The sequence below is a fragment of the Chiloscyllium punctatum genome, chromosome 42 (assembly GCF_047496795.1).
Source record: "Chiloscyllium punctatum isolate Juve2018m chromosome 42, sChiPun1.3, whole genome shotgun sequence".
In the NCBI taxonomy this organism is placed as follows: Eukaryota; Metazoa; Chordata; class Chondrichthyes; order Orectolobiformes; family Hemiscylliidae; genus Chiloscyllium; species Chiloscyllium punctatum.
This window is the reverse complement of record NC_092780.1, coordinates 18749907-18888640: the sequence shown is the minus strand read 5'-3', so window position 1 is coordinate 18888640 and position 138734 is coordinate 18749907. Positions and strand designations below refer to the sequence as shown.

The window sequence follows — 138734 nt, the reverse complement described above, 5'->3', positions numbered from 1 at the left end:
GTTGCCAGGGTTGGAAGGTTTGAGCTGTAGGGAGAGGCTGAACAGGCTGGGGCTGTTTTCCCTGGAGCATCAGAGGCTGAGGGGTGACCTGATAGAGGTTGATAAAATCATGGGGGGCATGGATAAAAAAGGTCTTTTCCTTGGGTTGGGGGAGTCCAGAACTAGAGGGCATATGTTTAAGCGAAGAGGGGCAAGATTTAAAAGGGACCTAAGGGGCAACCTTTTCACACAGTGTATGGAATGAGCTGCCAGAGGAAGTGGTGGAGGCTAGTACAATTGCAACATTTAAAAGGCATCTGGATGGGTATATGAATAGGAAGGGTTTAGAGGGATATGGGCAAAGTGCTGGCAAATGGAACTGGATTGATTTAGGATATCTGGTCAGCATGGACACGTTGGACCTGTCACTTTGTATGTTTCTATGTTTTGATTGTTCCACCACTGGCAGTCATATTGTTGGCTGCTTATATTCTAAAATCTGAAACTATCTTCTCTAAACACCTCAACTCTCTCTCACTCTTATCCTTTATCATGTAAATCTGTGTCAAATTCCGCGTAATACTATTTCTGTGAAGGGCCTTGAGATAATGGTATATCGAAGACACTCCATAAATGTCTCTAATCCTCACTCTACAAACAAAAGTGCAAAGACTGCAGCAGCGCAATGATTCATAGAAAGGACTATAACTTTGTTTTCACTTTTCCCTTCCCATGAAGATGGGCTTGTCTTAGAGCCCTGCATAGCCTTAGATGAAATCAGTTAGTTCAGCAGAATCCAGGGATCAATCCTTCTCTAAGTGGTATATGCGCACACCAGCCATCATATTTACATGAAGACGCTGGAGTTAATGTAAATTATTGTCTGACAACACTTCCACTCTGAAAAGGGTTTTTGCATAAGCTTATCTCTTCAAATACATTAGAAGCAATTCCATGGTCCTAGTGACGTCAGGCAGTCCATGACCTTAATTTCCCACATTGCAAACATTGTGAGAGTGGAGGTATGAAATCAGAAATGATAATAGGAAAAAGAAGCAGTTAACACATCAGATATGTGGCCTTATGAGAAAAATTAGAAACATAAGAGGTTTCAGTGTGAAAGGGTAGAGACTAAATGGCAAAATCTTTTGTGGTTCAAAGCCAAAGGGAGTGAAAGATGTGTCTGTAGGTGATGTGAATGGCAGAGTAACAGCAATCCAGTGATAACAGAATCATAGAATCCAAATCCATAGAAACATAGAAAATAATAGAAGAAGGCCATTCGGTCCTTCAAGACTGCTTCAACTGTTAATATGATCATGTCTGATCATTCAACTCAGTTGTCTGTTCCTATTTTCTCCCCTTGATCTTTGATTCTTTTAGCCCTAAGAACTATATCTGACTCCTCCTTGAATATATTCAATGTTTTGGCCTGAACTACTTTCTGTGGTAGTGAATCAAAGGTACTCACCACTCTCTGGGTGACAAAATTTCTCCTCTTCTCATTTATAAATGACCGACCTCATACCCTTAAACTATGACCTCTGGTTCTGGAGTCTCTAGCCATCGGGAGGATTCTTCTTATGTTTCCCCTGCCTAGTCCTGTTGGAATTTTATAGCTTTCTATGAGATCCCCCTCTGTTCTTCTAAACTCTAGTCAAAAAGTGTGGCGTGGGAAAAGCGCAGGAGGTCAGGCAGCATCTGAGGAGCAGGAGAATTGACATTTCGGCCATAAGCCCTTCATCAGGAATGTGATGAACCAATCCAATCTCTCATTGTACACAGAGTCCCTACACCGTGGAAGCAGACTATTTGGCTCATCGCGTCCACCCATCCGCCAAAGAGCATCCCCCTCAGATCCACCCCCCCCACCCTATTCCTGTAATCCTGCATTTCCCACAGCTAATCCACTTAGCCTGTACATCCCTGGCTACTATGTGCAACTTTAGAGTGGCCAATCTATATAACATGCACACCTTTGGACTATGGAAGGAAACTCACACAGACACGGGGAGAATGTACAAACTCCACACAGGAAGTCGCCCAAGGCTGGAATCAAACCCAGGTCCCTGGCAGGTGTGAGGCAACAGTGCTAACCATTGAGCCACCATACCAACCTGATATCAGTCTTTCTATCCCAGGAATCAGTCTGGTAAATCTTTGTTACATTCCCTCGACAGCCAGAATATCCTTCCTCAGAAAGATACCAAAAGTGCATATAAAACTCCAGATGTGATCTCACAAAGGCCCTGTATAACTGCAGAATAGCATCACTGCTCCTGTACCTGGATCCTCTTGCGGTAAAAGCCGAATTCCATTTGCCTACCTTACCTCCTGCTTACCTTCAGGGCCTGGTGTTCAAGGAAGCCCAGGTCTCGATGCATTGGCCTCCTTTTCTAATCTATTACCATTCAGATAATAATCTGCCTTCCTGTTTAATCAAAATTCCTGGAATGGGTATCAAAATAATGAAGCAAAACAAAACAAGCCAAAAACCAACAATAAACAGCGTTGAAGTTATGATTTAAAATTATTGAACTTTTCATTGACCCCAAAGACATAAGTGTTCGATTGAAAGATGAAGATCTTTTCTTTGGGCTAATGTTGATCTTGAAACATTGCAATAGGACCCGATCACAGAGTTCAGTGCAAGACTTATCGGAAGGATGTTGTGAAACTTGAAAGGGTTCAGAAAAGATTTACAAGGATGCTGCCAGGATTGGAAGATTTGAGCTACAGGGAGAGGTTGAATAGGCTGGACTGCTTTTCCTGGAGCGTCGGAGGCTGGGGGGGTGACCTTATAGAGGTTTAAAAAAATCATGAGGGGCATGGATAGGATAAATAGACAAAGTCTTTTCCTTGGTGTGGAGGAGTCCAGAACTAGAGGGCATAGGTTTAGGGTGAGAGGGGAAAGATATAAAAGAGTCCTAAGGGGAACCTTTTTCACGCAGAGGGTGATACATGTATGGAATTAGCTGCCAAAGGAAGTGGTGGAAGCTAGTACAATTGCAACATTTAAAAGGCATCTAGATGAGTATATGAATAGGAAGTGTTTGGAGGGATATGAGCCAGGTGCTGGCAGGTGGGACTAGTCTGGGCTGGGATATCTGGTCGGCATGGACGAGCTGGACCGAAGGGTCTGTTTCCATGCTGTACATCTCTATGACTCTATTTAAAATGAAATCAGTCCTGTTAATATGAAGTCTTAAATTATCAAAGGAGAACTAAGCATGTTTAAGTAAAGAAATAGTTAACACACCATGTAAAATAATAAACTGACAATTAAGTGAAAATATCTTCATTTTCCTAAAGAGTAATTGTCAATTTAATTTATAACAAAATATGTGGGCACAATTAAATCCCATATTCTAACACTTTGATGAATTAGCCAGTCTCTGCTCTCTACTCTCTTTCGAAATGATAAGATCATTAAAAAAATGAGTAAACCAATCAACCTATCAACCCTGCTCTCATTCAATAAGATCATGAATGATCTAATTGCGCCCTGAGTGCTACTTACTACTTGCCTGCCTCCAACCTCCTCTGCCACACCCTCTCCCCCATTACCACTGCAACTCTTGACTCAGATATAGATCAATAATCTGTCGAACTCAGCCTTGAATATATCATGAGGCAGCCTCTACTGCGTTTCTGTGGAAAAAGAGTAACTGCCTGAATCCATATCCTCGTAATCATAGTTTCTCAGTCAATTTTCAGCAATTTGTTGCAGATTATATTACTGTTTCGCGTGAGATGGAAAGAGTTCAGATTCCAATTTTAAAGGAGTAGTGTTCGTGTCTGTGGTGCTTGACGTGTCTAACTTGGCCTGAGCAACTCCAGAACATACTTTTTTTATGGAGCAAATCAAATGAGTTTTAGTGCAGTCCACATGGCTGGTTTTCAGGATAATGTTAAGTAAATTGATTTCTCTTTGTAGACTGGAAGAAGCTCATAGATTTTGCGTGGCAACAGCATTAACAGTCTTTCCACTCCAATCTTTATGGTCATGACTTTTAAACATTGAGTTTTTTAAGTTTCATGACAATTTAACATCCAATTAGATTACATCTTAGAAAATACCATCATGCAGACCAGAAACTTCATCAAGGCTTTTCTTTTAACACACCCCAGTGTTCCAGCTGTTATTTGATGTTTGACATTTTATATACGGAGGTGCTGGTGTTGGATTGGCGTTTACAAAGTTAGAAATCGCACAACACCAGGTTATAGTCCAACAGGTTTATTTGGAAGCATTAGCTTTTGGAGCACTGTTCCTTCAGCTGATAACCACCTGATGAAGGAGCAGCGCTCCGAAAGCTAATGCTTCCAAATAAACCTGTTGGACTATAACCTGGTGTGTGATTTGACATTTTAGAGTTATCTTGAGGATACAACATAGATTACCTTCTCTTTTACCTTCTCTTCCTCTAAGGAAAGTCTGACTCATACAGAGTTTCAATGGTCATTTGGAACCTCGACTTAATTGTTTTTCCTAAACGGATGAAGCCAGCTGGAATGCCAAATGCTTGGAATAAAAAAGATTAAAGGAAATTTTGAGAGGGATGCACAAGACCACGGCAGGTGAACATGGTGTAATCCTTCATGCGAGAAAATGGCACAAGATTAAGGCAATGCAGATGTAAGGTTTGGGGCAAGAGATACTGCGGTGTCATAAGAAAGTTTTTACACAGCAAGTGCTAATGAACTGAAATTCGCTGCCCATGCTGAATGATCAATGATTTCAAAAGAAAATTGGATGGAAACTTGGATGCACGGATGAAGCAGAGAACAGACTGACTGGATTACTCTACAGAACACCAGCAGAGGTCTAATGAACTGAATGACTGCTTCCTGTGCTGCAAATGACTCTATGACTTATTGATGCACCACTCAAAAAGTTAGCCGAAATTGGCTCTCGTAGATATGTCCCTTTCCAAGCCTCAGAACTGTCAATTTGATTGGTAGTAACACCTCAACTACTGCATATGGTAAGGCTCACTGAGCACAGTTTTAGGCATTGAATCTGGGATTTTGAATGTGAATTATATTTACTTTCGAAAATTATGGAGTAGCTTGTCTGGCCCAATTACCTTGAGACTTTTCTAAGAGATCCTGGCCTCTCACGTTCTATCAATGTAAGGCATTCAAAACTCTGTTGCCTGAGTTTCAACATGCAATGAATTCCTTTCATGATTTGCCCCTCTGCCTCCTGACTTATACTGACTTATACTGGCTGCTTATACTGACTTATGATTTGGAGATGCCGGTGTTGGACTGGGGTGTACAAAGTTAAAAATCACACAACACCAGGTTATAGTCCAACAGATTTAATTGGAAGTACACTAGCTTTCGGAGTGACATCAGGACTATCACCTGATGAAGGAGCGTTGCTCCGAAAGCTAGTGTGCTTCCAATTAAATCTGTTGGACTATAACCTGGTGTTGTGTGATTTTTAACTTTATACTGAGTTATATTGGCTGCCACCTGAGCAATGCTTCAGTTTTTAAAATTTCCATCTTCATCATAGGCATAGATTGAAGATAAGGGGCAGAATGTTTAGAGGGGGTGTTTCTTTGACAAGTCTGAACAGCAGTGTCTCAGAAGGCTCCGTTTATCACTTCAGATGGCAGAAGACAATGAGAAAGAGATCTCTGCTCTGCTGAGCTTGGTGGCTACACGTTAAAGTCACAATCACCCTCAACAGGTTTATTGCCACATCCTGCCAGGACTCTGCTGGAAACACAGCAAGGGTGTCCCAGTCGAAGGCCTATAATACCCAGGAAGGCAATGAGTGGCTCATCAGGCCCAGCAATGGTACAAACTTTGTCTGCTGGAGCTCAGGATTGTGTCTCTGTCTGGCTTCTGTAAGGCATCATGCTGTGGAATCTCCCTAGTTCCAAGATAATATCAATGGAGTCATCATTGAAATCCTGATCCAGCAGTACAAAGAACAAAGAACAATACAGCACAGGAACAGGCCCTCCAGCCCTCCAAATCTACACGGAAACATTTTGCCCCTCCAAACTAAAACTGTCTTTACTTACAGGATCTGTATCCCTCTATCCCCTTCCTATTCAGGTATTTGTTCACGTGCTTCTAGAATGCTGCTATTGTGTCTGTTCCCACCATCTCCCCTGGCAATGCATTCCAGGCCCTCACCACCCTTTGTGCCTCACACATCTCTTTTAAACTCTACCCATCCCCCTAGCACCTTGAACATGTGCCCCATAGTAATTGACCCCTCCACCCTGGGAAGAAGCCTCATACTTTCCACACTATCCAACACTATATACATTTTCTAATTAACCTTATTATTCACCTCTAGAACAGGTGGGAGTTGAACACAAGTGTCCTGCTCCAGAGGTAGGGACACTGCCACTGCAGCACAGTGTCCCTATCCCAGCATATACCATTGGATCCATCATTTAACCAGGTCCAGCCTTGGAGCCTTGGCTGGTTCTTTAAATACCAAGGCTGAGATGGGATCTTGTGAATCCTTACCATTGTCACTGCTGCACATTCAACAGCAAACCCCAATGAGAAACCATTTTCTGCGGGCTGCTTTAAAATGCCCCTGACAGAAGCATTGAAATTACCTCTGGGTTTCCCTGTTACACCAGATCAGTAATCCCTCTCCCAGTGCACCACTGAGTTATTCTTGAACTGAAGAGTCAGTCTCGGAGCATTTGCTAAACACCTAAGAGGTTTGTCTCCCACACGGTATCCTATAAGTATCCCAGCAGGAGTTAATGAATCCGAGTTCAGCACGGGAGATGGTAATGAGTGTCATGCACTCTGATCTCTTGTTTTACCAGATCAGTAATATAATCTGCACCACAATACCATTCTTAACCAATTGGTCACAAGAGTAATGATCACCAGGACACTTATTTTCTAGTTTTCTCTACAGGATTACAATTACTTGAGCCCCAGATGCACGATTTTCTGCTCGTGATTATTTCTTGCATTTCACCCACAGCTGCTGGTCATCAAACAGCACTAAAAAGGAGGTCCTTCAGCCCATCAGGTCTGTGCCAGACATCAAGAACCTATCTATTCTAGTCCCATTTTCCAGTTCTTTGGTCCAGAGCCTTGTATGCTATGGTTCTTCAAGTGTTCATCTAAATATTTCTTCAATGTTGTAAGAATTCTGTGCCTCTGCCATCTTTCTGGCAGAGAACTCCAGATCCCCACCATCCTCTGGGTGAAAAGTTTTATTGCCTTAAATCCCTTCAAATCTCCTGCCCTTTAATTTGTACACAAACAAACGTAAGATCATGCAAACATACAAACAAGGAACAAGAGTAGGCTATCTGGCCCTTCCAGCCTGTTCTGCCATTCAATAAGATCACAGCTGGTCTGACTTTAACCTCAACACTACATTCCTGCAGATCCTCAAATACCCTTTCATCCCCTTGGAAACCAATGACTTACCTTGCCCTGCCTTAAAAATGTTTAAAAATTCTGCATTTCCTGCCTTTTGAGGAAGGGATTTCAAAAGTCTCACAATCCTCTGAGAGAAAAAACATTTCCTCATCACTGCTTTCCTGCTTCTTGAACCCTCTACTGTTCACCTCATCTTCAGCTGGGATGCTTTGAGGAGAACAAGCTCTCTAGTATCTCTTCATTGGTGAAACTTTCTGGTCAAAGTCATAAACATAGGGATATACAGCATGGAAACAGACCCATGGGTCCAACTAGTCCATGTCAACCAAGTTTCCCAAACTAATCTAGTCCCATTGCCTGCATTTGGCCAATCTCCATCTAAACCTTTCCTATTCATGTACTTATCTAAATTTTCTAGAAGTATAATAAATTACTCTGACTGGATCAAAATATAAATTTTGGCACAGTGGCTCAGTGGTTAGCAGTGCTGCCTCACAGCGCCAGGGAGATGGGTTCGATTCCAGCATTGGATGACTGTCTATGTGGAGTTTGTATATTCTCCCTGAGTCTGCGTGGGTTTCCTCTGAACGCTCCAGTTTCCTCCCATGGTCCAAAAACATGCAGGTTAGATGAATTGGCCATGCTAAATTGTCCACTGTGTCCAGGGATGTATAGGTTAGATGCATTAGTCAAGGGAAATGTAGGGTAATGGGCCTGGATGGGATACTCTTCAGAGGGGCAGTGTGTACTTGTTGGGCTGAAGGGCCTGTCTTCATACTGTAGAATTCTAAAAAAAAAGAAATATATTTACAGATTTTAAGAAGTATATATATTTTTGAACTTTTTTCATCATAATGCCAGAGGAGGTGTTATATACAGGTACAGCTACATCATTTAAAACACATTGTGAATCTTCTCCACACCCTCGCTGAAGCAATCACGTCCTTCCTGTCGTGTGCTAACCAGAACAGGACCTAGTACTCTAGCTGTGGCCTAACTAATATCTTACACAACTCCACTGTTACCTTCCTGGTCTTGTATTCAAGAAAGGCAAGTATTTCATGTGCCTCCTTAGCCATCTTTTCCACCTTCATTTTACTATTAAATTTTGTGTTTTATCACAATCTGCTCTAGTGCCTTTTTAAATAATACTTCAAAATTTACCGTTCCAATTTTATCCCAAGGCTGCTTTCCTTTTCCAGTGATGCGCATAATAGTCTTCTTGTTCAAGGGCCACCTTTAATCCTAGCCCAAGTAACCCCGTTTGCTCAGATGTACACACTCCTAAAGAAGTCACTGGATTATAAAGAGGCACTCAAACCCTGACTACTTTATCCCTTCCTTCGGATGTCATTATTGAGGCCATTTGCACCAATTCCAACAGTTGCTTCTGCTGACATCCACTAATTCAGCATCAAACGATGACGATAACCGAGGATCTTCTGATCTGTTGGGGTCAGTACTGGGTGAACATGGCCTTTGTCTGCTTTTACAATTTGGCTGCTTTTCTATGCCACAGCGAGCAAAATCAGATCTATTCGGAAGAACGCCAAAACTCAGATTCATGACACATTTTATACTGCACAATTTGGGTCTTGCTGAGAAAAAGAGACACACTGTCAAAGTGTTTTTACCATGGTACCATTAGCTCAGGGTACAAGAATATCACATTTCAAAGGCAGCAACAATTTATACTGTATTAGAAACAGGATACTGATGCACTGCATAACTCACCAAGGTTACTTTGAAAGAAACTCACTCTTCCACAGCCTCTGCAGGAAGAACAAGACCAGGAAAAGCATGGGGACATCAGTACCTCCAGGCCACAACACATCCTGACTTGGATATATATCAGGTAGCAGAAAGTGAGGACTTCAGATGCTGGAGATCAGAGTGTGATACTGGAAAAGCACAGCAGGTCAGGCAGCATCCGAGGAGCAGGAGAATCGACATTCTGGGCATAAGCCCTTCAGTTTCTTAATCATAATACTTCAGGGCTGGTCACATCAAAGCCCTATACAATGAAAACCATAGGCCTTAAGAAATAGGAACAGAAATAGGTTAATTAGCCCCTCAAATCTGCTTTGCCATTCAATTGGATCCTGGTTGATCCAATACTCCTCACATTCACTTTCCAGCCCTTTCCCCATTGTCCTTGATTCCCTGACTGATCAAGAATCTCTCTATGTCAGCCTTAAATATGTGCCTTAAATATCTGCCCCCCCACAACTCCCTGTAGCAAAAAGTTTCAAAGACTCACACTGTCTGAGAGAAGGAATTCCTCCTGATCTCAATTTTGAATTGGCGCCCCTTAATTCAGAGACTATGTCCTCTAATCCTAGACTCTGCCATGAGGGGGAACATCCACTCAGCATTTACCCTTTCAAGCCTCTTAAAAATCCAAGATGATCCAATGAGATCACTTCCCATTCTCCAAAATTCCAGTGAGTAGAGTCCCAGCCGATTTAGTCGTTGATCATTAGATAATCCCTCCACCCCAGGGATCATCCTAATCAACCTCCTCCGAACTGCTTCCAATGAAATGACAAACTTCCTTAAATAAGGGGGCCAGAACTGCTCAGAGTACTCCAGACGTGGTCTCACCATCACCTTGTGCAGTTGCAATAAGATTTCCTTCCTCTTGTACTCCTTGGAATAAGGGCCAACAGTCCATTAGTCTTCCTGGTTACCCATTGCACCTGTGTACTAGTTTCCTGTGTTTCATGTACAAGTACCCCCAAATCCATTTGGGTTACAGGTTTTTTCCATTTAAATAATATTAAGTTCTTTTGGTCTTTCTTCCAAAATGAACAACTTCACGTTTTCCCACATTGTACTCCATTTGACAACCTTTTGCCCACTTACTTAACCTTTCAATATATCTTTGTAAACTGTTTTCTCCCTCTCATAACCCGACTTTCCACTTATTTTTGGGTCATCTGCAAACCTGGCTACAGTACATTCACTTCCTTCCTCCAAGTCATTAATATATTTGTAAACAGCTGTAGTCCCGGCAACAACCCCTGTGGAAGCCACAGGTCACCAACATGAAAAAGCACACTTTAGCCACACTCATTGTTTCCTGCCCATTGGCCAATGCTCTATCCATGACAATATACCACCTCAATAATCATGAGCTCTTATCCTATAACTTAACCTTTTGTGAGGTATGTTTTTGAACACTTTCTGAAAGTCCAAATGCAACACGCCTAGTGAAAGTTCCCCTCTAACCACTCTGATTGAGACTTCGTCAAAAAAAACTGTAGTAAATTAGTCAGACATGATTTCCCTTCCATGAATTGTGTCAAAATTTCTCTGTTCTTGTACTCCAGCCTCCTTAAATTAAGGTGAACATGCCATTTGCCTTGCCAATTGGTTGGGAGAAAGTGAGGACTGCAGATGTTAAAGAGTCAGAGTCAAAGAATGTGGCAGTGGAAAAGCACAGCTGGTCAGGCAGCATCCGAGGAGCAGGAGAGTCGACATTTCAGGCATGAGCCCTTCATCAGTTTCCAATTGGTTACTATACCTGGTGCTAACTTTTTTTGTTCCTTGTATGACTGCTCCTGAGTCTCTGTGGACAACAACATTTAAGAAGTTTCCTACCTTTCGAAAAATATTCTTCTTTTCTATTCTGATCACTGCAGTGACTCATCTCACACCTCTCCACATTGTATTTCACCTGTTCTGTCTCTTACATGTAGCCTCTTTATATCCTCCTCACAACCTATATTCCCAACTAGTTATGTGTTGATAAAATAATTTAGCTACATTACTCTTGGTCTCTTCAACTGAACAATGAAGATAAATTGTAAATATCTGAGGGCCTAAGGTGATCCTTTTGACAGTCTGCCAGTTACAGCCTACTGACTTGAAAATGCCAAGTTTATTTCTACTCTCTGTTTCTTCAGTGGAAAATTCCTCTGTCCATGCTAACATATCACACCCAACTCGATAAGTCATTATTTTATCCACCTTTTCGATGAACCCTAGCAAATATCTATTTGGAAATCCATAGCACAATGCCTACTGCTGGGCTTCTCTTTCTATCACAGTATTTTGGATGGTTAAGGAAAATACTCTAAGTTACAGCTGACATGACAGCTTTGATTATGTCTATAATGAATACAAAATGAAGAGATAAATCCAAACTGACTTCTAAAATTACTGCCTGTTTCAGCTTACCTACACTTCCTAAAACTAGGTTGTACCCTAACTATCTCAAGCTCCTAATTTTACCCCAAGTCCTCATTGTTCCTCGGTCTCTATCTCCTTCACAATTTGTCAGGCATTATATTTGCCAAGTGAAAAAGAAGAAGGATATTAAAAAGCAGCAACTGTGGGAAACAACAGGGACACAATATTATACAGAGGGACCGAGAACAAACAAATCTAGTGCAAGACTTAAGAAAGTCAGGGCAGAAAGTGATTGAACAAAAATAAGGGTGAAAAGGGTTAGTGTGTTATAAATTAAATAAATATCAGAAAAGAAAATGGCTGAGAGAAAAAGGGAGGGTTCCTGGGCCTGGTTTGACTCTCAAATGGGCGGCACAATGGTTTGTACTGCTGCCTCACAGCGCCAGAGACCCGGGTTCAATTCCCGCCTCAGGCGACTGACTGTGTGGAGTTTGCACATTCTCCCCGTGTCTGTGTGGGTTTCCTCCGGGTGCTCCGGTTTCCTCCCACAGTGCAGGTTAGGTGAATTGGCCACGCTAAATTGCCCGTAGTGTTAGGTGCAGGGGTAAATATAGGGGAATGGGTCTGGGTGGGTGCGCTTTGGCAGGTCGGTGTGGACTTGTTGGGCCGAAGGGCCTGTTTCCACACTGTAAGTAATCTAATCTAACCTAAATGCACAGGAGCAACAGCATTTACGGCCTTCAAAAAAGAAGTCAAGATTTCGCCTGACTTAAAAAATATCCAAAGACAGCAAACAAAATCAAAGGATTTTAATCAGTAATGAAAAAATGCTGTTGGAATTTTAAAGAATCATCCAGCATAGTTTAAGTAGGACTGTCTAATCCTCTGGGTTTCCATTTGTCATTTGGTCCTCCTCCAAATCTGCATATTTGGAAACTTTTGGAGTTCAAAAACTCCAAGTTCTCTGAGTGGAGTGTCACTTTGAAGAAACGACCGATCCAAGGCCTTTATGTGATTTTTCTTTTCATGGATGTTACTCCCCCAACTTCCAAAAGACCCATTGACACCACCAGACCAGAGGGCTTATATTTCTCACCCAAAGCTCCTCCATGGTTTTCGTCAGAGTTTTGTTTTGACAAAGCGTTGTCAGTTCTGACTCAAAACCAAGTGACTGTAAACCATTGCATTAAACTGGGATTTTGATTTCTCCACGTGAACATAAGATGGCAGCGAACATGAGACTGAGTAAAGAAATAATTTCTAAATGAGATAATTTGACTTCCAATGCTGAAAATGGAGATTTGGACATTTTGCATTTCACGAGGCAAGAAAATATTGGAGAATTTAACATTTTTAAAATCATTCGGTTTAATAAGCCAAGTTTGGGCAACATAACCTCACAAGACTTTAAAATGTCAAAGATCCCATTTGAAGCTTCACAAATTGCCACTACTTTAGAGTCAGCAGTAGTTTGCTTCTGCTGTTATCACACTAGTTATTAGAGGAAAAAGCAATGTTGACATCAAGCAACAATATCAGAAACTGACTATTGCATACCCAGGGGGTTAAATGGAAACAGCTTCCTTTTGTAGCTGGCTTTTAATTTGGGAATGAAAAGCATCAACAAGTTTAACTTTTGTACAAAGAATATCACACAATGTTAATCAAACAAAACTGAAGTTCTTGTCAAAGGAGCAAACATGTGGACTTCTGAAATATTCACTCGTGCCTGCAACCAACCACTACCCTGAGTTGATCAGCTGAACACTTGTAAGTAGAGACAGGAGAGATAAAAATGAGAGAAAGACTTCTTGGGAGGACATGTTTGCTGTCCAGCTACAGCTTATGCATTGATCAGGACGTTCTGAATGAGGAGGTGGAGAAACTTGGTTGAAAATGAAACAGTTTTCTCTGATGGGATTGTCTTACTCTAAAAACCGAATGTGCAAAGTGTCAATGAGATATATTTTTAATCTTTCATTCTCAAAATAAATCTCACAATGAGATTTACCTGTGGCATTACCTATTGCTGTGTACTTCCCAATAAAGCATGGGATAAAATCAGGAGTTCAGTGCTGTCCTAGAGGAGTGATCATTTAGTGGAGGAGCATCCACTAAATAGACAGGACAGTTCAGGAGAAATTCCATGCTGTTCGAGGATGGTAAACTCTCCTGGTGATTTCCAATTGCTCAGATTAGATTAGATTCCCTACAGTGTGGAAACAGGCCCTTCAGCCCAATTAGTCCACACCGACCCTCTGAAGAATAACCCATCCAGACCCATTCCCCCTAACTAATGCACCTAACTCCATGGGCAATTTAGCATGGCCAATTCACCTAACTGCACATCTTTGGACTATGGGAGATGGGAGGAAACCGGAGCAAACCCACACAGACACGGGGAGAATGTGCCAACTCCACACAGACAGTCGCCCAAAGTTGGAATCGAACCCGGGTCTCTGGCACTGTGAGGCAGCAGTGCTAACCACTGAGCCGCCGTGCTACCCCAAAGGGCTTCTCCTTTTACAGAAAACAATGGCAGTTACAAATCGGATATTCTATGTTAATGAGATCAATCCGTAAAGGTCTTCAATTGTTGTATGCGTTTTTGTGTGGATGTGTACATGCTATGAAGTATACATCCACATATCGAATAACATGCCGATCTAGCAATGCAATACTAGATAGTTGGACATTTCTTCGGGTGCTAAAATGATTAAGTTCAACAATTTATTACATAATAATTAATTCTTTGCTATAATATCATTATCATAACCTGCAGGAGTCCATTTACACCAGGCAGCAGCATTTATAAATGAAAGGGTGCCCGGAAGTGTCTGCCAGATATAAATCATACATATGGCAGACTTATGGTGTGCTAGCTGCTGTGGTCAGACATTTCCTCATAAATCAGTTCGGAGAATTTCAAGTAAAGCACAGGTCTTTGTCTGAAGGGACTCACTGAATAAATAAGCTGTCTGTCATCAGTTCATTATTCTCTTGGCAAATGGCATTTCCTCTGTTCAGCTTTCCAAGCAAAGTATTTGCTATGTTTTAAAGATGCATCGCCCTACAAATTAATAACAAGTCCATCAAAAAATAAAAGAAAGTCCAGAAATATGATCCATTGACAGTTTGACTTTTTGGAGTGCAAGCCTAGATTCTGAATAGTACAATTTACAAAAGTCGCATCGAGGTCAGCTCCAAGCCACCAGATCAAGATTCTGGAACAGGCCGACATATTTTGAGCATAATGCAGGTCAGTGTCCTTTTGTCGAGGGAAGATAAGATACAGGGTCTCAATCGCTATGATGTAAATTCATCATTCTCTGAAATGGATTAGGATTTGAATGCAAACCGCTGGCAATTTGCAAAAACCTAGAAAACCAGGGTCATTAATTTTTAGAATTGCCACTTGAAATGACAAAATTATAGTCAATACTTCGAATAAAACCTTATAGGAATCTGAATGATGTGGACTAAGGCAAGAAATAAGCAGAATTGCACAATAAGTGCAGCAACACCGATCTCGATGTTGGGAGAAACTCGCTACATCTTTTAATTAGGTATCAGACATTGAGGAAAGATTCTCACTAGGTAGTGGTGAGCTGCCTATTAAGGGGGATTAGTACTTGTCAACGACCTTATGAACTGCACATTTTCCCTTGTTATTTTGCAGCTTCCCAACACACCAGCTACTGCCAGGAAACTAGACCCATAGAATCATAGACATGTGCAACATGGAAACAGACCCTTCAGTCCAACTCGTACATGCTGACCAGATATCCTAAACTAATCGAGTCCCATTTGCCAGCACTTGGCCCATATCCCTCTAAACCTTTCATATTCATATACCCATCCAGATGCCTTTTAAATATTGTAATTGTACCAGCCTCCACCACTGCCTCTGGCAGCTCATTCCATACATGTACCACTGTCTGCGTGAAAAGGTTGCCCCTTTGGTCCCTTTTAGATCTTTCCCCTCTCACCCTAAACCTATGCCTCTAGTTATGGACTCCCGCACCCCAGGAAAAAAGACTTTATCTATGTACTTTATCAGTGCCGCTCATGATTTTATAAACCTCTATAAGGTCACTCCTCAGCCTATGACGCTCCAGGGAAAACAGCCCCAGCCTATTTAGCTTCTCCCTATAGCTCAAACCCTCCATCCCTAGCTACATCCTTGTAAATCTTTTCTAAACCCTTTCAAGTTTCACAACATCCTTCCTATAGGAGGGAGGCCAGAATTGTGCACAATATTCCAAAAATGGCCTGGCCATTCATCCATTGCCATAGCCTCTGCTCAGTCTCACCAATGTACCATGCCTCAGGGCATCCTTGCCTGTGGCGTATAAGATAAAAAACGTTGGCCGAGTCACATGAGTACCTGCTGTGTACATGGTTGGTGGCGTCCCCACATGTAATGGTGGTATCCGTGTCGACACACTGACATGTATTGCAGCGTCTACCATGTCAAGGTTGTATGGTGCTGACCTGAAAGTCGGGCAGTTTGTCACGAACAATGATCTGTTTGAGGTTTAGTGGATGTTTACAGGCGAGAAGTGAAAGTGTAGGGAAGGTCATGGCGAGATGCTCATTCTCATTGATAATGCATTGCAGGCTGTAAAGAACATGGCGTAGTCTTTCGGCTCCTGGGAGGTACTGGTCAACGAAGGGTGTCACGCGTGTCTGTCTCCTGAGGAGGTCATTACGGTTTCTCGGTGTCGCAAGTTCCAGGAAGAAGTTCTGATCTTCTCTCTGATAAGATTTCTGTTTTAATCTTTTGACTTATTCACTTTTGCTGCTTTCTATTTCCCTTCTAATGTTTGATAAGAAGATTCAAAATGTTAACTCTGTTTTTCTCTCCATAGGTGCTGCCAGATCTCCCAAACTTCACCAGTACTTTCTGTTTTTATTAGAGTTTTATAACTGCAGTGCGTTACATTTGAGAATCTATATCCACCTTAAACTTGATCAGCTCAATGGAACAATTTTTTTTGCCATAATTCTGAATGTGGAGGATCATATTCACTAATATAAAATGTGGTACTGCTCTCCTGAAGGAAGCCAGGCTGTTGTAAATTTTGATAGACTGTGTAGCGAGTCACAATGTAAATCTCATTTGCTTTTCTGTTCAATTTGGGAACCATGAATTGAAACAATAATCAATTGTTTGATATACATTCTTTGTAAATACCCTAACTGTTTCAAACCCACAGCTTTCTGGAATCCACTTTCATGATGATTACTGTCATTGTTTTGACTGTGCTTTTTCAAATGTTTGATCAATGTCAAGTCATCACCAGGGAAGCAAAATATATTCCCCCAGTACACTGCTGAATTTTGCAGATCACAGCAGTAACAGAAGGTTTTCGACAAGGACATCAGTTCCAACAATCTTGTTCTATTGTCAAGGAACAAGCCTAATTGTAAAATCTAACAGATGATCTGTAACAGTCAGATTAAGTTCCATTGAAGAAAGCAAGACTTGGATTTATGCTACACTCCAGCGATGTCTCAAAAACATGTACAGTCAATTTGAGATGCAGGACTTTTATTATGCAGCAAATGTAGTGGCATTTCATATATACCAAAGCCCCACAAATCGAAACAGTCAAGTTAATTCAAAGGCATTGTTTTGAAGAAGGAATGTTACGCAGTTCACCAGGAGGTTCCTCAGCTCTAATTTACAGAGTACCGTGGGATTGTTAACATCATCTGAAGCACCGGAACACAAAGATGAAGCCTCAGTTTAATGCCTCACTCCATCAGCACTATACAGCATAGATTATGAATGCAAGCTCCAATGGGGAGATCAAACCCTCTGACTCAGAGACAGGAGAGTGTCATCAACTAAACTGAGCCAGGAGAAACTGGATTTAGCCTGGAGGAAAGCATTTTGGAAAATATCAGTGTGAAATAGCCCGCCTGTAACACCTAATGATATTTGTTGCGACCAGGTGTGGAGGGATAATTCGACCTCCCCCCTCCTCAACTTCCCCAGCTGGCTGCAGCAAGAATTCTTGTGGGCGGCACGGTGGCACAGTGGTTAGCACTGCTGCCTCACAGCGCCAGAGACCTGGGTTCAATTCCTGCCTCAGGCGACTGTCTGTGTGGAGTTTGCATGTTCTCGCCGTGTCTGCGTGGGTTTCCTCCGGGTGCTCCGGTTTCCTCCCACAGTCCAAAGATGTGCAGGTTAGGTAAATTGGCTGTGCTAAATTGCCTGTAATGTTAGGTAAGGGGTAAATGTAGGGGTATGGGTGGGTTGCGCTTCGGTGGGGCGGTGTGGACTTGTTGGGCTGAAGGGCCTGTTTCCACACTGTAAGTAATCTAATCGTGTTCTTTATAGCTTAAGGCTGTACCTCTGTCCATGTAAAATGCCATCACTTAGCTCACCAGAAGTAATATGGAGCCATTGCAAGGTTTTCTTCTGCTGCTAGGCCATATGGCGGAGGTGCAGAGGTAGGCCATTCAGCCCTTTGAGTCCTGCTCTGCCATTCGATGAGATCGGTGCTGATCTGATAATCCTCAACTCCCCCTTCCTGCCTTTTCCCTACCACCCCGGAATCTCTTACTGATTAAAAATCTGTCTGTCTCAGCCTTTAATGAGAGAAAGTGAGGACTGCAGAGGCTGGAGAGTCAGAGTTGAAAAGTGTGGTGCTGGAAAAAGCACAGCAGGTCAGGCAGCATCCAAGGAGCAGGAGAGTCGATGATTTGAGCAATGATGAAGGGCTTATGCCTGAAACATCGATTTTTCTGCTCCTCGGATGCTGCCTGACCTGCTGTGCTTTTCCAGTGCCATACTTTTTTGACTCAGCCTGTAATGACCCAACCTCAACTGCCCACTGCTGCAGAGAATTCCACAGACTCACTACCTTCTGAGAAAATAAATTCCTTCTCACTTCTGCCTGACATTTTGGCCCCTTTCCTGAGATTGTACCCTTTAGTCTTAGACTCCCCCTCTAGGGGAACCTACCATTCCCCAGTTTCCTTGTCAAGTCTCCTCAGAATCTTGTATGTTTCAATCTGCTAACCCCATGAAAAATAATAAAGAATATGTCAAACATACATGCACGCAGCTACAGCGCTGAAAAGGGTTAGTATCCAGTTCAAAAGGAGGGTGTCCTTAGAGTGTCCTTGAGGCTTAAATACATTTTAACTTGAGACTTTGCTTGTTAAATTAATGTCTTGTATCTTCAGCACTAGCAAACATCTCAGTTGTCCTTTGAGTTTTCGCTGGTCTCATGTTTCTTTTTAATCAGTTCTGTTCCTTTCCCTTTTTGAGAGTCTGAGAGAAACAGAATTTTTTACCAGTTGGTTCCAATCACAATTCATCAGCTGAGTCCTGCCAAAAGCAGTCCCCTGAAATACAAGTTGGTTTGTACATTCCACTATCTGAGTTCCGTTTTTTCATGCTTGACAATTATAGGTGATGTCTTTCATCTCCAATGTGCAAAACATACCACACAGGTTTAAATCAAAATAAGATTTGAGGGTTTCCTCACACCTAGTCTGACTAGTTTCAGCATCTTTTGACAAGAATGCAAATACCATGTTCAGAGTATTTAGATTATTCCTCACTGGTTTCACAAAGCTTGGGTAACCTGTGTCATCACCCCACCTCCATCCACCTATTGCACTCTCAGCTACTTTCTCCCCAACCCCACACCCCCTCCCATTTATCTCTCCACCCCCGAGGGTCCCAGCCTCATTTTGCCCAATTTTCCTGCTCCTCGGATGCTGCCTGACCTGCTGTGCTTTTCCAGCAGCACTCTAATCTTGAACCTGTGTTATCAGTTGCTTCCTCTGGCCATTTTAAGTCAGTGTTTATTTTTCAGTTTTAAAACCCTATTATTCCATGATGGTCCCAACTATTAAAATCAGACAATGGAATTTAAAAATCAATGATCTATATCTTACCATGGTGACATAGTGTCAAAACATATCTAAGCACACTATCCTAATGTGTAGTTGCTTATGCAGTAAGTACTCCAGAGAATCTGTCCTCAACAATAACAGAGATTAAACTGACTGATTAAGGTGTTCATTCAATCCAATGATACAGTACATTTAGAACTGCATCAAATCAAGAGAAGGCCATGACACCATTTGTGCCTGACTTCTCAATCAAAAAAAAATGTTGCTGTGTTGGAGTTCTTCTGCTCTTTCCCCCAGCACTTTTTCAATGAGTTCTTATTTTAATGTATTAATTCACTGGGTCGGCATTTAGGGTAAGGCCAGTAGTCATTGCTAATCCCTAGATTCCCTTAAGAATGTTGTGGTAAGCCACATTAATGATTGTGGGTGAAGATTCTCCATCTATGTTGTTAGACAAAGAGTTCCAGGGTTTTAACCCTGTCATGCTGAGGAACAGTAATCCAGCAGAATAGTATGCGACTTGGACAGAGACTTACAATGGTAGTGTTCTGATGTGCCTGTTATCATGGTTCTTCTAGGTAGAGATTGGAGGTTTCTAAGACTGTTGAAGAAGCCTCGAGAGTTCCTAAGTGCATTTGTAGATGGTACACTCTACTGCCACTGTATGTGTATAGTGGAGACAGACTGCTTTGATATGGTGAGCTTCTTGAATATTTAGTGCAACTGCACTCATCCAGGCAAACGACCTTCATGCCATCACTATGTCTCAGTAAAACATTTCAAATTATAGTCTAAAACATCCCCAACTGGACTGTAGCACTGTTAGAGAAGAATGTACTCTGATAACACCATCCTTTGTCATCATTGTTAGTTTTGTTTGCTGAGCTTGGAGCACAGAGAGATGTATGAACCATTTCACACTCGTTTCAATCTGAATAAACAAAGTAAGGATAAAGAAATGTATCCACTGAATAATAATCAGCAAATTGTTACACATTACGCATTTTAAAACAGCAAAGCTGAGGACAAGATTTGATAAAGGCCTTAGTACTATGAAGAGGTTCAAAGCTGATGTGAAGAAATTGTTTCCACTTACTGGTGAGCTCAGAGCAAAGAGACAAATAAATATGTTAGCCACCAATAAGTCATGCAAATAATTTAGGAATTACTTTACACAAAGTGGGGTATATTTGCTGCCACCAAAAAGTATTGACTTCAAGCAATAATGCAAGCCTTGAAGTCAATGTGAGTTGGAATGAATACAGAAATGTGGAGGTATGTTGGGAATGGGCTCCTTTAAGTCAGTGAGATAGGCATTGGGTCAAATACGAGCTGAAAATGTGTTGCTGGAAAAGTGCAGCAGGTCAGGCAGCATCCAAGGAACAGGAGAATCGGCGTTTCGGGCATAAGCCCTTCTTCAGGAATTCCTGAAGAAGGGCTTATGCCCGAAACGTCGATTCTCCTGTTCCTTGGATGCTGCCTGACCTGCTGCACTTTTCCAGCAACACATTTTCAGCTCTGATCTCCAGCATCTGCAGTCCTCACTTTCTCCATTGGGTCAAATAGCCTGTTTCTGTGCTGTAGATTCCACACAAACGTCTCGAAAAGCAGTGTCCATCAAGTTGATTATAGTGCTGTATTTTCGCTATTTTCACACTCCTCTCCCAAAGACTCTTGTTGGCTGGTGATCAGGAGGAGGATTGTTGGCTAATTATAATGATAACATGTGTCCACTTTGGCTGCAGATCAGATATACCCACACAGACTGAAGATCCAAACTGGCGCCTTCCTCTTCACAATATACCATGTGGTGTAATTGCCCATTGAATTATCAGAGCACCAGAGGAAAATGGCTTTGGACACACCCAGAGTGAATTCTTCCGAAGGAAACATTGCAAAATCACAAAGGGAGGGAATGGTTTCCAAACAGAGGAAGATACAAAGTGGGTCTATTTCTTAATCCCTTCAAAGGATGAAAAAAAAAGACCGGCAGAGAAAAAAATAGATAACTGCCCAAAATATGCACTTACAGTTCTGAAAGATAAACATTGTACAAAGAAAAGGTGGTCCGTGCAAGATGTAGGAAGAGTGGTAAATTGCAAGATTACTTGACTTTTCGCAATTTGAGGTGACTTTATTTATTTGGCTCACATATGGCCTCTATTGGTGAGAATTGAATGATACATTGATTTAAAGTGTAAGTACAAATATCTAAGTGCATATGATTCCTAATCAATATGTGTATTTTGGCCAGGGCATAAGCAATTTTACTCCAGCAGAGCTTGGAACAGTCCACTAACCAATGTTTTCCAAATCCTGTAAAGTTTTGTGACCATATGTGTTGACTACAGTAAGTCATTGTTAAACATTCTCCTCAAGGAGTCAACCTCTGACCCCATTCAGATGGACAGAGCTGTCATTGTTTATTAACAGCACGGGAAAAATATATTAACAGGCACTGTACAGAGGAGCACTTGAAGCAACACATCAGCTACAGTTTTCTAAAAATAAAGCTTTGCTGCTTTAATCTATAACACACACCTTAGTCCCCAGCCATTTCTGTGAAAAATAATATTTTGCCTCTGTCATTAGCATTCATTCCTATCATTGCAGTTAATTCAGGCTTTGCATTATCGGTGATCTTACATCTCTGAAGTGACAAGCGACATGGCTAGACATTTATCCAGGTAAGCTGATTCATTACTTACATCTTGCCATTACAGCACATATGTTCCATGAAATACCATTTTTATTATGATTTGGCTCGAAAATTTTGTTTACATTCTCCATATTTGGGAAATTAACAAATTTTAAAAGGATTATTATAACTGACCGATCATCACATGGCCCACTGTAAACTTGTATAAGATAATTATTCAAAAAGGTAACTTGACCTAATCGCATAAAGGGTTAACTCCTGAAAAAAATATATATAGGAATCTATGTCATTTATGATGTCATGACCACATGATGATAGACATGATGAATAGAAGATTTAGACCGTGTGCAGAGTGCAATGTACATAGTTAGCTTTGTGTAAACAAATTTATACTTTCATAAAGATTCATATTGCTGTATATTCTCACTTTACAGTAAGACCCCATAAACATCACCTAGAACTCAACCCAACCACAACAGTAACTGGTCCTTCATACAGTAATAGTAACTTGTGTCTAAACTACCCTCAAGCTTCTTTCCAATCAATTTCATTTAACCCTATCAGCAAACCTTCAAATCCTTTCTCCATCATGCACATATCTCGCTTATATAGTATAAGGTAATGGTTCTGACAGAGTTAATGCCATCTTAGTATTACCTCCACCTAATCTTATGATGTCACACTGTGTTTGTGTAGAGAAATGTTTGATTGTGCACAAGGTTGCGATGGAGATAGATATGATATACCTGACTGTTAACTGTTGAAATCATGTCTAACTATTGATTGCTAATTGTACCAATTGTCATGCCTTGTTATCTGAGACAGGTACTTCTTCTTAACAGATTCTCTTCAGTGCGGAAACATGCCCTTCGGCCCAACAAGTCCACACCGACCCTCTGAAGAGTAACCCACCCAGACCCACTTCCCTCTGATTAATGCACCTAACACTATGGGCAATTTAGCATTACCAATTCACCTGGCCTGCACATCTTTGGAATGTGGGAGGAAACTGGAGCACCCGGAGGAAACCCACACAGACACGGGGAGAATGTGCAAACTCCACACAGACAGTCACCCCAGGCTGGAATCAAACCTGGGACCCTGGTGCTTTGAGGCAGCAGTGCTAACTACTGAGCCACCGTGCCACCCATGTTAAGACTCCTTTCTGTTCTATCCTCTACCACTGAATATTAGACTAACATAGATGTGAGATTGGTGACAATGAACTACACCAACCACAAGACGCCAATGATTGGTAAATACTTAAATCCATCAGTGCTATTTGCCTCAAGTCTTCCACAGCAAAAAGAAAGTTCTGCATTCTACCAACTCTCTGGATAAAGAGGTTTCCCCTGAATTTCTTATTGAAGTTGTCACTGTTTGAGGAAGAGGGGTTAAAGGGTATATGAGGGAAATCTCCTTACCCTAATGAAAATAACATATGCAAACAAGGAATATGCTTACATCTGAACCATACATGCCCCTGACCCGAAGCCACAAGGAAAATGTCAATTGAATCACAACTTAGTAATAAATCATCTGATAAGCCATCAAAATGACTTTGTGTAGTAATCTTGGTAATGTTCTGTTGAAAGTTGCAATCTCCAGGAGTATTTAACTATTTGTGCACTATGGGGAAAGCAGTGCATTTCATCCTAGTCTGCAAAATGAGACATTTTAATCAAAGTTGCCTTTTATCTTTCGTTCCTTTCAATAAACTCATCTAACTCTTTCTGTGAAAAAGCTGGATGAGATGAAATAATAATCCTTAAATATCATGTAGTTTCTTGCTGAGAGATATTGTTCAGAGCAGAGGGACAGGATGGTTTTGTTCAGTACAGCAATACTGGGTTCAAACTTGTGCACCTGGAGATTCCTTAAACCTGAATCACAGCATCAACTACCCACGTAATGTTTAATTTTGCTGTGATTTTATCAGTTTGCACGATCTTTCGCACTGAAATTGTAGTTGTATGCATTTCTATTCACCATCTCAATAAGAGCCAGTGAGAAATATTGTTAGAATCTTCTGCTTTCGGCTTGACACTGGCATTTCTGTTTTTTTTGAGTCATGCTGCAGCTTGCCTGAGGTAAACAATTAACTCCGTCATTACCGTGGGCAGCAAGGTGGCTCAGTGGTTAGTACTGCTGCCTCACAGCGACAGGGACCTGAGTTTGATTGCCCCCTCAGGCGACTGTCTGTGTGGAGTTTGCACATTCTCCCCGTGTCTGTGTGGGTTTCCTCCGGGTGCTCTGGCTCCTTCCCACAATCCAAAGATGTTCAGGTTAGGTGAATTGGCCATGCTAGATTGCCCATAGTGTTCAGGGATGTGTAGGTTTAGCACATTAGTCAGGAGTAAATGGAGAGTAATAGGGTAAGGGGATGGGTCTGAGTGGGTTACTCTTCGGAGGGTCGGTGTGGACTTGTTGGACCGAATGGCTTGTTGCCACACTGTAGGGATTCTATGATTCTCAGGCCAACAGAACCAATCTCAATCAAATCATTTGAGGAGGACATAGAGATGTACAGGATGGAAACAGACCTTCGGTCCAACTTGTCCATGCCGCCAGATATCCCAAACTAATTTAGTCCCATTAGCAGTTGGCCCATATCCCTCTAAATCCTTCCTATTCATATACCCATCCAGATGCCTTTTAAATGTTGCAATTGTACCAGCCTCCACCACATCCTCTGGCAGCTCATGTCAACACCCTCTGTGAGAAAAAAGTTGCCCCTTAGGTCCCTTTTATATTTTCCCCTCTCACCTAAACTTACACCCTCTAGTTCTAGACTCCCCCACCCCAGGGAAAAGACTTTGTCTATCTATCCTATCCATGCCCCTCATGATTTTATAAACCTCTATTAAGTCACCCCTCAGCCTTCGACGCTCCAGGGAAAACAGCCCCAGCCTATTCAGCATCTACAAGGAAGAACTCATGAAAAATTGCTCAATGTAAGTGTGGGCTTTTAGAAGAATAAGAAAGTTGTGTCGAATAGCACTGTGTTACATGAATAAGCTTCTGTCAGCATTTGATGTGATGTGGCAGCACTGGGAATGGGACCTCTAGGCCTTGCAATATTTTGAAGACAGTTTCCAGGATCTATAAGTACTAGAAGAGATGGTTTAGGAGCATCAGGGCAAACTTTGGATAAAACATTTAAAAAAAAAACTATTTTGTGTGAACAATTCTTGTTATAACCATCAACAAAGAGAACCAGGTAAAGACCATGTGCTATTGTCACAGGTAAACATGTCTTTGGAACTCCCTTCCTCAAAAAATATTAGAAGCAGAGTCATGCAGCACGGAAATAGATCTTTCGGTCCAATCAGTTCATGCCGAGCATAAACCTAAACTAAACTAGGCCCACTCTCTGAATATTTTTAAGGCAGAGGTACCTAGATTCTTGATAAGGTGAAAGGTTATCAAGGCTATGTGTGATTCTGGGCTAATCTAATCAGTCATGATCTTATTGAATGGCAGAGCAGGCTCAAGAGACAGAGTCGCTTACTAATTTGTATGTTCATAAATTAGCTTGGAAATGTGTGTTGTCAAAATAGTCATAACTTTAACATGTAAGTAAACCTTTGAAAATTGAATTTCCAGTTTCTGCCTATTTTCTAATGGATAAAATAAAAACTTCCCAATCCTCAGTAAGACCTCAATATTTGTGGATGCACAGACTGCATCTTGGAAAATCCTCCAATCTACAAAAGTTCAGAGTGCATCTCAAAGAATTTCGCCACCTGGAATTGAAATTCCTCTCTCAAATTCTGGGAGGCAAAATATTACCAGTCAAACTGTGGGCTCTCAGGAAATGTATAAGATCTAACACAAAAGAAAAATCCCTATTAGCAACATCAATGTCTTACTGAGTAGAGTCAACGTCAGATAACAGGAGGCTGTACAAATACACAAAATCAGAAGTAGCTGCTAAGTTAGTTAATCTCCATGTGAATGTGGTTCTACAAGCAGTCTCATCATTGAGAGGGGAGAGAATGTGTTTGTGCTTCGATTTCCATAACTCCTTCAGGAAAAAAATATTTATAAACAAGAGCTCATCGGTGACTTCACAGACATGAAATGGGCTGCCATCATGCATGGGCTAAAAAGACCACTTGTTCAACAGGCTGGAAGGGTGCTTGAGCTAAGAAACCACATCATCAATGCCACATGGAGAAGTGTGAAAAATAAAAATAAATAATAAGTTTGCTTCCAATGATTTGGCAATGACAGTGCCACAAACACATTTTTAATACCTCGCTGTAAAAGATACCCATTTGGTATCAGCTAGAGTATTGCATCCAGTTCTGGACCCACAGTTTAAGAAGGATGTGAAGACGTTGGAGAGAGTGCAGAAGAGATGTACAAAATTCCAAGATTAGGGAACTTCAGTTGTGGAGTTAAATTGTAGACTGTTTTCTTTGGGAAAGAGAATGCTGAGAAGGGATCTGATCAAAGTATTCAAAATCATGTGAGAGTTGGACAGAGTAAGAGAACATGTTCCCACACAATAGCTCAAGGGTGATAGGGGAGAGATTTAAAGTAATTAATAGAGACGTATAAGTGTTACAAGTGTTACTTCATGAGTGTTTGGGGTCTGGAATACACTGATAGAGGAAGGTTCTGTCATAGCATTCAAATAACTATTAGATCGGGATTTGTAAAGACACAATATGCAAAGTTATGGGGAGAAGGCAGGAGATTGCACAAGGTGAACTGCTTATTCCCATCTCTGGTGCAGACACAGTGGGCCAAATGGCCTCCTTCTGCACAGTCACAATACTGTGAAGTGCATATTTTCAGTGATCAATTAAGCTTTAAAATCAGAATGGAGAAAAATCACCTTCTCGTTAATGTTCAATTCAATTGTGTAAATTGTCCAATACAATAACTATTGTGTAATTTCATGACAGCACCTAAATTATGTGATTGAATTATTTTATGATTTTATCTGAACTCTACAAGAGATTATACGTTAATTTCAATTAATATATGTATACAATTTGAGTTAAAACCAGTTTAAAACACAGCTTATATGTCAGAAGGCAACTAAAATGTCGACTTAGAAATGATTTAAGTCATTCATATCTGGACCTCTTTGTACTCAACAAACTTTTTTTTTCAAACCAAGAAGTTTAGATTTCTAAATAATTGTATTAAACACCAAAGTATATTTTTGATTAAAATTTCAATTACTGTAACTCAATTTGAAAAGTAAAACTTTAGGAATGGATAAGGTCTCCATCTTCAGTAGTAAAGAGTTAAAGATGTGTAACCAAATTAATTTGGGTGGAGTGTCCAAAACAAGGCTAAATAAAGAGAAAATCCTATATTTAGCGACCAAAGTGTGTACACATTGGGTAAACAGCTACAATGGCCAAAAGCTAACCACCCACAAGCTCATGATCTGCCAAATATTATGATTTCAGAAAATGTGGTAAAGGAACTGTGCTGGAAAGCCATCTTATTCAATTAATTTTATAGTTTGGATTAATTATAAGTAAACTTGGCTTGACTTTGCCAACAATGGTACATATTCAAACAATTAGCCCTTAAATGAGTTAGGGAAAATGTAGGAAATCAAGCACTTTCCTACATATTCATAGTTTTGGTGCCTTTCATTAAATATTTACTTGTAGATAATGTTTTCTTTTAACATCAGGAATGTGTCACAGGGTGCTCCATTTGTTTTGGTCATAACATAGCTGTTATTATAAGGAAGTGAGCGCGAAGCTTTTCTGCCTAACACAGCAAAATGAGACAGAGTCTCAACTTTCTCTGTTAATCGTAACACGTTAAGGCAGGAAAACCCAATTAAATGGTGGCACCCAGGGACAAGCTCCTGACATTGAAGCAGAAATTATTTTTACAAGGTACAAGGTTTTATTAAAGGCATTAAGGCGACCATAATGGGCCTTTATGAGAGGAATCCTACATTTCTACTCTACGTCCTTCGACAATCCAAGTACGATCACAGGTTTTGGATCTTATGAAACATTTTAGCTCATAAACTTCATAATTTCTCAAATAAATATATGGTGTGATGCAGACGAACCAATCAGTATCAAAGAACCCAAGCGTTCTTTAAACCATTACTTCATATCCTGAAGTAAAAGCTTACTATTGCAGTTTATAATATTCATTTGATGGCGATGGATCTAAGCCAAATTACTTCATCATTACAGGACAACAAAATGTTGATGGAGTGACTGTGCTTTAGCCTGTCTAAGGTAGTGCTCTTGTGTTTTCTGAAATCAAGTTTGGACTTGTAGTTCTTTTCTCTTTTAAGAAATTTCATCAGGATCAATCATTTCATTAAAAATTGCTTTCCAGACTCCCGTGATATTTAGAAATTACTTTCAGGTGATAATAGGAAGAAGAACATGAATGGTCTGTTAGAAAAATAGACTTGCATTTGCATAGTGCCTTTCAAGACTTCAGGACAGTGGAAAGTACATTAGGACCAATGAAATAGCTATTCACGGGTAGTCAATGTTGCAATGTAGAAACATAGCAGCCAATCTGTGGAGATTAAACTCCCACAAGAGGCACCATGACAATGATCAGAAAATTAGTCCCTTGTATTCTTCAAATTTGTGCAATGTAATCCTTTACTTCCATTCTATGCTGTAAGTGGCCTCCTTTTAACATTTTATTCAAAGGTTGTCAATCCTGTCAGTGCTGTATCCCCAACATATTACATTACGGCGTCATCTCAATTTTGCGTACATGTCTTCGAATGGAACCTGAACCCAAAGCCAAGTGTGCTACCAACAGAGAACATGTTGGCAGACATATAATTGTCGTTGTAATTTATAAAAGGACCTGATAAAGTTGAAGAAAGGAAGTTGTTCCCACTCCAGTTTTCACCAGAACAAGGGGTTATAAATATCAGAGTCACTAGTTTTTTCAATAAAGTATTCAAGAGAAAAGTCTTTACCCAGAGAATGGTTAAAACATGAAATTCAGCACCATATGGAACTGTTAATAAGACTAGCATTGATGCAGTTAGGGGAAGCTTAAGGAGTCTGGGACACAGAGGCAAGACCTAACTGTCAGAGTTAGACCTTTCAAGAGTCAGACCAGGAAAATCTTCTGCACACAATGGGTGCTAGAAATTTGGTGCTAGAAAATGGCAATTAATGCAGATCAATTGTTAATTTTAAAATCTGCAATTGATTTTTGTTAACTGAACATAATAAGGGATTATGGGACAAAGGCAGATAAACGGAGTTTGGATTGCAAATCAATCACAATCTCATTGAATGGTAGTACAGGTTTAATGGACTAAATTATCTACACCTATGTTGCTAGAAAAACACATAAGGCAGAAAGGAATACAAGGACATGTTGATTGGCTTAAAAGAGGGAAGGTGAGATGAGGCCCTTGTGAAGCATAAATACTACCATTAATTGATTAGGCTGAATAATCTGCTTCTGTGCTGAAAGTGCCTTGCTATATTGCCTTAATTATCCTAAATCAAATAACTGAAGATCAAATGGTAGTGGCCTGGATAGCTGATCCAGTTCCCTATTCTTGAAAGTCCCCCATTTTAAAATTCACATCCTCCCACTTAATTCTTTTCAGGGCCTCACTGCAAAATTTTTCAAGCCTAATCTATCTCCTGCCAAAAGTTTATTTCTGTACTTTTCCATTATTCTTCACTGTTGTCAGTGTTTTCTGCCATCTAAAATTTCCTCCCCCAAAATCCTCCTCCGATCCATTTTTTAAGAGCTTTCCTAAAACACCCTCTTGTGATAAAATTTTTGTTCCACCACCTAACTCCCAGTGTTCCAGAAGCCCTTAATAGCATGAATTTGAACAGCCAAATGTCTATTTCTTGTTCAAGATTTTATATCTTACTCTCCAATTAGTGACTATAGCTATTTAGTGACTACATGTTTTTAGAACCCTTGCTGATTTTCTATTACTTTTATTTTATGATTAATTTTTGGTTTGAAGCTGCGAACTTTGAATTGTGAGCAAAAGAGGGCTTTTGGACTTTCTGCAACAGCTTGTGGTGAAAGGGAAACAGACCAAACAAGCTCTTGTTCATTCATGAGGCCAGGCTTGGAAGTTAATTGCAGATTGGTACTTGATGAGAACACTCTGCAGACACTTCATCACTGGGGGAAAAGCATTATGTTTGAACAGATAGCAGACATTAGTTTTAATGTCAGTATCTCAGAATCAGCTCCAACAATTCTGGAAAAAATTGTGTGCTCAAGCAGATGTTGAACTGTAACTTGGGCCCTGTGGAGGAGACAGTCTCTGTGGGAATGGTCAGAGCTTGAACCAGGTTTTGGCCAGCATTTTCTAGGGAAAAATAACCTATGAAGATTTGAAAGTTCCCTGCCTAACCTCCCATGGGCAGCTCTTACACGTTTAGAGAATAGAAGACTAAGTTAGAAGCATTACTGCCTTTATCTGAGAAACCTGTAAATGTGACCTTGATCGACATCTTCAGAAAATCAACCAAGAAATCATGCTGCTACTGTACAAAATTCTGCTGTGGCCTGACTTTGGACTATTGCGTACAGTTCTGGTCACCGCATTATAGGAAGGATGTGGACACTTTGGAAAAGGTTCAGAGGAGATTTACCAGGATTTTGCCTGGTGTGAAGGGAAGGTCTTATGAGGAAAGGCTGAGGGAGTTGGGGCTGTTTTCATTAGAGAGAAACACGTTGAGAGGTGACTGAATTGAAACATAGAAGATAATCAGAGGGTTAGATAGGGTGGATAGTGAGAGCCTTTTTCCTCAGATGGTGATGGCTAGCACAAGGGGACAGAGCTTTAAATTGAGGGGTGATAGATATAGAACAGATGTCAGAGGTAATTTCTTTACTCATGGACATGGAATGCACTCCCTGCAACACTAGTAGACTCGCCGACTTTAAGGGCACTTAATTGGTCATTGGATAAACATATGGATGAAAATGGAATAGTGTAGGATAGGCTTAAGATTGGTTCCACAGGTCAGTGCAACATTAAGGGCTGGATTGTGCTGTTATGTTCTATGTTATTCAGCAGTCTGGTCAGGAATCATTGGGGTCAATTTTGAGGGTCTTTGAAGGTCTTAATTTTACTGTGTTGTGAATACAGAAGTAGAAAGGCTGTCTCCACATCGTAACAAGATGCCCAACAACTATAGAATCAAGATGAGATTCCAGAACGGATTGGAATTCAAGATACTCCTATCTTGGTGGCTAATTTAGGTCATGGATCAGGAACCTATGTCACCTTTGAAAGAGAGATTGCAACGTATAGACAAATAGACCATCAGAGCAAGATCACCTCATAACTTAAGGTCAACTCCTGGAAAATAAAATGATTTTCCTCAACAAGAATTATTTCCCCAAAAAGCAATTATCTGAAGTTGGAGCTTTGTAAAAAGTCCCAAAAATCCTGGATGAGAATGGTGAAGTTGTCCTTATTTAAAAGAACAGTTTAGATCTCGGAATAGTCATGAAGCATATGGAAAAGGTCACACATTCCACTCGGAATTCCTAACTACACCACTTGAGGCCATACATTTTGGAATCAGGAAATTGGGAAAATGAAGAGTAAAACAAAATTAAAACATTTATTCAGTGACTCTTTCCACTGACTCCCTTTCTTGAAGTGTTGATGCGTAGGAGCATTTCCTGGCGGTAATCATATATTGGCACAGACACCAATAACAAACTAGCTGTGTGGCTCCTGGCAACTTGTGAACCCATGGAGGAAATTATTACATCGTAAATTGTTCATGAAAGGAATTGCTGGGTTGTGCTAAAGGAGAGGAATAAAAACATAGGTGCACGTTACATACAAAATATACAGCCCAGATTTATTTAGATCCTTGAGAGGCTACATATTTAAACAAAAACTTTTTTTTTTTACAGTATGTACATTAAATCCTAATATAAATATATTTCAATCACAGATGAAACTGTTTAAAGTCTTCCAATTGAGAAAATTCCCTCGGTTGCTCATTCCCAGCTGCTGTAACACCTGCCTTTGAAACCACCAGTTAGAACTAAATACAGAAAAATTGATAGCTTTTTAAAGAACAGCATCTGCCAATTCCTTTGAAATTAACCATAAAAAAATCTGCATTAGCAGTGTTACTGTTCATATCTTATAATGTACTGGAAGAATTATTAAACTCGTATAAAAGGTAATGGCCAAGAGGCATGTTTTACACTTCAATGTTTAATCCATTTTCCAACAATAATTACACCTCTCAACAGTCATTAAAAAACTGATGTATTAAAAAGATGTTCAAATGTTCTGAGTCAAATGTATCTAGAAGGTAAAGGGATTGAAGAAGATTACTTCGAACAAATCTTTCAGCATGTCGAGGGAAGGATAGAAATATCCCACTACAAAATGAATCTGGTTTCGCCCATTGAAATGCAGGTTTCCAGATTTATGTTGCTGTTGTGCATTTCTTGACTCCAGAGGTTTCGATTGCTTAATATTTCAGAATGTTCAAACACATTCTCAATTACACTTTGTGCCTATTTCAAAGCATTAGTTGTGGTTCAGAAAGAAAATTTAAAAAAGAATGCAGCCTTTTTAAAGTAAGGACTTTCCGCCACATTCTATCTGATGCAATAGAAAAGTTTTTTTTTGGATTCAACTGCAATTGCATGTTAGCATGTACTACAGAGACAGATAAAACAGCAGCTCCTAACCAGGTTTGTACACAATAGATTTGTGCAACGACGTTATGGAAGAATACACAAAGTATTTCCTTGCATAGGAAACTTTTAAATGCTAAGAATATATCATACAGAGCAACACAAAAAATAAGTCATCTTAAATACTGGAGGTGTTTTGAATGTACAGCTCTGCTTTTCAGTCTTTAATCCCTTTAGAATTTTGTCTTGCTTCCAATCCCACTTTCTTCACCAAATAATTCTGACAGTCAGCAATTTAACGTCGTCTGAACGCGCGCGAGATTCTCCAGGCGTTGGGCTCTTCATAGCGGTTATACAGGGGCTCCAGCCTCTGCTGTTTCTTTTGCTTGCTGAGTTTAGTTGGGTCGGACACTTTGAAGAAGGCGGGTGCAAACTCTACTAGCCAGCGTGGGTCAATGGTGGTCACTTCTCGCATGTATTCCTTAGTAGTCAAGACAAGTTCATGATATACAACCCTGAAAGAAATATACAAATATTTTAAACGCCTGTCAAGCAAATTTGTTTCGTGAATTATAATTCAAAAGACTGCAGATGCTGGAAATCTGAAACCAACACAGAATGCTGGAGAAACTCAGCAAGTCCGGCAGCATCTGAGTAGACAGAAACAGAGTACATGATTCAAATCTGGTATGACTTGTTCAGAACTGTGAACTGTAGTTTCTCATTTGAGTTTTATCACACGTGCTTCAAAATAACAAATATAAATATAGCCTTACAGATGATCCCCATTAAAACAAATTGTTTTAACAAAAACCTGGCTGGTTATTAAAAATGCATATAGCAGTGAATTGAGGGGATAAAAAAAAACTGTGAAGAAATATCAACATTATCCTTTTATCTTCAGAACATTAGTTTGAATTAACATGTACTGATGGGCTGAATGCTTCTTCTGTGTTGGCTGCAAGTCATCTATATGAAAAGAGTCTTAAAAAAACCTTATAACAATTCAAAAAAATCTACATTTATATACAGCTTTTCATGACCACTGGATATCTCAAATACTTTACAAACAACACATTCCTTTTGAAGCATTATCACCGTTTTAATGTAGAAAACATAGTAACCAATTTGCACACAGCAAGGTCCCACAAATAGTAATAACCAGATTGGTTTTTGTTTTCTAATGTTGATCGAGGAATAAATATCAGCCTAAGCTGAGGAAATTTGGCATGACGGTGAATACTCTTGCCAATTTTTATAGGTGCACCATCGAAAGCATTGTGTCTGGATGTATCACTACCTAGTATGGCAACTATACCATTCAAGATCGGAGACGGTTACAGAGAGTGGTGAACTCGTCCTGGACAATCACAAAGGCCAATCTCTCATGTACAGAATCAAACTACCAGGCCCTCTGTCAAGGAAAGACCACCAGCATTCTTAAAGATCCATCCCACCCTGGCAATGTTTTTCTACACCTCTACCATCGGGGAGAACATGGAACTTAAAACAGTACAGCACAGAATAGGCCCTTCAGCCACGATGTTGTGCCGACCATTGATCCTCATGTGAGGTAAACCTAATGTACAAACTCTCAAATCTCTGTGACCATATGCATGTCCAGCAGTCTCTTAAATATCCCCAATGACCCCGCTTCCACAACTGCTGCTGGCAACACAGTCCATGCTCTCTCAACTCTCTGCGTAAAGAACCCACCTCTGACATCCCCTCTATACTTTCCACCAAACAGCTTAAAACTATGACCCCTCGTGTTAACAATTTCTGCCCTGGGAAAAAGTTTCTGGCTATCAACTTGATCTATGCCTCTCATTATCTTGTACACCTCAATTAGGTCCCCTCTCTTGCTTTTTCCCAATGAAAAAAGTCCGAGCTCAGTCAACCTCTCTTCGTAAGATAAGCCCTCCATTCCAGGCAGCATCCTGGTAAACCTCCTCTGAACCCTCTCCAAAGCATCCACATCTTTCCTATAATAGGGCGACCAGAACTGGATGCAGTATTCCAAGTGCGGTCTAACCAAAGTTCTTAAACTCAATCCCCCTGTTAATGAAAGCCCAAACACCATATGCTTTTTTAACAACCCAGTCCACTTGGGTGGCCATTTTAAGGAATCTATGCACCTGCACACCAAGATCCCACTGCTCCTCCACACTGCCAAGAATCCTGTCTTTAATCCTGTACTCAACTTTCAAGTTTAACCTTCCAAAATGCATCACTTCGCATTTATCCAGGTTGAACTCCATCTGCCACCTCTCAGCCCATCTCTGCATACTGTCAATGTCCCGGTGCAGCCTACAACAGCCCTCTATACTGTCAACGATACCTCCAACCTTTGTGTCATCTGCAAACTTGCTAACCCACCCTTCAATCTCCTCATCCAAGTCATTAATAAAAATTACAAAGAGTAGAGGTCCAAGAACAGAGCCCTGTGGAACACCATTCACCGCTGACTTCCAGCCAGAATATTTTCCTTCCACTACCACTCGCTGTTTTCTGTCGACCAGCCAATTCTGTATCCAGACAGCTAAATTCCCCTGTATCCCATTCCCCCTGACCTTCTGAACGAGCCTCCATGGGGAACCTGATCAAATGCCTTACCTGAAGTCCATATACACAACATCCACCGCTCGATCCTCATCAACTTGTCTAGTAACATCCTCAAAGAACTCAAGATTTGTGAGGCATGACCTGCCCCTCACAAAGTGTTCTGACTGCCTTTAATCAAGCCATGCTCTTCCAGATGGTCATAAATCCTATCCTTTCTAAAACCTTGCAGACGACAGACGTGAGATTGACTGGGCTGTAATTGCCGGGGATTTCCCTATTTTCTTTCTTGAAGAGAGGAATTACATTTGCCTCCCTCCAGTCCTCAGGTACAGAAGCCTAAACACACGCACCAGCCGGGTTCGAAACAGTTTCTATCCTACTGTTGTTAGAATACTGAATGGACTCACAAACTCTTAGCATTCGCCTGTACCTGTGTTTTTGTTTTTGCTGCTGATTACTTATTATTTACTATCTTTGCTACTTAACTCTGTGATCTGCCTGTTTGGCTCGCAAGACAAAGCTTTTCACTGTGCCTCGATACACGTGACAATAAATTCAATTCAATTTAATTCAAGCTCTTTCTCGAAGCAACACCAACTAGGAAAGGGCTTCCATTTAACAGCTCATCCAGAGGTTGGCACTCCCAACAGTGGAGTCCTCTCTCTATACTCCAAAGGAATACAAGCTTTTGGTTTTTGGTGCTCAAATTTGACATGGGGCTTGAACCACAACTTTCTGACTCAAGAGACAAGAGTGGTACCAATTCAGCCAAAGGTGGCACCTAACACAACACAAAATGTGAATGGAATGAATATTGAAGGCGATGGACAGGGTGCCAAGTGGGCTGCTTTGACCTGAATGGCTTATGAGCAGACTATTTCATCACAGGGTCTTTCTCAGAGCCGTATATCTCTATGACTTTAACTGAACATCGTTAATGGGGTGAGGATGTGATATGAATCACTCCCTGCATAACACACTCCTTGAAATGGTTTGCCAGTGCACTGAGGTCTATTATCGGACAATGCCTGATCCAGGACACTGCTGAAACTAATGTTATGAAGGTGTAGATATACTGTACATTTAAGAGAGAGAGGAAGCTAGCAAGGACTGACTGAAAGCACCGTGTCTTCAACAAGGTTAAAATGCAACATTTGACTGTGAAACCAATAGTGAGGCTGAGTTGCCATGGTACACAACAAATTCAAATTTGGCCAAACAGTTTACATTACATACCAAGATACCAAAATCCAATTGAATTTGAATTTAGTATCTTGATGATATCAAACCAAAAATGATCTGATGTTTTGCAGAATAAAACCAGACATTTTCAACAGTTAGGGGAGAACTGCCAAATCACCAACAGACTGCTAGCAGAACAGCTCTCTGAAAGATACCTGTCTATAAGAAATTTGTGCAGCAGAATACCAAAGTCAATCTAGGGGAAAACTACAGAGAAAGCTCAACATCCGAAGACTATACCTGGGTTTGAAATTGATTTTGCTATAAATTTAAAAGGGAATTTATCAGACCAGTATTGTAGAGTGGAAGGTAAAAGATAGGTTTGAGAGAAAGGAGTTGTAAATAGTTATTGGCTTTTTTTAGTATTCTCTGTTGGACTTAAAAAATAGAATTTTTAATTTTTATTTAAATAGTGACCTCTGGGATAGTTCTTTGCCTCTCAAAATGTAACAGATTACGGTGCGAGGTGAGCCTCTCTGTGTCTTGGGTCTACCCCATGTCGTAACACTAAAGAGAGAACTCATCTTGTCAACAGCTGTCACACTCAGCTTTTTGCCATGGTAGGGGAGTATAAAACTAGAGGGAATAGGCTTAAGGCAAGAGGGAAGAGACACAGAAAGGTCCAGAGGGGCAACTTTTTCACACAGAGGGCATTGGGTGTCTGGAACAGGCTGCCAGAGATAATGGTGGAGGCAAGCACAAATTTGTCATTAAAAAAACATTCGGACAGGTACAGAGTACTGTACAGCAAAGGATTCAGCTATGATAACACCATTGAATATAAATGGGAGATGACTAAACTCTCTCATTTTCAAGTTTGTCATGGGCATAGCAAAAGCGCTATTTCATTTGCCATTTATCAGCCAGAAACTGGATTTTGTTGTGCATGAACATGGATTGCTTCAGTAGCTGACAAATCCTGAAACTTTGTACAGTGAACGTCTCATCTCATGATGGATGCAAGGTCATTGATGAAACAGCTGAAAACGATGGAGTCTCAGACCCTACCCAAAAGAAATCCTGAAGAAATGTCCTGCAACTGAGAAGAATGACCTCCAACAACCACAATCATCCTCCTTTCCATGAGCTTTGAAATCGAACAATTGAGACTCATACTCCCTCCCCCCTGCCACTCCCTCCATTCTCACTGACTCCAGTTTTGCTTGGGCTCCTTGATTGTACTTGATGGAGTGTGCAGCCTTGGTATCAATAATATGGGGGGAAAGAAATCTTTCATTTCACAGATTCTTTACTAACCAATATTTAGAATGGGGTGCCTGGGAATCAAGCGGTAGGTTGGGCCCTGTTATGACCATGTACTGGAGATTAAGACAGGCTCATTCACCCAAGATGGCGACTACCCACATCCAAATGGTGATTCACTATTATACAGATTATAAATGCTGCTCCCCAATTTTTGAAGAGATTTTTCAAGACTTAAAAGGGTGACTTACATGCTGACAACAACTCTATTTCATTTACCACACATTTTTAAAAAAATTACAAGCAATATAATTTGAAGATTTGGCCAAATAGGAAAACTGCGAGCGGTGTGTTATATTAGTTTGAATGCAGCTCTGCAGGAGGAAACACCAGAAAAAAATCCACCTCAACAGATTAAATGATCGCTGTCGTTTCCCAACTCCAGTCCAGGCACCAGAATACGCCCAGCAGCAGTGAGCCTGACAAGAACAAACTAGTGTAAAGTCTGGAGCCGCCCACTTGAAACAAAGCCCGGAATTAGCGAGGCATAACCCCAAAGGAGAGAAACAAGATAAAAAGTATGAAATTCCCAAAGAAGCTTTGTGATGCTCAAATAAAACACGGGAAGAGGGAGCAAAAAAAACTTTTAGAAAATGAGTAACTAAGTAGACTTCATATATAAAACAATGCGTGCATAAATACAGTGTATATATATATATATATATATACATACACACACACGGAAAAAAATAAAGTACAACACTTTAGGTAGCTTCCAGAAATTGTAGGGTATAAAAAAAAAAGAAATGGATGGGTTTATAGCACAAGAAGAAATTTACTCATTTCTTCAAATGAAACAAAGACTTGCAAACTGACATCTGCAAAAGGCTATTCATGCCATGCAGACAGAATGTCAATTCAGGCTGCCAAATGTAGAAGATCAATTAAATAAACGGGGGAAGTGACTCACTTAGCCCAAAGGGCTTAATGTACCACAATTCACTGTGTAATATGGGCTGACAGCATCCACAAGCCAATCAGAAGACAATTCATATACTGAAGTAATTCATTATGGAGTTTCTATCACTTTCACCCACTGAAACAGAGGGATTCCTGCTTGTCAGTTCTTAGCACTTTATTCTTTTTTAAATCTCATAAAAGACTAATCGTAAAATTGAAAACTACTGCTTACAAAGACTTTCAAATAATAAGATATACTCGTTTCATCAACTTTGCTGATGGTGTTGCACTGACTCCTACAGAAACATCAATATCTCCTTATTTTCAAAGTATAATATTTTGGATGCAGAAAATCTAAAACAAACACAGGGAATACTGGAGAAGCTCAGCAGGTCTGGCCGAATCTATGGACAGAGAAGCAGAATTAACACTGAGTTTAGTACGACTTCTTCAGAACCGAAGAGCTATCCTCTGAAGGAGAGTCATTCCGGAGTCAAAGCCGATATTTGATTACACTTTTGCATCAGTTGTCTCAGTGCTGATCTTCTCTCACATCCATTCAAGGCAAATGTTCATTCTGAACCAAAATGAGGAGGAGCATAGTATACAAGGATTAAAGCATAACCTTTCACATTTGGGATCAAGTTTTAAAATTAGTCCTGGTTAATAAGTTAACACTGACTTTCTGCAGTTCAATAATATACAGATTGGTCAGTCTCAACCAATTTTGCAATAAAGCACTGGTTGTTGATACAAAACTCAGAATTGAGCAGATTTATTACTTATTTTTAATATCCTGGATATGCCTCATTTTCCCAACTATTAAAAGAAACAAGCTTATAAATTACTGGTGATATATACAGCCAACTCTCAGCACAACGATGTTAACGGAAGCATTAAGTGGCTCATGTCACCATCCACTAACATCAACATGTTGTTAGCTCTACAGCCTTCTTTAGTTACTCCAAATGTTGTATCTTCTACAAAACATATAAATCAAACTGAAGTACAGTGCCTCTTTTATTAAAACATCCCAATGTCTTGCCTTAAACATTTCGTGAGAGAGCTTGCAGTGAATGTTTGCAAATTATTTAAAATGAATGACAAACAGCCAAACCAGATGTTGTTCATTGACATTTGAAAATCAAGCATTTTTTGTTGGGGAGAGCTGGGGACGGGAGGTAGTGAAAGCACAGGCTGGGTCAATGGTCAGTACTCTTTTCCTTGAAGCCATTAGGTATAGAACCCAGTTGTGTCATATCCATCATAACCAGCTAGTACTCAACTCCAAGATCTTACTGGTCTATATGGTGTAGTATCACACATAATGCTTTCATTCAGTAAGCCATCAAGAAAACATGGTCATACTTATAAATACCACAAATACGCAAGCATCATGTATATACTTGAAACTGTTTACATGTACTACAAACACTGGAGTAAAATTTTACTGTCACACTTTGGAAAAAAAATCACTACAGACAAAAAAAAAATCAGAATTTAAGCTGTGAAAAAGGATACACTGTAAGAGAAATTACCTCAATGTCCCACTTCGGAAATGTGCTTTCTGGAATATTTGCAGAATATTTCAGCAATAACATGATAGCAGATAATGGCATCTCACTGGTGCCATTAACTAAATAGAAAGGTTCAGCTTGTCACTCAACACAAAGGATAAGTGAATGATTTGGGAAAAGACCTAGCCTGAATTAATGGTTTGTTTTAAAAATATGGCAGATCATATAGAGGGAAATATTTAACCAGAGGTAAGTAATGAAATACTTTCTACCCTGGATGAAAAAATACCCAGGATATTTGTGAGTGAAGAGAAATTGTGACAAATAACATTTAAGATGATTCAAGTTGTAAAACCAGCAGAAAATAATAGAAGAAGTGAAAATAGCCAGAAAGAAAAGAGAGATCTAGGCAGATGAAAGTGAATTTGACAGTAGATAAGCATAAGGTGGAAAAAAGCTATAAGATTATACAAGTACACAAGGAATACAAAGATTGGCAAGGTTGGGGTGGGAGCACATGAAGACAGGGAAACCATCTTATGAGAGACATTGAAGGAATGGCAGTAATGTTTAAATATTTCATTTCAGCATTAAAGAGGCAAAGTGAATCTAATAAAGTGCATGATTCAGACAAACACATAGCAAAAGGATACCAAAAGGATACCAAGAAAAAAAACATCCAGCAAACAGTGAAGAAGAATGCAGAAGAACAAATAATAGAAAGGAGTGAGATGATGTGACAGATGAGGAAGAAAATTAAGTGGTGTTTATTGGGATAAAAGTATATAAAAATACGCAACCAGTTTTGAATTTGTCAATGACCTTGTTATTTTATACTTGGAATATAGAGTACGGCTTGGATCATGCATCATTGGAAGGACAACACTGCTGTCAAATGCGTTTAATAGACATGCAACAGGAAACACAATGAATGAATAACTCTGAAATGAAACTGAGAAGATTAGGGAGAGTCTGGAGACCTAAAATTATGGACTGACAGGGTAAATATTTAAAATTGTCAGCAATTTGTATTATCTCAAAATCAAAGTAGAAATGAGAGAAATTAATTGAAGATATTTAAAGAAAAAGGCACAAATTAGAAGAATTCACTTCCAAAACAGAAGAGAGCTCTGCAATTTTTGAGAAACTTTGTACCTCAATTTGAGGCTCAGGTTGTAAGTTTGCGTGCTGAGTTGGAAGGTTTGTTTTCAGACATTTCGTCACCATGCCAGTTAACATCAGTGAGCCTCTGGTGAAGCACTGGTGTTCTGTCCCACTTTCTGTTTGTGTCTTGGTCTGTTAAGGTGGGTGATATCATTTCCGGTTCTTTTTCTCAGAGATTGTTAAATGAGGTCCAAATCGATGTGCTTATTGATGGAGTTCCGATATTGAATGCCAGGCCTCTAGGAATTCTAGCGCGTGCCTTTGTTTAGCTTGTCCTAGGATGGATGTATTGTGCCAGTCAAAGTGGTGTCATTCTTTGTCTGTATGTAAGGATACTAATGATAGATACTAATGATAGTCTTTTGGTATGTAAGGATACGAATGGCTTTTGGTGGCTACTTAGTGTTCATGCATCCTGGTGACTAGTTTCCTGCCTGTCTGACTGATGTAGGGTTCGTTACAAAATATCCTGCAAGGAATGTAAGTGACATCTGTTTTGCTGGCATAACACATAGATTCAGGGACAGGCTAAACAGAGACACGCATGGGAATTCCTGGCATTTAATATTGAAACTCCATCGATACGCACATCAATTTAGATCACACTTACCAACCTCTGAGAAAAAGAACCTGAAATCATATCATCCACCTTAACAGACCAAGACACACAAACAAAAAGCGGGACAGAACACCAATGCTTCTTCGAAGGCTCATTGATGATGTTACCTAGCATGGTGAAGAAGCACCTGAAAACAAAACTTCCAGCTCAGCGAGCAAACCTACAACCAGAAGAGAGCTCGAATACGAGTAGCTATTGACACAGAGAACATGGCATAATTTAAAACAGATAGACCATACATTGGTTAACAGATCAGTATGCAGATACACTAGAATATATGTGAATGGTCAAGAACATGGCCAAATCTTGAGTGGTTGCTCTTCCTTCATGCAAAACAAGTTTCAGTAGTCAGACAAGTTGGGCTTTGTTTACAATTTGAAGAACCTTGATATTTATCGGAAACTTAATCAGCAGTATTTTGTCATTGTTTGCAGGTAAACAGATCTCAGCAGTACAAAGTCAGCTAGATCCACCAGTCTGCAGAGACATTGCGAATGGTGGTTAGTTTTGGCACCCTGATTACCTCATTAAAATTACATACCATTCAGGCTGTCTGTTGAAGAGAGCACTGGAGGGGTGAATGTATACCACCTGCTGGTCAATCAGTGTACGGTATCCTTCTTGTGGGTCCTTCTTCGCTGCATTGCGGAAGAAGCCACTGCAGATTGCTTTCTGAACTCGCACTGTGGCTTTTCCACATGAAACAACATCCAGCTTATGTCTGTAAGAAAACAATAAAAATTATGTGAAGGCATGAATTCAAAGGCACGTATTTACTTAAAACGATCCAAATTTTAAAAATCTACCTGCCATTTTTTAAAAAAGACTTACATTTATATAGCATCTTTCACAAGTACCACTGTCCCAAAACACTTGACAATCACTGAACTACTTTTCAAGGGTTGTCACTATTATCATATAGGGGAAACAGACGCCAATTTGTACATGGTAAACACCCACAAAGAGCAATTAATAACCAGATAATCTGTTTTTTCTGAGATGATGATTGGACAATAAATATGGGCCCAGACACCAGGAGCTCCTTCTGCTCTTCAAAATAGTGCCATGTGACCTTTTACATTCAGCTAGGCAAGCAGACAGACAACCTAATATGTCACCAAGACAACAGAACTCAACAGTGTAGCACTCCCTCAATACTGCGGTGGAACGTCAGACTGAGAGATTTTTGTGCTTAAACTTTGGACCTGGAAGCTTTTGACTCAGCAAAGAGAGGGTGGAGGTGGGAGGAGGGGAGATTTGGAAAGTAGTGAAGTCAACATTGATGCCGTGTGGTTGAAGGGTCCCAAGGCAGAAGCTGAAGCGTCTTTCCTCCATTGTCGGGTGGCTTTGATTTAGTGGTGGTGGCAGCCCAGGACTTGTATGTCCTTGGGTGAATTGAAGTAGTCAATTGTGATAGGTCAGACAGGACGCCAACTCAGAGTGTTCAGGAATATCTCTGGGACACATGCATACCAAACAACCCCACTGCCCTGTAGCCGACCACTTCAACTCCCCCTCACACACCCCAAGGACATGCAAGCTGTAGGTCTCCTCCCTCGCCAAATCCAAGCCACCAACAACTGGAGGAAGAACGCCTCACCTTCTGCCATAGGACCCTTCAACCACACGGTATCTGCATCGACTTTACTAGTTTCCAAACCTAGTCTACCTCCACCTGATCCCAGATCTAATCCTCCAAATTGGCACCACCTTCTTGATCTTCCTTCCCACCTATCCACTCCATCCTCCACAACGACCTGTCACATGATGAAGGGCTTATGTCTGAAACATCAACTCTCCTGCCCCTCAGATGCTGCCTGACCTGCTGTGCTTTTCCAGCACCACGCTTTTTGACTCTGCAGTCCTCACTTTCTCCTAAGGCACGGACAGGACTTTGGGACCAGTGACCATTGTTCTATTAATGTTAAAGTAGTTATAGAGAGGGATAAAACTGGTTCAAGTTCTAAATTGGGGCAAGGAGAATTTTGATGGAATTAGACAGAAGCTTGCAAAGATTGCGAGGCTGAAGGGTAAGGTTGTCAGGAATACAGAACCCGGGATGACAACATTTATTGAGGCTTTAACCAGAAAATAGAGGAGACGTGGCTCAGCGAAAGGCAGCTGGGATCAAGGGAATCCCTGGAAGTATAAAGGGAATACTGGAGTTTACTGAAGAAGGGGGCAGCACAGTGGCTACCACTGCTGCCTCACAGCGCCAGGGAGCCAGGTTCGATTCCAGCATCTGGCAACTGTATGGTGTTTGCACATTCGCCCCGTGGTTGTGAGGGTTTCCTCCAGGTGCTCCAGTTTCCTCCCACAATCTAAAGATGAGCAGGTTAGGTGAATTGGCCATGCTAGATTGCCCATAGTGTTCACGGATATGTAGGTTAGGTGTATTAGTCAGGGGAAATGTACAGTAATAGGGTAGGGGAATGGTCTGGGTGGGATACTTTTTGGAGGGTTGGCATGGACTTGTTGGGCCAAATGGTCTGTTTCCACACTAAGGATTCTATGATGGAAATCAGAAGGATGAAAAAGGGGCACAAAATAGCCTTGGCTGAGAAAGTTAGGGCGAATCCAAAGAGGTACGTTGGGTATATTAAAGGAAAAAGAATAACAAGAGAGAGAATAGAGCCTCGCAAGGACCAAAGTGGAAATGAATGAGTAGAACCACAGGAAATGGGCAAAATTCTCAATGAATATTTCTCCACTGTTTACTGTGGAGAAAGACAAGGTGACCTGGGAACTTGGGGAAGTTACTGGTGATATCTTGGGGGCAGTCCATATCACAGTAGAGGTGAGTTGGATGTATTTGAATGCATGAAGGTGGATAAATCTCCTGGTCATGACCAGATATATACAAGAACACTGCAAGTGGCTCAAGAAGAAATTTCGGGGGCTCTGGCTGATATAATTGCATCATTGTTAGCTATGGGTAAGGTCCCGGAAGACTGCAGGGTAGCGAATGTTGTGCCATTATTCAAGAAGGGCCGCAAAGGAAAGCCTGGGAACTACAGACCAGTAAGCCTAAAATCTGTGGTGGGTAAGTTACTTAAGAAGATTCTGAGGGATAAGATATACATGCATTTGGAACGACAGTGTTTGATTAGGAGCAATCAGCGTGGCTTTGTGACTGGGAGATCATACCTAACAAATTTGTTAGAGTTCTTTGATGAAGTGACCAGGAAGGCTGATGAGGGCAGGGCAGTTGACGTAGTCCATATGAATTTCAGTAAGGCCTTTGATAAAGTTCCATATGGTCAGCTGCATTGGAAGGCTAGATCATATGGATTCCAGGGTGAGTTAGCAAATTGAACATAAAATTGGCTTGTTGATAGGAAGCAGAGGGTATTAGTGGAAGGATGTTTGTTGGACTGGAGGTCTGTGACTAGTGGAGTTTCTCAGGGGCCAGTGCTGGGCCCATTACTGTTTGTATGTATATCAATGATTAGGATGGGAATGTGCAAGGCATATTAGCAAGTTTGTTGACGACACTAAAATAGGCAGCATTGTGGACAGTGAGGAAGGTTATCAGAAATTGCAGCTGGACCTTGATCAGCTGGGGAAGTGGGCCAAGAAATCGCAGATGGAGTTTAATATAGATAACGGTGAGGTCTTGCATTTTGGAAAGTCAAATCAAGGTAGGAGTTTTCTGGTGAATGGTAGGGCCTTAAGGAGTGTAGTGGAACAGCGGGATCTTGGGGTTCAGGTTCACAGTTCTCTGAAAGTGGAGTCACAGGTAGACAGGGCAGTGAAGGAGGCTTTTGACACACTGGCCTTCATCTGTCAGGGCATTGAGAGTTGGGAACTTATGTTGCAGTTATAGAGGATGTTGATGAGGCCGCACTTGGAGCATTGTGTTCAGTTGTGGTCACTTTGTTATAAGATGGTTGTTATTAACTGGAAAGAGTGCAGAAGAAATTTACAAGGATGTTGCCTGGACTCAATGGTCTGAGTTATAGGGAGGTTGGACAAACTAGGACTTTTTTCCTTAGAGGGTAGGAGACTGAGGGGGCACTTTATAGGAGGTGTAAAAGATCATGAGCAGCATGGATAAGATGAATGCGCTCAGTCTTTTTCTGAGGGGCAAATTTTTTTATACAGAGGGTGGTACGCATACAGAATGAGCTACCAGTGAAAGTGGTTGAGGCGGGCACATTAACAACATTTAAAAGGCATTTGGACAAATAAATGGATAGGAAAGGATTAGAAGGACATGGGCCAACGGCAGCAAAATGGGGTTAGCATGGATAGACACTTTGGCCAGCATGTGCCAGTTTGGGCCAAAGGGCCTGTTTCCATGCTGTAGGACTCTGATTCTAAATGCAAATAATGAAACTATACAATCCAACATATTTCCTTTACGTGGGTGAGATCAAAGTTGGGTGCAAAAAACATTTGCAGGTCTCTAACACTTTTGGTGAACAGATTCCCTCATCCCCTGCAGGAATCTACCTTGTAGGTAGGAGCTGAATATACAATATCATAATGTACCTGATACAAGCTAAGGAGGGAGAGGCCAGAGGTTATGAAAAGCGCTGCTGTATAATAAACATAAGTTCTTTCTTTATAGGTTAGGAGCACATCAGGAAATGGAATGCTGTCCTGCTCTCCTGACAGAAGGTCCTTCCCAATCAATGACAGAGATAGAATGGCCAAAATATCCAAGCTGCTGATGTATTTAAACTCTTGTTGAGTACAATGTATAAAGAAATGCATGTGCACATAGCTTAGATCAAAAATGGCACAATTGCAACCAAATAGTGTACCAGAATTTTAACAAGGTGTCCATTTCAGTTTCCCCAAACTAAAAACAACACATATAGAAAACACAGCACCACAAGGTCACAATCTAAGACACTGTACTGACATCATCAACCACAAGGTATTTCTCAGAAATGCCTATCACATTAATTTACATTCAAAATATTACTCTCCAGCATTTGACCAAGTTTAAGAAAATGTAATCATTTGGAAATAAAGATTATAGAGGAAATGGAAAGAATACTCAAGCAATGGATAAAATTGTCTCTATACGACAGACCTGTAGGATTCTATGAAATTTGAAATTTGAAATTCAGCCTGGAGCCCAGTTACAAGTGGAGTTCCGCAGGGATCAGTTCTGGGTCCTCTGCTGTTTGTAATTTTTATTAATGACTTGGATGAGGGAGTCAAAGCGTGGGTTGTAAATTCGCAGATGATACGAAGATAGGTGGAGTTGTGGACAGTGAGGAGGGCATTTGTCGTTTGCAAAGGGACTTAGATATGATGCAGAGCTGGGCTGAGGAGTGGCAGATGGAGTTCAACCCTGCCAAGTGTGAGGTTGTCCATTTTGGAAGAGCAAATAAGAATGCAGAATACAGGGTTAATGGTAGGGTTCTTAGTCAGGTGGAGGAACAGAGGGATCTTGGGGTCTATGTACATATCTTTGAAAGTTGCCACTCAGGTGGATAGAGTTTGTAAGAAGGCCTATGGTGTATTATCGTTCATTAGCAGAGGGATTGAATTCAAGAGTCGTGAAGTGATGTTGCAGCTGTACAGGACTTTGGTTAGGCCACATTTGGAGTACTGTGTGCAGTTCTGGTCGCCTCACTTTAGGAAAGATGTGGAAGCTTTGGAGAGGGTGCAGAGAAGATTTACCAGGATGTTGCCTGGAATGGAGAATAGGTCGTACGAGGATAGGTTGAGAGTTCTCGGCCTTTTCTCGTTGGAACGGCGAAGGATGAGGGGTGACTTGATAGAGGTTTATAAGATGATCAGAGGAATAGATAGAGTAGACAGTCAGAAACTTTTCCCCTGGGTACAACAGAGTGTTACAAGGGGACATAAATTTAAGGTGAAGGATGGAAGGTATAGGGGAGATGTCAGGGGTGGGTTCTTTACCCAGAGAATGGTGGGGGCATGGAATGCACTGCCCGTGGGAGTGGTAGAGTCAGAATCATTGGCGACCTTTAAGCGGCATTTGGATAGGTACATGGATGGGTGCTTAATCTAGGATAAAAGTTCGGCACAACATCGTGGGCCGAAGGGCCTGTTCTGTGCTGTATTGTTCTATGTTCTATGTTCTACATCTGACACCATTTTCACCAAAATTTTGCTGAAGCTTATTCCTTGATAAAGTTACTGATGTGTGGTAGGATGTTCGTAATTGCTGCAAATACAGACAAGAATTTATTTGGAATTTACTAATGTATATTCACTGTACAACGAGGGCAAGGTTATAATCAACTGTGTATGTTCTTCTAAGTATGGAACAGAGTAACTTCAATATCACGACAGTTTCTGGTAGGGTAACAAATATACTTGGCAAAAAACTTAAGAAAGATGTGTACACGGAATGATGGCCAACAAATCTAATCACTGGTGCACTAAATAAAGAAATGGGCATAAACAAACATCTTCATTTGTGTATTTATTACTTTCTTCCGCCTCCTTCACCAACAGGTTAGACTTATTTTTCTAATGAAACACTACTAACTCTATGAATATTATGCTCACACTACATGCTTAGCAGTGGTGGGAACACTGGTTCACAGAATGCCTCAGCACTAATAAATAGTAAAAACGTTGCACTCCTGCATTGAGGCCACTCAATTCCACCCACTCAAGGTAAGCACAGCCTGAAACAAATGTGTCTCAGGTTGCTGTTGTGCATTTTTCAACGCTGATAACACTACACAAAGCTGAATGCCTGACATCTGGGGTATTATTTTTCTATTCATCCTCCTAGTCAGAAATACTGCACATCCAATGGAGACTGGAGAGAAGGAAAGAAGTGAAAAATGTCTGGTGGTGCTATCAATTAAAACTACATTCTATTTAATCTGCTCACATAGTGAGAAGATTTTGTTGTACATACAAGTGCATTCATTATAGGTTTGTTTGTTGAGACCAATAATTGATAAAGAAAATATTTAATATTGAATCTAACTTCATTTGCTAAGAAATGTACTCCCAAGAGTGACAAGGAATTTCCCCCTACCTGTCCATGATACCCAGCATCTGTTTACGGATATCCTGTGCTCTGCGAAGGGAACGCGCTTGGATGAAGTTTTCATAGCACCAAGGGTTGGAAAATTTATTGTTTTTCCATGAATTGTAGACAGCAAGCAAGGTGAGATGATCCCCTTCTGCTTGGTGGAACTTTGCTTTCTTCTGATCTGCAAGAGCTTGCTTATCCTAGTTTTGATTTAATAGCAAATATGAACAGTTGATGAGTGAAAGCAGACTGAATAGTCAACTGCGCTTTTAAACAGAAAGATAAAAATGGTGGAAATCTGGCAAAAATATTGAGAATACTAAAATGCGCAGGTCGGTTAACTCTGTAAAGAGAAAAGGTAAATTAATAATTCAGATCTCCAATTAGTACTGTTCTGATTAGGTTTCTACAATGGCTAGCCTGTCCTTCCTCCAAACAGATGCTGACAGAAGCTTTATGCATTGCCAACATGTAATTTTAACTTTCACATTTTCAATGTATAGGTCCATGCTTTGCTGGATCAACAAGAATTCTTCCATTTACTTTAAGACCTGTATTTTTGAAAAAAAAAGAATGTTTGGTTCCTCAAGCACATTGTAGAAACCCAGGTATCTTACAATAAAGTCACTTATTTCTAAAACTTTTCCACTGGAAAATGACACAGTTTAAAGAAAAGTTACTGATAGAAATAGGTTCATGATCTAAATCCATTCACAATATTGACACATTAGTCATTCACAGGAGGTCATAAATTCAGCACTTTCCATAATCAATCCAGTTAAATGTGCTCACCTTTGGTCGGTAGAAAACATTCTGTACAGATAGCATGGACACAATTGTTAACATCTCTTCACTGCATCCAAGATGTACAGACATGATCAGCATTTTACAAAGCATGGGTTCCAGAGGAAACTCTGCCATCTAAGAAAGATGTGTAAAAATGTAACAGTTTAATATCAAAGAGAATCAGAATTCAAATTTCAGCATCACTTGCTGATATAGTACAGTCTCCAGTCACTTATTTTTGTTTAAGAAAAGCACTCAATTATCATTCTTTACACAGTACCAATTTAATTAACTTAACATACAATTCAAATCGAGCAACTTTGAGTTAGGGGTAGACTGGATCAAGCTCGGCAATGACTGATATAGTACATATCCATGTCCATCGGACCAAAACCAGATTTCAGACCCCGTGTGACAAAGTGAGTTATAGACAAAATACAGCGGGTTATAGATCCTTTTCCTGAAAGACTTAAGTATCCGATCAGGATGAGCTCAGAACTCAGCTCTGTCAATCAATCAAAATAAAATCAATAGAAAAACTTAAATCAACAGAAAATTTAATAAGCCTAATCACCTTGTCCAGCCAGCCAATTTGGCCATTGCAAAATTATGCAGACACATCTCATCCTGTTCTATGGAAGACAGTTTTATGATCACAACGACATCAGCAAGTATGGCAAGGTTAATAGCTGCATGACTGACCTATGCATAGAGTAATAAATGGACCTAAATGAGAAGTGAAGAGGCTGACTCCATTTACTTCCTGCTTAGTACTTAAGAGTACTGATATTGAAGTGAATAAACTTCAGCTATTAATATTCACTTAATCTGGTAAATTGGTAAAGTTTCTATGACAAAACAACCATACTATGAAGTAAAACAATCTTGCCTGACTCCCAACTCATTTAATATATCAGTAGTTATAAATGTGCAATCACATTGTCAAACTTGAAGGTGAAACATTATTTTAGTATTTAGTGAACCAAAGATCTGCGAGGTTTGTCTTACCCTGCGCCCAAGTCTCGTCAGCAAACCTTCATCATCTAGTGCTCCCAGCGTGTACAACTGTTCCATGGCTGTGATTAGGGTTTCCATAGGAGGAGCATCCATAAAATCAAATGAAAGCAGGTCATTGATCCCCATAGCCTGAGACAAAGAAAAAGTGCATACATTTTGAATGCTAGTCTGCAATTTGTTAAAGCAAATAACCCAAAATATGATGCCTGCTTTTAGTCATGTCATGTCCTAATAGCAGACTCCTTCACACTTTGCTTCTGAACTGTAAAGAGTAATATGAATGCCACCACACACAATATTACAGTACCACTGTTGACCTGTGGTATGTACAATACAAAGTGACATGCTACTAACTCCATAAACAAAAATTAAATCACAAGATAGATTTTTAAAACTCAGAATCCTGATGCAGATGCCAGTTAGATCAGTTGGCTGGATGGTTTGTACAAGAATCAGATTAATGCCAATGGCTCAGGGTTCAATCTTAGTTCCTGCAGAAGTAGACTGAGGGCTATATCTTCATTCTGTCCATAATAATAAAATAACCCCATGATTTTCAAAACAATTCAGAGGATCCGAGAATGCAGGAAGAAAAGTCCTGGCATTCAGTTGTGGACACTACAAAATCAAGAATGTTTGGGTCAATTCATTATGCAGAATAGGACATCAGGCAGAGTAAGCAGATGCTTGCATCTAAATTCCAAAAATTGTGCTCTCAACATACAAAACTCCATATCTGATGTATAAATCTACAAGATCTGTCATGTATATGTTTGACATCACAGACCTTTTGTGGGAAAAGTTTTCCTCCACAAAATCTTGGAATGATAAACACTCCTGGTGCTCTGTAGCATATATTGAGAGTGGACATCAATTATCGAACAACAGCAGCATTCAGATAACACCTTTAAATGTAGGAAGTACCCAAAAGCACTTTACAGAACAGGAGAAACAAAGAAAGACACACAAACTGAGCTTTAGGGTGGAAACTTGGAGAGATGACCAAATTGTTCAAATGGCCACAAAAGGATGGCTAACAACACAAAAGGAAACAGCAAGTTAATAGTAAACTGGAATTCAGCAATTAACCATTCAGACCCCAAAGATTAAATGCTAAATGGACTTCATTCATTTAGCAAGTGTTACAATTTTGAATAGATAAATATTAGCAGCACCTAACTTTTGGCAAATCAACAAGACAATATTGAGTGAACAGAGAGATTAATAATGCCAGTGTGGCCAGACAAGGTTTTACAGAAGTGATGTTTCAATTTTTGGGAAACCTTTGCCTGACAGAATACTCTAAAATGACGCATGGCTCAAAAACCCCACTTCAAATTCGGCTAAACAAAATCGTTAATTTCAAAAGGCGTAAAATGAGCAAATCTGAGGAGTCACATATAACAGCAGCACATATACTGGTCTTAGAGGTGGATATCTGGTGCATTCAATAACCTTTGCGACAGTGCCTGCTCAGAGATTATGTTTTATATGGGGTTTTTTTTTAATAAAAGCACAAGTGAAACTAAACTGATCATTTTGGTCATTTTCATGGCCCTGGAGTACTGTACATCATTTTTACTGATTACGAATATTTTAAACTGCCCAAAACCACGAAAGAAACCAACAGTATTTTGGATTTTAGAATCAGTGGCATAAAATAAAAGAGCACAATTTATGCAAGGGCATGGTTATGCTAATGTTAGAACACAGTGCAACATTTTCAGAATATCATGAGCAAAAAGGCATGAAAGATACTGAACACAGAGAGATATCAGGACTGGGACACTAAGACAACATTTACTGGAGTAGGTAAAGCTGTGAAGACACTTTGTAGAGGTTTTCAAAATTATAAAACGTTTTGGGAAAAAGAGTTAAGACTCAGCAATAATGAGTAGTCAATTTAATGTTGTCAGTGAGCAGGGTTGTCAAGATTTTAGTCAGAGTTATGAAATCCTGGTAAGAATGGTTACAGGTACAATAGTTGGGACAGAGATCTTTACTTTAAGTGGAAAAATATTCCTAACAAAAAAAAGATTGTGGGATTATGACTATGTTAGTGAGATTACTGTGGCAGAAAGCCAGCACAGTTAAGGAGGGCTAATGCTGTGATATACACTTCTATGATTTTAAATTGTAACACTCAGGATTCATTATTTTAAGGGAGCTGAGCTTTCTGTTTTGTATCATCTCCCCACACTTGAACCTCATTACATTCAGAGTATTTAACAATGTGAAGATGTAACTGCAATCAATATTTAAGTTACCTTGAGTGACAGTACTGTACTAGCGAGATTCGTTCTTTGAATTTCAGGAACATTTGTGGTCAACATTTCGTCCCTGTAGGCACGTTCAGTGTAGAGTCGATAACATTTCCCAGGTCCCGTCCTTCCTGCACGACCAGCGCGCTGCTTAGCTTGAGCCTATGGGCAAAAGATAGAATTGAAACTTTAAAAGAGGAAGTGCCTAAAATTAAACATTAAGATGGCAATACTTAGCACTAGGTGAAAGCATTACAATTTAAGATATTTTTGCTTCTTTCCCCGTTACCCTTCCCAAGTCATGAACGATTATCAGTTTTGAGCATTAATTATTAAAATCAAAATTGAGAGGGTGGGATGATGGCACAGTGGTTAGCACTGCTGCCTCACAGTTCCAGTTTTTGGTGGCTATGTGTAGACTTTACACATTCTCCCAGTGTCTGCCTGGGTTTCTGCTGGGTGCTCCGGTTTCCTTCCACAGTCCAAAGATGTACAGGTTAGGTGGGTCGGCCATGGTAAATTGCCCTGTAGTGTCCAGGGATAGGCAGGCTAGGCGGGTTATTTATGGTAAATGTGAGGTTATGGAGAATCTGGGTGGTAATCTCTATGGAGGATCTGCACTGTAGGGATTCTATGCTTCTGATTCCCCTTATGATTGATGCAAACATGAATAACAAAGCAAAATGTAAAAGAACATTTAATGGAAAGAAAAAGTTATTCAGCCTAAAGTTCATCCCTCTGGTATCTTTTAAGAAAGCATCCAACTGGGATTTGGAATGCCACTAATGTGGTCCCATGGTGATGCCAGATGAAGTGTAGCAAGGATAGAATGGAGTTCAATTAAAATATCCCTGCGATCAAACAACTTCAACCAATGTTCACACAGAATAATTGTTATTTGGGATTTAATCCAAACAGCGACTGATATAAGAAGAATACGTCACAACAAAGAATCACTAACAGGAGAGGACAAAAGGGAACAGACTGGGAAAAAGATAAAAAAAGCTATAAGACTGGTGGAATAAACACTGGCTTTTTAAATCTGGGGTTACAATACACAGATGGCAGAGTCCATGGAGAGGGCTAAATGACATCTAATCTACGCCAGTTAATCCAATGCATGATACTGGTTTGGTTTATAGAATACAATAAATTACATGCACAGTACCTAAAGTTCAGAGTCCTTTGGATAGACAACGTGTTAGATTTTGGATATCTTTGGTTCATTCAGTTCAAGCACACCTGACACAGAGGACAGAGCATCGCACAAAGCCGCAAAGGCCAGTAACTAGTCCGAAGCCATACTGTGAAAATGCAGGGTTCAAGCCAAATTTTTCGGGTGAATTGTATGTTTAAAATTGTACTCAAAACTGATGCAAAAAGCAGCCAGATTTGAGGTACTCTATCTATATCCTTGAAACATTTTAAAAATTACCTGTGAAATTGGAGTCACCACGAGCTGGTCAATTCCCGTCTTTGAGTTATAGACTTTCTGCTTAACAAACCCAGGATCCACAACATAGTAGATGCCATCAATAGTCAGTGATGTTTCAGCAATATTGGTAGCAATTACAACCTACACATTTAAAAAAAGTTACAGTTGAAAAAGGTTTAGTCAAGCACATTGAATGAATGCATTAGGGCCGCCTTATGGCTCAATGGTAGTGTCCCTATCCCTAGACTGAGGGGTCTGCCTCAGTCCCAGTCAAGTCCCACCTGCTCCATACGTGCATAACATCTATACATTGGCTGGTTAGAAAACATTTTTAAAATTTGAGCAAATGCATTTAAAAAGCCAGATAGATAGAGCCACACAATAATCTACTTTTTGTCCCATTCTAATCCCCTATTGTCACCATTTCTTGAAGGCTCCTAAATGGCAGGAAAGCCTCTCACAGCACTGTACGCTCAAAAGGTAAACTACGCAGACACTGAGTAGGCAGCAGAGGAGAATTAGCCAGAGATGGAGCTGGGGGTAGTGACTGTTGATGGTATTATTGACAAGAGGATTTTAAGAAAAATGGTGAAAGCAGAAAGGGAAGTGGTAAGGAGGAGGGAATTAAGGGAATAGCAGTTGTAGACAATATCAGGCACATATAGTGGAGTAAAGGGATGGGGCAAAAAGGTGCCCCAGCAAGTAGCACGTGACAGAGACCAAGTCTTGAGATGAAGAAATGGACCAAAGTTCTAGTAATTCTGCTTGATAGCCAACTGAATAAACGTTCGCTGAGTAATTGCACTCCTGAATAATGTAGACCAAGAAAACCCATTTCATATATGCAGAGTTAGCTTTAGTCATCTGAAATGATGATAGGAAGAATGCGTGGATTGGATGTGAAGAAAATAGAAATAGCTGGAATTGGTCTGATTACTATTCACCCACTACTGGAAAGTCTGATGATCGTGAAAGATCTGGCTGCAAGGATCTAGTCTGTCAATGCTCACTGTTTAGACTCATTCAAACAACAGACATAACGGAAAGACATTTGCTTGCTTTTGGTTAAACAAAACTAACAAACAATACATTAATAATTAGAGAAAACTCAATTGGGTGGTGGGAGTGAGGAAAGAGAGGATAAATGATGCAGAAGACAACCTCAGCTCAATGGTAACACGCTTGTCTCAGAAGGCTGTGGATCCCAGCACCACAACTGAGACTTGAACACCTATCAAAGCTGACACTTCAATAGTGCAGAACATCCTTAGTTCCCTCATGCAGGCAGTACCTGACCTTGGATGTTCAAAAATACCCACATGCTGAAGTTTCATGTTAAAGTTACTGGTTAATGGTTAGGAACTCTGATTTACACTCCTTTCTATTCCCCAACCCTTACTGGAGATATCACTTGCTTTTACTTGTCTCCCATGTGGTGATAGTTCAGACAAACCTTTCCACAAACACCTTTTAATCCTATGATGCATTGCTTTCAGTTATATTTGTAATTTATGCAGTACAAGTTACGGTCAGTACTATACTCATTTACCAACAATGGTATGCTTGTTAGGAAGTCAGTAAATAAAGCGATGACTTAGAAAAACTTTAATTTGTATTTCTCTTGCTATCCTTAGAGTAGTTCAAAATGCTTAATGTCACTGCTTTAATATAAGCAAAGTTAAAAATCATACAACACCAGGTTATACCCAAAAAGGTTAATTGGAAGTACAAGCTTTTAGAGTGCTGCTCCTGATGAAGGGACTATAAGCTGGTGTTGTGTGATTTTTAACTTTGTCCACCTCAGTCCAACACCGGCTCCTCCATATAATAATTTAAGCAGTTGTGGCAGTCATTTTATGCCCGACAAAGTGGTGATCGATCAAATATTCTGTTTACGTTGTGCTGCTTGAGAGATAAGGTTTGACTAGAACACTGAGGGGACATAAATAGTTCGGCACTCAAGATATTATTTTACAAATGAAATGGTAAACCAAGGTTCTATTTAATTTCTCAGTGAGTGTACAAGATATCATAATTCCAAAGTGCAAGGGAATTTCAATTCCCATCCAACCCACAGCTCACCACACCCTCCTAGTCTCAGATCCTTTGAACAAAATAACGAAGGTCAATTAATACCTGTGAAATTGTAACCCCAGTTTACTATATACTCAATCTTAAATACATTAATAAATATCAAAGGAACTCTATTGACAAATAGCTACATGAGCCTTATATTATTAAAAATACTCAGTAGTCTATTTAAATACAGCTATCAATAAATTTAGGAAGGGATTTTTTTTTTAAAAAAGGGTAATGAATACTAGTTATATCCAGCAAGAAACCTACTGAAGCAAGAGACCTACTGAGGTTCACATAGACAAGATTTCTTTACAGGAGAATGCAAAGTGTTAAAGACAAGACAGTGGCCAATGAATTAGCGCATTTTTACTGAAGGAATTGACCACCACAAATTCAGATCACTTTGTTTTAGTTCTAGTTTAAAATAGATTTGTAATGCTACCAAAAGACATTAAATCAAACAAGATTTCCTGTCAGTAAAGTAGTGAGCCTGCAGTTTTACCTTTCTGCTACCAGGAGGGGCCGGATCAAAAATTCTGGTTTGCATCTCACTTGGTAAAGCAGAATACACAGGCAGAATAATCAATTCTGGCACATCTGGGCCCATGGATTTCATTCGTTCGTACAGAATCTCACACGCAGTATCGATTTCTTCCTGACCAGTTAGGAAAACCAGAATGTCACCTAAAATCAAAAAGAATTCTAAGTTTTAAAACTGCATTGAAATTTTCATAGGTGCTGGAAGTCTAAATCTTGGAAGAAAAAAGTAGTTTACAAACCACAGGATAAAAGAATTAAGTTCCAATATTAAAAATATGAAGAAGTGAGACATTAAAAGGGAGGAATCAAAATTTCACACATGTAGAAATTACTTTTAGTTTTGGGAATATTGTTTGGAAATAATAATCAAGACTAGTCACACTGTTAATAATTCTCTAATGCTTGAAAAGAAGTCCTACGTTTATCTGGAGTGCTTCATAAGTACTTATACATCAAGTAAACCAATATCCTACCCTTCTATGTTTCTGAATGGCGTATCTCCCAGTGAGATACTGGCACAGCGACATTTTTGTACCAGAAGAGCAACTCAGACAGCAAATTTCTGATTTCTATGCTTTATTGCAGACGTTGCTGTCTAAACTGCTCTATATAAAAACTGAGTGCCTGATATCATCACTGTTAATTTTACCATTAAATCTGAGCAAATATCAAGTAGTTTTGTTCTTGAGATTACAAATAAGTAAATTTAATCAAGGTATTTGCACCATGAAGCCTTTATTCAAAGTACCGGAAGATTAATGACAAGGCAGATCGGAAACACTTATTGTAGAAGAAATAAAATTCTCTTATGGGAATGAGAAGTCTAAAGTATGATAAGTCAGTCATTTGAGTACTGCAATGAGAAATACCTGGTGGTTCTGTTAAATGAATCTGCATCACTGTAATTAAACTAGCATCCAGATAGTCAGTTTCAGGTTCTTTCGTATAAAGCACTTCCACTGGGTATGTTCGGCCAGGAATTGTGAAGATAGGTGCCTCATAAAAATACTGAGAGAATTTAACTGCATCCAGTGTGGCTGATGTTACAATCAATTTCATATCAGGACGTTTTTTAACAGTCTATAAAGAAAAAAGTAAGCATAATGAGTTAGGATGGTGAAAATCTTTCTACATGACACAAACTAAATAAATATATTTAACAGATAGCACAATTTATTACATTATACAGGTACAGCAGCCAACTCTGCCAACGATGAAAAAACATCAAAACATTTAATTTTACAATATAAGTTACAGTGACCCAATGTGTATTTTTTAGTAATACACAGATGGATTGAGAACATGCTGAGCTATTAAATCCTTCTACACTAGAAATAGACAAGTGACTGAATTCAAAGCTGAAATCTAATCAAGGCTGGGAGGAGGATCATAAAATCAAACTTCATTCTCAGAATTTAAAATGTCATCTGAATCGCTTGATTAGATTAGTTAATAAGTCACTTCTGCTTGTTATTGTTCTATATGTCATACTCTAAATACCATCCTTCGTGTCCCGTATTCAGAGTAAAATACCATATGCTGGCAAATAGATTCAACATGCAGACGGTTCAATTTGAGTTTTTTTAAAATACGTCATGTTCAACATTTTAGTGTCATTGCAACAGAGAAAAAAATTCAAAGAGAGCTTACCTTTTTCAGAAGTCCAAAGAGAACATCAGTGTGGATAGTCCTCTCATGGGCCTCATCCAACATGATGATTGCATACGGAGACAGGTCAGGATCTATGAGGCACTCTCTGAGCAACATACCATCAGTCATATACTTTATCACAGTCTCTGGACTGGTGCAATCCTCAAATCGAATGGTGTAACCAACCTACAAAATGCAATGAAAAGAGTGAAAACGAAGGCTCTTTGACAATTCTAGTGTCCAACCTGCTGCTATCACCATCAGCTCTTTCATAGAATTTAAACTCAAAGTTTAATAAAACACACCACAGTCAAACACACAAACTGAAGAACAAAACAGTAAGAGGTTGGGTTGTAAATGATTGTAAGGAAAAAATCTTGCAGCAACCTGACCTATGCAGTTAATGCAGCACACTGTTCGCAAACTCAACAATGTCACAATTTTATAGATTGCTTTGTGTTGGGAAGATGGCGAACTATTTGGGAAAATGTATGACAATAGGTAATATTGTATTGTCAAGTGAACTTACTCATTTTGCTATAACTTTACAAAGTACTGTAGATTAATGGCACTGGACATAATAATTACTCTGGGATGTTATCATAGGAGAGGTTTTTAATAGTTTAGTCTTTGTGAGCTGTGCACATCACCGACCAGCAGGGGCTGTTGTATTTATTACATTCCCATGGATTTATACAAACCTTAAGCTATAGATACTAAAACAGTCTAATTTATAATGTATCATCCAATGACTTAACAATGCTAATGAACTGAGACATCCCCAATTTCCAGGCCATCCAAGTTCAAACCTGGAGAGACCAGCTATTGAGAAAAAAGACAATTTATTTGGGTATCATGGGCTGGGTTTTCCAGAGCACACTCTAGTTATTGAGAGAAGATTTCAAAAGTGAATTTGAAGTTTATTCAAGAAAAAAGCAATAAAGTCCAATAATTGGATAGACTGCACATAGCTTCCAGAGGTAAGATAAAGTTTTGTGGCTCAGTGAGGCAACTGCATCTGAGCCAGAACCTCTGACTTCAGATCCTATTGCAGGTCTTATTGGCCATGGAAGAGCTATCAATGGAATAGTTCAACATGTCGATAATCAGTTTACTAATCCTTCCACACTTCCTCATTATTCCCCAAAAGGGAAAAACTGGAAAGTTATGACACATTGGTTATTATTAATGTTTTGAGAAAAATCTGTTATGTCTTGAATAAATAGTGTTATACAGATCTTAAATATAAATTAAGTGCTGTTACTTAACCTTGCAAAATAAATCTGTCAGCATGAACAGTACTATGTGAAAACTTAAAATGGCTCAAAAATGTGCACACTAGCGTTAACACAAAAAGAATGTACATGAATAGTATTTCACCACTAAATTACATTCATTTTCAGCAACTCACTGTTGAAACAGCATCAAGATGAGAACAATGAGTCAATCATCAAAACATTTCTACTATGTAAAATTACAATAGGGTAGGCAGTATTCGAGCGTACCTCTTGACCTAAACAGCATCCATACTCTTCTGACACTCTCTTAGCAACTGACATTGCAGCTACACGTCTTGGTTGCGTGCACCCAATTTTTCCCCGCGTTGTATACCCCGCTTCAGCCAAGTATTGGGTGATTTGTGTAGTTTTACCAGAACCAGTTTCCCCAATGACAATCAGGACTTGGTTGTCATGGACAGCCTAAAGACAGGAAATCATTTCATTACTGAAAAATAATTTTCAAAATGGAAGGAACATGCCAGTTTTGTTCAACTTGATTTCATTTTTGAAAAACATTCAGTAGAACCAAAACAAATAATCTTAAAAAAAAAGTGGAACACTGCAAGAAGTTGGGTTGTGTAATACGCCCGTAGGAAAGTTATTTGGTATATAACCCCGGTTTATTACTGGGTAAGTACATCTGAAATAGACAATGCTCCCTTAAAATGAGAATACTGACTTCAAAGAGAAAGTTACTATCTACAGCACTAATAGTCTATGGTATCTGTTGCAAGGATTGAAGCAGTTCCAATGAAAGGTCATTGGCCTGAAATGTTCACTATGTTTATTTCTGTCTGACTTGCTAAGTACTTTCAGTGCTTTCTGTTTTTATCATAAGAACTTAATCCAATAGTTTTAAAATCGTATCAGAAACTAGTATAATCATCACCACCTACTGGATTAGTGGTGCTGGAAGAGCACAGCAGTTCAGGCAGCATCCAACGAGCAGCGAAATCGACGTTTCGGGCAAAAGCCCTTCATCAGGAATAAAAGCTGATGAAGGGCTTTTGCCCGAAATGTCGATTTCGCTGCTCGTTGGATGCTGCCTGAACTGCTGTGCTCTTCCAGCACCACTAATCCAGTATTTGGTTTTCAGCATCTGCAGTCATTGTTTTTACCTTAATCATCACCACCCTCTACCTCCAAGTCATATTAAATATGTAACTGATTGATACATCTTGATGCAGAAGTATTCTTAAAACATCTCAAGATAAAAGTGACTCAACAGTCTAAGTGATTCCCTTTTCTTTCAAATATTTAAATCAAGATTCCCTTTTGGCAACAGTAAGAAAATCAAGATCTTTTAAACTTAGATTCCTAGATATTAAGTTTATAAAACACTAAGAATTTGAATAGTTCAGGAGTTCTACTTCACAACTGAAACATTTTCAGAACAGAAGATTTGCAGGTGTTTCTTAATGAAAACATCAGGTTCCACAATAAATTTGATCCATATCCTCATAAGATACTTTCTGATCAAAGCCCCAATATTCTGTGCCATATTTGAACAAAGGAATATTAACTAGTGTCGAGACTGCACATTTCCAACTTGTTTTCAATATCAAGTACTAAATATGTCAAAAGCCATTATCCTAGTAACATTACTTACTGTGGGTCAAATCAAAAAGCACTATCAGATTAATGCTGCTTTATCCTGTGCCTTAAGCCCATACTGTTACATACACAGAGGTAGCACTCTAAACTGTTGCAGGCTGTGGGTGTCTACACATACTATGTACCAGAGGCTGTTTGCCCCTCTTTATGTATCATCATGCTTCAACTCCTTAATTTTCATCTGTGCATAGTCAGTTATCAATTACAGCTATCAAATATAATGGCTACGATCTCCTTCTTCACAAGCTCATTCTAGTGTCTTCTCTCTTACTGATGTCACTTTCATCTGATCAGTTATATCATTATAATTTACATGATCTCAATACTCCACAAACGCTACAAGACAGTGAATACAATGTTCTAGGCTGCCAGGTCCTACAACGTACTGATATAATTTAAAGTAGCTTTATGTCAGTGCAGACTCATTGGGTTGAAGGGCCTCTCCTGTACTGTATGATTCTATAATTAACATAAGGCAACAAGATAATACCAATTACAAGTTCATAACCAGGATAATTCACACAGCACTCCCTAGGATCAGGAGATGATATTTACACTCACAATTCTGCCAAACAGCAGGATGCGTAGATTATTAGCAACAGGATGTTGCCTGTTCACTCAAAACAAGCAATTGCACCCAGACTGTATTTAAATACTTCAAAATCAAGGAGTGAGATAGAAAAAGAAAAACACAGACAGAGCAATTGTTAAAATAGACTGGGCTGACAAAATCAAATTGATCTAACTCAAATATACTGATATTTCTGCCTTCAACTGTCAATATCTAGCTGTCATATCATTTCAACTCTGCTAGAGATTACTATCCTTTAAACAAAAGGTGATATATATTTTAATGGATTTAATAGACAGTACTGCTCACTGTTAATCAAAGCTAAACATGATGCAAGGTAGAGAGGAGATATGACATTACATGATAATCACAGTCTGCTATTATAGCAACTGTGGAATGGCTTACATAGAGAATTTTCTAGGTAATGCCTGTAATCAATTATAAATGTTACAAAATGTAATGAAATGGAAAAATAAATCTTCAGACTATCAAAAAGGTTAGTACATTGATGTATTAATTTAATGCAATTTCTCATACCTGTACCAGCTGCTCTTTAAGTCTATAGATGGGCAGGCTCTCTCTCTGCTCAAGAATAGACATTTGGGTTTTACGACCATAAGATGCCTTGTTTCCACCAAACGCATGCTTCTTCCACTCAGGTATGTCTTGGGGCATCATTCCTATTCCCCTCATGTTTGCTGCAATCTGTCGGCCATCAACTAGAAGAGAAAGCCACATGATTTTTGACTGCATCTTTTTGGTGCTTTCTTGCAATTGATGCAATAAACATGAAAATTTATTACTCTCGGTAATACTTAATTTGAAGTTGGGGGGAGGGGGGAGCTAAAAGATAATTGTGACAATTCGGTTTACATAAAAGAACAGAATTCAGACTAATGAGTTGGAACTCACCTCAGTTTGAGGGCTTTAGTGGTCTAATGTGTAAATAGCACAGCTTGTTCCTACTTGGGCCACTGCACAAAACTGCCATTAGTTAGAGAAAACTAATCACCTTATTTGAAAATAAAGTCACTGATGTGATAAGCATGGTTTTTAGGTAACGGCAAAGGATGATCAGATCTTAAACACATTATTAGGATCAAGCATTAGAGCTTTGCTGTGTCTCTCAGTGCCACATCAGATCATGTTTAAGGTTGACTGGATGCCAAAACAGAAAAAGCACTGAAAAGCAAGACATTCACAGAAAAAAAAAGTGAAAGCAAGAAAAAAACACTTTTAATAATTCATATAATTATTAACTTTAAATCAGAAAGGCATTAAAATATTACATTACCAGTTGCTGAAAAACACAATCAGCAGAAACAAACTATTTATAATCAATACCTTTCCTTTTCCATCCTCAGCACAAAGAAAATACTTTATGCCATTAACATACCATCAGGTAGTGGATCAACCCAGTGTTTATTCAGTCCCATTGGGATCGAGTCCATTTCTGCCTCCCGCTGTGCTTGCTTCATCTCCCGCCTTTCTTTAGCCAAAGCGCTTTGCATCATGGCAGCCTGGGATAGTGAGCCATCAGGATTCTAAAATCAAGCATAAACCAATATACTAAAAGTTTGAAAGAATGTTTTGAAAGCACAGTACCAAATAATTAGGTATCAAAACCTTTTTATAGAATCGTAGAATCCCTACAGTGTGGAAACAGGCCCTTCGGCCCAACAAGTCCATAGTGACCCTCTGAAGAGCAACCCACCCAGAGCATGTCCCCTACCCTATTAGTCTACATTTACCCTGACTAATGTACCTAACTGACACATCCCTGAACACTATGGACAATTTAGCATGGTCAATTCACCTAACCTGCACATCTTTGAACTGAGAGGGGAAACCGGAGCACCCAGAGGAAACCCACACAGATACAGGGATAATGTGTAAACTCCACGCAGAGGCTGGAGTCAAAACTGGGTCCCTAGTGCTGTGAGGCAGTAATGCTAACCACTGAGCCACCATGCCACCCCCTTTAAAATCTTTTAAAAGGTTATAATTAGAACAATAGCTAAGCCAGCATCTGTGTTTCAGGAAGCAGCAATGGTCTCACTCTCTGACCATCTCACTAAATTTTGTTATAAAATAATCATTTGGTAGACGAATCAAAGTCAATCTGCCTAGTTTAACATTTAACTATTGCTTTCTTGCTTTAACTTTAAAATTGGCAGTTAACTGTCAATCAGCATTAACGGGTGCAATCTCCATCACTACACTTCTACCAATCACGATCCATTTGCCAACCAATCAGCAGCCTCCTTTCATGCAGTTAAAATGTGGATTTTTTTTGGGGTATTCTTGCAAATTAATGAATGCAAGCTGAAAAGTTTGACAAGGTGCTTTTTTTTTCAGCAATACTCTAGGTTTTGATATAATGCACGTGTCTTCCAGATTCCAAGGAGCTCAATTTTTCAGGTTGCATTACACATTTCACAACAAGAAAACAAGATATTACCTTTAGCAAATAATCACAATGAGTAATGTACGAAGATAAACTGTGGATTAATTTTTAATTTTGTAAATTAACATTCCCATTAAAAGTAAGTAGCAAACACACCTCAAGTAGAATGCAAATACACAGTATAACTAACAAATTCAGTAGAGAAAGAAGCCAAAGCAGCAAGCATTCTGGATTTATTAACTGCTTCCCATACCTTTACTATTTTAACAGGACTCATGTCCATGCTCTGCTTTGTATGTCCCCTGAGGAACGGAGGCTCTTCTTCCACTAGCTCAATTTCAAGGTCTTCATCTGCAGGATAATTGACAAAATCAATCAACAGTTATAAATCTATGTAAAATATTACCAAATTTTCCACATTTGATTTTTTACTGCTAAAGTTTATATATTCTCTGTCCTGAAACAATCCACAATAGTGCAACATATTAAAAAATGCCAGAAGTTTTTTTTCTAATTCAACAAGTGCTTAGTCTCTGGATAGCACAGATAGAGAAGATGATTCATTTGCAGCTTTCAAAGTGGAATTGGTAAGTTTCTGAAGAGGAAAACAAATGCGAGCTATGGAGAAAAGACTGAGTTGGTCTTATGTAAGAACTACCTATATATGAAACAGTAAAAAACCACAGCTTTTTTCCTACAAAGTCAATGTAACATCTTATTGACATTGGAATCAAGCATGTGAACCACCTTCTCCTTTCATATGTTTCATCATCTACTTTTACATGGTACAATGGAGTCAAATGGATCTGTTTTGGCATATTTTAATGTAATACAGACAGCTTTAAGCATATTGAAGTGTACAGTACCATTGAACAACTTAATGATTTTTTTCTCCAAAGAACTTAAAGTAAAGCAAAAAAACATTTATGGCAGTTTTCACACTAACGAAAAATTATCATAATCAACAGATACTTATCTTAAAAATGCTAAAACATCCCAAGACTATTCACAGAAAAATTATCAAACAAAATCTGACACGGAGCATCAGGAGATATCAGACAGGTTGAATATAGGAATAGGTTTATTTGAAACATTTTATAGAAGAGAGATAAAGAGAACAAAAGGATCAGCCAAGAATTCCAGAGCTTAGGGGCTGGCAGCCTTAGATACAGCCTAGAGTGTGGTGCTGGAAAAGCACAGTAGGTCAGGCAGCCACCAGTGGAGAAACGGTAAATATGTTAGCACAAAGTAAGCAAATACACAAATGTGATTAAGATGTCAGCATTTTTTTTCATGAAAGGTGTTATTATAAACACAAAAGGCAAGAGATGAGCCATACCTTCTTCATCATCAACTTTCGGAAGGATGCCCGTTTCTTCATCAAAGTCAGGATACTCCTCTTTTGAGATAACATTTGCTGCAATCATCTGAAATTTTAATCATACATACATAAAACAGGTAATTCTGATTTCTTTTTAAATGTTCTTAAAATATAACCAACTAATTAATCCTAATGCATGCAATGAATCAGTGCCACCTAGTGGCAGAAAGAAATCACTACTACAGGAATTTCACTTTTGTTCCTCTAACAGAATCTTTGAAACACCATCCAAGTACTGGGTTTGGAAAATTATATTAATAAATCTTCAGCTCACATTATGCTTAACACTGACAGTTGAGAGACAGAATAAAGAACATTGGAGATATGGGAGACAAACAAAATATACAAATCAGTCAGCAACCGAGCAGTGATAGGATAGAAGAGCGCTTCTGAAACAGTTCAATCTGGAACAACACCTGACATGTTTTGTGCTGTGCTACATTTTCAGTTTATACTTTGATCTGTTATTCTGTATAAATTGCCCCCACACCTGTTTGATCTCCCACTTCTCAGGATCAGAGATTTTTGTGAGACGTTTGCGTTCAAGCACATCATCTTCAATCTCAGGGGTGTTCACCAGTGACAGATTACTTGGTCTGTCAGGATTCCTCATGGTAGTTTCCTCGTTAGTTTCCCCACCAACATTGCGGCGCCGGTTTGGGTTTAGATCCTCTCCAGTGTCTTGATCTACATCCTAATGAGAAAGAATCAGAGGAGGACCATTTTAATTCAGAGCTTACCACAAGGTAACTGACTCCAAGCTTAGAACACAAAGCTTTACTACATTTTTCAGTCCGAGTCATTTATCCAATTTGGATCACAAGGTTTAAATTTCACTTTTAACAACTGCATAGGAACATGCAAACCAGGAGCACAAGGAGCCACATTCCCACCTACCCCATAACTTTTGATCCCCAACAAAAATCTACCTTCGCTATCTGAAAAATGACACTGCCTCCACTGTGTTTTAAGGAACAGAGTTCCAATGTCAAAAAACCCTCAGGGGAAAAAAAAATCTTGGTCTTGAAAGGATGACCCCTATTTTTAAATCATTGCCCTCTAGTTCTGGGCTTACCCAGAAGACTAAACATCCTTTCTACATCCATCTTGTCAAGACTAGTCAGGATCTTACACACTTCAATCAAGTCACCCTCACTCTAAGCTCCAGCTGAATCAAGCCATGGCTGTCCGACCTAGCCTCATGTGAGGTTCCCACTTGTTTCAAGATTACCACTATCATCCTGGTGCCAAAGAAAAATCAGGCAATGTGCCTTAATGACTATGCCCAGTGACTCTGACATCCTTCAATCTGAAGTACCTTGATAAATTTGTAACAACACACAAGTATGACCTTCGCAGACCATTAAGCAGTCAAGGACCAATACCGATCCAAACTAGAGACCCAGAGACACCCGGCGACTATGGCAAGGACTGAATGACATCACAGGTTCTAAACAGAGACAATGCAAGATAGTAGACAATGCATATCCCTCCCTGATGGTCTCAGCGTCTTCTATGCTCATCTTGAGCAGACTTTCGGCGGAGAGGTAACACCTTTTCCGACAAGTCCTAACAGACCTATCCCAACAGTCACTGCATCAGAGGTCAGATCAGTTTTACTTTGTGTGAATACAAGGAAAGCAATGGGACCAGACAGAATACCAGGTCGTGCACTCAGAGCACGTGCAAATCAACTGGCAGAGGTCTTCCTGAATATCTTCAACTTCTTCCTGCAGCAAGGCCACTGTCCCTGCCTGTTTCAAGAGGGCTAACATCATCCCTGTGCCTAAGAAGGATCATGCAGCATGTCTCAATGACTACCACCCAGTAGCACTAACTTCGGTGGTCATGAAGTGCTTTGAAAGGCTGGTCATGGCATTAATCAACTCCAGCGTCCCCACTACTCTTGACCTACTCCAATTTGCCAATCAGACCAATAGATCCACGTCAGATGCTATGTCACTTACCCTTCACTCCTCCCTAGAATATCTTGACACCAAGAACAGCTACATTAGAGTCCTACTCATTGACTACAGTTTAGCCTTCAAGACTATTATCCCCTCAAGACTGATTACTAAACTTAGTGATCTCGGACTAAGCCCCACTCTCTGCAACTGGATCCTCAGTTTCCTGACCCACGGGACACAATCAGTGAAGACTGGGGACAATATTTCATCCTCACTAACACTAAACACTAGAGCCCTCCAGGGATGCATACTCAGCCCCTTACTGTACTCACTCTACACCCATGACTGCATCACCAAATAACAGACTAATGCCATTTACAAGTTCACTGATGACACCACCATAGTCAGTCAACTCTCCAATGGCGACAAAACAGACTACAGATGGGAGGTGGAAGACCTAGAAAAATAGTGCACTGAGAACAACCTAGCTCTCAATGCCAGCAAAACCAAGGAACTCATTATTGACTTTCGCCGCGATGTTCCTCATGCCCCCCTACACATTAACAGCAGAGGTGGAATGAGTGGAGAATGTCAAGCTCCTGGGAGTGGTCATCCACAACAAGCTTTCTTGGACTCATCATGTGGACACACTGGTTACAAAGGCCCAACAACGTCTCTTCTTCCTCAGGCAGCTGAGGAAAGTTGGCATGACGATGAATACCCTTGCCAATTTTTATAGGTGCGCCATCGAGAGCACTCTGTCTGTATGTATCAATACCTCATATGGCAACTTACCATTCAAATCGGAGACAGTTACAGAGAGTGGTGAACTCGGCCCGGACAATCACAAAGGCCAACCTCCCATCTATAGAATCCATCTACTAGGCCCGCTGTCAAGGAAAGGCTGCCAGCATTCTTAAAGATCCATCCCACCCTGGCAATGTTTTTCTACAACCTCTACCATCAGGGAGAAGGGACAGAAGCCTGAACACATGCACCAGCTGGTTTCGCAATGGTTTCTACCCTACTGTTGTTAGAATACTGAATACAAACTTTTAACATTTGCCTGTAACTGTGCTTTTGTTTTCCGCCACTGTTTACCTATTATTTACTATCTATGCTACTTAACTCTGTGATCTGCCTGTATTGCTCACAAGACAAAGCTTTTCACTGTGCCTCTGTACACATGACAATAAATTCAATTCCAGCCTCCCAGTTTGTTTTGATGCACTACAACTTGCCTACTGTCACAATATTTCCAATGCAAATGCCATGTCTCTGGCCCTACACTCATCTCTGGAACATCCGAATAACAAGGACACCTATGTTAGACTGCTACTTATTGACTTTTATTCCATCTTCAACATCATAATTCTAATCAAACTCATCTCCAAACTCTAAGACCCAGGATTCTTCCTCCCCCTCTTCAACTGGCAATTCAGCTCATCCACAATGACTCTTAACAATTTCTATAGATGCACCATAGAAAGCATCTTACCTGGATGCATCACAGCTTGGTATGGCAACTGCTCCGCCCAAGACCAAATAAAATTATAAAAAGTTGTGAACATAGCTCAGTCCATCACGAAAACCAGCCTTCTTTCTGTTGACTGCGTACACTTCCCGATGCCTCAGAAAAGCAGCCACCATAATCAAAGGCCCCTCCCAACGGGCAAAAGATACAAAAGAAAACACGTACTAATGGATTTAAAGAACATTTTCTTCCCTGCAGTTATCAGATTTTTGAAAAGACCTCGTATTAGAATTGATCTTTCTCTGCACCTTCTCTGTAACCGTAACAGTATATTCTGCATTCTGTTCTATTACCCTGATGTACTTATGCAAGGTATGATTTGTCTGGTTAGCATGAAAAACAATACTTTTCACTGTATCTCAGTACATGCGACAATAATATATCAAACCAAATCGTACGAAAACTTGCTCATTCCCGTATCAACTGTAATCCAAAATTAAATACAAGTTCACACTACGTATAATACCTTCATGCTCAAGCTCGTTTTGGATCCAGTAAATGATAGCACCTTGATCTTAACTCTTTGACCTTTGCTAACAACATCAGCAACATTGGCTACACGTCCCTCTTGCCTGAGCTCAGAGATGTGTACCAAACCCTCCCATCGTTTTCTATAAAAGAGAGGCATGAAAAGAAAAAGCATTGGTAAATGGACTGTGAAAACATACACACACACAATTCCATTTATGCATGAATGAAGCATTTTGAAATAGAAATGGAAAATCTATGTTAAATCTTTTTTAAGTCAGTTACGTTTAAACGATTTCGGAGACACACCTGGGAAATGGTTGATATCTGAAACATCCAAGAAAAACACAACAGAGATAAAAAAAATCAATAAGCAGGTTTTTGCTTTGCAGTTAAATATTTACATAAGACTTAACTCATATTTAGAGACTATATATATGTCAGCTCTATTGAAAGATTCTGTAAAATTCTAAAATCTAGTTTCAGGACACCATTCCCTGGGAATGATTACAATCTCTGTTTTAATAAAGGACAAGGAAGACGTACAGCACTTTCACAAATCTGGGCTGTACCTCTGGCTTCCTGTGGCAAGTGTCTGCTACAGATCACTCCCCCAAACTATGACTAAAATATTGTCATCACTCAAACGTCTAAGCAAATTGCCCAGTCACAAGGTAATGACATCCATTCTAAAACCATGCTGATTTAGAACTGGAGTAATCACACTTCTGAAACAAAGTTGACTTTACAGAGACTATTTTTATGATCTTATTAATTTTCTATCATATCTACGTAATCCCAACTGAAAGTGCTTGCAAAACCCAGCAGGTTTGGCAGGCTCTGTGGAGACAGAAACATAGAGTTAATGTTTCAAGTGCAATGTTTCTCTTACGCTCTTTAGAAGAAATTATATTAGTCACAAGTACTAACATGGTTTCTCTCTTCACAGATGCTGCCAGACCTGCTGAGTTTCTCCAGCCTTTTGTTGCAGATCTTCACCATCCCTAATTCTTTACATTCACCCATTTAATCTGAACTGTTTTTGCACTTATTAAAAAAAAATATTTATGACCTAAGTGGACTTTCAGATAGGGGCATCTTGATTTTGAAATGCAAAATTAAGCTTTTAATTTTTTCAGCACAGCCAATATCTCCAAAGCTCCAGCAGAATATTTGATATATCAATTGTACATTACATGAGGTAGGAAAAACATGCCACCAGATACCAAGTGACTTGTACAAGTTAGATACAAAAACCTTAGAACTAAAGCACTTAGGATTTGGGAAATTTACTCAAATGCAGGCAATGAGAAAAGCAAGTCTGAGAACTGGCTTAATAACACAATGCTATTTTTTGAAGTTTATTCATTAACGCATTTCTGAACCTGTGGATTTATTCAGATTGCCCCATTATTTCCTACATTGTGCAGTTTTTTCTTTGTACTGTACTGTACCTTAAACCTTCCAGCTGTACAAAGCATCCAAACTGCATAATACTGGTGACCTTGCCATTATAGATCTCGCCCACAGATGGTTCTTCTGGTGGAGGCCTGTCTACGTGTCTATCTTTTCTCTTCTCACAGTTCTTCTCATTTGCTCTGACTCGATCCTTGTGGTCCCTGTTAGGGCTAAGACTCCTGCTTCTGGATCGTCGGCTGGATTTACTTTTGTTTCGATCTCTGGAGTGTGATCTGGACCTTGACCTGCGATGTCGCTTCCGGTCTCGGTCTCTGTCTCTGTCTCTGTCTCTGTCTCTGCTGCGACTACGACTCCTTCTCTTCCTTTTCCCCTTTTCGTTAGAGCTTTAGGGGAAAAAAAAATGAACAATTTGCTTTTATAAATGCCATGGATCAAATAAATCATCATAATGTTAAGATGACACCTCACTGTCACGAAAGATACAGGGGAGACACTTCTGAAAAAAATATGAACACTCTCCAATTTCAGTATCCCGAAAGATTGCAGCTGATTTGTGTTCACTCCCAGCAACTACAAACCAGTTAGTTTAATCTCAATGATAAAAAAGGTTTTTAGAAATGACAATACAGGACAAAATTAATTGTCAATTCGACCAATGCAGGTTAATTAAGGAAAACCAGCATGGAATAGTTAAAGGCAAATCAAGTATATGTCATTGTGCTATAACGCGCATTTTGTTAATGCGAATTTGCTGCAATGTGATTCACAAATTGGGGGGATTGTTTCTAAATCGCGAACCTTTAAAGCATGTACTAGTTATAATGTGATTCTGGTTCCATTAGTTTAAATGCTGCTATTACACGATTTTCTTAGATTCTCTTTGCAAGAGAATGGAACTACTGCATTACAGCAGAACCAGCTGTATAACTAATTTGCTGCAGTATTGTTCCAATGTGACAGAGTATTGATAAGGCACACCATTGACTTTCAAAAGATATCTGATATAGTGCTGCATAACAGACTAAAATGACAGCAGGTATGAGGCCAACAGAAAAGGAAAAAGATCTGTGTAGGTTACTAGACTGGTCGTTAACACAACTGATTCAGTATTCACAGGTGATTAAATAAATAAATATAATGTTAGGATGTAGAACTAACGATGAAGCACAATTGAAAGGAAATATGTCAAAATAATATCTGACCCTGGTGAGATGACTTGGAGTACTCTGGTGAAAGGTCATTAACCTGAAACATTAATTCAGCTTCTCTCTCCAAGTGGCTGATCTGCCTGAGTATTTGAAAATCCACTTTTGTTTCAGTAGATCAGGATGCGTCCAAATTACACGAAAGGCATAGTCCAAAACCATAGAGTAAGAATAAGATATTAATAATAATTTCTGAATTTAGAGAGCTGAGTTATGAAGCAAGGTTGGCTAAATAACTTCACTTTTTGGAAGAATGCAGAAGAGAAACAAAAGGATAAATGCCTTAAAATTTTCTCAATGTGAAGAATTTCAATCCAATATAATTTTTCTGTCAAGCACAGGATTCAAAGACTCTGCTAATGTTGAAGAAGCCCACAGAAAGTGAGGAGTTTAGATGCCATTCTTTTTAAAGCAAAGATTGATCAGAGGCAGCCTTTCATAAAGAATTGGTTGAATTTTAGTTAGGAAAGGTATAAAGATATGGAATTCCAGATTATGGCAAAGAAGCTGATGGAAAGTTTGAAAAGAACAGGTGCACAAGTCAATGTCCTTCAGTGAAAATATTTTACTCACATTAAAGTTCAATGATCAGAATACATGGGCAGAAGAATAACATTTATGGGGAACAGGCAGCAACCTATTTATAATTTACATAAATATACCACAGTGACCAATTTCAAATCCAGGAAAGTGGAAAAAAGTTTCAAGATATTGACTTGCATCTGAACAACTGCTAAGGGCAGAGGTTTTAATTAAGTATATTTTGTAACAGCTTGAGATCGTTTCATTTTAATTTAGTATTCATGAGGCACTACCTGTTTAATAACTAAGACATTATTAAACAAAATGATTCCTGGGTTCACCAATGAAACAGTGACTACATTCAAAGTAATTAATTGTATGTGTAGCACTTTTCAATGATTATTCGAGGCATAGTTTTCATTATATAAATTTAAGTCTTTCTTTGATACCACATTCTGTATTTAGTAAAAAGCTCCAGGCAGGATAAATTTGCACTAATATGCAAGGTTTTATTACTTCCAAAGGGCAGAAGGGAGAAATGGAGTAGTCAAAACACCAACAATAAAGTTAGTGAAAACTTATTACAAAAGACACGCAGTATAAGTTTTAGTTAATATTTAAATTGCTACCATATTATATCGTCATCCAACTTTATTCATTTATTATGAAACACTATCTGTTGTGAGGAAACATTAGCATTAAATCTGTTGCTCCCCCATGTGATACACCCCATGAAAGTGATGAAAGGAGCTCAGTTGGCTTCTGTTCCCACAGGAGGAAAGATTGATCAAGATGGCAAACAAATTCTTTTGTACATTTTCATAAATTTGGTATAGGAGATGAAAAGACAGGAAAACAATCCTTTTGAACCAATACATTTTGAACAACTCATGATAAAGTTGGTTACACAATTTAGGATCACATATTGTCAATTCAAAGATACAGAATCTGTCTTAAGCTTTTTCAAGCAGAAAATCTAAGTGATCTCATAAATATGCCCTCTTCTGCTCATTTGGAGGGTGATGTGCATGGTATCACAACTTCACAGAACATTTTTCTCCTATAAAATCTCTCCCCTCAAAATAGGAGACAAAAAACTTCAAAAGAAAGTCCTCCCTTAAAATATGTAATGTCAATCCGTTCAATACTAGACTTGGTCCATTAACAGTCCAGTTAAACTCAAAGCCAGAACCATTAACGACCACCATTTTTTACATTACAACAAAAACATTACATGGTCATTTCGGTTTTCAAAATAACTATGCGAATGAATTATTAGTAAGTTAAGCAGATTTTTCAAATAATTGAGTCAATTATCCTTTGTTAAACTAACTGCACAATTTAATAACAATTTATAAAACTTTAAGATCCAATTAAAATAATAACCCTAAAAAAGCTCAATTTTTCCAATTCTACTAGACATTAGATGAATGTTTAAAATTTTAAATCAAAATGATCTACTTTGCATTAACTGTAAAAATACTCTCCAATTCTATCCTGCCTAATTTACATAGCAAAAATTCACATTGGCTCAGACTGTGATTCTAGGTTTTGTGACATCCTTTAAACTATTCTCATATTTAGATTTCAGAACCCTCTCAACAAAATACTGCTTTATTAACACAGATGAATCTTGTCAGGAAGACGAAGGCAAGAAAAGTACCTCCTGAATTGCCAGAAAAAAAGCATTTACAGACAGAAGAGACCCACTTAGACAACAGGACCCTTTCCAGCCAGCTTTCCCTGACCCTACTGGGAATCAAAATCAAACCTTAGGGCTGAAAGGAAAATAAAAAATTCAATACAGAGTCACAAATTAAACCTACTGTCACATTGTTCTCACTGGATGACATCCAGCATTATAGATGTTACGCAGTTGACCTGTTTGAGGTGTAGTTCTGTTGTTATTCTAACATCGAGGGCCAGTCTGTCTTTCACTTAGTGAAGACTTTTCAGTTGTAGTCACTGACAGGAATCCAAAGTGGGAACCCCTGGGTGATTCTGCCCCAGGATTAAAAGACCAATGGTATAAGCCCCAGTGCTGCCCAGATAAGATCAGGCAGCTCATCATAAACCAGGGCACAAACCTAGGACTTTCTGGCCTGTACATTCTCTGCTCATAATGTGACATGTACTTTCAGTCAATACTTTAAAAACTGGCTCCCATCAATTACGTAATATTTGGCATTTAGATTGCATGTCATACCTCTGGTAAATGCCTTCTATATTCTTTCATGAGATGTGCCCATTGGTAACACTAACATTTGTTGCTCATCCACACATGTCCTAAAGCTGTGCAGCTTGCCAGGCCATGACAAAGTGCAGAAGACTCAAACGCCTTGCTCTGGAGTTCTGTAAGGCTGTCAAGGCAAGGATGGCTGATTCCCTTACTTCAAGGGCATTTAGTGACGCAGATCAGCTTTTACAAGATAATTGTCATTTAATGTAACTAACTTTATATTCCAGATTTATTCATTGAAATTAAATTCAATTATTTGTTGATTTTAAAGCATCCTTAGCTCATTCGCCTGGGCTGCTAGATCACTTGCCCAGTGAGAGTACCATGAGGCCTCTATCTCCCAAACTAGTCACTTTAACTAAATATCAACATCGACGAGAGTAATTCACAGCTTTCTGTGAAATTCACATCTCACTGTTTCAGGAGTTACATGTAGTTTGCAGCCTGCCTGTCAACATGTTTCATGCTGGACAAATCGAAGATTTAAACTCAAACATCACTGTCACCTTTCCAATGGTAATCCCATTCAAACCAGACTGACTGGACCTCAAACGTGATAACCCAGTTGCCATGTGATTACCCCAGGACTCAGAAAATTCATCCGTCAGCAGCCAGCCTAGAATCACATTCAGGAGTGAGCTGCAAGTCATCAAGCAGTCAAAATATTGAAATTGATCCAGTTTCAAAGTTCACCAACCTCCAGCTGCTTGATTACAACAATATCTCACAACCTGTTGTCACCCATTCTCTTTACAATGCCCTCACTCAAACTTTCAAATATTAAATCCATTCCAGACTCCATAGGTCCGCCACTTCAGAAACGCAAACTGTAAATCAGAGACTGGATTAACCATAATCTGCATAAGTGCTCTATTTTTGTGTTTTATCTTTATATATTTGATCATGCATGACACTGAGTGTATAACACAGAATTAATTCAGGGTAAGCCTGCAAGAATAAACAACCTCCTTTTAAACTTAAGGATGTAACTTGACATGACTTTTAACACAAAAACTTGCTGAATTATTTAATTGGAATACACACTACAGGGAACGAAACGTCACACCTTTTTCAACACAATATCTATTGACTATAGATAGCGTATATAATCTGCATGTGGCTTGTTATCAGATCAGCTGGTGGCTTTTTCCCACTCATCTCCTCAAGGAGCGTTACTGATACATTCTAGAAAGAAATTGCCAATTGAATACCTGCGTTTGCTGCTCTTTTTATGATCCGCCTTTGATGGCATCAAGGCTTCAAGCTCCTTCAATGCATCTGCCGCTACTTTCATATCATCTTCATCCAGCAGACTCTGCAAAGCAAACACCAGGTTGGGATAACAGAATAAAAACAAGTAGAAGTAGCAACAGGCATTACGGAGGTATGTCCACAGAATAACTCAAACAACTTCATGAAAAATGAGAGATTTCAACATGAAATCAAGTCTGTTCAAAATGATGAAAGAATGGTTCGCTGCCTGTACATTATTAGTGCATTGTCACAGGTTAAATGATAGAGAATTCTGATTATCATGAAGGCTACATTTGGTACTCAAAAGCTTTCTGCATCCAACAAGATAACTCTAGTGTCTCTCTAGTAAAAGTGAATAAGCCTAGCTTAAGATAATGGAAATTTATTTCATTTGACAATGAAAACAGGGAGAAGCAGCAAAGATTTTGAGATATTTTGGGCGGGCATTCAGGGCCTTAGTACCTCTAAGGGAATCATGGATTACTACAGCTATTCACCTAATCCGATAGCTCAACCAAATATATTCCCCAGCAGTTTGAAGGAGAAGAGGTGTTCTCAGTGAAATACATTAAATTCTTAAAGGGATTGACACAGTAAGTATTCTGAGATTGTTTGCCAGAGCAAAACTGGAGTAAATGGGAGGAAAACTCTCCATTCATTGGAGTCATACCTAGCACAAAGGAAGCTTATCAAAGATCAGTCATCTCAGCTACAAGAAAACTTTTGCAGGAGTTTCCTAAAGTAGCATCCTCAATCTATCCATACTCAGCAACTTTAGCAATGACCCTCCTCTATCATCAAGGCAGAAGTGATGATGTCTGCTGATTTTTGCACAAATTTCAGTACCACTTGTGACTCCTCAGAAGCTTAAAGAATCTGTGTCCAAATATAGTAATACCTAGACAATGTCAAGTAACATTCATGCCACACAAGTGCCAGACAAAGATCATTTCCAAAAGGAGAAAATCTAATCTTCACCCCTTAACATTCAATGTCCGGGAGCTTCCAATTGGCCAGAAGCTGAACTGGACTAGCCATGTAAGTACTGTGGCAACAAGAGCAGACCAAAGGCTAGGAATCCACCAGCCAGTAATTTGCCTCCTGACTACTCAAAGCCTGTCCACCATCAAGTGCGATATAATATTCCTCACTTGCCCAGATGAGTGCACTCTAACAGTACTCAAAAAGTTTGACACCATCCAGGGCAAAGAAACGTGCTTGGTTGGCACCAGATTGACAAACATTCACTCCCTGCATCACTAACATTCAGTAGCTGTATGTACCACCTACAAAATGCACTACAGAAACTCAATGAAATTCTTTGGACAGCACCTTCCAAACAACATGACCACTGCCATCTAGTAAGACAAGAACTGCAGATACATGGGAAAAGCACCTGCAAGTTCCTCGTCAAACTGCTCACCATCCTGACCCTGAAATATATTGCTGTTCCTTCGGTGCTGCTGGGTCAAAAATCATGGAAGCCCCCACTACCTGACAGAATTGTGGGCTTACCAACGGTAAGTGGACCACAACAGTTCAAGACAGCAGCTTAATATCACCATCTCAAGGGCAACTAGGGATGGGCAAAGAGTGCTGGCTCAGCCAGTGACACTCCCAAACCATGAATGAACTAACAGATGTATAGGCATCCACATTATGTGACTTCTGAGAGGTAGGATCAGTAGCGTGTAAGGGGTAGAGGTAAGAATACCGAATATCCCAAATCAAACCTCAGTTCTGAAAAGTTCATCTGCCTTTTTGCTTTCAGGTAATGACTTGTTCACATCAACTTTTTTTGTTCCACCATCAATGCAAGAATGGAAGTGAACAAAGTTACCAACAACCAAGAGTCAACGGACAGTTGGAATTAGAAAGGCTAGCCGCAAGAACAATCACATTTCTTATTAAGTAAACTAGAAGTGGAGTAAATACATAACGTACCTTTGTAGGCAGGGTATCAGGCAGGCAGAGAGCAGGGAACAGCTCCTTCATTTTCTCCTTTTCTGATTTTGGTTTGACTGTTTCAACTGAAGAAAAATATTAAGAGAAAGTAATGAGGCTTCACATCAGTACATAAATAAGATGAAGATGGAACTAACTCTAACGTGATAACTCTTTCAGACAGCTTTTTAATGTAACATTGAACAAACACTGAACATCCAAAGCCATTTGAACCACTATAACCCCTAACCCCAGCTAACAGATTTCATCTTTCCAAGCTTCAGTTGTTGCTCTACAAAACATTTTAAGTTGTATAAAATGTGGTACAGATCTCTCACCGGATGGATGAATGTTTAAAACTGTTAAGACAGCTCCAAAAATTCCAAAAGGCACTAACTGGGTTGTGCTATAGACATTTTTAATGCTTACTGGTGTAAGTGTTATGGGCATTCTAAAAACTTAAACGTTCAACACAGAGGGATTACCAGCAACCAGCTGGTGAGACTGACTGGCCTCATTACTAATCTGTTATTCAACAAATGTGCTAAATTTTGAAAGGGTTTTATTTTAATAAAACAGTGCATAGGCTTCAGTTAGCAGGATGGTTCAGCTAGGATGGCCTGAATCACTTGACATGCCCTGAAATTCTACGATACAAGGAAACCTCAATCACTTCCGTGAATAGAATAGAAGATCACATATTTCTCACCTTTGCCAGATGTCGATGGCTTGGCTGGAGGTCGCATGGTCTGTATTAGACGTAACAAATTGCTGATGAGTGAGTCCTAAGAGTGGCAAAACACATATTAATGCAGGGCAAAAAGCATAGAGAGCAAAGTAAAATGAAGTACTCAAAGAAATCATACATGGCAACAAACCTACAACATTTATTCCTGTAAACACAATTTGCATGACATTATTATAAGCATATGCGAAATGTGGAGATGGGAGAAGCATTATGGTCTACTTCTGATCAGGTGTAATTTATTTTGAGTGAAAAGGAATTAACCCAGTAAATTGATTAAACAACTCTGATTTGAATACCAACTTGTTTTTCACAAAAACATTGACAAGTAGTATGTGTAAACACAGCAAATCCTCATAGTAAAGTTCTCAAGTAGACATTAAGCCGCTGGTTTGAGTATCCAAAATAAGTAACACTCATTTCAGTCACAAGAACTGTATGCCAATTTTCTGAGCAATTGGCATGCACTGCCTGCCCACCAGGTTGGAGACTTAGTGCACCAAAAAAAAGGATGCTGGATGGCCAAACATCTAGGCCTATGGTCTTTAAGCAGCCTTGCTGCAGAGCTTCATGCAATGAGTATACACATCAGGGATTTGGACAAGATGCCAACAAACTCCCGTGATTGGCCAAGCACCAACTGAAAATTTTAGGCATTGCAAATCTTGGAATCTGCCCTCCATGTTTATGTCCCAAATCACATATCGCCATTGCACATAAAATTCAGCAAAGCAGCCTATGTTGTAAATCTACCCTCACAGCAACATCAGATGGTGGGAATCTGAGCAAAATAGTGAAACACTTCAGTCCACTTTCGATCATGATAATCCTCATTTGGAAAAGTAGAGCAAAAATTACACACATAATCAAAGAACAATTTGGACAACATAGTCAACAGCAGTGAAGACATCTAATAATAGAAATGGCACTGTTAAGGTGAAATCATTTAAGAATGTCATCCTCCATTCAACTCTATAGAAGTATTCTGTTTCAATTTGCTTTTGTGTTCAAGCAGTTTAATGAGAGAAGGATATTGTCGATACAGGATAACCAGCAAATTCTACAACTGGAAATTTATTTCAGGTTTTAGGCAATACCTCTGATCACTTTGGTAAAGTATACTGCGTAATCCTGATGGAAGAACACGGACATTAAACATGATCACTGTTTTTCTCTCGATGGATGCTGTCAGATCTGAGTATTTACTGAATATTCTGTTATTGGATATTTTGGAATCGCCCTGTATGAGACCTTACCGTAAACTCAGCTCCATTTTTCACCAGTGCTCCTTTGAAAGTCTCAAAAGTAATATTCTTTTCAGCTAGATTGATGATAAATTCAGCTGAAAATAGAAAAGCAATGGCACATTATGGGTTGGAAGAAAAGCAGCATTTTAATTTTGCACAATGCCCTGCACATAAAATCAGAGACATTCTTTTGTCAGAAAACACTAACTGAATAATTGAAAATCAAATAAAGGGTGGCATGGTAGCTCAGTGGTTAGTATTGCTGCCTCACAGCACCAGGGACTCAGTCTGTCAACGGCTAGGACCAAACCTATCTCACCATGTCTGCGTGTTTGCTCCAGGTGCTCCAGTTTCCTCCCACAGTCTAAGGACGTGCAGGTCAGGTGAACTGGCCATAGTGTTAGGTACATTAGTCAGAGGGAAATAGGTGTGGGTGGGTTACTCTTCGGAGGGTCAGGGTGGACTTGTTGGGTCAAATGGCCTGTGTCCATATTGTAGGGAATCTAATCTAATTTATTTTTGTTTCATAATGATGCAATCAAAATATTGGCCAGAATGAAAGGGAAAATATACATTTGGTTTGCAAGTTTCAGGGCTTTCCGATGTTCCAAAGCACATTGCATTCAATTAAGCACCTTTCTTTACAAGTAATCACTACTGTTATGTAGGAAATGTGGCATGTATAATTTACACAACCAGAAATGATACAATGCCCAGTTAATCTGTTTTTAAACAACACTGTCTGAGTTCTAAGTGTCAGCAAGGATAGCCGAGTTAATTCCCTTCTTCTTCAAAATAGTGCAATGACATTTTTTCCATCAATCTGAGGGGATAGACATGGCATTAGTTTGATGCCTCATCCCAAAGGTGACACCTACAGCAGTGGAGTGTTTGCTTGGCACTACCCTGGAATGTTACTCAAAATTGCATGATCAAGTCCACGAATGGAACTTGAACCATAATGTTTTGGCTCAAAGGCAAGTATACTTTCATAGACAACTGGTTAAGAAATGCAACCTAGTGATATTCACTTGGATCAAAATTACGCATAACACTAATTCATCAAACATCAACATGCTAGCCCAAACAGAAGTCCCAAAAATTAAATTGACAGAGTTCAGTTGTTATGAAATAAAGCAACATTTTACAAAATACATGCAACCTTCATGCTACCCAAATAGTTTAAAGATTGTTACCAATTTCTAAATTCCAAAACACCCAATATTTGTTTTTTTATAACAAATTATAAAAATCAATTCAAATAATGTAGCCTTGAACACATACAAAAATACAAGGTGATCCAAATATCCACAGAATGGTTTTCCATGGTTTCAGTTACCCATGGTTTACTGCTGCTCGAGCATATTAGAGGGAACATTCCGGAACCAGGGACCACAGGGCTGCCAAGAAGGTAAATTTCCTATTTAAATGTAAATTTCCTATTTAAATGAATGGGTTTGCTCCTATCCGCGATTTCGGGCTTCTGCAGTGGGTTTAGGAACGTTTCCACTGCAGGTATGGGGGATCTACAGTAATGTCTAAAAACAGTATTTAATGTTCACACTTACTCTCTCACCCCTCCACCCATCATTTCCATCAACCAGTGATCCAAAACACACTTTCGTGGCAAAACAGCAATATCCTTCTTTCACTTTATGAGTCAGCATTCAGTGCTCCCAATAGCAACACAAGTAATTTATGGTTTCCTTCCTATGCTGTGTCATGGCTTTTGCTACATTTTCCTCCAGCATGGTCCACAAGATGTTGTAACAGAAAGCGTCAAGAGTCTTTCCCATTACTTCTAAATAAAACTTGTCTTCAAAGGCTATTCAAGAATCAATTGAGTTAATTGTACTCTTTCCTGATTTAGTCCTGAACTGAAGTGCCAATTGCATAACCAAAACTGCAAAGTGAGAAATGGCAGGCTTTTGATCGAGAGAGAATAAGTGAACACAAATTATTCTGACAAAAGAACAACTACCTAAGATATTAAATATGTAAGTATATAAGCATCACTGGCAAAGTCAGCAGCTTTTGCCTATTCATAACTACACCAAGGAGGTGATGATGGAGATTTGCTATGTTTAACCACTGTAATCCATTGAGGGTGGGGAAGACAAGAAAGGAGAATAACACCCATGGTGCTATTAGGGAGAGTGTTCCACAATAATGACCCAACAACACTGTTCCCAGACACAATGGTGTGTAGACAGGTGAGGAACATGCAGGTAGTGACATTTCGATGCATCTGCTGAACTTGTCTTTCGAGATGGTTGTGGTTACACAGTGGCAGCAGGGGGTCATGGACATGGTTCGCCCAGAGCCTATTGTGTTTTAGAATGGGTTGGACTGGAGTTAGTTGTGATCTCTAATGCATAGCTACAGGTCTTTTCCCTGGTATGGGGAAGTCCAGAACAAGAGGGTATAGGGTGAGAGGGGAAAGATTTAAAAGGACCTAAGGGGCAACTTTTTCACGCAGAGGGTGGTACGTGTATGGAATGAGCTGCCAGAGGAAGTGGTGGAGGCTGGTACAATTGCAACACTTAAAAGGCATCTGGATGGATATATGAATAGAAAGGGTTTAGAGGGATGTGTGCCAAGTTCTGGATGTAGGTTTCCTCACTAAGCTGGAAAGTTCATTTTCAGACGTTTGAAAATGAACCTTCCAGCTCGGCGAACAAACCTACATCCAGAACCTCAACCTGAGCTACAAATCTTCTCAACACTCACTAATACGTGCCAAATGCTGGCAAATGGGAGTGGATTAACTTAAAAATCACACAACACCAGGTTATAGTCCAACAGACTTATTTTGGGTAGACTAGCTTTCATCAGATTGGGATATCCGGGCGAGTTAGACGTAAGAGTCTGTCTCCGTGCTGACTCTATGTTTATTTTACACTTCAATGGAATGGATTCGACACAAACAGCGTTGAGGCAGGGGCCCGGCCGGGCCTGGTCCGGTTTCTTACCCAGATCCTTGTCGTTGATGCCCAGATGGTTGTCCAGTTCAGTGCAGACCTTGGACACCAGGGACAGATACTCGAGCTTACTGAGCTCGTCTAACGCCACGTCCGCCATCCCGCAACACCCAGCTACCGTTATAAACAGGAGAAGACCCTCACAACAACACTGCAAGAAAACCCCTTGTCAAAACAATAGCTCCACCGCCGCCGCCATCTTTACGCACGCCGCTTGACCTTCGACACACCCCGCCCCCTTTTGTCGATGTCAGCGCGTCTCCCCCGAACCTTCCTCGGCAATTTCCGGAGACACACACACACACACCGCTCGAGAGGGAACCTCCGCCGCCCGACCACCAGGGGCCGCTCCAACCCAGAGCCCGAGATGATTCCCAAGAGCAAGTTCTGAAGCCTAGGAGCCCCTGCCAACAGTGGGCTTCCAAAAACATACACATCCTGTGCAAAACCATAAATACAGAGACATCTGAAATAGACCCGTTGAAATGCAAAGCAAAAGAAAAAGAAGTGTGGCTTTGAGAGACTGAAATGAGAACTTAAAAAAATGTTGGAAACAGCAAGTTTGGCAGCATAAAGTGAGTTTTACAGCACAGAAAAGGAGGCCATTCAGCTCATCATGTCCTCACCTATAATCAAGCAGCTAATCTGTTCTAATCTCACTTTCTAGCAATTGGCCCATAGCCTCTATGCTAAGGCCCTTCAATATGTATTTTGGAGTACTGTGTGCAATTCTGGTCTCCCTGGAAATTCTGGAAGTATGTTGTAAAACTTGAAAGGGTTCAGAAAATATTTACAAGGATGTTGCCAGGGTTAGAGGGTTTGAGTTATAGGGACAGGCTGAATAAGCTGGGGCTATTTTCCCTGGAGCATCGGGGCTGAGGGGTGACCTTATAGAGGTTTATAAAATCATGATGGGCATGGATGGAGTAAATAGACAAGGTCTTTTCCATGGGGTGAGAACTAAAGAGCATAGGTTTAGGGTGAGAGGGGAAAGATTTAAAAGGGATCTAAGAGGCAACTTTTTCATGCAGAGGGTGATGCGTGTATGGAATGAGTTGCCAGAGGAAGTGTTGAAGGCTGGTACAATTGTAACATTTAAAAGGGTTTGAGCTATAGAAAGAGGCTGAATAGGCTGGGGCTTTTCTCCCTGGAGCATCGGAGGCTGAGGGTGACCTCAGAGAGGTTTATTAAATCTTGGGGACATGGATATGGTGAATAGTCAGGGGGTGTTTTCCCAGGGTAAGAGAGTCCAAATCCAGACAGGATAGGTTTAATGTGAGAGGGGAAAGATTTAAAAGGGATGTAAGGGGCAGAGGGTGGTGCCTGTGTAGACAAGGTCTTTTCCATGAGGTGGGGGAGTTCAGAACTGGAGGGCATTGGTTTAGGGTGAGAGACCTAAGGGGCAACTTTTTCACGCAGAGGGTGGTACATGTATGGAATGAGCTGCCAGAGGAAGTGGTGGAGGCTGGTACAATTGCAACATTTAAAAGGTATTTGGATGGGTATATAAATAGGAAGGGTTTGGAGTGATATGGGACAGGTACTGGCAGTTGGGACTAGATTGGGTTGGGATATCTGGTTGGCATGGACAAGTTGGACCGAACGGTCTGTTTCCGTGCTGTACATCTCTATGACTCTATGAATCAATTTAAAGGGCATCTGGATGGGTACATGAACAGGAAAGATTTAGAGGGATAAGATCCGAATACTGGCAAATGAGACTAGACTAATTTAGGATATTTGGTCGGCATGGAGGAGTTGAACCAAAGGGTCTGTTTCTGTGCTGCATATCTGTGTGACTCTATGACTCAAAAGTTCAGGCAGCATCCAAGGAGCAGCGAAATTGACGTTTTGGGCAAAAGCCCTTCATCAGGAATAAAGGCAGTGAGCCTGAAGCGTGGAGAGATAAGCTAGAGGAGGGTGGGGGTGGGGAGAGAGTAGCATAGAGTACAATGGTTGAGTGGGGGAGGAGATGAAGGTGATAGCTCAAGGAGGAGAGGGTGGAGTGGATAGGTCGAAAAGGAGATAGGCAGGTCGGACAAGTCCGGACAAGTCAAGGGGACAGTGCTGAGCTGGAAGTTTAGAACTAGGATGAGGTGGGGGAAGGGGAAATGAGGAAGCTGTTGAAGTCCACATTGATGCCCTGGGGTTGAAGTGTTCTGAGGCGGAAGATGAGGCGTTCTTCCTCCAGGCGTCTGATGGTGAGGGAGCGGCGGTGAAGGAGGCCCAGGACCTCCATGTCCTTGGCAGAGTGGGAGGGGGAGTTGAAATGTTGGGCCACGGGGCGGTTTGGTTGATTGGTGCGGGTGTCCCGGAGATGTTGCCTAAAGTCCTCTGCCAGGAGGCGCCCAGTCTCCCCAATGTAGAGGAGACCGCATCGGGAGCAACGGATACAATAAATGATATTAGTGGATGTGCAAGTAAAACTTTGATGGATGTGGAAGGCTCCTTTAGGGCCTTGGATAGAGGTGAGGGAGGAGGTGTGGGAACAGGTTTTACAGTTCCTCCGGTGGCAGGGGAAAGTGCCAGGATGGGAGGGTGGGTCATAGGGGGGTGTGGACCTGACCAGGTAGTCACAGAGGGAACGGTCTTTGCGGAAGGCGGAAAGGGGTGGGGAGGGAAATATATCCCTGGAGGAAGAACGCCTCATCTTCCACCTCGGAACACTTCAACCCCAGGGCATCAATGTGGACTTCAACAGCTTCCTCATTTCCCCTTCCCCCACCTCATCCTAGTTCTAAACTTCCAGCTCAGCACTGTCCCCTTGACTTGTCCGGACTTGTCTGACCTGCCTATCTCCTTTTCCACCTATCCAATCCACCCTCTCCTCCTTGACCTATCACCTTCATCTCCTCCCCCACTCACCCATTGTACTCTATGCTACTCTCTCCCCACCCCCACCCTCCTCTAGCTTATCTCTCCACGCTTCAGGCTCACTGCCTTTATTCCTGATGAAGGGCTTTTGCCCAAAACGTCGATTTCGCTGCTTCTTGGATGCTGCCTGAACTGCTGTGCTCTTCCAGCACCACTAATCCAGTATTTGGTTTTCAGCATCTGCAGTTATTGTTTTTACCTCTATGACTCAAAATACTTCTTAAATATTGTGATGATTTCCACTTCTACTACCCTTTCAGGCAGTGAGTTTGTGATATCTCTAGATATCCACCCCTCTGGGTGAAAAAGTTATTTCTTAAACCCCCTCTAAACATCATGCCCTTTGTCGTAAATCTATGTTCCCAGTTGTTGATCCCTCTACTTAGTGAAAAAGGTTTTGCCTATATACCCCATCTATGATGATTGATTTTGTACGAGTCGAAAACTGTGGTGCTGGAAAAGCACAGCCAGTCAGACAGTATCCAAGGAACTCCTTGATTTTGCATACCTCAGTCAGGTTCCCTCTGCATAGCCTTCTCTCCCCAAAGGAAACCAACCACAGCCCCCATGAAATGTTCTCACCCAGGAACATCCTGGTGAATTTCCTTTGCTCCTCTACTGCTATCATATCCTTCCTATAGTGTAGCGACCAGTATGCCATACAGTACTCCAGTTGTGGCCTAACTAATTACCTTTAAAGCTTCATCCTGTTCTTGCATTTAACTATGTATTCCAATTGTTTGATTTACTTCTTAATCACTGTATCCAGATATCCTGTTGCCTTCAAGGATCTTTGGATAAGCAAGCCTAGAGACCTCTAATCCTCTGTATTTCCTCACGTCCTACCTTGCATCGTGTACTCCCTTGCCTTATTAATCCTTGCAAAATACACCTTTAGAGTGAGAAATATTTGGTACTTTGAGTCAAATACAACCTCTTCGGAATTATTGATGTGCAAGTTCATTGGTACTTTCGACACTATTAACAGTCAAGTCAATAGGTACCTCTCTCACTGTGAATTACAAGGCTCCAGGTTCAAGCTCCAATCCAGGATTTGTGTCCAAAAAAAATCAAAAAAATCAAAACTATTGTGCTGAGGGAGTGCTACACAGTCAGAGATGTTGTCTTTTGGATGAGATGTGTAACCAAAGCCAAATCTGTCTGCTGGGGTGGATTTTGGCTGCTGTTACTAATCAACAAAAGTATTTCATTGAAGTGTTTTCCGACATACAGTGCCCAGGAAAAGTGCAATATAAATGAAAGTTTTTCTTTTCTTTCCAGTAGCAATGTACCTTCCTCAGATTGTCTCAAATATATTATTTTGTTGCACAGATGATGATTATGTTAATTATTCACAAATATATGGAAAACTGTCACTGGAACGAAGTGAGATCTGAAGTTTGTATTCCTTGTTCCATGAGGGTGCACCAATTTTTTTTTCCGTTCTGTAACTGCACTATAACCAGTGAACCTGGTGCTATAACCTGGTGCTTCCTGATGAAGGGCTTATGCTCGAAACATGTATTCTCCTGCTCCTCGGATGCTGCCTGACCTGCTGTGCTTTTCTAGCACCACACTTTTGACTCTGATCTCTAGCATCTACAGTGCTCACTTTCTCCAACCTGGTGCTAGGGCCAGTATCACAGGTGTGGGGTCCTATGCTCCTGGGATCAGTTCCAAATTCTACAGTAGACTGGTTTTGTTCTGGTCCAGTACATCTGGTTTTTCCCTCTGGGCTGTATCAAATTTCAGCTGTTGGAGAATCTTCTGTTGGGATAGTAACATATTCTGACACGGACATGGATTTCCAGCAGATTCTGGTTTTGTCATGCATATCCAGGGCTGTTTTAAACTTTGTATTAATATGATTAACAGCTTTTTAATTTCCAGAATTGTCAAGAAACTAAATAGCAAGTCACAGGCTCTCAAGATCAAGAGCAGAGTCAAACCCATGCATGAGTCGTGCACTCTTGCTCGGATTGCAGTATTCGTGACTCAGACTCAACCTCCTGCCAATAGTATTTACAGCTCAGACACATACCAATGGCCCAACTGATCTTTGATAGTGCCCATGCTCCAGACAAGCTCCTTCTAAGCCATCCTCATCTCACCTTATTAATATAATCTCTGCTTTTTCTTCCCTCAAGCACTTTTTCACCTTCTCCTTAAATGCATCGTTGCTATCCATCTCAATTGCTGCTTGTGGTATTGAATGCCCAATTCTAACCACTCTCTGTAAATAAATTCTTACCAAATTCCTTGTTGCATGTATTATTGGCCAGTTAATATTAAAGGCTCCTCATTTGGGACTTTGCCCAAAACGTTTCCTCACTGTTCACCTTGACAAATCCTTTCGGAGTAGCTTTCCCCATTACAGTACTTTGATCCACAGGCCTCCCTACGCATGAATATCCTTTTTTCAACAAATCTTGAAGTTTTGAAGCATAAGGTGTAACTTCCAATTGATCCTTGCACGAGTTCAGTGGATAAACCATTCACAGATTGATACAACTGAAAAAAAATCCAAACCTTTCTCTGAAATGTCTGTGAATGTCTCCTTTCAACAGCCTGACCAAAAATATGAAGGCTGGGAATCCAAGTCAGAATTGGAAGTGTTGCCACTTTTCAGTAGTTAAGAGGAAACAACAGGTTAAAGTTTAGGGCAGAGACTGTCAATCTGAAAACTGAAAGATAAAATAGCAAATAGGGGTGTAGAAATTGGAAAGGAGTAAATTTCAGTTAGAAATCCAGAGACAGACATATTACAGCTCCCCACACCCCCGACCCCCACATTTAATGTAATCACTTTAATACTCAAGTGTCCAGGGTTGATGCTGGTTTGATACTGCAAAGGTTTTGAGTTAAACTAACCCAAAGATGAGAACCTCAGCTGGTGAGCAGCCACTACCCAATCTCCAGCCAAAAAGAACCAAGCATTAAATTAATAGATAATTGTAATTAAACTAAAAGAACAGCTGAGCCCTAGACATTGTTAGGTTGGTGCATTGACATCTTTTAAAAATACTAGCAGATTTTCCATGATGTTGCACACAGAAGCATTGGAGCATGAACAAAAGTGTAGCAACTGAATTTATGTAGTTAAGCAATGCTGGTTCAAAGTTTTATTACCCGTACCACAAAATGATAGACATAACATGATTAATTGTCAGTTGTCCCTCAATTTGAGGAAGATACCAACATAAAATCATGAGTTTCTGCCTTTTGAGAATGAACAGCCTGATTTCTCAGCTCTCAGACTCAGACACATGAGACAGGAAGTTGCACAATGTACTAGAATCTTCTTTCCTTCTGTGCCACTGTTTTACCACATCATTAAGGTGGTGGGAATCAAAGTATGATGCAGCTAAATGGACAAGTAGTCCATTCTTTGAATGATCGGTGCAATCTTATCTCTATCAATGCCAATGTATTTCAGAATGTCCTGCTGGTGTTTTCTCCTCTGGAACACTGGCCATTTGAGTTGAGAAAGCAGGAGTTAGCGAGGCAACACTCTTCAGTCATCCAGCTACAGTGACTTTGCAGGGGTTTAGCCTGAATGCTTGTAGCATTGCATTTAAGAAAGACACCAGTGTTTCTCTCATTGATCCTGGAGAATGCAGCAAAGGCATGGCAAGTGGAACTCCTCTAGGGTTGTCACGTGTCACTGATACACAGTTCAGGTCTCTCTATAACACAGCACTGTGGGGACAATAACTATTCTTACTGTTTAGCTGTAATTGCCTGTTAGGAGAGCGACCTAAATCCCAGTAGTATAAACAAGAGAGGTTAAGTGCACAGTCGCTGGTGCTTTGGTGCAGAGGATAAAGACTGAGAATTGGTGAGAAGGGAAATAAGAATTTTAAATCTTAAAGGTTAATCTTGAACAAGATCTGGTTAAAGTGTCTTAGAAACTTGGCAGCAGGGTAATCAAGGTAATGCGAGAGAGCAGGTGAGATCAGGTATTGCACAGGTTTAACTGATTTTGTTATCACATGTTCAGAGAGTGAGCTCAGTCGCGTAGTATAAATGAGAGAGGTTCAGTGCTCTGTTATAAAGTGGAAACGTTTTGTGTTTGCTGCGAGGGGAGTTGTGATTGTAAAGATGTAGAAACAGAAGTAGGCCACTCTGCCCACTTTGCTATTCATTGAGATCATGGCTGATCTGATAATTCTCAACTCCACTTTCCTTCTCTTTCCTCAACAATTAGAAATCTGTCTATCTCAGCCTTAAAAATACTGAATGGGCCCTCTGCAGTGCATCTCGTGATGTAATAACATCTCTGATTAGGAAAATGGGTTAAAATACTTAATGATTCAGTTTCCGTCGCCCTCTGTGGTAATGAATTCCACAGATCCTCAGGTCTCAGAGAAAATATGTTTTCTCATCTCTACCTTAAATGTGTGAGTTCTTACTCTGAGATTATGCCCTCTGGTCTCAGACTCTCTCACAAGGGGAAACAACTTCCTCTTCTACCTTGTCAAGTCCCCTAAGAATCTTTTATGTTTTAATAAGGTTGCCTCTTATTCTTCTAACTTCAAACAAGCATCAGCCCAATCTCCCTGACGTCTCCTCATAAGACATCCCCTCCATACCTGGGAATCTTCTCTGGACCACCTCCAATGTCAGTATATCTTTCCATCAGTAAAGTGTTCACAAATGCCAGCTGTGATCTGACTAGTGCCTTACATAGATTTTGCAAAGCTTTCCTACTTTTATACAACAGAACAAAGAACTGCGGATGCTGGAGATCTGAAACAAAAACTGCTCTCTATTTCCTGACTGCAAGTCAGTTCTCAGTCTATGCAATATATAACCACAAATGTTTTCTGCTTTGATTTTGCACACATAATGGCACCTCATGGCACCTTATCAAAAGCTTTCTGAAAGTCCAAATTTGCAAAATCCCATGTATCCCAATCCTCTATTCTACTAGTTAAAAAAACCTCAAGAAACTTCTCACGAGGTATGTAATAAATGATTTCCCTGTCACAAATCCTTCCTTCCCACCTGTCTTCATCTAGGCATTTAAAAGCGGCTTGCACACTCTTGTCTGCTGATTGTCTGGCACAGGATCCTCACTTTGCCTGCTCCTCTCCAGGAAAGGAAGCCTCCTGAACGTATTAATAAACATGGATTGCTGTCCCTCATTGTGACAATACTAACTAATCATACACCTGAAGAAGGACTTATGCCCGAGATGTTGACTGTCCTACTCCTCAGATGTTGCCTGATCTGTTGTGCCTTTCCAATGCCACACTTTTCGACTCTGTTTATTCATATCCAGAGGAGCCTCTATTATCCAGCATTCAATTATCCGAATTTCAGATTATCCAGACAAGATTGCAAAGTCCCGATGCTTTGTTAAACTGTATTATCCAGCATTCAATTATCCAAACATTCGATTATCTGAACAAAATACTCCCGCCAGTGACATTTGGACTTGACATTTCCTCCATACATTGGCACCAATTAGATGCAAAACTTTCCATCCTCCACTAGTATGTTAGCACATGCTCAGGTCTCTCCAGGTCCCAGTGTCTTGCCCAACTTCAGAAATGTGTCCTTTGCTTTATCTCTCCCATTCATTTCTCCTCAGATATTGTCAATCTACTATCAATTCTGTGTTCTGAAGGAACAATTTTTTAAAAAATAGAATCTCTACAGTGTGGAAACAGGCTCAACAAGTCCAAACCAACCCTCAGACAAGTAACCCACCCAGATCCATTCCCCTACTACTTTACATTTACCTCTGACTAATGCACCTAACCTACACATCCCTGAACACTATGGGAGAATGTGCAAACTCCACACAGACAGTTACCCGAGGCTGGAATCGAACCCAGGTCCCTGGCACTGTGAGGCAGCAGTGCTAACCACTGTGTCAACCCAGGCCTCCTATTTTAGACCATAAATATATGGCACCTACAGCTCTCCAGTTATTTGTAGCCAGCTCCATCAGCAGAGTTTCACAAAACTAAAATGCCCACATTAGACATAGCTGATTGTAAATCAATATCTAACTTAGTGGAAAGGATTTCAGGAATATTATGGTTGTTTTTCATGTGCATTATTACATGGATCAGATCATTTTAAAATCTTTCTTTCCTCTATAAACATGGCACACATTAGCAGATTAGGTCAGCTAGTTGCCCACCTCATTGAATAATTTATTGGTAGTGACTCATTCATTCATTTTGGTACCGATCTGTCTGAGGCCAAAATGCTATTTACAGGCACAAGTCGAGGCAGCTGGGCCTATGACCTTTAGTCTGTACATCTGTCCTATTGAGAAGAGAGACTGAGAGGGTGGGAGAGGCAAAGGACACTTGGCTGGGAATAGGGCTGCATCTGTATCTGACAGTCTTGTCTGGGCCCATGTTACTGATGGCAAGCATAAAGCAAAGATAATGAAAACACATGCAACTATTACACAGATAATTAACAGAGACAAAACATCAGCTAGTTTTGCCTGTCCATATGGTGCATTAATTGTTAAACCCTAGAACAGTCATTTGTTTCAGCACGCTTTTCACTTTAAGCGAAGCGAATGCAGATGGAGAATGAAACAAAATGTTAGAAGAAAAATATAAATTCACCCCTACATTCAGTTTGGTTCCTCGTCAAGCAATGTTTTAATTTTAAAATTCTCATCCTTGTTTCTTACTATGACTTTCCCATTACAATCCCCCAGACCCTCACCCTCCACTCCCACCCCCACCCACCCTACCCCACTAAATCTCTGCATTCTGCTGCAACCTCACAGCCTCCCAAATATATATATTTAATTCTGGCATCCTGAACGTCCCTGATTTGAAATAGTCCATCATTGGTCTCTACATTTCTCATCGCATTAGCCCTAAGCTCTGGAGTGATAGAGTCATACAGCATTGAAACAGACTCTTCAGTCTAACCTAGTCCACACTGAGCATGATCCCCAAGTAAACTAGTCCCACCTGCCTGCATTTGGCCCTTATCCCTCCAAGCCTTTCTTATTCATGTACTTATCCAAGTGTCTTTTAAACGTTGTAATTGTATCCACATCCACCACTTCCTCTGGAAGTTCATTCCACACATGAAGCACTCTCTGTATAAAAAAAAGCCTCTCCTGTCTTTTTTTAATCTTTCCCTCCCTGTACCTCTTCACCTCCTGACCACTCATTTCTTCTCAAAAATGCTCCTTAAAACTTATGTCATTGCCTAAGCTTTTGGTTATCTGGCTTAATTCTCCTTCTATGTCTGGATATCATTCTTTGCATCTCCTGTGAAGCACCTTGGGAATGTCTTATTATTAAAGATTCCATCTAAATATAAATTAACTGAAGAACTTTACCTTTGCACATCATGAAAGACTGTGACTTTCTGTCAAGTACTGTGCAACTCAACACCAGTTATAAATCACTGTCTCTCCTGACATACGCAAACATCACACGTGTTTGAGGAGACTTTGAATTTGGACACAATATAAGAATCTAAGTAATGCTTCTAACTGGTGAGAACTGAATATGATCGGTCCAAAACTATACCTCCGGCATTATGTCAACCTCTAAGAGTAATAACATTTAATGCTTTCCTTCACACAGTTTTGAGTTTGCATTGACTGCAGTATAACTGTAGCCTGGAGTAAAGTTTCCTTTTAAGGGTGCTTAGTTGGTTCGACCTCATGGGCATTTGTAAACCTATACATCGAAGCTGTTCAGACACTCCTGTTCAAGCTCTCTCAACACACTCAGAACACTGGCATCTGCACCTCAATGCAACCCACAGCTGCCCTCTTATTCTTTCACCCCGTAAGTTCACCCTTAACTTATGTGGACAGAGAAAATGGTCAATGCTCATGACATTTCCTTTTCATAGTTTATTGTAGAATCAGGAATACACAACTGTTAGTACCCTGCTCTCCTTCTAAGTTAAATCGGTGTCATATGCACAACACTGTTCCATAGCTTCCAAGCTGGACCCGTGCTGTGAATCATTAGATTGCTGCTTCTGAAAAATTGTTGCTTTGGTTCCTGCTGTTCCTTTGACTGAGTTGTCCCAGTTTAGTTCATCCAATTCCCCTCCTAAACTTATTTTCTGACAAACTCTATACTGTGCTATGCTACCACTCCTGGCTGCTGCTGTTTTGCTCCTCTTATTATTGTCTGATTGTACTGTTTCTGTTTTATGTTCCTACAAGTACAGTATCTCAAATCCAGCTGTCCAAAATCTAAGTATCCAGACATTTGTAATATGTGTTGTGCATCAGCATTGATTGAGTAAAGTAAAGACTGTTTCTCTCTCCACGGATGCTGCCAGACTTGTTGAGTTTCTTCAGCACTTTCTGATTTTATTCCAGATTTCCAGAATGCATAGTATTTTGTTCTTTAACAAATGTATCTAGACAACTCAGCTACATTACAGTTTCCAGTAGAGTTATCCACTTCCCTGCTTGTGTGGTGGTCTAATCCTGATCTACAAGCAATACTTGACCCTTCACAACAGGCTTAGCAACAAACCACCCACAGCTCAGAATATGGCAGATCCAAAATCTGGCACATCCTTGGTGCTTCATGGAAACAAATAGCTGAAGAAACTCAGCAGGTCTAGCAGCACCTGTAGAAAGAAAGCAGATTTAATATTTCAGGTCCAGTGACCCTTCTTCAGAACTTGTTCCTGGAGTTGCTGGTTTTGCAAGACTGAAACTGTGCCATTACTCTTACTGCTAACCACATGTTCCTTAAAGCTACCAAAGTGACATGTGCCTGTGACAATGACTTTTTAAAATTTCAAAGTATAGATTACATTACAGTGTGGAAACAGGCTCTTCGGCCCAACAAGTCCACACCAATGCACAACCCACCCATACATTTATCCCTTACCTAACACTACGGGCAATTTAGCATGGCCAATTCACCTGACCTGCACACCTTTGGACTGTGGGAGGAAACCAGAGGAAACCCATGCAGACACAGGGAGAACGTGCAAACTCCACACAGTCAGTTGCCTGAGGTGGGAATTGAACCCAGATCTCCACCGCTGTGAGGCAGCAGTGCTAACCACTGTGCCACCACGCCGCCCGTATACTTTATTCATAAAAAAATCTGCAGTTCAGTTCTGTGCAGCAGCAATATCAAAGAAACAGACCAACATTGAAGTTTGACTCTATATAATCAAAATAGAGGCACCTTTTATTTGAATCAGACTACATTTACATGCATTTGAGCCACTAGGAGGGTCCAATAACTGATCAGCCCCCCATTTAACTTTAGCAGGAAGACTTCCTCAAAGCATCTTAGCCGCGGTTACCCCAAGCTTTAGTGCTTTCCTCATTACGTGGATCTTGGAATGTGCCAGTCTGCAACACTTAGTCAAGGTCAACTCCTTGTTCTGGAAGGCCACCTGTGATGACAATGCTATACCCCTGTGCCTTCTTTTATGGTGTAAAAATCTCCCATCTTGATTCATGAAGAGTCCACCAACATACCCTGCATGCATGTAAAGATGTCACAAATTCCAAAGCTGCATGTTTTTTTTCAAACCAGTTAAGATGGCTGATGACCTATCAGGTGATGTATGCAACATCACCTCCAGACAGATCTAAAACACAGTAAGATCCCTAAAGAAAATAAGAACAATCTAGCCAATTGTGAAACACGTAAATCCATGTCTTAAGAATGACTGTAAGTAAACAGGAGTATGAAATGCCAGCCCAATCAGCTTCCTGTCTCACCATAGATAAGAAATGTTGAAGCTCAATTGATGCCAGGCAAATGTGAAATGAGTCTTATTGATCCTTCATTGTAATGTGATGGCTGCTCATCTCAAGCAAAAAACCTGGGCTGTCTCCGTCAATGTATAAAAACCACAATACTGGATATACACTGATCTAATGCCATTTTATTTGGAAAGGGGTTTGGGGCTCATAATAAATCAGGTGATAAAGGCTGACATGTCTGTGCCTACCTTAAGCTGTTCAGCTCAAAGCAGCATCACAAGAGATTCCAGCTGAAACATTACCTGAAAAGTCATTGAACTAGTTGTGAGTCAGCTATGCAGTCGAGGTCAGCCATTGATGCTTTGAAAGTGTGAGCAGATTCTCCCTCGACCAATTCTAGTTACAAGTTCATGTGAGAGACAGTCTCCTGGCAATTTGACTGCACAAAACCTCATAGCTCATTGAAATTCCTGTTCTTTTACCAGGCCTCCAGTCTAGTTAAAGTTTCAATTCAGCTAATAAACTGTACAAAAGAGATTCAATGATGACAACTTGAATTTTTTTCATCTGTATTAAACCTCTCTGTGCATGACAGCGTGTATGAGATACAGGGCTAAAGCCTTTGGGTCAAAATGTTGAACATAGGCAATAAGAAAACACATGATCTGTCAGTGATAATATGAAGGTGATTTCAATGGAAAAGATCCTTCTTATCATCTAAGGTAGGTCTGGCTTTCCTCAAATCCTGGGATCAGCATTTCCAAGGAAAACGGGGATACGTTCAGATGCAGTGGTTCCATGAACCTGATTAGCCTATAGGAATTATTTACATTATTCTATAGTTTGGTTACAGGAGGTCAATCATCCAAACAAACATTTACGCAGATGGATGCATGCCCATTGTGCAGTTTAATTTGTTAGCTACCACTTGATTAGTATATTGAAAAAGTTACTCATTATACCGATGTCAGGTTCCTAATATTTGTAGAATGTTTGGTGGCAGGTTTGACCAGTTTGCAAAAAATTGCCAATTGCAGTCTTTTTGTAGTCTTTTCATGATAAGATGGAACTATATTCAAACGGAAGGGACTCAATAACGGGAATATAGGGAGTTAATGAAGTGAGCAAGGCAAGAAATACCACTAACCCTCATGGTGAAAAACCCTACAAAACACTTGATGTAACTCACACTAAGTGATAAAAATAAGATTCAGCCCAGAGCCTTTGATGTCAAGATAGAGGAGCAGAAAGTGATCCTTGTGAGGGAATTTGGCTAAGTAATTAAAGGCTTGGGAGAAATGATTAATCTTTTTAAGGTACAAAGAGAGGTGGAGAATGAAGCATGGCCCCTCTGCCAGTGTAACAGCTGAGGCATGTAGTCAAAGAGCTAGCACCTTCACCAGAAAAGCAAAGGGAGAAAAGAGACCTGTTTTAATGTTCATTAATTCAACAATATTCTACCTAATCAAAGTAACAAGGAAAAAGGGATAACTGTTGTATTCAAAAACAAAGTGCTCGAGAACCTCAGTAAGTCTGTGAAATGAAAACAGATTTAAAATTGAGTCCAATGACCTTTCACCAGAAGACCCTTAGTCCAGGTCACTGGACTCAAAACATGAACACATTTTTCTCTTCACGGATGCTGCCAGATATGGTGAATTTCTCCAGCACTTTCTGTTTTTGTTCCAGATCTCCAGCATCTGTAGTTCGTTGTTTTATTTAAATATTGTTTCAATGGATCATACACAATGTCAGGCAACTCTACACCTTACTCACTGATAATAAAACAAAAGTATATCTTGTCACGTAAAGTAATTCTACACCAGGTGACAGCATCCTGTCAGAGACTTCCAGCCAGAACATGTAAACCTTACAGAAGAAATCAAACAGTTTATTAAACTCCACAATTATCACAAAACAGAATATGACACTGATTCATAGGTGACACAGCCAATCAAATTTGTGTCTTGCTGTCATGTTTACTGATGTGTGTTTAACAAATGAATTTGAGTGTGGAGTACTTAGCTTCAGTATGTTAGGAGAATGGTACATTACCCCCATAAGCCACTGAGCATGTCAGTGTGGATGATAAATAGCAACAATTTACTATAATAATTTTTGCTTTAGAGAAATGACCCTGTGTGTGTCCCCTGTTGATTAATGAGGTCCCATCAGCTGGCTGGCCATTTAAACTTGCCTTGGGAAAAGGTCCCAGCTGCTGAGATATTGTATATGGGAGGTTTGTCTCTACAACTGAAACAGACTGGAAAAATTAGTGTCACTCCATCTGGGAATACTTAGTTTTTGAAGAAAAATGGTTTCAAAACAACATATACTCATCTTTTTATTGATGAATCGCTCCAATTTTCCATCTTTGATTAAGTCTTTTCACAGCAATTGGCCTTGATTTCACCATACATGTTAATGTGTAATATTGTGTCATGTATGATTTAAATAGACCCTGTTAAAGGATTTGTATCCCAACGGTATCTACCCAAATATCAGAGTTAGGATGTAACATGCAAGAAAAAAGCTACATTATTTTTGTATTAAATTTTTAGGAATGGGCATCAATAGCAATAATGGCTGCTTTATGGACTTACGTGTCTGACCTCTGCCCTTTGAATTTAGCCTCAGTATGTGCCTTAGTGATAAGTAGGTCCATGCAGTTAATGTAAAGGTTAGTGGTACAAGTATATAAATCATAAACAACTGACATTAAGCCTTTCTGCAAAAGTTTTCTTTTAAGAAGTAAAATAAATACAGCATAAATATTCTTTTTCACTTTGTTAGTACTGCCTTATATGTTAAAATATTACATGTCATGTGCTCTATTATGATGTAAGATTAAATCTCCTTCATGATTAAAGTTGTCTGTTTGGAAATAAACTTTGAGTTACTAGAATGTTATTTGACAGATTTATACTCTCTCTGTTCCACTATATTTAAACTAAGTTAGTCTCTTAGCCTCACTCATTCTTTTCTGGACTTACAAAACTAAGATTCTCCATAATGTCTTTGACCATTCCTTATTTTTATTGAATTTATAATCCCGAAATTTGGTATCAATCATTGATCAATACTTTGTTTGTGGCTCTGTGGCCAGCACTGTTGCCTCACAGCACCAGGGTCTCAGGTTCAATTCCAGCCTTTGGTGACTGTCTGTGTGGAGATTGCACATTCTCCTTGTGTCTGTGTGGGTTTCCTCCAGGTGCTCTGATTTCCCCCCACAGTCCAAAGATGTGCAGATCAGGTGAATTGGTCATGCTAAATTGTCCATAGTGTTAGGTGCACTGGTCAGAGGGAAATCGGTCTGGGTGGGTTACTCTTCAGAGTCTCGGTGTGGACTTGTTGGGCTGAAGGGCCTGTTTCCACCCCATAGGGAATCTAATCTATTGTCTTTACCCCCAGTCCTTTCAACTTTTTTGTTGTCCTTCTGTATTATAAAACTTGTATTTTTATTTCTCTTCAGTTTCCCAACAGGGCAACAATTTAATGATGGTTTGTTCAGGAACAATTTTGCTAAATATCCACCCCTGAATATTTAATATCAAATTCCTACTGCTCCTTTCCACTTTACAGTAATTTCTCAATGTAATCTCTGTGTAAATGAGCTGAAATCAGTTAATTAATCAACAGAAAGTAAACGCAGTGGGCGAGATTGCAGCTAAAATGTAGGCAAAGCAGAGGTGTTAATGACTTACAGGTTTCAATTCACAAAAAAATGTGTCTCAGAACACGAATCAAATTGTATCTTTTTTGGCATATGGCTTTAAATTTTTATGCACATGAAGTGTCTTTACAGTTTTCTAATGAGTGAAAAGTAATCATTAATCAGAGGATATACCAACAGAGCAACTGCATGATTGACCGAGCATTTCACTTTCCAGTTAAGATGTATTAGTTTGGCATTCAGAACCTGAGAAGATGTCAAACAGAGGTGAAAAGTATGTTATAATTGTAACTATCTCAGGAGGCATTTGACAACATCTAATTCATTCCCATAGATAGAGTAAGGGAAGGACATACTTGATAAGAAAATTCTCCTAAACCGTCCTCGTTTTAATGACCAGGAACGAATATAACCCAGTATCAAAATAGGCAGCAAAGCTACACGGGGTGAGATGGAAAGTGGGACTGATCAAGTTGTTCTGCGTGTGAGGAGCTAACATGAACTTCATGGGTCGATGGGTGATCTCTGCACTGGAAGATAATGCAGCCCTTCGTGGCCAAACAATTTGAGTATCTTCTAAAATTCTTTTTGGAAGGTCATTGTCCCCGTGCCAGAATCGATCACCAATCCAAATTAACTTTGAGAAAGCGTGGATGACCTGCCTTCTTGGACCATTGAAATCCAGATGGTGTCGGTATGCTCACAGCACTTTAAGGGAGTGGATTCCTGGATTTTGACCTAGTGACAGTGAAGAAACAGTGATATAGTTTGGAAGAACCATGTCTTTTTATTTTTATGTTTTTATGTTTTTAAAAACTGCAGATTGAGGGGAGATAGAACTGTTTTTTTGAAGAGCTATACAGCACAGAAATAAACTCTTCAGTCCAACTTGTCTGCGCAGACCAGACATCCCATTTAAAACTTTCCCCTCTCACCCTAAACCTATCCCCTCTGGTTTTGGACTCTCTTAGCCTGGGAAAAAGCCCCTGGCTATTCACCCTATCCATGCCCCCCATGATTTAACAAATCTCTATGAGGTCACTCTTACCCCCGATAGCTCAAACCCTCCAATCCTGGCAACATCCCTGTAAATTTTGTCTGAGCCCATTCAAGTTTAGCAACAGCTTTCCTATAGCAGAGAGACCAGAATTGAACTCAATTTTCTAAAAGTGGACTCACCAATGTCCTGTACAGCTGCAAGATGACATCCCAACTCCTATACTCAATGTTCTGGCCAATGAAGACAAGCATACCAAACACCTTCTTGACCACCCTACCTACATGCAGCTCCACTTTCAAGGAACTATGAACCTGCACCCCCAGGTCTCTTTGTTTAGTAACACTCGCCAGGGTCCTACCATAAACTGTATAAATCCCACCCTGATTTGCCTTTCCAAAATGCAGCACCTCACATTTATCTAAATTAAACTCAATCTGCCATTCCTTGCCCATTGGTCCATCTGATCAACGTCCAGTTGTACTCTGAGATAACTTTCTTCGCTGTCCACTACGCCAATTATTTTGGTGCCATCTGCAAACTTACTAATGATACTTCCTGATAATCACATCCAAATCACTTATATAGCTGGCTAAAAGCAGTGGACCCAGCACCAGTCCTTGCCACACACCACTGTTCACAAACTTCTATTCCAAACACCAACCCTTTACCACCACCATCTCTCCTACTTTCAAGCCAATTTTGTATCCAATTAGCTAGCTCTCCCTGTATTCCATGTAATCTAACCTTGCTAATCTGTCTATCATAGGGAACCTTGTCAAACATCTTGCTAAAGTCCTTATAGACAACATCTAACATTCTGGTAAAAACAATGACTGCAGATGCTGGAAACCAGATTCTGGATTAGTGGTGCTGGTTGAGCACAGCAGTTCAGGCAGCATCCAAGATTCCTGATGAAGGGCTTTTGCCCGAAACATCGATTTCGAAGCTCCTTGGATGCTGCCTGAACTGCTGTGCTCTTCCAGCACCACTAATCCAGAACATCTAACATTCTGCCTTCATCAATCTTCTTTTTCACTCTTAAAAAGACATTCAAGCTTGTGAGACATGATTTCCCATGAACAAAGCCACATTGTCTATCCCGAATCAATCCTTGCCTTTCCAAATGCATGTAAATCCAGTGTGTGTTGTTCTCCCCAGCAGAAGCTGCCTGTTCTCTGCAGTGAAAAAAACTTAGTTTCAATATGAAAAAGTTATCTTCCCAGCCACAGCTGTGATCTGTGACTTTTGAATTGATGAATCAGAGATAATTTACAGGCAAATCAGTTGTTCTATACTTCCAACAAACTAGTGGAAGCTTCCAGACAAAGACAGCCGAACATCAAGTGCTTCCTAGGTCATCTCAACATCGAAATTGAGAAGCAAAGACCACTGAAACCACTTGCAAGTTTTCTTTTTACATCCAGCAATATTTTCCCTATTGTTTATCTCAGAGTATGTCTGGAGAATTTTATAAGGGGATTAAAGTTTTAGTTTGTGGTGTTATATGCCAATGGTTTATTTCTGTTTTACTATAACTACAGTCTATGCACTTATAATACATACTGATTTTTATTTAGCACAAAAACCTCGTCCACACTTTCTGTCAACCATGGTCCAAAAGTCAAGTAAAATTGGACTGTGGGTACCACTTAAAAAACTTTCATATTTGGTATAACTCTGGTAATAACAGGGCCTGATATATGGCATGTTACTACAATGGATCATAATATTCAAAATCAAAATAGTTCAAAGTTTGTGAGTAGATTTGTAGCTCGGGTGCTCGTTGTTGTGGTTCTGTTCGCCGAGCTGGGAATTTGTGTTGCAGACGTTTCGTCCCCTGTCTAGGTGACATCCTCAGTGCTTGGGAGCCTCCTGTGAAGCGTTTCTGTGATCTTTCCTCCAGCATTTGTAGTGGTTTGAATCTGCTGCTTCCAGTTGTCAGTTCCAGCTGTCTGTTGCAGTGGTCGGTATATTAGGTCCAGGTCGATGTGCTTATTGATTGAATCTGTGGATGAGTGCCATGCCTCTAGGAATTCCCTGGCTGTTCTCTGTTTGTAGTTAGTAACTACTATTATAGGACATGCCAAACAGAGAACAGCCAGGGAATTCCTAGAGGCATGGCACTCATCCACAGATTCAAGCACTGAGGATGTCACCTAGACAGGGGACGAAACGTCCGCAACACAAATTCCCAGCTCGGCGAACAGAACCACAACATCAAAATAGTCTTACAGCTAAGTAGGTCTTATGGGAATTTCTAATGTAAATAGTTTAGTGTTTTGAAAAGGGAGCAAGATGTTCTTCTGTGTGAGATATAAGAATTATAAACCTGTTTTGTGATTGTGTTTATATGTGATATACAAAACAAATTTTCTCCATTGCATCCTATCTGATGGATCCAAACTGTATGCAGCGGGTAGTGCAAATGCTTGGTATGTTAGTCTGAAATGTCACCCTTCACTCTTTTATTGCAGGGTTGACCCCCCATGTGAAATACACACAATAGCACCATTCAGGGCCAAAGTCTCATGTTCAAACACTTTTGTTTCATCCACTTTGAAACTAAAGATTAAAAGCTTGCAAATCTTGTTCAATATAATGTTAACCAGTGACATCTTGATGTTGTATACTTTCATTATTCCAAATTTCCCAAATAAATAACACAAATATAACATCAGATGCTGTTTTCTGACGAAGGAGTTTGTTATAAATATTGTGGAAGAATCGGTCTCTAACATTGGGTGCTGATTACCAGACTGGGATCATAGGCCATAGGCAATTATTAAAATTGCCATAGCAATGCACAGACAATCATTCAGTGGTTACTTGTTCAATTATGCATATTCAATTTTACCTGTTTGGAGCTTTGGCAGGTGAAGCCAAGGACTTTGCTCCTCTTGAAGAGCTATTGAATTATTACACCAGATAGCATCACTAATCTTGCTTAATAAAGGCACATTTGTTTACAAGTGATTCATCTACTTGCATTGCTTTTAATGATCCCGAAACTGTCTTCCCCTCCATTCTCATGAATGAGAAAGTGGTTCATTAACTTGCTTGTCCAGTCCTCAAATTTCTCGTCCTTCCAATGTGTGATCTCCTCCCTGCATTGCAAATCTGAGAGGTTAGGCTGTCCGTGTAAAGCTTGATGTAAATATTCCGAGAGTCAGGGATTGCTTAGATTTTCATGAAAAGCATGCTAATTCAGTCATTCAGTCAAATCCCGTTTCTTTGCCTCAAGGTTTGGAGCTCTTGTAGAAAGCAAGAAATGCTGATGGAAAAAATGCAAAGCAGAGAAAATATTAATGCAGATTCAAGTGCTATTTAATGTCTTTTAATGTAGCTATACACATCCCAGCTGTTGATTCATCTATCCTCATTTATCACCTTTTATCAATATCAATAGTAAAAGTGAACTCTTTTGAGATATTAACTTTATTTATAATACTAGCCCATCAATGTGGCTCTTTGTGATAAAGCGTAACTTCCACTATCCTGCTGATTGTTATGGTTCCTTCTATAAAGTGGGGACTGGTCTTTATGACCCTACAGACTACCACTATTTACGTGAACGAATTAAGAGCTTTCTTCCTTCTTCTCTGTGCGTATGCTGTTTTTAATTGCATAATGTTTTACATTACACAAGAGTCCTGGCTACAAAGTTGTGTTCCTTGGCACAATTGTGCTCCAGAGCTTCATTGCCACTATGGCACACTGTTTATAGTCATTCATATTGACACATTGCCATATTGCACAGAACTCCACACAAGTTAAGTTCCGTGCACACACAACAGTGGTTAGAAGGAACATTTGCATTTTTTATGTTGCACTTTTCACAATTATGAGATGTCCTAAAATGTGATAGAGTTAATCAGATACCTTTGACATGGTTGTAATGTCAGAAACACAGCAGTCAATATGCAGAAAGATCTCAGGAACAGCAGTGCAATAAATGATCATATAATCTGGTGGTGGAATACATATTGGCCAAGATCAGAGCATAATTCCCCACCTCTTCTTCAAGTAGCACTAGATGATTTTGTGGATCTACCTGGGAGGCGACAAGACTCCAGTTAACATCCCACCTGAAAAATGACACTTCCAACAGGGAAACACTCCTTCCAAATAGCACTGTAATGTTGGCATAGATGAAGAGTGAAACCTTGTGTTGTCCCCATGGCAACCAACACTCTTATCATGACTTTGTGAGTGGTTTTCCCCTCCTATCCCAACCTTCACCACCAATTTAGCTCAAGTCATGCCCACTTAGCCCAATGCTGCTGGTATTAACTCAGCAGCAGGCAAAGGGCTCACCCTGTGGGTAGCATTGCAATCAAACCAGTGTGGGATTGCTTAGGGGGATCCTGGAATGAGTTCCCTATTCACAGATACAGTACCTTAAAGAGAGACACAGCAATGGAAAAGGTGAGTCAGCTGGGAGCCATCTCCCTACTCTTGCTGGTCGCCTCTTGCCTGCATTCTTGTCTGTTAAAGTACAATCTCTGGGGAGGCCTTTCCATGATATAAACACTGCCCCCATCCTGTCTGGTGAGCTATGTTTTGTGTCCAGATATAGCACTGAACTAACCTGTTGGAATCAATAATTCTGGATGAGACTAGCAAGAGGTTACCAGTGAATTGATGATACGCATAATATAATGGCCTGTGAACCATCAGCACTGAAAACATTGTTGGTCCTGATGGAACCTTGTAAATATGTCCATGCTCACCTGGAAAATAACAACTTGTAAAGTCAACAGAAAGGGACAGGATTTCCAAGCACTCTTAAAGGTTTTTAAAGTCCTTCTGTGAAGAATATATTGCTAAACGTGTTCAAAACAAACTTACTCACCAAGGGCACATATTGCTAAAAAAAGGCAGGTTGCAAAAGCTTCCTGTTTTGCAATTTTCAGGACAAATGCAACAACTCCAAATTTCAGATGGTTGCAACAATCTACTAAGGGGAGAAAGGTTGGCAAGTTGACTCTGATTGGATAAAAGAAATGAGAAAGTATAGCCTTTTAGATTAGATTACTTACAGTGTGGAAACAGACCCTTCAGCTCAACAAGTCCACACCGCCCCGCCGAAGCGCAACCCACCCATACATCTACATCTACCCCTTACCTAACACTACGGGCAATTTAACATGGCCAATTCACCTGACCTGCACATCTTTGGAGTGTGGGAGGAAACCCAAGCAGACACAGGAAGAATGTGCAAACTCCACACAGAGAGTCGCCTGAGGCAGGAATTGAACCCGGGTCTCTGGCGCTGTGAGGTAGCAGTGCTAACCACCGTGCCACTGTGCCACTTTCTTAAGCCTCTGGGTAATTCAAAGAGATGCAAGGCTTGAACAAGGGCCTGCATAAAAATGTATGTTATTGCATATTACTAGCAAATGTAAATGAGCCGTATTTTTAGCTCAACTGATTAGTTTAAATTAGTTGTGAACATAGCTACTAGTACAATCAGGAATGTTCAGCAAGTGTTGCCCAAGTATAGTCATAGAGCTGTACAGCCTGGACCCTTCAGTCCAACTTGTCCATGCCAACCAGATATCCTAAATTAATCTAGACCGAATAGCCGGCATTTGGTCCATATCCCTACAAACTTTCCTACTCATGTACCCATCCAGATGTCTTTTAAATGTTGTAACTGTACCAAACTCCACCACTTCCTCGGCAGTTCATTTCATTCATGTACCACCCTCTGCATGAAAATGTTGCCCCTTAGGTCCCTTTTAAATCTTTCCTCCTCACCTTAAACCTATGTCCTCTAGTTCTGGACTCCCCCAACCCAGGGAAAAGATCTTGTCTATTTACCCTATTCATGCCCTTCAGGATTTTACAAACCTTTATGAGGTCACCCCTCCACCTCTGACAGCTGCAGCCTATTCAGCCTCTCACTGCAGCTCAAGCCCTCAGTCCTGGCAATATCCTTGTAAGTCTTTTCTGAACCCTTTCAAGTTTCACAATGTCCTTCCATGACACCAGAATACACAGTATTCCAAAAGTGAAATTACATCCAACAATAGAAGTTTTGCTTTGGGTTCTCTAAGACTATACTCAGTCTATTAGGAACAATAAAAAAAAATGCTGATTGATTCAATCAGCACTCACTTGAACACATGACCTAGGCACCTGGTCTTGTGCATGCACTAAACTATATACATGATGGTACTGAATTGTGTGGAATACAGAACAGTTTGGAGTGATGGCATCAACAAGTTAATGAAAAACAGCACTCACATATACACTGTATAGCAGCAGCATAAAATTATTTGCTTAAACTCTAATTTGTTTTCAATATTTTGCCTTCCCAGATAATTTGAGGCAGAGCTGCACTTTCCAGGTCAGAAAATGGTTGTCTATAGCTAGTTTGATAGTGTATGTGATATAGATCAAGTAATGATCTGATCAGAATGGTCATTAACTTGCAGAGCAATTTTGAAGTGTCCCTTTGGGTCAAAAGGTACCCATAGATGAAAACCAAGCCACATAAAAGTTGCTATCAGAATTCATTGCATTCATTTGATTTGACATTGTCACATGTACTAAAAAACAGTGAAAAGTATTGTTTTACATGCCAACCAGACAAATCATACCTTACATAAATACATTAGGGAAATAGAACAGAATGCAAAATATTGTGTTTCAGTTACAGAGAAGGTACAAAGAAAGGTCAACTCTAATACATGAGAAGTCCATTCATAAGTCTGATACCAGCAGGGAAGAAGCTCTTTGGGAAGCTGTTTGTGAACTTGTTGGAATATATTCAATAGGAAAATCAAAGTGGTGTGACAGAATAGAAAGGATTACAGTGGCATCTCTTTTTGTGGGGGTATCATCGTGCAGTTATTGCTACCTTCTGAGGTCAGCCTCCACATTGCCCACACTAACCTGAGAAACAGAAGGTGCACAAAGAAGAAGAAAATCCCATTTGGCTTGTCTTCTGCCCTCTACACACTGGTATGGTTCTGGATGGAGTGAGTCTTGATATTCCCAACAGGAATCCCTGTTTAGACTGAGGCAGTCTATGGCCAACTGTTGCAAGACCTGGACAATATCCAGACTTGGGTGAAAAGTGGTAAGTAACATTCATGCCACAGAAACACCAGGCAATCACCATTTCCATAATATACAATCTAACCACCACCCCTTAACATTCAATGGTACTGGCATCACTGAATCCCCAGCTCCCCTCCCCCCATCAACATCCTGGACATTATCATTGATCAGATTCTGAATTGGACTAGTCAAGTAACTACAATGACTAAATAAGCGGGTCAGAGACTCGGAATCTTGCAGTCAATAACTCACCTCCTGACTCTCCAAAGCTTGTCCACCTTCTACAAGGGACAAGTTACAGGTGTGATGGAGTACCCCCACATGCCTGGATGGATACAGCTCCAACAACACTCAAAAAGCTTGATACAATCCAGGACAAAGCAGCCCACTTGATTGGCACCACATCCATAGTTAGCACCAATATGCACTGCAGAAATTTACCAAAGATCCTTAGGCAGCACCTTCCAAACTGATGGCCACTTCCCTCCAGAAGGACAAAAGCAGCAGATACACTCGACACTGCTTCCTGCAAGTTTGCCTCCAAGCCAATCGCCAACCTGTTTTGGAAATTTATTGCCATTCCTTCAGTGTTGTTGAGTCAAAATCCTGGAATTGCCTCCCGAATACCATTGTGGGTCTCCCTACAGCACAAGGACTACAGCAGTTTAAAAAAGCAGTTCATCACCACCTTCTCAAGGGCAACTGAGGATAAGCAATAAGCACTGGTCCAGCCAGTGATGCCCACATCACACAAGTGGATTAAAACAAAACTACTGGTTCTGGTACAATACAGCTTCTCAGGCAGAACTATAGTGGAACATCTGCCTTCTCTAGAAATGGCTCAGTGTTTTATGTACAGAAATGTTTGTTACAATGTAGCTAATATTACCACTTATCCACTTATTAGCCAATTATCCACTTCCTATTTGCAACAATGTGCTTTTTCACACTCATTGTATTTTTAGCCTCATTATCAATGTGGGTATTCCACATTAGGTAAAACCAAACATAACAGATTATCTGACAAAGTCTAAAATACAATTAATTACAATTATTAAGCAGATGGAACTGTCTGAAATGAAGAAAGAAGATAGTGAAAAGGTGAGACAGTGAGATTTGAATAAATAAAAATCTGGATTTGAAAACTAGCCTTATGACGATTAGGTTATCTAAGTGTAGTCAGTTGTCACATAATCAATCTAGTTTACTAATGTCCTTTAGGGAAAGAAATCTGCCTTCTGTACCTGGTTACCTACATGTGACTCCAGATCCACAGCAGTGTGGTTGACCTTTTTACTGCCTTCTGAGCAATAAGGGATGGGCAACAAATGCTGGCCCAGCATGTGACACCGCAATAAAATGAATAAAAGAAAATCCATTTCCTAGATTTGTCTTTTCCTCCCTTTTTCAACTGGGAAAATAGACTCACTATCTATCTAACTAACCCTGTGCTAGGCAGGTCTGTAATATTCCAGGTGTAAGATTTTGCAGTTCACTTGTGAGAGTGAAGTCAATTTTAGTTATGGACTGAGTTCAGAGAGAAAGTTCCAGAAGTATGACTTGTACTGATTAGTCACAGTCCAAGTAGAAGCATGTTTTCACAAGTTTCACGTAATTTATTAAGCAAATGAAAACAAGCTCAAAGGAGACTACATGCAATAAACACGTTTTTTTGAGTCAATCCGCTTTGGGACAATAGCTTGTAGTTTATAACGCAATCAAAAACAGAAATTGTTGGAAAAGCTCAGCAGGTCTGGCAGCATCCGTGAAGAGAAATCAGAGGTAAAGTTTCAAGTCCGCTGACCTTTCCTCAGAACTAAAGGGTTCTGAGGAAAGGTGACCAGACCTGAAACTTTAACTGATTTCTCTTCACAGATGCTGCCAGACCTGCTGAGCTTCTCAAACAATTTCTGTTGCTGATTTACAACATCCAGAGTTCTTTTGGTGTTTATTTAGTTTGCAGTTTCTAGCTGATTAGATACCATGTTTTTTGTTCTCTTCTGTTGACTGAAGTTGTCCGCCTGTCTTCAGTTTTTCTCCCCTGTCTACCAAACGACCATTAATCTCTGCTTGTTAACCCTTGTTGGCCGTTACCTCCCATGCATGATCAGACATACCCTGCACCTTAACTAGCTTGCAAATGCAAGAGCAGCGCAGGATCAATCTCAGATGGGCTAATCAGTGTATGTCCAATTCCTAATTAGTTATCATCGTACAGATACTGTTCCTTACTATCTGCTGATCTGTTTCTTGAAATATCAATCATGTTCCTTTTAGGACAGTTTAGCCCCCTTAGCTTACTTACTTCGTGATCTTTATTGGGGTCCTCTGGTGGTTCAGTGGCTGTTTAATAACATCTCTAAGCAGGTTAATTAGAAAAATAGGAAAATAATTGGGTATAGACCTTTATTGTGATTAATGAATAGTGTCATCTATACATCTGATTGAGAGCATAAAGTGTTACTCTCTATTAATTGAGCTACCATGCCAAATGTTCAACCAGTGCATCTAAATATTCTGGTTAATTCTAAAGCTTATTAATGACCTTCAACTGCATAGGTGTTTCCAAAATAGCTGTTGATGTCTAAAATGGATTAAAACTCAAAATAATTAATACTAACTTAAATCATAGCTTTGTCTTTGAGTAAAAGCCATTTATCACAATCATTTGCACGTTTGCTAGCTTAGTTTTACATTAACCTGAGCCATGAAAATGATTGGAAAATCTTAAACCTAAGACATTACTTTTTACCTATGCCCCATAGTTATTCTTCCTCACAGAAGGTGTTTTATAACGAATCAAATTAAATAAAATATAATTTACTTCTTAACTTGCTTAAACAGGTCAAAGATATTGAAAAATAAACTATTCCTGCTGATCATCTACAAACCGGTCATGTGGAGCTGTTGTTCTGTCACAGTGGGATGAGATGTCTCATGCTCACTTCCATTTAACCTTGGAATTCAACATTCTAATCAAAAGGAGTTTCCAACTACTGCCTGTAAGCCCATATGTGGCTCTCTGGTCAATCAGCCTGATCAGCACATTCTTATTTATGCTGTTTAGTCTTCACATTTTTCCTTATCTCGTAGCCCTGAAGTTTTGGAAAGTATTGTTACCTCGATGATGGACAAATCCTGACTGAAAAATGTTTGCTGTTAGTCCTTGCAACTTGGAGGATATACACATTAATGGGGAGCATCTATCTAAACTCATGTGTGGCCTCAAGGCCCATGATATGCTCCTTGCAGTCTACAAACACAGAAACAGAAACTTTGCATATCATTGCCTAACTGGGAATACCGGTGGGTTTCAGCTACATTCTTTGCACGGGTTTAGCCAGCTTACCTCAAATATTGGTCCCATCTGTGCTAACAGTCTCCAGCTTTATGTAATTGTGGTACACCACGGTGAGAAAGAAATGCGTACATCAGGCAAATGTTTGTTCATTTCCTTGACGTTGACTTATAAGTATTATTGGAGGCTGGATTTTGAAAATGAAGGGATAGTTGTGCTAAGGGGAAAGAGGGAGGTGGTGGTGGGGTGGGGGGTGGGGGGTGGAGGTAACATGAACTGAAAAATTTCTGACATTGGTCAAGAGCGCCATCACCGAAGAGCTGCACTTGATGAAAAATGATTACACCACTATACATGTTATAGTGAATTTGAGCCTCTGTTGCTTATGTTTAGAAAAGACAAGGCTACGCAATCAACAAAATTTAGTATTGCAACAAAATTCATCAGTCTGTCATCTATGATGACATATTTCTGCAAGGCTGACACACACTCCTTCAGCTGAATTACATTTAAAGCAGCATCACCTTCACGAGAAAAATTATGCAATAACTTTTCTTTTCATTGTGCACTGATGCAAGTCACATTAAAACTCATTATTGTGTTAGTTGTGACCCATGTAATATGACAAAAATAGCACACAACTCTCTTCAGTTTCCATCCCCCACAGACAAGGTTCGGAAAATATTTTTGCACAAACTTGGCACCCCTTTATAACACAGCAAAATACACCAGGATAACATTTATGTTATTCAGATTAGAATTTCCAAAATGTACTTAAATCCATCCATAAATCTGCAAAGGAATTTGAAATCTTTCACCAGCAATGACTGTGACTTTAAGAAATTTCTCTGTTATTATTCCAAAAGCAAATTAATTACAATTTCTTTCATGGAAGGATTACATTACACATGATTAATGCATTGAAAGGTTAATGCTTGATGCAGATTTTGTTTATTTTTTTAATGCTCCTTCAAGCCACCATTATAGAGGATTATCCAACTCTCTAATTTGTTCAGGGGCTTTATCAAGGCTGATCCCAAAGAACAGCTTTGGTACTTAATTTCAGTCTGATGATGTTAAAGTTCATGGACAAATATTAACTGTCTCAATGCTAAATGATTATTTTTTAATATTAATAACAGTTATGTGTAGGCATCTGTAAGAATATAAGTCATTTAAAGGACAGAAAGAGAGAATTAGGCTCAAAAGGATTGTACATTCCTCAGAGACATTAATCCAAAATAATTATGTCCCTTCTCTCCAGAAATGTATCGACAGGCACATGGTATGCCTATTGTATCTTCCGGACCATTCCTCAAAAGGACTGCAGACATTTGTGACCATATTAAGGGCTTCACACGATAATGAAACTGAGCTTATCTAAACATCTTAATTGTATGCCCAATGCCATTTGTGTTGTGTAGATAATGATTCCAAAAATGTCAATATTATTAAGCTTCACTATTGATGTCACACAGTCCTGGGAAGAGAACCAGAGAGTTTAGCATGATGCATCGTTAGAGACAGACAGGCCATCTCTGGCTCCTGATGGCTTTTGTAATTAATCTTCACTAGTTTATATTACTTTTACTTACTGTTATCATTCTATAGACTAAACCTTATTTTTAAGACAAGTGTCTCTTCTCATGAAGGCTGAATATTGGCTAATCATATACCACAGCTAATTAAATAGACCCTTAGACTCTGCAAAGAAAGGAGGATTCAAGGACTTTTATGTCACAGTGATAATGTCCCTACTTCTGAGCCAGGAGGCCCAGGTTCAAGTTCCAGCTGCTCCAGAGGTGAGTAATAACATCTCTGAACATGATAATTAAGGAGCTCTAGAAAGAAGGATATGTGGCATGGATTATTGCAGCCACAAGCCATTAGTGGTAGAAACCACAACATTCAACATTTAACACGTTCTACACCCAGTGAGTTGTGGAAACAGAATGGTGGACATCGGCAACGATGGAAATGGTCAAACCTCTTCACTACTTTGCCCCTTCAATCATTCCTTTGCAGAACTGGCTGCTGCGAGCTAAGGAAATTCAAGGATTAAAATTGAATGAAGTTCCATCGCAAAAAAAAGCAGCCTAACAGCAAATGAAACGCCTTTCCTGTCTGTTTTAGCAGTCATTGTGCAATTTCTTTCTTTATTCTTTTATGAGGTGTGGGCAGCATTGACTAGGCCAGAATTTGTCATCCTTCCATAATGCCCTCAAACTGAGTGGCTTGCTAGGCCAATTTAGAGGATAGTTAAGAGTCAACCTCAGTGCTGTGAGTCTGGAGTCACAGACTAGGACAGGCGATTTCCTTCCCGAAGGGATATTAGTGAACAAGATGGGTTTTTGCAACATACAATTGCAGTTGCCATGGCCACCAGTGCTGATACAAGCTCATTACGGGTATGAGCTTTCAATGAAATGCCAGATTTACTAATTGAATTCAAACTACACCAACCACCTTGTTGGGATTTGAGGCTACATCCCAGAGTGTTAGTTTGAGCCTCTGAGTTACTAGTTTAGTGACATCACTATGAAACCACCATCTCCCCCAGTTATTAAAGCACCACTCAGGTGTGGCAATTGGAACCAGAAAATAAATAGCAATTTAATTCAACCACGTTGAAGAGCTTAGTGCAAAGTTTTGGCAAATGTGATTTCACATAAGCAAGTGTGAGATTTTCAGCTTTAGGAGTTGAGAGAAATAAACTGGAATATTTTTGAAATGATAAGACATAAGGAACCCGAAAGGAGCTTTGGGAATCCACGTCCGCAAATCATTTTACAGCTGGTAGACAGGTTCAGAAAGCAATCATGATGACTAATGGAATGTTGGCCCTTATCTCAAGGGGGCCTCGGTTACAGAAGTGAGGAGGCATGTTGTTGTTATACAGAGTCTTGAGCACACAGCCATATGGAGTATTCTGTTCAGTCTTGGCTTATATCCCTCAGGAAGAATATAGTGCTGTTGGAAGGGGTCTGGGGGGATTCACTAGAATGGTACTGGAGCTTAAAGTGTTAAATTGTAAGAACTATTCCTTTGAAAGTAGAAGTGAGGGATGATTTGACTGAGGTGTTTAAAATGTAGAAACAATTTAATAGTGTGTATATGGAGAAACCAATTTGTCTGATTTGGATACTAACTAAACACTGGACCTAAGCTATTTAAGATGAAACTAAGACAACATGATGTCAGTATAGGAGGTATGGTTAGTAAGTTTGCAGGTGACACCAAGATTGGTGGTGTAGTGGAAAATGACGAAAGTCACCTCAGAGTACAGCGAGACCTGATTCCAAAGGGGTGATGGGCTGAGGAGTGGCAGATGGAGTTTAATTTAGATAGATGTGAGGTGTTGCATTTTGGAAAGGCAAATCAGGGCAGAACCTATACACTTACTGGTAAACTCCTGGGGTGTGTTGCTGAAAAAGGGACCTTGGGGTGTGGATTCATAGCTCCTTTAAAGTGGAGTTGCAGGTAGATAGGATAGTAAAGAAGGCATTTAGTATGTTTGCCTTTATTGGTCATTGCATTGAGTATCGGAGTTAGGAGGTCATGCTGCAGCTGCACAGGCCAGTGGTTAGGTCACTTTTGGAGTACTGCATTCAATTCTGGCCTCCCTGCTATAGGAAAAATGTTATTAAACTTGAAAGGGTTCAAAAAGGATTTACAAATATATTGCCAGGGTTGGAGGATTTGAGCTATACGGAGAGGCTGAATAGGCCAGGGCTATTTCCCCTTGAGCGTCAGAGGCTGAGGGGTGATCTTATAGAGGTTTATAAAATCATGGTGGACATGGATAGGGTAAATAGACAAGGTCTTTAACCCAGGGTAGAGGAGTCCAAAATTAGAGCAAATAGGTTCAAGCTGAAAGGGGCAAGATTTAAAAGGGACCTAATGGGCAACATTTTCATACAGAGGGTGGTACATGAATGGAATGAGCTGCCTGAGGATGTGGTGGAGGCTGGCACAGTAACAACATTTAAAAGGCATCTGGATGGGTACATGAATAGGTAGCATTTAGAGAGATATGGGCCAAATGCTAGCATATAAGACTAGATTAACTCAAGATATCCGGTCAGCATGGATGAGTTGGATCAAAGGGTCTGTTTCCATGCTGTACATCTCTATGACTATAAGTCAGCTCTGATATTCAATGAGATCTTGTCTGATCTCACATTAGTTAATAATCCTCAAAGCTACTTCCCTGTCTTTTCTCCATAAACTTTGATTCACTTACTAATTTAAAAGCTGTCATAACCACCCAGCCTTTATCATCCTCTGTGTAAAGAATTTCACAGGATCACCACCCTCTGAGAAAAAAAATACTCCTCATCGCTGTTTTGAATGGGCCATCCGTTACTCTGAGACTTTGCTCTTTGTTCCTAGACTCTTCCACAGGGAGTAACAAACCATCTGCATTTATCCTGTCAACTCCCCTAAGAATTGACAGAGCTCCTTAGGATCGGTGTTCCAAAAGCTAGTGTGCTTCCAAGTAAACCTGTTGGACTATAACTTGGTGTTGTGTGATTTTTAACTTTGTACACCCCAACCCAACACCGGCATCTCCAAATCAAGAATTGACAGGGTAGAGTTGGAGAAGTTGCTTGCCCTTGCGGGAGAGGGCATATTGCTTAATTACACCAAGATTTTCTGCCTCCACTATCCTACCTCCACAAACCTGCCATGCGTTAATTATTCTTGACTTCAGGAATTTCCTGAGATATTTTCCAAACTTGCCTTTCACCAGCTGATCCTGAATCTGTAAAGCAGCTTACAACTCTGGTTGTATTCACCTTTGAAGCTTCACAGAATCATAGAATTGTTACAGATCTTTCTGCCCCTTATGTCTACACTGGCTCTCTAATTAGGCTGTCTCTGTTTCCATGCTGTACATCTCTATGACTCTATAACATTTCACACAAATGAACCTTTCTTTCACTCCCAAAAGGCTGCAAATACTGAGTCACATGGAAGTTACAAGAATGCTATCGATTGATTTTGTATTCTTTTCATGCTTTTATGAGCAGAAAGCATCTCTAGCAAGAGCGTTATTTGTTGCCTATGCCTAATTGACCTTGAGAAGGTAAGTCACTTTACCAGCTGCTGTGGTCCAGTTATAAAGAATATAAATGAGAATGTGAGGGTGGGTGATAAATGAGTTTGTGGATGACATGAAGATTGGCCAGGTGGTCAAGAGTGATGAAGAAGATAATGGTCAGAGGAAGATACAGACAGGTTAGTCAGATGGGAATATCATTGTCGGATGGAATTTAACCCTGAAAGGTGTGAGGTGATGCACTTTAGACGAAATACCGAGACAAGGAAGTAGTCAATGATAGATTATAAGAGCAGGAAGGATAAGTTGGAGCTGGACAAAACTTTAGTTCGCCCCAAAATTCCCCCAGTTATTAAAGCACCACTCAGTTGTAGCAATTGCACTAGAAGTAAAATAGCAAATTAATTCAACTACTTTGAAGAGCTTATTGCAAAATTATGGCAAAGGTTTATTTGGAAGTACAAGCTTACAGAGCACTGATCTGTCGTCAGGTAGCTAGTGGGGCAGGAACATAGGACACAGAATTTATAGTAAAAGATCAAAGTGTCATACAACTGAATGTGATGTATTGAATAAACCTAGATTTCTGTTAAGTTTTTAACCACTTCAAATGGAACTAGATTAGGTTAGGATATCTGGTCGGCAAGGATGAGTTGGACAGAAGGGTCTGTTTCCATGCTGTATATCTCTATGACTCTATGACTTAAGTAAGTGTGAGGTTTTCAGCTTTAGGAGTTTAGAAAAACAAACTGGAATATTTTTTGAAATGATAAGACAAAAAGAACCCCAGAGGGACTTTGGGAATCCAAGTCCACAAATCATTATACAGCTGGTAGACAGGTTCAGAAAGCAATCATGATGACTAATGGAATGTTGGCCCTTATCTCAAGGGGACTCAATTACAGAAGTGAGGAGGCATGTTGCTATTATACAGAGTCTTGAGCAGACAGCCATCTGGGGTATTCTGATCAGTCTTGGGTTATATCCCTCAGGAAGAGTGCTGTTGGAGGGGGCGGGTAGGTGAAATTCACCAGAATGATACTGGAGCATAAAGTATTAAATTATAATAACTATTCATCTGAAAGTAGACATTCTGCATTTCTGATCACCACTTTATAAGAAGGATCTGGAGGGGACGCAGAGAGGATTCACAACAATTTGGCAGCATTTTAGCTATCTATTGTGGCTGAACATACACAGGTTGTTTTTTTTAAAGCAGAGAAGCCTGAGGGAGGACCTGTTAGAGCTGTTTAAGATTATGAGGGGCATGGACAGGGTGGGTACAAAGTAGCTGTTCCCCTTCGTTGAAGGGTCAATAATGAGGAGGGATAATTTTAATGTGAAGGGCAGGAGATTTAGGGGATTTCAAGAAAACCATTTTCACCCAGAGGGTGCTGGGAATCTGGGATGCACTGTCTGGGAGGGTAATAGAGGTAGGAAACCTCACAAACTTTATAGAGTACATGGATGACCACTTGAAATGTCATAACATTCAAGGCTTTGGGGAAGTGTTGGAAAATAGGATTAGTGTAGGTAGGTCAGTGTAGACTCGATGCGCCAAATGGCCTCTACTATACACAACGTCTTCATGAATCTATTGTGTAGGTATACCCACAATGCTGCTAGGAAGGGAAGTTCAGGATTTTGACCCAGTAACAATGAAGACCCAAGTCAGGATGGCGGGTGACTTGGCGGGGAGCTTCTGTATGTTAAGAGTTATAACATTAAGATTGATATATGGAGTCAAAGTACATGGAAGCCATGATCAACTGAGAGATCAACAAGAAGCTGAACTGCCTCAGACTGTTCCTATACTTCTATATCTTAGTCATTTTAGTTGAAGGATACATATGAGCGAGAACACTGTTAAAAATTTCATATCTGTCTCAAAATTGTGCCATGGGATCGTTTGCATTCACCTGAGTGGTTTAACATTGCATCGGCTTCAGCAACTCAGCATTTCTTCAGTACTCCTGAGGTGTCAAGCTCAAACTACTGGAGCACCAACTAGGGTGGTATCTCTGGATAAAGGAATGCTTAAAGTGAAGTTTAATAGAGAGAATACTAGATATCAGGAAGTAATTCCAAGTAATCAGTCTAACTGAGGAGTTCAGCTGGCTTCTATAACCGGTATAGATACTTAACTGTGATTATACAGGACAAATCTAATCAAAGAGTTCAATGATGAGCTGCTGCCATCAAGATTAGATTACACGTTTGAAGCAACTCTCTTCGACTTTCTTGTTAGACACTGTAACAAGGTTTTGTTCAGTTGCGGACATGCTGTTGTATTTCTTTCTGCTCAGCACGTTCTTGATGCAAAATGGATTTCACCGTGAGAAAGACAATCAATGAAGAATGTTTAATGCACAGTGTTGTGAAAGTGTGAAAAGCAATTCTGCAAGACCAAAGGCCCATCTCTATGCAATGTTCAGTTTATTATCAAAAACTCCCAGGCTTTAGGTATTGGACTTCAATGACCTGGATATGAAGGGTATGCCTCATGTTTTATAGGTCAGTCTTTGCCTGCGCATTGCTGCCTTTGATGTCTGCTCAGGTCAATTGAGGCCTCCCATTGATGTGACTGTATGAAGTAAATAGTAATGATATTTTAACTAGCTGGAAAAAATTGAGGTCACCCAACTTCAGTATTTGATAAACTTTTCAAAGCTTTGTTCCATTTAAAATTATTGACACAATCATCAGGATTCCCTGTCCTAGTTTACAAGGAACAGTGTCAGCCGGAAGGAAAATGTGCTTTCATTGCAGGCTCATACTGAGATGAAAGAGAGAAATTAAGTGGGAAAAATTTGTTTGCACTGATGGAAAGCTTGAGACCAAGAAGGCACAAATTTAGGTGAAAAAAGCAAGAAACCTTTTCATGCAACAAATAGTTAAGATCTGGAAAGCATTGTGTGAGACATTAGTGGAGTCATGCTCGATTGAGGCATTCAAGAGGGAATTGGATTTATATCTGTAAAGGAAAAATGTTCAAGGTTACGTGGGATAGTCATGGAATGGCATTCCTTCATTTGGGAATGGTTCAGAAAGAACTTGCCAAATGATATCTTTCTGTGTTGTAATGATTCTGAGATTCTATAGATGTCTTATGTCCCTCTAATGGAGATACAAGTCAGGAGATTCAGAGGGAAAATAAATCAATGCACAAGCCGACAACACTGTAAAGTTTAATAAACAGCACAATGAAAACATGAAAAAAAAGCATTCTGAATATTGCAACCCTCAGAACGTTCCTCAAGGTCAGGAGCTAGAAAGCCCCCATGAATGTGGAGCTCACTTTATGGAAGAAGGTAGCTGTGGTAGTAACTGCACTTCTTCAAAGGCGCTGCAGTACAGCAAACAGTTTAATGACCTCTCCAGAGAAACCGAGCAGGGGACATTTGGGGCTGGGTTGGAGGGAGGGCTAGGCATGAGCAGGAGAATTTCCCATTGGAAAATTAAACTTGTTGCACAATTATCCATTAAATCAGTGCATCTGGACTTCAGCAGGGTCCCATCAGGTCCTAATGGGAATAGTGAACCGAGTGGCTTACTAGGTAGGCCATTTCAGATAACGGCAAAAGTGAGGCCTGCAGATACTGGAGATTAGAGTCAAGATTAGAGTGATGCTGGAAAAGCACAGCAGGACAGGCAGCATTGAGGAGCCCTTCCTGATGAAGGGCTCCTGCCCAAAACATCAATTTTCCTGCTCTTCAGATGCTGCCTGAACTGCTGTGCTTTTCCAGCACCACTCTAATCATTTCAGGTAATGGTTCAGTTTGAACAACATTTCTGAATCACATATATGCCAGACCAGGTAAGATTAGATGATTTCCATCCCTAAAGGATATTAATGAACCAGATGGTTTTTTTATGGCCATCAACAGGCAGTACAGTGGCTCAGTGGTTAGCACTGCTGCCTTACAGTGCCAGGGTCCCAGGTTTGATTCTAGCCTTGTCTGTCTGTGTGGAGTTTGCATGTTCTCCCTGTGTCTGTGTGTGTTTCTTCTGGGTGGTCCGGTTTTCTCCCACAATCCAAAGATGTGCAGGTCAGGTGAATTGGCAATGTTAAATTGCCCATAGCGTTAGGTGCATTAGTCAGGGGGAATGGGTCTGGATGGGTTACTCTTCGTAGGGTCGGTGTGGACTTGTCGGGCTGAAGGGCCTGTAGGTAATCTAATCTAAACAATGTGCCATCAGACTAACATTTCTAAAATTCCAGAGTTTTTTTAGTGAATTCGCATTTCATTATCGGCCATGATGGGATTTGAGCCGTGTATTAATCCGAGATAAAAATCAGTGCTGGAGAGGTTAGGCAGTTCTGGCAGTATCTATGGTGAAAGAAACAGAGTTAACTTTGAATCTGATATGAATCTTCTTCAGAGCTGTTCTGAAGTCACATTGGATTTGAAACATTCTTTCATTTTCCATAGATGATGCTAGACCTGCTGAGTTTCTTCAGCACTTTGTTTCTATTTCAGATTTCCAACATCTTTCCAATATTTTGCTTTTACTTGAGCATTAGTCGGGGGCTAATTCAGTTAAGTGGGGAGTCCAAAACTAGCAGGCATAGGCTTAAGGTGAGAGGGTGAAGGTTTAAAAGCGACCTGAGGGGCAACTTTTTCCTGCAAAGGGTGGTGCATGTATGGAATGAGCTGCCAGAGGAAGTGTTGGAGGCTGGTACAATTACAACATCTTAAAAGGCATCTGGATGGATATGTGACTCGGAAGGGTTTAGAGGGATACGAGCCAAGTGCTGACAAATGGGCCTAGGTTAGGTTAGGATATCTGGTCGGCATGACCAAGTTGGACCAAAAGGTCTGTTTCTGTGCTAAACATCTAAATGACTCTACACATGTATCTCTAGGTACAAGATCAGAATGAATGGCTGATTTACATTTCAAATTTCAGTTCCTGCACCAGACCTTTACCATTTGTGCACTTAAAAGGTGACAATTTTGTTTTCTGGATATGAGCTGATTATTTGGCTGTGTGAGGCTTCACCGTGAAGATCAGACTTGTCCTAATCTAATAGTTGTACAAAGTGGACAGCCATTTACATCAGGGAGCAGAAGCTGTGGCTAAACTTAGTGCTCCCTAACCCGGAACAAGCCTATTTTAGCACTCCTAGTGAAACGAAAAGAAATTGGAAATTCAAACTGGAAACTTTCAGGTCTAGGTGTCTCAGCTAATCAGATAAACCTATTAGGCCTTTGGAGGTATTAAATTCCTTTTTTTTAATCTCCAAAATAATGATGCACTTTCACACTTTAGTTTTGCCTTCAATACGATCATCAAAACAAGTCAAGTGGATACCTGTGTCAAATGGGAGTTGACAGTGGAAGATTGATGAGTTACAGTTAGAAGCTGAAGAGAGATACTAATAATTCAAGACTTCTGTGGCCTTTCACCCCAGATTCCTTCAAAACATAATGGATAAACAGTCTTGAAAATTAATGAAAGGTTTTCATCCAGCAAAGAGTTTTCAAATTACCTTCCACATTTTTAAAAACCAGTTAAAGTGTACAGTAACAAATAAGTAAAATCTTGAACATCATATTTGCCTCCTGGATTAAGGAGCCTGAATAAAACTCCTACCAGCTGGCCCAGGAATATAAAAATTATAAATAATTAAACTGAAGTCAAGAGAAGATAGCTCTCCATTACCTTCTTCAAGACACATTGGAGATGGGCAGTTAATGCTGCCCTAGTCACATGCATGGACAGAGAAAAACAAAAGGAGGTACCGTGCTATTTGTCTTCAAACAAACCACAGACAATTCAACCGAGGGGAGAAGAGTTTGCATTTATATAGCACCTTTTACCATCTCCAGATGGACCAAACTGCTTTGCTGGCAATAAAGTACTGGTACTGTGCAGGAAGCACATTAGCCAATTTATGCACAGTCAATTCCCCAAAACAGCTATATGATAACAGAAAAACAATTTTTTCAAGTGATCTTTGATTGAGGGACATATAATGGTCACAATACTAGGAAGGTCTTCCCTGCTCCTCCATAAAATACCCCCATAGAAAGGACAAACAGGCCGACAGTTCAATAGCTCACCTGTAAAGATGGCCCACCTCTGGCAGTACTCTACAGACTCAGTCGTGCACTAAAATGTTGGTTTAGGGTTTGTGCTCAAAGCTCTCGATGGAGACTGAAGGATGGAAATGAATTTATTTTAATGTCCATAAAACTGTTACAACTCACTAATAATGTTACCATATTATACTGTATCGTAAGAGATGATTGCATCCTGACCTGTGTACATAGGGCTGCAATGTCTGTCAGAAGACGATGGTAATAGTAGGAAATGTATCATTTGATGCCATCTCTTATTTACATCCACTTTGAATGTTGGTGCAGAAACATTCAGCATCTTGTGAGATTTGGCACCAGGGTGGCAAGGTGGCATAGTGGCTAGCACTGCTCTCTCACAGTGCCAGAGAACTGGCTCAATTCTCCCCATGTCTGTGAGGGTTTCTGCCGGGTGATCCAGTCCAAAGATGATTCCTGATGAAGGGCTTTTGCCTGAAACGTTGATTTTCCTGCTCCTCAGATGCTGCTTGACCTGCTGTGCTTTTCCAGCGTCACTCTAATCTTGATTCTAATCTCCAGCAACTGCAGTCCTCACTATTGCCGCTGGAGTGGCCAAGCTACTTGACCTATTGTGTCCAGGGATATTCAGGCTAGGTTGTTTAACCACGGGATAAAAATCTCATGTGGGGTTACAGGGATAGGGTGGGGGTCAGGATGGGATGTGCTTTAGAGACTCGATGGGCTGATTGGACTTTTGCTGCACCATTCCATGGTTCTAAGTGACAGCAAATATTGCATGCCTCTGCCTAAACATTCATAATCAATGGAAATAAGGAATGGCATCAAATGATACATTTCCTACTATTACCACCGCAGTTCCCTGGATTTGGTCAATGCCAGTATCTGATAAGCAAAGTGTGTCTCAGGAGCTCAGCCTGAAACAGATGCAAGAAGCAATGTGATGCAGCCCTACGATACGGGTCACCACAAGCTGCAGAAACTGGATAATTGCAGATCAGGTTATTATAAAGTACCAGCTGAAGTGCAATGGTGCATTCAACCTGAACTTTCTTAGCCCTCGGAGGCAAATTCTACAACTGAGTATAATCCTCTGATCACAGATTTTACTAAAGTATAAACAGACTGCCCTGGTGCTTGAATCTGAACTCCTTCCTGTTTGTCCCAGTTTTATTTTTCCATTTTCTGCTTCCCAGTCCTGTACACCATCTGTGAAATCCCTGTTCCTCACAGTTTCCTTTATAGTTTGTCCTAGACCTGTCTGCCACTCGTTCCACTCACTGATTATCACCGCCTTTTACCTACAAACCACAAAGGGTAATATTATGCGCCGTGTGTGGAAGTGCGCCCAGGCGCGTCCTTAATCTCGAATGCACACCTGGACCTCCAGTTGTGAGCTGCCTTTGATTTGTACAACACAGCCAGGCTGGCCTGCCTCTTTCTGCACACTTCACAAAATAGAGGAGCAATAGAAACAGTTTATCACAAAACAAACATAAAGAAAGTGGGTGTATTCAATGTCCCTTCTCCTCACAATCATAAACTGACCTGGGGACCTAGATTTGCCTGGGTACCAACATAAAGATGGAACATAATTCTTATGAAAGTAATTCAAAGTAGGCCGCCTTGAGTAAGGTCAACACCTGTCTCAAGTCATAGGTCAACCCCTGCAGAGGCGCGTTCTTTCTTTTATTCTTGTCGTTAATAAAGAGTTGGATTAAAGCAGAAGTACCATCTGGAGTGTTCTGTTTATACATAAGCCCAGATTCACCAAGGTTTTATTGAATCCTCATTAAAGAGCCACGCAGTTCATGAAATCGGATGGCAGCCACTGTGCACGTGATTTATAACATGCTGAATTTTGCAAGGTGCCATTTTCAAGAGCCAGACAAGACCAAGGGAGCCTGATTTAATTGCAGCAATAATTAAACTAAGGCCTTATGCTGAATTTCACAAACCTCTGCAAAATGCAGTCAATGCTTAATATCCTGCATAATTTCTGGTGGTTCATTTTCGAACAAGCTTTCAGCGTGCTAAGCAAGACATTCCTGCAATGTGTCGTAATTACTGCTGCATACAACTTGTTTTGTGTTTTCCCACTATGTGCAGGAACTTGAAACAATTTCATAATGGCCCTGTTCAACAACACCTAAGGCATATCCATTATTATCCCAGTGCTCAGATCTATACTCCACCATCTACCTATGTTTGTGAGGACAGGGCTGTCTCTACTGTCTTTGCTTCAGTGCAGAAATTGTGATCAAGATAATGCTATCTGCCAAAGGCTGATTAACTGGCAACTCTCAAAATTGCAATGGCTCTTCCAATTGTTGCGAAGGTCGCAAGAACAGTCGGACCAGTCATGATTGTATTAAATTGTCAAGCAACGTCAGTGGTGGGGAGGCTATGTTGATCTGCTCCTGCTCCTATTTCTGATAAGCTCTCATAGAATACCTACAGTGTGGAAACAGGCCCTTTTGGCCCAACAAGTCCACACTGACCCCCCGAAGAGTAATCCACCCAGACCCATTCACCTACTCTACTATCTTATATTTACCCCTGACCAAAGAATCTAACTTACATATCCCTGAACACTATGGGCAATTTAGCATGGCCAATTCACCTAACCTGCACATCCTTGGATTGTGGGAGGAAACCGGAGCACCTGGAGTAAACCCACACAGACACTGGGAGAATGTGCAAACTCCACACAGACGGTCGCCCGATACTGGAACTGAACCCGTGTCCCTGGCACTGTGAGGCAGCAGTGCTAACCACTGAGCCACCGTGCCGAAGATACAATTCTAACAGAGCTCAACAGGATAGATACAGGAAGGATGTTCCCAATGACTGAAGGGTTCAGATCTACAGGTCACAGTCTAAAGGTACGAGGTCGGCCATTTAGAAGTGACAGAGATGAGGGGAAATTTCTTCACCCAGAGAGTGGTGAGCCTCTGGAATTCTCTGCCCAGAAAACAGTTGAGGCTAGAACTTCAAATATTTTCAAAAGGAGTTAGATATAGTTCTTCAAGCTGAAGAGATCAAAGTGTACGGGCCAAAAGCAGGAGTAGGATGATTAACCATGATCATACTGAATGCCAGCACAGGCTTGAAGGACTGAATGTTGTCCTCCTGCTCCTATTGTCTATGGTTCCATGTCATGTTTTTGTTGCACTTTCTGCACAGGATCCATATAGAACATGGTATGGGAAGTTTGCAAAATAGGCAAAATAAGGAATACTACCCCTGCACGTAAATCAAGTGGATTTCCTCTTAAAAGTGAGCAACAACCCATTGAGAGCTGTGATCCTGCAGGAATGTGCACCTTGCAGCCAGTATCCTCTCACCCTGAGACCTTATGAACATCTTGCATGTGCACAGATAGAATGGAAATGAAGAGATAAAGCATGGACCAATTCGAAAGGCCAGTCCTGCTCATTGTCAGCATGTGATAATGACAAGCACATCTCAATGTTGCCAGTTTTCAAAAATCCACACTCTACAGCAGAGCTGCCCCTGAGGGGACCCTGGGATGTTTTATCATGTTAATGGAACTATTAAATATAAATTGCTGTTTTATTGATTTGACCTTACTGTGGCTCAGTGGTTAGCACTGCTGCTTCATATTGCCAGGGACTCAGGTTTGATTCTCACCCTCAGGTATCTGTCCCTCTGGAGTTTGTACATTTTCTACGTGAGTTGCCTCCCCCAAAGGGTTAGGTGGATCAACTATGGGAAATGCAGGGTTAACGAGGTAGGGGTCTGGGTCTGGGTGGGACGCTTTTTGGAGGGCCAGTGTGGATTTGATGTGCCGAACTGCCTACTTCCACACGGTAGGGATTAAATGCCAATTTAAATTCAATGTTATGGGTGGCACAGTGGCTCAGTGGCTAGCCCTGCAGCCCCACAGCACCAGGGTCCCAGGTTCGATTCCAACCTCGGGTGACTGTCTGTATGGAGTTTGCACATTCTCCCCGTGTCTGCATGGGTTTCCTCCAGGTGCTCCGGTTTCCTCCACCGTCCAAAGATATACAGGCCAGGTGAATTGGCTGTGATAAGTTGCCCATAATTTTAGGTGCGTTAGTCAGAGGGAGATGGGTCTGGGTGGGTTACTCTTCAGAGGGTCAGTGAGGACTGGTTGGGCTGAAGGGCCTGTTTCCACACTGTAGGGAATCTAATCTAATCTATTTAAAATTATAGCAAACTTTGTTTTAACTGGCACCTTACCAACCAGCACTCTTAATAAACCAACAAACTGGAGGTATGTTGATACTTTTACATAGATGTTTTGAGGGATCATGATATTTTAAAGATTCACTGGAGCAGAGTTTACTGTGGTTATGTGTATCTCCTGATCAACTGGAATATTTGATCAACCAGCACATTCCTGGTCTCATAGGTGCTGGTTAGTGAAAAGTTTGCTGTGCATATAGTTCTTCTATAATGTGATAGTTGCATTCTTGTGCAATCCCTCTTTATAGAAAAATCAGCTTTAGAAGCTGCGCTTAAAGTGTTGGCGATGTGACCACGATACAACCAACATACATTTTAAAAGTTTGCGCTTTAGAAAGTGTACCTAATTTATCAATTGCATTACAGCGTAGCGAAATATGTGTTGTAGCAGAACGACCTGTACTTCACTTCTCATTTTATCAATTGATATCCATGAAATGGTAACTTGGTTGCTGGGTTTTCACCATTTCTGGGCTATTTTCTGTGGCAGGCTAAGGATTCAATTGAAGAATCTTTACAGCTCCATGGTAAACTAGTCATTGGATAAACCTACAGAGCCATAGGAGGGAGTCAGAACAATTTATGATCTCCTGTACAAAAGCAATGACTTCATCACTGATTGAAAGTCAGAATGAACTCTCTCTGGAGACTGTGTGATGCGGCCCATTAAAACACTATCTTGTCACCTCAGGGCCTGCATTTGTGTCCCAACCAAATTAATGCTCGGAGATCTCCACTCTTCCCTTTGAGCTGCCAGGATCCCAAGCCAAATGAGCTTGGGCCATCATATAGCAGCGGGTGGCTGGGAGTTCACAGAATAAAACTGCATATTATTTCACACTAAACTGACAGCCACTAAATTGAGGTCATAATGATAGCTGCTGTGGGGAATAGGACTCTAACGCTGACTGCAGATGCTAGCACTCTTCCAAGGCCGACGCCTAGTTGATTTGCTGGGGCAGAGCAGAGTGGATTTTTCACAATTCCAATCCAGACCAATATTTAATCTGTGGGTGTTTGATATTTATCGCAACAACTTAGAAAGAAAAGACTTCACCATCACCGAAGCCCTTTGCTTTCGTGATCACAGAACTCTTTTAAGAATGCCCTGTTTGATTTATTCTGTAATAGCACTGATTTTCAATGTGTGTATTAAATTATCATTTTAAAACATGAATGCTCAAACATAGAGAATGCCGCCGAATCAGCAAGCATAATGTAACGCTTCATTATTACATGTTTGACTTTTGAATAGTCACATTTGTCACTGCTTCATTGCCTGGGGACAAATCATTCCAATACCTTCAGCAGGCCAGGGGTTCTATGGGGGAGAAGTTTGACTTGTGGCCAAAACAAGCACAATGTTGGCTGAGTAATCACTCCACAAGGTCTGTGTCTGAAGGCCTGAGGCTTGGGCCAGCTTCAGCTTTGGGCTTTATTTATGTATCAACAGGATTCTCTGCAATTTGCCGATCATGAAGGGATAAAAACCGTCCTGTCATTTTGCTGAACCAGTTGACAGAGTCTGGAGGGGAGAGAGGTGAATGCAGAAAAGGGGCCCTTAAATTGACAGGCAGCAGGCTGAACTGCTGGGAAGAAGTATTTATGGGGTGTCAGGAGGAGCATGTCTGTTTTCCCCAGACATTCAAATAAAAAAAAATCTGAAAATTTCATACTCCTTGATTTGGCCTCTAAGCACCTAATAGGAACATAGGAACAGAAGTAGACTATTCAGCTCCTCATGCCTGTTCTGCCATTCAAATAGCTCATGGTCGATCTGTGGCCTAACTCCTTATGCCCTTATCCCTTAAGTCCTTTCCTTAACAAAAATTTATCTATCTCAGATTTTAAATTAACAAGTGAACCAGCATCCATTGCCATTTGTGTGTAGAAGTGCTAACATCTCTCCTAAACAGTCTGGCCCTAATTCTCATACTATACCTCCTCATTCTAGAATCCCCAACCTGTGGAAATAGTTTATCTTTGTCTATCCTGTCATTTCCTACTAATATCTTGAATATTTCAATCAGAATCATTCCATAACCTTCTAAATTCTAGAGAAAACAGGCTTATTTTATATGATGAACTGAGAATCATAGATTCCCTACAATGTGGAAGCAGGCCATTTGATCCATTGAGTCCATTCCAACCCACTGAAGAGCATCCCATCCTGCCCCACCTCCGTACTCTATCCCTGTGACCCTGCATTTCCCATAGCTAACCTACCTAGGCTGCACAGCCCTGGACGATTTAGCATGATCAATCCACCTAACCTGTACATCCTTGGACTGTGGGAGGAAACTGGAGCACCCACAAGGAACCCATGCAGACATGAGGGAGAATGTGCAAACTCCACACAGACAGTCGCCGGCGGGTTGAGGAACCCGAGTCCCTGGTGCTACAAGGCAACTGTGCTAACCACTGAGCCACTGTGCTGCCATACTTAACCGCTGGAGTCCAGGTATCAATCTTGTAAACCCACGTTGTACTCTCTCTGTAGTGACTGGAAGGAGGGCCAGTTGGATCACATTGACTATGAGATTCTTGAATAGAGTTGTTACCCTAGGCTAATCAGGGAGTCCTGGCTAACAGATATTAACAGGAAGTTTGGAGAGTCTCCTCATTCTGGGAACTGGTTCAGAGCTGGTTAATCAGAATCCATATACAGTATACGTGTAAACATAGGGTGACTTGGTGGCATAATATTAGCTTCTATGCAGTTATTTCACCCTGCAAGGCCAAAATATCTTTCCTAAGATGCGGTACCCAGATTTGCTCTCAGTACTCCAAGTAGGGTCCAACCAGGGTTCTGTACAACAGCAGCATAACTTTTGCATCCTTACATTCTAGTCCTCTAGATGTAAAGATTGGCATTCCATGAGTCTTCTTGATTATTCTCTGCTAAAGTACAGCTAAACAGAGCGCCTACATCTCAAGCTTCACTCATTGAATCTGAATTTCACACTAAATTTACAATTTACGCAGGACATGTACCTGTATATTTAAGGAGCACAAGTGAATATCTGAAAGATGATCAAAGTACTATTCACTGATTCAGCGCTGGCTCTCAGATAAGCAATGTCTCTCTTTGTATAGTCTCACCCTTGTTTGCAAATTCCTCCATGCTTCCAATCTCTGATTTTGTTTTTTACTATTTCTTCATTGGATGTGAGTGCCACTGGCCAGGCCAGCATTGATTGCCCAGCCCTGATTGACCCAGAGGGCAGTTCAGATTCAACCACAATGCTGTGGGTGTGGAGACACATTTAGACCAGACCACGTAAGTACAGCAGTTTACTTCCCAAAAGGGTGTTCTCTTCAGTCCACTGTGTTCCTCTAATTCTGGCACCTTAATGATCCAGACATGAATTGCTCTCCCACTGATGGCTGTGCCTAATTCCCAAGCTCTGGAATTCCCTCAATAAACCTCTCCACACTGTTCCTCCATTAAGATACTCCTTAAAAACCATCTCTTTGACCAGACCTTTACTCATTTGACTTAGGTAATACATTGTTATGCATATTTTGTGTTATAATGACCCTAAATATTTTATTAAATTGCAGGTGCTATATAAATACAAGTAGTCTTGCTGTTGCTGTGGTTGAGCCACTATGGTGACCCTGGAGCAACATATGGCAAACTTAGATTCAGATTCTCTAACGAGCTTCTGTGAGTTGAATTCTTCTCCCATTCGGCTGGATTCTCCGAGTGATTCTCAGGTCGTAAAATGACTAGTTGCATTTTTGCAGAAGAGAAATCATTTTCTCCAGGTCCACTTGATCAAAGCATTTCATAACAAGGTCACTTCTTCTATCAAGTGAAAAGATAAAGTGCAGCTTATCAAGCCATTCCTGATAAGTTTACTCACACAATTCTGGTAACATTCTTGTAAATCTTGCAACATCCCCATTGCCTCGGTATCATTTTTATAATGAGGCAGACAGGACTTCATACAGTCCAGGTAAGTATTGTAAAACCAAGATTTGAACCAAGTATGGCATTAAATTCATACTTTCCAATTCTATCCTTCTAGAAGTAGAAGTTGGTCCTCTCCCTATAGCCATGCAAATCTATGGGAAAATCTTTAGTGATTGATGTATTTGTATCTGAGATATGATGTATCTGAGGGGCCTTTGTTCCTGCAGCTCAACCAGCATCTGTGAATAAGTGACTTTTCTGTTCTTCATGCACAAAATATAAGACCTCACTTTTATCTTCATTGATCTTCATATATTTTGCAGTTTTGCAGTCTATTTAACCCTTCAGAAAAAGCAACTTTCACCTTTGTCATAAATAGTTAGCTAGCCAAGGAGAACTGCACTACAACATAGAAATGAAGATATATACAGATGTGTCCCTCATGACTGGTGGTACAGCCACAGACCATGACCAATTTGCTTTTGAAATGACATATTAGCAGTTATACAGCTTGCATTCACAGTCTGCTTTCTAACAGTTGTGAGAATTTTCTAATATACATGAACAAATGAGTTTAGAAATGAATTAGAACAGACACTACTGTAATTGAAGTTAGAAGTTAGGAAGAAAAGTTAGCAAAAGCTACAGCTCAAAAGAGGGCATTCAGCCACTGTGTCTGCACCAGCCTATAACAAAAAATAGCTATCCATTCTAATAAAAATAAAAAAACTGCTGATATTGAAAATCTAAAATAGAAAACAGAAAATCCTGGAGAAACTCAGCAGGTGTGGAGAGAGACACATGGTTGATATTTCAAGTCCAATATGACTCTTCTTTAGAACTGAATGGGGTTAGAAAATGATGGTTTTTATCATATTGACGATGGGGGAAGCCGCGGGGAGTGTCTGGGGGGTGGGTGTTGGGGATACAGCAAAAGTCAAAGGGACTATTGGTGTTGGCAAGGGAGAGCTAGATATGCAAACTTATAAATGTATAAAGGAGAAAATGTGTCTGGTGTACTGAGAGCAAAACCAACAAGACACAAATTAGACAAGGAATGGCAGTGGCATCAGAAAGCTGTTGAGCTCACAGTTGAATTCTGAGGCTGCAAAGTGCCTGAGTGACTAGAAAAATGCAGGAGGTGCAGGACAGCAATGTTAGAACTAGATATTTCAGTGAAATAACAAACAACTGGAGTCATCCTTATGAACAAGCAAAGGTGTTCCACAAAGCCTTCACCCAGTCTACGTTTGGTCTTGCCAATGTAAAGAACACCACATTGTGAGCAGCAAACACAGTGGACTAGATTGAAACAAGTACCAGAAAAGTGCTGCTTCACCTGGAAAGGAGTGTTTGGGGCCCTGAACAGTGGTGGGGGAGAAGTAAAAGCACAAGCAGGTAGATAGAATAGTGAAGATGGCACTTGGTATGCTTTCCTTTCATGGTCAAAGCATTGAGTACAGGAGTTGGGAGGTCATGTTGCAGCTGTACTGGACATTGGTTAGGCCACTTTTGGAATATTGCAAACAATTCTGGTCTCTTTCCTATCAGAAGAATGTTGTGAAGCTTGAAAGGGTTCAGAAAAGATTTGCAAGGATGTTGCCAGGGTTGGAGGATTTGAGCTATATGGAGAGGCTGAACAGGCTGGGGCTGTTTTCCCTGAAGCATCGGAGGCTGAGGGGTGACCTTATAGACGTTTATAAAATCGTGAGGAGCATAGATAGGATAAATAGACATAGTCTTTCCCCTGGGGTGGGTAAGTCCAAAACTACAGCATAGAGGTTTAAGGTGAGAAGGGAAAGATATAAAAGGGACCTAAGAGGCAATCTTTTCATGCAGAGGCTGGTGCATGTATGGAATGAGCTGCCAGAGGAAATAGTGGGGCTAATATTATTTCAGCATTTAAAAGGCATCTGAATGGGAATACGAATAGGAAGGCTTTAGAGGGATATGGGCCAAGTGCTGGCAAGTGAGACTAGATTAGGTTAGGATATCTGGTTGGCATGGACGAGTTGGACCGAAGGGTCTGTTTCTGTGCTGTACATCTCTATGACTCTATGACTCTATAGGTGTTACACATTCTACAGTTTCAAGAAAAGGTGCCATGTGATGGGTGAAGAAATGTTAGGGTAGTAGAGGAGTGGAGCGGGGCACTGTGGAATAAACACTCCCTGCAGAATGCTGACAGTGGAAAATAGGGGAAGATGTACTTGGTGGTGGGACATTGCCGAAGGTGGTGGGAATGGCAGAAGATGGATGTCTGAATGTCGGATGGAAAGAGAGGACCGGGAGAGCCCTCTCAGTGGATAAGGCAGAAGTATGGGAAATGGGTCAGGCAGAAATCTTCAATTCAGGAAAGATGAGGACATTCAGAGGCACCCCGGTGGAAGGTGGCAACATCAGAACAGATGTGATGAAGATGAACAAACGAGGAGAATGCAATGGAATCCTTGCAGGAGGTAGGGCAGGAAGAGCTGTAGCCAAGGTAACTGAGCGGGCCACTTGGGTATTAATGGATATCCTCAGAAGTGGAAACAGTGAAGTCAAGGAAGAGAACAGAAGAGTCAGAAATGGAGAAGGTGAAGGTTAAAGTCTACATCAAACATACTCAAATTCTGAGCTTCTACAGATGTTCATGGTAGAGAAATGTGAGGATTCACAAAGAACCAAAAGAACTGCAGATGCTGGAAATCTGAAGCAAAACAAAAGTTTGCTGGAAGGTCTCGGCAGGTCTGGCAGCACCTGTGAAAAGAAATTGGAGTTAACGTTTTGGGTCCAGTGAGCTTTCTTCAGAACTGATGGTACAGAGGAAAATGTTAGTTTGAGTGCAGAAGATAGGTGTGTGGGTGGGGGTGAGAGGTCAACAATAGATGGAGATAGAGCCCAAAGAGAAAGAAGAACAGGTGAACAGACAAAGAAGTGGATAATAATCAGCCAAAGCAAACAAATAACAGCTAATAGGGGCTATTAATCAATAGACTGTATCTCTATCTATAATCTACTCTCTACTCCTTCCCACCCTCCCCCACCCTATTCTCTGCATAATAAATAACTTTATCCTAGCTACCATCAGTTTTAAAAAAGGATCACTGCACCTGAAATGTTTACTCTGATTTCTGTCCACAGAATTTGCCAGATCTGCTGAGATTTTCCAGCAATTTCTATTTTCACAAAGATTCACAATTATCTGAGTAAAAACATTTCTCCCTATCTTATCCCTAAATGGCATCTTCTAGATTTATAAATTGTGCCCCTCCAGTTCTAGACTCCCTAACCTGATTCCTTCAAGTATTTTGTAAGGTGAGATCACTGCTCATTCTTCGAAATTCCAAAGAATACAATCCCAGTTTGCTCAATCATTTTACCGGATAGTCCTGTAATCCCAGGAACACGTTCAATAAACCTATGTTTCACTCCCTCCATGGCAATAAAACATTTCTTAAAATTAGGAAACTAAGACTGCATACAATGTAATCTAACCAAGCTCCTATACAATGAAAGCAAGACTTCCCTATAGACATGCTCAAAACCACTTGTGTTAAAGACTTGTGTTATCAGTCCTCCTAATTGCTGGCTACACATGTATATTAGCCTTTACTGGGCTGAATCTTACTTTTTTTTGGCTAAGTCAAAGTTGTACTAAGTTGTTTGAACAGTTTTTCACTGTGATGTCAAGAGATTTCTCATCTTATTTTACCAAACTCACATCATGAATGACCTATGCTGCCCCCATGGCATCTCTCACACCCAATCTCTTCCCCATTTTACCCGGCACCATTCCCAAAACAACTCACTACTCGATGGGTGCCCACCGGTACTCCAGCATTTTTGGCACGCACATTTTCTAAATACAGTTTGAGAAGTCTTAAATTACACAGCAAACAAAATCTTATCTATTCCCCAATATCTTTACTTCACAGTGATCCAAATCCTGTGGAATAATCCTACTATATCAAATATTTGGTTTTAACTTAATTGCTTCTTCCCAATTCTGTCCTGTGAACTGTGAAGTCTGCTTACAGGAACACTTACAAAACGGAAAGCTTAGATCTTCTCTATTTTTTAATAATCAGTTGATTTTTTTATCCTGATCTTGAGATTTCACAATCTAAGTTTTTATACCAAGCTAGCTGGGTTTTCCCAGCATTGTCCTATATTTATTTCAGAGTGAAAAACTATATTTGGACATGACTCCAGTAACATCTCTTCCAAAACTGCCCAATAAGCTTTCAATGTTGTTTTTTTTTCCCAAGCTAAAATCAATCCATGATTATTCTAAACCAAAAGCAAGTTCATATATTTTAAAGTTTACTTCCTGTTATAACCTCACTGTATCAGCAATTTTCTATTAGCACTTCAGGTGCTTGCAGTCATCTGCTCTCTGACACATACTAGATTTGATCATCATTCTGGAAGGGCACTCTGACCTTGTTTCTTTCAAGACCCCTTACAAGAGTAACCCACATGCTATTAGAATGAAATCCAAACTCTAAACTTTAAGCACACACCCACCTTTCATCACACCACTGTCCAAAGAAGAATGAAAATATATCTATAAGAAGTATTCTTGTTTCTTTTAATAAACAGAAGACTTTTTATCCTAATTTTTAAGTCACATTTACAGTATTGGTATTAAATATGCAATAAAATTCATGGCAATAAGGTTTAGATTTCAGCACTCAATTTTCTTTATATATGCTCTTGACAAAAGGTATGTTTTTCCAGGCAGATGAATAATGTTTTAATTGTACAGCTGGAGGATTAAACTTCACCAGAACAATGATAAGTTTTGGTACAAAATTGTCTCCAAATTAACCAAAGGATTGTTGACCACAGAAACAAAAGTATAAATAACAGTTTCTTCCAAGTTGTTAGCAATACAAATTTCAAATTAATCTAAAGCCTATACAAGACTTAATGTCTCTTCATCTTTGAATATTTCAGTTGACTTGTAATCTATTTCTTTGAAAAGCAACTGACAGGTTATTCAATGCCAATTTCACCTACTTATCATATGCCAGTGCAGTTGTGAGCACAGCTTTCAAGTTGTCAAAAGTACTCTGACATTCTTGTGTCCATTTCAAATTTTTATACTTTAACAAATTCTTCATAGGAGTCACCACAGTGCTGAAGGATAGGATACACTTCTAAAAATATAGCAAACCTTGTGATTTGTCCTTGACAATCCCAAATATCCCTGACTTTCACTTCTTTAGCTGCTACTTGGCCTTGTCCTAGAGAGTGGCCTAAATAAGTCACTTCTGCTTTAGTAAATTCAGTTTTAGTCAGATTTGTAAACAAATGGCTCTTTGATGCTACTCACAATTCAGTCAACTGGTATAAGTGTTCTTCCCAAGTTTATTAGATTAGATTCCTTACAATGTGGAAACACGCCCTTCAGCCCAACCAGTCCACAATGACCCTCTGAAGAGTAACCCACCCAGACCAATTTCCCTCTGACTAATGCACCTAACACTAGGGACAATTTAGCATGGCCAATTCACCTGACCTGCACATCGTTGGACTGTGGGAGGAAACCCATGCAGACACAGGGAGAATATGCAAACTCCACACAGACAGTCACCCAAGGTTGGAATCTAACCTGGGACCCTGGTGCTGAGAGGCAGCAGTGCTAACCACTGAGCCACCATTCCACCCTAGTTTAGCTGAACGCAACTAAGTTGTTGATGTAAAACACTTAGTTATACAGCCCCTTGATTATTTTATGAGTTAATCATGGAATGTTGTTTTTTGATTCTATGTCTCAGTTAGTAGCATTCTTGCTTCTGAGTCAGAGAAATTTTGGTTCAAGTCCCAAAGCAGTGACTTTATGCACAGACACTAAAGTTGACATTCAGTAGTACTGAGGAAGCTCTGTATTACTTTGATGTGTTGTCTTTCCCTTGAGATCATCAACTGAAGCATTGTCTACTCCTGTAGACGGGCATAAAGGATTTCATGGCACAGTTTTGAAGTTCTGCAGGGGAGTTCTCCTCAGTGTCCTATCCAATATTTATCTTTCAGTCACCCACATTCAAACAGGAGATTGAGTCATGATCTCATGGTTGTTTATAGAAACTTGCCATGTTCAAAATGGCAATTTAATTCCTTACATTGCAAGAGTGACTACATTTGAAAACTACTTTGTTGATTGTAAATTAGTAAATAAGTTGATGTTATAAAAGATGCTATATAAATGCAAGGTCTTCTTACTTTGTCTGGGAAGAGGAAGAAAATGGATCTTTCACAAAGACACTTACATCAAAATGTTTTTGTGTTATTTTTATTGCAGCTGTGGCCATTCATGCGATTTCTTTGTGAATGAAGAATGTACAATAATGAGGGCGAATCAGAATGATGGTTTTTATGCGCAGCACTGCCAATATGTTAAAACAAAATTGAAAAGAAAACTCAAAATGATTGCTTTTTCCACCAACAGAACAGAAACTAAAGTAATTAACAATGAAAACAGATTCCATCTTGATGGGCTTCGAAAGTAAAGAGGATCCTTTGGTTGTTTCCAAATGTATTTGTTGTCATGGCAATTGCATTGAAGGAGTGAGCTCAGCTGTATCTAAAACCCTAAGTGCATAGCACATAATGCAGAAACCAACTTATAAACCTGTCAAGTCATTTAAATGTCAAAACAACCTATACCTCCATCATAAGCTCAGCAAGCTGAACGCAGAATGCTTCATTGTAATCACTCAAGACAAATGTCAGATTTATATTTTGTTTTTGCTTTTGGTGAGATGTCAGTTCAATTTCAGTACTTAATGGCACATTCTACTCATTACAAGTTCTGTACTATTGAATGCCTTCACTTGTTAATCAAATCCAAGGTGCTTCGGGAAATCACAGTGTGGTTTATATATCCAGCCATATGTTTCAGTTTTCAGTACTTTGAATTCACACATCAGTACAGTTAGGACCATTTTCCAATTTTGCATTCGCAGCGTTCTCACCTCTTAGGGGTATATGTTAAAGATTTGGTCAGAAGTATGTTTGGAAGTGAAGGCATACAATTAGTGGTAACTCAGGTTAGGAAAATCCTAGAGGACAACAAAGGATGGAGAAACAAAAAACAAAAAAAATTGGAGAATGAAAGTGAACCAGTGTCGAATGTAAAAATACATTGTAAAATCGTCTACAGGATTAGGGGAATTAATAATAGGATGAAAGGAAGTGGCTGAGACTTTGAAGAAGTATTTTGTATTTGTTGTTAAAGTAACACCACAATAAACATCCAATTAGTCATAGCCAATCACGAGGTGAAATGGAAGGGGGCTATTAAAACAATGATCACCAGAAGGAAAACAAGAGTTTTAAGAAAACTAATGAAACTAAAGGCTGACAGGTGCTCTTGACCTAATGGCTTGCATCCTAGGTTTGTAAATAAAAGTGGTTGCACAGATAGCAATCTTCCAAATTTCTGGAAACGTTCAAGCAGATTGAAAGGCTACAAATCTAAAGCCTCCATTCAAGAACCGAGGGAGAAAGAAAGCAGGGAACTGTAGGTAGTTAGTTTAATATCTATCATTGGGAAAATAACTGGAATCCATTATTCAGGAGTTTATAGCAGGCTTTCATCAGGTTGAAAACAACCAAGGACTGTGGTTGATGCATTTCATTGAACTTGCCACAAAGTGAAGATTATATCTGTGTTCTCTCTCAAAGGGGAAAAACTCGCACTCCTATTTTCCAAGGTGTTCTTTGGCCACTGGGGCCACTGTTGGCAAAGGCCCAATTGTCTATTCCTGACTCTGATCATTGTTTTCCCAAGCTGAATACTCCACAGACAACTTGCAGATCAGAGTGTAACTTTCAGAAGGGCATGATTCAACCAGGAAGTACGACTTTGAATTCCAAAGTCCTTTTCTAACAATGTTAATTTTGGCTCAACTTTGTCAATTAGTCACAGCAGCCATTTGAGGTCAGTGCTTTTCCTGTCTAAAATTATGTTTAGTACATGAAAAGTCTCAGATATTAGAATCAGATGATTGAAGTAGAAGATTAACAGTCCTCAAAGTTTGGGAGAAGATTTGTAGCTCGGGTGCTCGTTGTTGTGGTTCTGTTCGCCGAGCTGGGAATTTGTGTTGCAGACGTTTCGTCCCCTGTCTAGGTGACATCCTCAGTGCGTGGGAGCCTCCTGTGAAGCGCTTCTGTGATCTTTCCTCCCGGATTTGTAGTGGTTTGAATCTGCTGCTTCCGGTTGTCAGTTCCAGCTGTCTGAAAAACAATCATCCACCACTTTTTTCTATCCTCTTCTACCTTTGAGCCAGTTCTGTATCCAAATGGCTAGTTCTCCCTGTATTCCATGAGATCTAACCTTGCTAACCAGTCTCCCATGGAGAACCTTGTCGAACACCTACCGAAGTCCATACAGATCACGTCTACCGCTCTGCCCTCATCAATCTTCTTTGTTACTTCTTCAAAAAACTCAATCAAGTA

General features: G+C 40.2%; 1 protein-coding gene across 2 annotated transcripts; it reads right to left on the bottom strand.

The window, feature by feature from the left end:
* Positions 1-31843: 31843 nt before the first annotated feature.
* Positions 31844-83610, bottom strand: dhx8 (DEAH (Asp-Glu-Ala-His) box polypeptide 8). 2 transcript variants are annotated; one of them, XM_072561573.1, is made up of 24 exons: positions 83392-83610; positions 80429-80514; positions 79137-79212; positions 78428-78513; positions 76441-76544; positions 71299-71646; positions 70154-70171; positions 69843-69987; positions 66426-66629; positions 65894-65981; positions 64808-64905; positions 63544-63691; positions 62685-62866; positions 60188-60382; positions 58683-58868; positions 57902-58112; positions 56995-57176; positions 54414-54554; positions 52985-53140; positions 50709-50846; positions 49707-49835; positions 48918-49114; positions 42477-42656; positions 31844-33180 (listed from the first exon to the last, which is right to left on the bottom strand). In XM_072561573.1, exons 1-24 carry the CDS (start codon positions 83498-83500, stop codon positions 32961-32963), a joined length of 3627 nt encoding a protein of 1208 aa, XP_072417674.1. In that variant the 5' UTR covers positions 83501-83610; the 3' UTR covers positions 31844-32960. The 2 variants fall into 2 exon arrangements, with proteins under 2 accessions (XP_072417674.1, XP_072417675.1); XM_072561574.1 differs by lacking the exon at positions 70154-70171.
* Positions 83611-138734: the final 55124 nt, after the last annotated feature.

What these genes read in the sequence shown, in the direction of transcription:
- dhx8 (XM_072561573.1), bottom strand. Translation starts at nt 83,500, where the DNA reads ATGGCGGACGTGGCGTTAGACGAGCTCAGTAAGCTCGAGTATCTGTCC. An exon ending in AAAATGGAGCTGAGTTTACG is followed by an intron (nt 79,213 to 80,428) that starts GTAAGGTCTCAT and finishes TGCCACTCTTAG; the next exon opens with GACTCACTCATCAGCAATTT. An exon ending in GATGCTGTTTAGGTCAAGAG is followed by an intron (nt 58,869 to 60,187) that starts GTACGCTCGAAT and finishes TGCATTTTGTAG; the next exon opens with GTTGGTTACACCATTCGATT.